Raw genomic sequence first — 121027 nt, 5'->3', positions numbered from 1 at the left:
TGAGGTAAAAGCTAACCAATGCTGACTGAACCTATGGCCTTCGATAGCTTCAGGGCCTGGAAGAGGAGCCGCAGGTGAACTCACAGCAATGCTGGGCCATTTTCCATGGCTGCTGTCATCAGACAGCAAATTATCTATCATTTTGTGAAGAAATACACTCATGCGTATTGTAATAAATCCAAAAAATTCAGAAAAATTTAAGGAAGAAAAATACCAATACCTACAGAGCATTGTTAAACTTTTCTGACTATTCCTAGCAATTCTCCGTAAATCCACACAAATGAGTACGGCTAGTCACAGTCTGTCCGAATGTCAGCGCGGGTCTTTTGACTCAAGTAGAGAGAAATAAAAACATCTATATTAACAGCTACAATGGAGTGGAGGCTTTCAAAGGAAGGGGTAGAAGGAAAACAGTGAAAGGTGACGCTCCAGAGTCAGCGGCACAGCTCCTGGCCAGCCAGGGTTACCTAGGGAGACCCTCTCTCAAAAGGCAAAAGATAAACAATGGTGTAAAGGCTGGATCCTGGAAAATTTGGGGAAGAAAAAAAGTTTTAGTCATTGATTATAAAATTCAACACTATACTATAAAAAGCACAAAGCAGTAATACTTAATAAAACAAGCCTGTATCCTTTTCATTTCTACAGCCTCGACGTTTGAGGATTAAAGCAATTGGGTCTCTTTCCACCTATATCTTTTACTTAACATTAGGATTAGGGTCTGCTTTCTTTTCCATCAAATAAACCAAAATCTAATATTATGGCAAGCAGGGTGCCACTTATTTCCTTTAAAGGAAATCTAGAGGTGGGGTTATAATTTAGTGATAGATTCCACTGGCCGGAATGTGGAATGCCCAGCCTGCGGTGCCCAGCGCCATCACCATAACAACCAAAACATCTGTCACCTGGGTCCGTGGTTGTTAAATGTATGGTAGAATCCCCTGGAGAGCTTGGCATTGTGCCACGAATTGCTGGCCCAAACACCCAGAGTTTCCAGTTCAGTTGGTCTGCAACAAGGCTCAGGTGATCCACGCCGAGGAACTGGAATTCTCACTTCCAGAACCACTGACTTCAGCAGAGAAAGGTTTCCTGCTTCCTTTAGTGGCTGAGTTAGTTCTCTTTAAATCTTTGTAAAACAGTGTTTCAGAGCGCTTCAGTGAGAACCAGATGTTTTCATCTGGAGGGCCCTAACAGGCGGGAGTCACAGCGTTATCCGAACTAGAACTGTAAATTGAGGGTGAGGCTTTAAAGGAGAGCCCCTGTCTTCCTCAGCGCAAATGGTCACACACGCTGTCCTTGCTACACCCATCCTGCCCCCAACCCTCAGGTTTACTGAATTTCTATTATGAAGGAAGGCATTCTGGATTTGCCAAAGACTGACATAAACGCTATCCCTACCACCAAGCTTCCCCGATTTCCAGAAACATAGTAATTTCCATAGTTTTGAGTTTCTGAAAATCATCTACATTCCTCATCCTATTCAGTATGGGCTGCCTTGAATTGTTAGTCATATGCGTGCGCACGCGCGTGTGTGTGTGAGTTTGTGTGTGTGTCTGTAGGGCACACACATTAGTTACCTAAAATGTATTTTCTTTAAAGTGACCATTACAGGTGGGTCAATATAAATACATAACTAAGATGATCCTTACAGCATTCCTGAGGTACTGCACACTAACATCCAGCTTCTTGAATTGGAAGTTCAGTCCTTATGTAGGATCAGGTAACAAAATATGGAGAGTGTATAATATTTCAAAGTAAAAGAATTAATGCACAATTAAAATAAAAATAAAATACAGCCTATAACATGCTCAACCCAAATCTAAACTGTAGGAAAGAGAAGAGGAGAGGCCTAACATTAGCACAGCCTTCGCAGGCTGCAAACAATCCTGGAACTAGACCTCAACACTACACCAACCAGGAAAAGCCACAGACTGTACCCTCCTGGAGACCAATCAGAACTGAGACAAACAAGTACCAGCTGCTCCAGAACATTAAGGGTAGCTTACCCAACTTGTGTATAGGCTGCCAGTTTCCTTGCACCAACGCCAATACCAATCCCTGTTTGACAAGACTTCTGTTACCTCATTCCTCCTCCTCCCTCCCTTCCCCCACTCCATCCTTCACTCCCTAAAAGCCCTGCCCCTGCCATAGCTGGGCTCAAGGCCCTCCCTGATCTAGCTGTGCTGGAGTGGAGAAGAGAGCCCAAGCTTGACCCTTGCATGCAGTAAAGGATTTTTGCTTTTTGCATGTTGTAGCACGAATAATAAAAACCCAAAGACAGAAATTGGGGTTCAACCTGAAAACCAGAAAAGCAAAGCAGCCAAGTCACTACAGAAGTCTTGCCTCTACCAAGGTTGGGCTCCTGCAAACTAAGCCTCTCCTCTCATTTTATATTCCCTCTAGTGCTGGGATTAAGGGTGTACGACTCCCTAGGCCTGGGTTAAAGGTGAACCACCACCCCCTGGGTTTGTTCTGTGTTGACCTTGTGTAGCCCAGGGTGGCCTCGAATTCACAGAGACCCTTCTGACTCTGTCTCCCAAATCCCGGGATTAAAGGTATGTGTCACCAATACCTGACCTCTAGTGGCTTTAGCTTTGCCTCTAGTCTTCAGGCAAGGTTTATTTACTAAAGTACAAATAATATACCACTGCATTATGTGAACTCCTGGTCCTGGTGGTCTCTGGGGGGCTCCTGACACGGGCATAACCGAAGCATAGTGAATAGTTTACTGCATTCTTGGCCGTACTGAGAATTTGCTTTTGCCTTATCAAAATTAAACTGCACCCTCTGCACCAATGGGTGGTGGACATGTTCTGACAAATCTTCCTAAACAGGTGCCAATATACCACACACCTGAGCGGCTTCCACTAAGTTATATTATAGTTCGTCTCAGTCTCCTGTCCATGGCTTTCTTTGGGGCAAAGTCCTGTGCAGGTTTGCCTCAAACCTGTGTACAAAGCCGGTGGTGATGCACAACTTTTTATCTTAGAACTCGGGAAGCAGACAGGTGGAGCTGTGAATTTAATAAAGATTTCCAGAACTGTCAAGGCTACACAGAGAAACCGTGTGTCTAAAAAGAAAAAATATATATTCAATTGCCTCTGCATCAGCTCCTGACTTAAAAGCTCCTGCCATAACTGCTTTACAAGAAAAAGCGTCTAAGTGGACCTTGCCTAACTGATGAGACTATAGTCCTCACATACTAATTCCACTTAAAATCTGCTATTTCCCATATCATTACCTAAACTGGGGGGCCTTTTCTAAGGCAATTCTGGCGACACAGACAACTAAAAACCCTCAATCTCTTACCTGCAGCCAGCTCATCCTGTCGCAGCAAACTAAACAGTTACCTGAATAGAGGCCCTACCCTGGATGTTAACCGCTAAGGGAAATTAAACTTTAATGGCAACCCGACTCCAAACCCAGCGACTCCATTTTGACGAGTCTTTCCCTTACCGAGTCTAGAGCTACGAATATAATTTGGTCACTGCATAGTCAAGGGTGTCAGCTCTCCTGATGAGCCTGTGGTTGGCCCTAAAAAGGGCCGTTAGGGATGGGTAATGAGGCAGTGGCGATGCAGTCTAGCCTCCAAAGCCATACAGGGTGCGGCCCTGGCGCTTGAGCGCGTAGACCACATCCATGGCGGTGACGGTCTTGCGCTTGGCGTGCTCGGTGTAGGTGACGGCGTCCCGGATCACGTTCTCCAGGAACACCTTTAGCACACCGCGGGTCTCCTCGTAGATGAGGCCAGAGATGCGCTTGACACCACCGCGTCGGGCCAGGCGGCGGATGGCAGGCTTGGTGATACCCTGGATGTTGTCGCGCAGAACCTTGCGATGGCGCTTGGCACCACCCTTGCCCAGGCCCTTTCCACCTTTTCCTCTACCAGACATAGTGACTGCAGTCTCGAGACACTAGCTCATGGAACAGTGACGGTGGCTTCCCTCTAATATATGAGAGGATCGGACCAGATTGAAAACCGAAAGCGCGCGGGCGGGAACCTTTCTAAATAGTCCCGGCTCTGGATATTGCGTCATTTCCCTGTTTTTCTTCTCTCTTCTCTGCCCTCTACCGGTCCATCATAGTGCCTTGCCTTTTTTTATTTTTTATTTATTTACTTATTTTTTTTAATTTTCTTAAATTGTAATGCCGTAGTCCCTGGGAGAATTCAGAATCCCAAATAAAACTTAGAGATACCGCAGTCTTTTACGGCTCTGTTTCTTCTAGTTTGTGGGCTTCTGGATCACACGGGCGCTAAAAGAATAAAAGACTGAAGAAAAACGGAATTCAGAGATGCGAAGGGGAGAGAACTGCATCGAAGGACCCAGAGCTGCATTTAGATAAAACCACTGCAAAAGAAGTTCCAGTAGCGAGGGTACCATAACCGGAAGCTGCGGAGCCAGGAATATGGAAGGGAAGGTTCTGCATAGTCACTGTTTTGTTGACATAGACCGTTTTCAGCTCATGCAGAAACTGGGTCCTAGGAAAATCCGTCTGAGGATGCTGCTAAGCTTTCTCGCCGCGGTCAGTGGTCCGCACGCACCTCTCCCCAAGGACCTGCTGACTACCAGAGTCTGGGAGAGTCGCTTCGTTCGTTTGCACCAGTCCTTTGAGGTCTGCCCGTGTTGTCCGCGGGGAATGGTTCCCAGACTGGGCCCCCATGCAGATGGCTAAATTCACTTTTCCAGGCGTGTACCTGCTTCAGTGTGACGCCCTATGTAATGAACTGGAGTCTGGACTATTGGCGTGTTCGTCGTTCCCAGGGCCCTCCATGAAGAATCATAAGAAAACATTCTGCATCAGAATTGTGGTGGGTGGTTTTGGTTTTGTTTGGGGGAAACCTTATATTCCTTGTCTTACAGGTACTGGTGAGCCCTTGATTTTTTTTTTCCCCCTGTCTGTATTTTCTGGTTTCAGGCTTGTAGGTAGATGTCGGAGTTTTGAGTCATGTTAGGCTTAGAGCTCAGCTAAATAGATAAAAAGCCACCACTACCACCACCACCAACAACAACAAAAAACCTCAAATGTTTTAAACCTAAGGCCTGTGAAATGCATTTCTTCGGGGGTGGGGAACTTAGCCCTTTCCCCGTAAACCTAGACACTTGTACAAGTCTCTTGACTGACAAATTCCTCTGTGGATGGACATGCTTACACGCCCCAACCAGCATCCTAGAAGTCACAGAGCTTCGGTCGGTTCAGGAGCTTCCTGGCAGAGAAATAAAGTTTCTGTTTTCTGATTTCCCGGATGACGTTAACTTCACATCTCTGTATTTTACCGACTCCTCCACACCATGTCCTTTATAGGGCGGAATTTCTTTTTATTCCTTTTTTGTAAATCGAAGTGCAGCAGAAGCTCAGTAATTGCTTATGAATGGGCAAGCCTGCATCTGACCCTTTAAACACCAGCAAAAAGGAAGATATAATCAGACTGCAAAATAAAACAACCCACGTGCCCAGGCTGACGGACCTTGGTACCAAGGCTCTAGGCGTGATCAGAGACAATGTCTGCCATCTTCTGATTTGAAGGGGATTAAAAATATGTGCCCACTTTGAACTCGAGAATCATTTTGAAGTGAAGAGTTGAGATCCTGAAGTCCGTTCTCTGTCTCAAAGAAAAAGAAAAAGAAGTCAGCATTTCATTCAGTTTGTTGAAAATTACCCCCCAGGGGGTGGGGCAACTCCATTGTTCTTTATTCAGAGATGAGACCTTAGGTCATTCCTAAACATTGCCTCAGGACTATCCTGGCCCCATCTATTCTCTTAAGGGCTATTTATTTTCCCAAAAAGTCATTTGAGTTTTTCCATGTGTCCCTTCTTCCTTTCTCTGTCCCCTCCATGGACAATGAATTCTGCCCACCCCTTTTTGAATCACTCATCTTTTGAGAATTCCCATGTCTCTGCTCAATGCGTATATTTTAAAGAAAACAACACATTTAAAAGAAAACAAATTGTTTTATCTATCTTTTTATTTTTGTAAGATTCAGGTAGGTCCAACCAAGAAACTTTAAAAATTAAAGCAAAAAAAAAAAATCCTGCCATTTTTTTTAAAGCTCTTAAAATTCTGTTAGCATTTATGCAGGTCTCATGAGGTTAGCTATTGGAATAAAGCAACAACACTTTCTATAGCTCTGAAATATTGTAACACATTACTAGATTCTAGAACATTCCAGAGAAATATTATACTAAGCTGTTGTCTATAGATAGTACCTGTGACTGACCAGTAGGAAGACCTGTGCCGATTCCCATTCTCCTACAGGATGCCTGAGGCACTGGTCCATCTCAAAATGGAGTAAGGAAAGAAACCCAAATTCCTGTGATTTCTTAATTTGGTCTTGGGTTGCAGACCAGACAAAATAAAAGCAAATCAGGTATACAGCCTGAGCAGCCCACAGATCAAAACTTAAATAGTCCCAGTTGGTGTTCCACTATAACTCCGGAGGCACTTGAACCCAAACCCAAAACTTAATCCATACTTCTGTATTAAAAACAAATGCAAGTACATATAAAATACCATGTGCCCAATGGTTCATTTACTTAAATTTTCTGTTTGCTTACTTGTATGGAAAAGCTTCTTGTACCCACCCAGTTAATAAAATTCCAGTTCTCAGCCTCTCAAGTTCAGGCCCTGGTCTTTGTTTTGTTTTGAGATAGTTCTCACTATGTAGCTCTTGTCTCAGAATTAACTCATATGTAGACCAGGTTTGCCTGGAAGTCACAGAGACCCGCCTGCCTCTGCCTCCCATGTGCTGGGAATAAAGGTGTGTCCCTTTACACACCCTGCTTGGCCCTTTTTCGGTAAACTGTAATGAAAAATTTCAAGACTTTTCTGAGAACTAGTTCCTCTGTCCCATAACTGCAGAGAAACATTTTCTTCCGTATCATAACCCCCTTCTGGTAGACTGGATCCAGAACGTCACATGAACATTGTTTCTGGTGTCCAGTGTGAGGACCAAGCACACCTGAAGGAGCCCAGCTCTGAACTGTTACTAAAGGCAATATACAGTAGAAGGAATAAAAGCTAAGCTTCCCAAGGATTACTGTATTTTAGGAAGTGATCCTGACAACCTTTGAACATTTACTTTTTAGTTCTAATTTCTTGCCTTAGAATTCACATTCACAGTGGCGTCCCTGTTTCTGGAAAATGGAAAACTCTTACAAGCATAATTTCAAAAGTTACACAGGGGAAGACTTTTGGGATTTTATTGTCTATTAAGTAAAGCAAACATTACAACTCTTGGACTCTATATATTTTGAACAGCAACTGTCTCTTACCCTCAGAGGATTCAGTCCAAGAACCCCAGCCAATGCCTAAGCATACCGACGATGCTGCACATCACATACATAGCCCCATATGTTTCTCTATAGCATATATATGCTTATGATAACTTTAACTTACAAATTAGGCTCTGTAAATAGATCAAAAGCAACAAGAGTAAAACAGAACAATGATGATCACATTCTTCAGTAAAAAGCTTGTACTTGGAGTCCTTATTGCACAAGATCAAGGTTACCTGAACACAAGCACTTGATGCCTTGGCAGATCTGGTAATGGAGACTGCTACAAACTGATTAATTTGTGCTTAGTGGGCGTATGCCAGACAAGGGGGTGATTTATGTCCTGGGTGAAGCGGTGTAAGATTTCATCACTATCCTAGGAGTAGGAATGCAATGTAAAACTCCTTTTATTCTGGAGCTTTGCGCTTAATATTATGTGAACACGTTGAAGGCAGAAATCAGAACCTCAGGAAAAGGGCATCAGCATATGGAGTTTGAGAATCTCTCTGATTTAAATGAAGCCACCCATACATTATGCTCCAGTGCATACATTACGAAGAAAATCTCACAATAAGCATGGCAGTTGGATGGGCAGCATCCAGATTCTACCAGGTGGTTTCTCCTCCAAATGGGAGAGGTGATCAGAGAAGTTCGAGATGTCTAGATGGTTAGTCTGCAGAACAGGAAAATGTTGCTGTGTTTCAAAGCTTTACCCACTGACCTATCTCACTGACCCTAGAGCTACCTTTAAACAGCGCTGCTGTCTCTGCTTAAACATTGTTAGAAAATGACCACAGGGAGGGGTAACAGTTCACATCAGTGGTACTTTGGTGCCCCATTTTAGAGGTTGCTTCTGCTGGTAAGGGATTCTTAAAGAAATTAAACTACCAAATTTCCACCTGTGCTTAGTGTTTTGGAACCCCCTCAAAATCAATTGCAAGGCAATTTTTAAATATCTTGGCCACTTTCTGATTTTAGGTTTGAGTTTTTAGAAAGGTTGTATGTAATGTTTTTTCAAAATAAAAAAATCAGACATGCTATTAAAAGTTAATATTATAATATAATATTATAATATAATAAAGTTTATATTAGCACATTTGCATATTACCATTATAACATGCACTTTCCAAAACATGTCAAATAGCTGTAAGGTTAAGAAAACTTCACTGTTCTTGGGAAGAATATAATAAAGCATTTAATCTTTGTGGATGAAAATATGTTAGCACCTTAATCGACAATAAATAATCTTTGAAAGTTACTTTAACGTGTCACATGGACGATAAGGGCTTGATTATTTAGTAACTATTCTCTACTAGAAAGGGGGTTATTAACACTTTCTAATCTTATCCTTGTCTGAAATATACTCATTTCATCTGCAGGACTTAATAGGTCTTTAGGGATGAGCACGCTGCACACTAGAGAGGGAAGGCGGGGAAGGGGAGGGCAAACAGAACGTGGGTGTGTGGCTAATGTAAGCCAGCTTTGGTCGGGTTTAGAAGTAGATAAAAATGTAAGTTTAATTTTAGTTCCTTTCACTATATATTGCGTTGTCATTCTTCAGCTACGGTTATAACAGCTTCCAAACCGCGGGACACATTGCCAGACGCTAAATAAATGCTAACTCTGGCAGAAGAATTACAGTAACTGGTGACTTGCAACAAACTGAATCGCAGTGTAGGAAAGGGGCAAGCTTGTTTCCGAGGGAACCTCTTACAGTTCACAGTGTGCGAAACACTATACACTGCTTTCAGAAAAGTTACATCGACTGAAAACTGAAAAGTTACATCTTTTCAAAACACTCCGTGGTCCGTAAATCCAGGAAGAAGAAGGATCAGGAAAAAAGGGATACTGTAACAATCTTGTGATTCTTAGGATCGAATTCTACCCAATCAGACTCCAAGTCCAGAAACTCCTGTTTTTCTGGTCCAATCAAGACGAAGATAAGTCTATAAATATGGCCACTAGGCGCCTGCAAGCCAAAGTCACATAAAACATGGCTCGCACGAAGCAGACCGCCCGCAAGTCCACCGGCGGCAAGGCCCCGCGCAAGCAGCTGGCCACCAAGGCTGCCCGCAAGAGCGCGCCGGCCACGGGCGGCGTGAAGAAGCCGCACCGCTACCGGCCCGGCACCGTGGCGCTGCGCGAGATCCGGCGCTACCAGAAGTCGACCGAGCTGCTGATCCGCAAGCTGCCGTTCCAGCGCCTGGTGCGCGAGATCGCGCAGGACTTCAAGACCGACCTGCGCTTCCAGAGCTCGGCCGTCATGGCGCTGCAGGAGGCGAGCGAGGCCTACCTGGTGGGGCTGTTCGAGGACACGAACCTGTGCGCCATCCACGCCAAGCGCGTCACCATTATGCCTAAGGATATCCAGCTGGCCCGCCGCATCCGTGGGGAGCGGGCCTAAGTTGCGTTTCCAGAAAGTCGACGTAAAAAAGGCTCTTTTCAGAGCCACCTACGTTCTCATTAAGAGTAGCTGTGTCAACTTTGCACTCGGGATCAGGCGGGACCTGAACTCAGGTTTCAAGCATATTTCCAAATGCGTCACACCTAACATGTGCATGTCAGAACTGTCCCCCCACGTTTATTCAGTTTGGGTCGGCCAAATCCAGGAAGAATTGCTGGAGGGAAACATGAGCCGAGCTAATCTGAGTCTCAACCACCAAGCATGATAGCCCAGAAGGGTTAACTTGTTTAACCTGGTGCTTACGAACTCACCAATGAGTGAGAGACAGATAAAGAACAGGTGAAGGGGAGCTGCAGCTCATTTACCGGTTAACATGAAACACAAGGCTGCGATTGGCTAGGAAGAATTTCCTCTAATCACCACCGAGGCGCGCAGCCAAATCTATTTGCGTAGGCTCCGCCTCCATGCCGCTAACGCTAGTGTAAAGTAGCCAATAAAAATGTAGTGCTGAAAGATCCTTCATTTGCATACAGGCTCTATAAGTAGCGCATAACCAGCCGTCCTGCAACACTTCGTGTTCGACTCTTCCATTTTGTGGTGTTTCTTTGAACGTGGAAGAAAATGCCGGACCCTGCCAAATCCGCTCCTGCTCCAAAGAAGGGCTCGAAGAAAGCTGTCACAAAAGTCCAGAAGAAAGACGGCAAGAAGCGCAAGCGCAGCCGCAAGGAGAGCTACTCTGTCTACGTGTACAAGGTACTGAAGCAAGTGCATCCGGACACGGGCATTTCGTCCAAAGCCATGGGCATCATGAACTCCTTCGTGAACGACATCTTCGAGCGCATCGCTGGCGAGGCTTCCCGCTTGGCGCATTACAACAAGCGTTCGACCATCACTTCCCGGGAGATCCAGACGGCCGTGCGCCTGCTGCTGCCTGGGGAGTTGGCTAAACACGCCGTGTCGGAGGGCACCAAGGCCGTCACCAAGTACACCAGCTCCAAGTGAAGCGCAGCCGAGACGTGATTGATCGACTTTACCCCAAAGGCTCTTTTCAGAGCCACTTCAGCTCTCGAAGAAAGAGCTGTAACAACTAAAGGCCTATGATCTCTTGCTTAGGTAAGGTGGGGCGGCAAATCTGTCTCCCTGCAGGGCTCTGGTGCAATACCGACATTTCAAAGACTGTTGGGCGGGCGGGGTGCGGCGCAGCCTGTCGCATCACGTACATGATACAGTGTATTCCCTGTTATCTATTAGTGCTGCTATAGTGTGAGCCGACCGCAAGTGAACCTCACCAATTTCTGTCACTTCTAAGCCGTAGTCCCTCACAGCCCTGGGGCATCAGGAAATCAGGTCTGCCTAGCTCATGATGTGGGGACAGTCACTGGCATCAGGCAGTTCCCAATGCCGCTGAGCAGGAACATCTGAAACTCAGTTCAAGGCACTATTCAAATTCCTACCCGTTTTAGGTTATTGTGGGTTGTTTGGTAAAGATTGAATGTCCCGTAGACTAAGTTATAAGCATGTATAGAAGTCAAGTGCTGGAGTCTCGTCCACCCCCTTGTGGTTCGCGGCGGCGAGCGTGGGGCGAGAGAAGATTGGCTGCAAGTCCTGCCTGCTGCGCCATTTCGCTGCCCGACTCCACGCGTGTTCTTAACGTCAGCATCAGCCCTAAGTGCCGTTTTCACAGCAGCAGCAGACTTTTCTCTGAGCGCTTACCGTGGACAGCGAGAATGAGACTAGTCCTAACCCTCAAACCAAGAACTGAATGCTCTTCAGAAAGGTTTTTCTTTCTCTGATTCTCTTCCTGTCAAAATGAGACAATCAAGCCCTTAAGTAGTTATCAGTGGGTCGGGGGTAGGAAGCACTGCAGGCGCCATTGGTCCTCCAGCACTTTCCTTTCCCAGCAAGTTCGCTTGTAGATATTTTAGCGCTCTAAAGTAGCTTCCCTCTGCATAGTGCATTGAACTCCTTACTGTATAAATCATCTTTCCAATAAGGCATCTAGGCCTCTGGCAGGACGTGATTCTGTAGAAACTAAAAGTATCTTTTATGTGGCCCAATAGGGGAAAGTGGGTTTTAAAACTTGACGGTGGCTCATGCCTTTAACCCCTGCTCTCTAGAGGACAGCTTCATATCTAGGCCAGCCATAGTGAGACCCTGTCTATATAATTTTTGGCAAGTTTTTGGTAATAACTTCCAATCCTATGATGGTGTAAACTGGGCAGTGGTGGCATGTGCCTTTAATCCCAGGCTTCAGGAAGACCTCTATTAGTTCAAGGCCAGCCTGAACTACAGAGCAAGTTCCTGGGTTGCCAGGGCTACACAAAAGAAACCCTGCCTCGGAAAAACAAACAAAACACGTGGTGTAGTACTTCACACCAGTGGTGGGGAGGGGGACTAAAGAGGATTCCTATTAAACCCTTCCTGCTTTCGCACAAAAGGGAGCCAAGGGAAAAGAGCACCTACAGCTCATCTCCACGACTGTCTGATAGAAGTCATTTCATCCAGATAGGCTACTTTAATAGACAGGAAAAAGGTGTGCTAACTAATGTATGCACACATGAACAATGGGGTTAGGCCAGCCAAAGGACTAACCTTGTGTTCTGAGGTTTCTGCACTAGGAAAATCTAAAGGATTTGCTTGTCAGTTCCTTTGTTGGGGATTTTATTTTCTCTGAGTCATTTTAAGAATCTAAACTATGGAGGCTGGAAAGATGGCTTAGCGGTTAAGAGCATTGCCTGCTCTTCCAGAGGTTCTGAGTTCAATTCCCAGCAACCACATGGTGGCTCACAACCATCTGTAATGAGGCCTGGTGCCCTCTTTAGGCATGCATGTAGACAGAATATTGTATACATAATAAATAAATAAATATTTTAAAAAAAAGAATCTAAACTATACAACATTTTCATACCGGTTTCCAAACACTAGGTGGTAGAAATTGTTCTAAATAACCATTCCCTACCCCATCTCCCTGGAAAAGAAAAACCAAAAAAATGTTAAGAATACAATTTGATGGAAGGAGAGAAGTGATTCTCAGAAAAAGTACCTTCTGCCCTCTGCATGCTCAAACACAGAAATGCAGTAAATACATAGAATTTTTACAATATTAGTCGGAGAGCTCAAGTTGCATAGAATATAGACAAAGCAAAACTAAGAAACAAATCTTCCTAGCATGAAGAAATGATAATTGGCTAATATGGTGACACATACCTTTAATCCCAGCACTCAGGGCAGAAGCAGGCGAGCAAGTCTCTATGTGTTCAAGGCCAGCCTGGTCTACATAGGGTGTTTTAGGCTAGGCAAGTCTACATAGTGACATCCCTACCTCAAAAACAAAAATTAGGCTTGGCGGTGGTGGCACACATCTTTAATCCCAGCACTTGGGAGGCAGAGGCAGGTGCAGGTGGATCTCTGTGAGTTCAAGGCCAGGCCTGGTCTACAAGAGCTAGTTCCAGGACAGCTAGGACTGTTACACAGAGAAACTGTTTTGAAAAACAAAAACAAACAAACAGAAAATTATATTTGAGATGGTAAGCGTTGACAGAGTCCCTCAGATTGATTAGCCATGTACAATTTGGGAATGTTGACAAAACCACGTGTAAACCAAAGATGGTGTAGATGTGGAAGGGTAATTCCTAAAACCTCTGGGTGTGTGAGTGTGCCATGTGTATACTGCTGCAACACGCCAGTTGCTGTGTGACCTACTCTGAGGTCACACAGATTGTGGTGTTTTCCCACTTAACATTGAGACTAATAGTCTCTTCAGTAATACAATCTTCAGTAAGTGACCATGGTGACTGAAACCTCCTTTGTGGATATAAGAATTTTGGAAAACCTATCTCACAAGACTAAATCATAACTCATACCTACAACTATATTGTATCCAAAGTTTACATTATTTTCAAGTTCACACAGAACATGGACCAAAACTGGTCACCACTCTTGGGAAACTAAAATGATAAAGGACACACGCGCTGGCAGCAAAGTAAAACAAGCAGATCCCCCACGATTGATGCTCTACAGAGAGGACTGCAGGTCCAAAGGAGTTTCGAAATCAAACGGCACAGTCTTCTGAATAACAATGAGATCACTGTGTGCTTGGATCTTCGCAGGGGCTAAATCACAAGTTTAGAAGATTGAAGGAAGGCAGGTACAGTGCAAACCTCCAACCCCAGCACTCAAGAGGCAGAGGCAGGCGAAAAGAATGGACTTCAGGGAAAGAGAGAACAAGGGAAACTCCTAACTGAAAGGAGAATAGAAAGAGTTAAATCTGAGTAGGAGCAGAATCCTTAGGACAGCAGAGACTACCCTAGTCTACCGACTGAATTAGCCAGTAAGACCAGACTGTTCCCTGCCAGTGCTCTGTAAGCTCAGTATTGAAGAGCTAGGGACATAGGGAATGTCATTAGATGCAGAAGATGTGCTATATGCTTGGGGCTTGGGTTCTGTTTGTTATTTTTATTATGTGTATGAGTGTTTTGCCTGTATGTATGGTTTATATATGTTCACTACAGTCATACCTGGAGCCAGGGAGTTCAGAAGTGGATGCCAGGTCTTCTCCTGGAACCGGAGTTACAGATGGTTGGGAGTCACGTGTGGTTGCTGGGGCCTGAACTCGGGTCCTCTGTAGGAGCCACCAACTGCTCTTAATCACTGAGCCATTTGTCCAGTTCATTGGTGTTTGGATTTGGTTAATGGAACAGGTCCCCAGACCTTAGCACAACGACTCAGTGATGGAAATGCTCTTCAGGACATGGAACTCAGCTCATAGACAGTACTGCATGTCAAAATGAAAGCAAAGAGCTAGTCCATCCAAGCCCATAGTTCTGGGAAAGTCTCACAACGTGCAAACCTTGCTTTTCAGCTTCTGTACTTCTGCTTCTAGCTAATTGTTCTTGTTAACTGAAATATATCAACGGAGAATATGATTTTTGTGCTTTAAAGTTCAGCCTATAAAGGCTCAGTGCTAAGTATAGTTGCTGGCTGGCTAATAAAGACTGCCATTTGACTTCAGTCACGTGTGAGCAGTGTTCTCTGATAGCTACCCCACAATAACAACAAGGTAAATTGCTCAGACTAATCTCAAAATCTCAATCTTTCTGCCTTAGCCTTTTAAATGCAGAATTACAAACCTGCAGCACCATGCCTAAAGTAGCTTCATGAAAAGGAGACTGTCTGAATTAAACAAAACAAACTGGGGCTGGAGAGATGACTCACCAGTTAAAAGCACCAGTTGATTATCCAGAGGATAAAGGTTTTGGATTCCTTGCATGCTCTTGGTGTTTCTAGCTCCAGGGGATCTGACTCCCTCTTCTGGCCTCCTCAGGTACTGCACACACATCGGATGGATACACATGCAGTTCAAACTTCCATACATATAAAATGAAACAAGTAAGTCCTACAATAAATGCATATGTGTTGGAGATAGTCAAGGATCTAATTCCAGCAGAATGAGAGAATTAAGAACGAAGTTGCAAGTAAAAGAGCTGTGAACTCTAGAGTAAAAATCTGAATTCTGTCTTAGGACTAAACCCTGGAAAGTCTCAGAATATGACTCAGTTAAAGTTAGAAATTGTTATTTTTTAAAATAAGTGTGGTACTTGTAAACCATGAAATGCATATTCATTTGTGTCTTTCCAGTGGGCCCTCAAAGTCATAGCCAAGCTAAGACCAGGCCATTGCTTCCCCCAAATTAGCTAGTCAGCAAACATTACATTTGAAAAATTTATGTTTATTTTCCCAGAATGCCTCAGTCAACTATTGCTGGTCTTCTTTAGCAATTATCTTTCCCATTACCTCCCAGAGCATGTCTGCCAGTCTTTCCCATGAACATATGTTTCCTCTTCACAAGTTTTAACCTTCGTAAGTCTAAATGGCTAAGGAGTGTGTCCTCTGTGTAACGGCAAGAAGGGAAGGCAAGATACAGAAGAGCAAACAGTTTCACTGGCGGTGAGTTTTGTACTAACTGTACTAATCAACCTGTACTATACTCAATGAACTTTTTTTTTCTTTTTTGAGACAGGGTCTCATGCTATCCAGGCCAGGGGGCTTCAACTCCTTAAGTATTGAAGGTGACCTTGCATTTCTGATCCTCCTGCCTCACCTCCTGAATGCTGGAATTCCAGGCATACTAAGGATTAAACACACAGCTTCATGCATACTGGGCAAACACCTTATGGGAGCTACATCTCCAGTACTCCCCAAACCTGAAAGATCTCATCGAGTCCCAGACTTTCTACATACTAGTGTTTTGGGGGGTTTGAGGAAGGGGGGAGTAGGGAGGAAGTAGAATCTTGCTTTTTATTGCCAGCTTTAATTACCTGAGGATTGGGCTTTATACCATCACAGTTATAAGATGTAGCTATCGCTTAAGGTTCATATACAAAGGAAAGATGTAGGCATGGGCCTAACAATGCTTCTTGTAGCAAAGGTCTAGCACCACCGCAAGATAGAAACAATGGCAGAAGTGGAAATTTTGCCTTGTCATGTTAGGAAAGTCAACATCATCATGCCTGCCTTCCTTCTTTGACCCCCACAGAAACACAGATCTAGAGTTTGATACAATCCTTCTCCATAGTAGATATTCTCATGAAAATTGGGTGTGGTTTTCAATCTTTCTAAGACTTTTCCCTCCCCTCCCCAGCAGTTTCTTATCAAATATCCCCTATTTTATTTATATTTTTGTGGTCTTTTGGGTGACAGGATCCCCCTATTATAAAGCTCTGGCTGTTCTATACATCAGTCTGGCCTTGACCTCCCTGAGATCACGCCCCAGGGCTGGGATTAAAGGTGTGTGCATTTTACCTAGCCTCTAACATTTGCTGACGGAACAGCATAGACTCTTTCTCCGTGCACTTGTCCCCTTACACCGATGATGTCACATACTCTGGAGCCCAACATTCTAGATTCGACAGTAATGCTTAATTTTAATAAGAATCTTAAGTAAGGGAATTGGGGTGCAGCTCGGTGTAGTGGGTGCCTGCCTAGCTTGCAGAAGTCCTGGGTTCCATCCCCAGGTGTCCGTCACATGGCCGTGCACACCATAATCCAGCACTAGGTAGGTGGTCTCTACAGAGCAAGTTCCAGACCAGCCAGGGATACTTGAGACTATGGTCTTAAAAGAATCTTAAATAATATATTTATCCAAAATTCTTGCTGCTTTCTCTGCCTTCTTGCTCCTCGGATCCATAACTGGAATGTTTAATGTTCTGAGCCGTGAGCCCCCCCCATCACCCTTTCCTCATTTCCTGTTAGTGAATCAGAAAGTTGTGTTGACCCTTCTTCCAAAATACTGTGTATGTGACCTTCCTCAGAAGCTCTCCCTCCACTCTATAGCACAAACAGCGCCCCGCCCGCCCCTCTTGATTCCTACCTCCCTGACTTAGTCTCACCCTAAAGGCTACCTGCCAGCAGTATATACGTTCTTTTGTGTGGTCACCCACAATGACTCAGTTTCCAGCTGGAGTCTATTGGCCTGCTCCGGGATCCTTGAGGGCTGTGAGAACGTTCTGTTAAGCCCGTGGGAAAGAGCATTTTGCCCAGGAGAAAGAACGCATTATCTACTCAGACACAGGCTAGTGAGTGCCAGCCCAAAGGCACATCCAGATAGAAAAAGAAACAGCAGCTAGCAGGACTCCCGTGACAGACGAGACTACTTGCTTCTTCCTCTCAAGGACAGTGCAGGAAGGTGGTTAACTGTTCTTCGATCTGCCTTTTGCCTGTAATTAGTATATATGCTGGCTGAGAAACTCGTGGCCGGACCATTTCCTTAGCCTCGTGCCCCCTCCAGGTAGTCAGGTTGCTCTCGCTGGAGCAGTCTCCAACACCCCCACCCCCCCCATCCCCTTTAGAAGCAGTGAGTAGATCTGGGCTAATCGTTAGGCTTCTCCTAGGGGACAGTCTGTACATTTTGAAGGTACTGAGTTATGGGAAGTCCTGAATGGATTCGGTTACTATTTTATCCGCAAACAAGTCTAAAAACCTCTGAGCATTCTGAATGGGCCTAGATTCCTCACCACCAAAATGAGTGTGGTTCTCCATAGCAAGCCTGGAAAATGACTACACCTGACTGATTCATCTTCCTAACTAACTGCCTACTTTGTACGCAGGCTTGGAAGGCCTGGTAAGTAATTACAAGATTAAGCCAAGACCCTCTTGCACTGGTCTAGCAATGAAGACTCCCACCACCACACTGCACCTCCCCCAAAGGGCAGGCTGGCCCACTCTCTTCCCCACCAGCTGCATCAGATCCCTTCAGTATGCCTCTTTTTCAGTTCTGGAAACTTCTCATTAGGGATCCACTGGGGTCCCTGCCTGCCTGATCGCTGGCTCGGCTGACCCAGGTTTCCTTCCTTCCTATAATGCTGGACCCAGCGGGGAGGCTGAGGTCACTGGTTTTCTGGCGTCTCCCCGCCGGAACCGGGGATCTACGGACGGCAGCGGCTGCGAGCCCCAAAGGTGGCCACCAGGGGGCGGCGTGTGGGGCCTCGAGCGCGCAGATCGGCTTGGCCCGCCGGGCTGGGTAGTTCTGCGGCTGCGCACTCCGGGAGACGCCCAGTCTCTAGTGCTGTTGTGCTAACGCGGCTGCTAAGCGAATCATCACCGTAAGCAAGGTCCGCCTGCGAGAGGGTGCCCTTCCCGGTAACCAGGGGGAAGCGGACACGCACGACCCAGTTCCTCATGCTGTCTGGGCCGTAGACCCAATCTAGATCATTAGCTCCTGACACCTGTGGGAAAGCAATTAGTCACAAGGTTCCAGTCACGTGGATCCGCAAGCTTTGGCAAAGGTGATCCAGCTGCACGCCGGCTGCAATGTACAAAGATGGCCACGGAATGGCGCCGGTGATTCACACCGTCCCCTGAGGATTTGTTGTTGTTTTTGTTTTGTTTTGCCTTACTGTTACTATTTAGGAGTCTTGATTGAGTTTGTTTTCTCTGCCAGCTAAAGAATTAAAGGCAGGAAAAATGTTGTGGGACGGGAAGCAAAAGGGTAAATTTCAGACACAGCAGACAGAATCAACCGCTGAAGAAAGGTTTTTATTAGGATGGGGAGAAACAGCAGGACACACGGGAAGATTGGGAGTGATCTCAGGAAGTCGGCCTTGCCTGAAGGGGAGGAGGTTTAAGGACCTTTGCGGCGTCTTCCCCTAATTTAGGGCTGGTCAGTTTCAACAAACATAGAGAAAGTGAGAGGTCCACAATTCTGGATAAACACATACTAGTCGGGCCTTAATTTGGACGGCATTGCCTGGCCCTGCTGGCAGGAGGAAAAGCCCACCAGGTCATTAGGCCTTTGTTTCTGGTCAGGGGTATGAGAGAAAAACAAGTGGTTTGCCGTATTTATTATCTGTTACCTCCCTCTGTGTGTCTGTCTAGCAAGGATTTAAATCCTCATCCGTCATCTCCTTTCTGTTCGGTAACTAGATTGGGAGGTGTCACGCGATGTCGAGAGGCTGGACACGTCTGCATGCAGTTGAGCAATAGGGAGATGAGGTAACCAACTCTCCCTGTCCTGAGAAGGTCGGGGAGGGTGCCGGATGAGGGGACTTGTCACTTTTCAGCATGCTATTGTTTCTAATGATAACCAGAGAAATTCTAAGTCCAAGAATTAAGATGCTGGTTTGTATGGTGGACTAGGAGTTAAGAAAGATTTAAAAGCAAAAGCAAAACAAGGGAAATTCTGGCTTCCTTTTCATCCCTCTGACCAGAGATCAAGACCTGGCAACTCGAGACAAAAGGCTGGCAGACTTTCTCTCCCATAGTAGTTATACTAGCACCACCACCTCCACCATCACCACCTCCACCTCCTCCACCATCACCACCTCCTCCTCCACCACCATCACCACCTCCACCACCATCACCTCCTCCTCCACCATCACCACCTCCTCCTCCACCACCATCACCACCTCCACCATCACCTCCTCCTCCACCATCACCACCACCACCTCCGCCATTACCACCTCCACCTCCACCATCACCACCACCTCCTCCAGCATCACCACCACCTCCTCCAGCATCACCACCACCTCCTCCAGCATCACCACCACCTCCGCCATCACCACCTCCACCTCCACCACCATCACCACCTCCACCACCTCCTCCACCATCACCACCACCTCCTCCACCATCACCACCTCTACCACCTCCTCCACCATCACCACCTCCTCCACCATCACCACCACCTCCTCCACCATCACCACCACCTCCTCCACCATCACCACCTCTACCACCTCCTCCACCATCACCACCTCCACCACCTCCTCCACCATCACCACCACCTCCTCCACCATCACCACCGCCTCCTCCACATGCTGGTCAGGTAAGCTCAAGGCCTGGATGTATTTACCCACCCAAGGCTGTGGACTTGTATCACCTTCCCTTTCTTTGTCTGAACTGAACAACCCATAGGAAAGGGGACCCCTATTCCCATCGAAGACCCTGAAAACCCCTATTCCTCCAGGAGAGGAAGTGCCCCCTCTGCTTTACAGGAGGTCTTTGTGTGAGCCCTAGCTGCCTTGCTGGCGTGTGTGTGCGTGTGTGTGTATGTGTGTGCATGCGTGTGTGTGTAGCTGTGCTGTGCTGTGTGTGTGTGTGGTCTGTGTGTGAGTTTCCTCCCCTTTAATAAAAATGAGTTTCCTCCTTCACTTCTGCGGCTATATCTGAGATTCTCCTTGCCACCCCCTGTTGTGCTAGGGACTTGCCTTTTAATTCTTTAGTTGACAGAAAAACACCTTGATCCAGGCCCCTCGACAGTAACATGTAGTTCCCAAACTACAATCAGAAGCAAAGATGTTCTGTTGCCCAGTTAGGGGAGGATAGTCTGCTTTATAAACTATATTCAAAGCCGCTGATATGGCAAGCTATTGAATACACCATTCAAGAATATCAGGCTTGCTTTCTGGTGCCAGATGGTGTCATATGTGAATATTTTTCGTTATTACCATTTTTCCTGTATTTTTTCTTATTTTTGTTGTCATTAAACCATTAAAAATGGTTGTCTCTCTCCCTCCTTCCCTCTCTCCCTCCTTCCCTCTCCCTCTCTCTCTCTTTTCTCTCTGCCTCCAATTTGTCAATAAGATGTATGCTGCCTGTCTGCTGCCAGGCTCCCCACCATGATAGCCATGGCCTCACCATCTGAAACTGTAAGCAAACCCCAATTAAATCCTTGCCCTGGTCATGGTGTCTCTTCAGAGCAGTAGAAAATAACGACTAGCAGTATATGCTCTTTAGCTTTAATTTTGTAAAGGGTTATTTGTATTATTTTTACATGGTGTGTATCTCTTATTCCATTTGCGGTAAGAGCTGTGGTGTTTTTGTTTGTTTATTTGTTTTTGTTTGTTTGTTTTTTGAGACAGGGTTTTTCTATGTAGTCCTGACTGTCATGGAACTCCTTCTGTAGACCAGGGTGGCCTTGAACTCATAGAGATCTGCCTACCTCTGCCTCCTGAGTGCTGGGATGAAAAGTGTGCACTGCCATGGCCGGCTTGTTTTGTTTTTAAGAATTACTTTTTAATTGTTTTTGTTCACTTGTCTGTGTCTGAATGTCATGCATGTGTAAGTTTCTAGAAGAGGCCACAAGAGGGCACTGGAACTCCCTGGAGCTGGAGTTACAAGCAGTCACAGAAATTGAATTCAGGTCTTCTGGAAGAACAGAAAATGCTCTCCTGAGCCATCATCTCTCCAGCTTCAAGATTGTTTTTCACGCGGACGATTTCTGCATGTATCCTGCAACGGAATGTATCTCTTCCAGGGACCAAGTGTATCATCCCCGTGCCTCTTATGCCTATTGATCCCTGGCTATAAAAGCTTCAAAGTCCCCTTAATTTCCACTAATGGCTCTCATCCAATGAGACTCATACTATGCCACACGCCCTCTGGGGACCAGGACCTCTAGCCCAGCAGAGTCCAGAGTTCCAGAGATGGGAGGCACCGAGACTTTCAGTGGGTCCTTAGGAGTGACAGTAACTGGAGCTAGGATCCTTGTTTCTAGGATTCAGTCTTCCTAGTATGATCAGAGTACATTGGAGGCATACACATGTGAGCTGTGCCTTCCAAAAGGTATTCCTTCCAGTGTTCCAACACTGTTCTAGGCTCCAGCTTCCAGGCGGTACTGGAAGGAGACCAATAAAGCAGCCCTGTGAGGTCACTAGAGGGTGACGATTGCTTGTCAGGTGGCCATTTATCTAGCCCCAAAACCTTCGTGCCACCGCTCCATGTGGAGGCCACCTGGAAAGGCTGCTCGTGTGAGGGGCTCTCTGGACCCAAGGGAGGTTAGATGGATGAATCCAACCTTAGGACACTGCGGACCTTGCTCTAGCTGCTGCCACTGTATCCTGTGGGGGGGGGGGGGGGGTGGCAGCAAATCTGGGTAGGATACAGGAAGGTAGACAGTGAGGAAGAGAACACAAATTTTGATGCTGTCCTGGTGACTGGCCTTAACCCAGCTTCACCCTAGGCTGTGATACTAGTCTGTGTATGTCTTTTCCCCCAACACACAGGTTGTCCTGGGGAGGTTTTTCCCTGTAACACCCACCCTGTGAGGGGAGGCGCAGCTCTCCCTTCTGGGGAGGAGTGTCGCGCCTGCTCTAGCTCCCCACTCCTCAGGCTGGAGTCCTCAGAGCTGGTTCCTGGTCAGAGGGGCTATGAGGTTGTTTTCCCTGTGAGATTCACTTCCTCCCATTCCCATTCCCCTGCTCTGTAAGGCCCAACATCACGTGCCTACAGCAGAACCCCGCTATGACTGGCTCCATATTTCGCAAGACTCCTTTAGAGTAGGTCTGCCTTCAAATGTCTGATTACCAAGTTTGTCTCCACTGGAGTCAGCTTGCATATTTGCTTTATTTGAGAGCCGCGCGCTATGGTCCCACAGTCTGAGTGTCAGTTGTCTTTTGGAAGTTTGTGCCTCAGCACTGGCACAGGGAGGGAGGGAGTCAGCTGTCCAGGCCCACAGTCGCCGGCCTGAGCTGCGCGGCTCTTTTGGTGCAGTCTGTCTCGCGAGGTCTCTTTCTTCAGACACATCATCGCTTCTAACTTACTGAGGAGAAGTTTCTTTCTTCCCCTCATCAGAAACCAAACGGACTTCTACATTGTAGTTTTTCCTTCTTTGCAACGTTTTATGTATTTTCACACAGAGAACTGTGTCCACCAAAATCATTATTCCCATTGCCAGATAGAAAACGATGTGAAACCAGTCAGGGCCGGGTGACTGGGGAGGACCTGGAAGAAAAAAATCCTTTAGACATTGGACTGATCCAGTCAAGTTGTTTAGGAGACTGAGGAAGGCTGTCTGTCCTCAGAAATAAGTTCAGGGGACACGAAATTTGCAGCCATTCCAGATGGGCCCTTCAGGTGGACCAGGCTCCTTGGGAATATTACACTTCAGAGACAGCTGCTATTTCTGTATCTTTAATGCTTGAAGCAGGTTTAAAGATTCTTCCCTGCCAGAGCCTTGGTTCTGGAACTTATGAACCCTCCAACTCAGTCAAATGCAGTCAGGAGAGTGTGTTGTCTATGCAGGCAAACTGTAAAGCCACCATGTGAATCCGTCATCAAAGCCCACACCTGTGTCCTGGCTAATTTACGTCAACTTGTCACAAGCTAGAGTTATCTGAAAGGAGGGAACCTCAACTGAGAAAATGCCTTCATAAGATCCAGCTCGATGGCATTTTCTCAGTTAGTGATTGATGAGGGAGGGCCCAGTCCATTATGGGTGGTGCCGTCCTTGCTCTGGTGGTCCTGGATTCTATAAGAAAGCAGGTTGAGAGAAACCCTGACTCAAAAAATAAAAAATAAAAAAACCCAAAAATAAAAAAACAAAAGAAAGAAAAAGAAGGCAGGTTGAGCAAGCCACGAGGAGCAAGCCAGTAAGAAGCACTCATCCATGGCCTCTGCATCAGCTCCTGCCTCCAGGTTCCTGTCCTGAGTGAGTACTTGTCCTGACTTCCTTCTCTGATACGCAGTGCTCTATAAATGTAAGTCAAACAAGCCCTCTTCTCCCCAGCTTGCTTTTGGTCACGGTGTTTCATCACAGTCATAAGAAACCCTAACTGAGACACCCCTAATGTTTTCAGCAGTGGGCGAATGGGGGCGAGAGCAAAGAAAGTCAAGAGAGAGTTGCAGGGAGGGGAGACAGAAGGTGAAGGAAGCAGACAGAAGGAAGAATGGATGAAGGAAAGAAGGAGAATAAAGAAAGGGGAAAGTGACAGACAGGGAAAGAAAGGCAAGGAAATTCAGGGGAGACGGGAGGGAAACGGTGCAGTTCTGAAGCATGGCGCCCCGCTCGGGAAGTGTGAAGTGTTCCCCTTCCCCGTCAGCCCCACAGGAAGAAAGAGACCCCCCACTCCCCGCACACTCACCACGTGTTCTAAGCTCCAGCTCAGGACTGTGCTTAAGGACACTGCCGTCTGCTGTGGCTACCTCACACCAGTACAACCCAGAATCTTCGCTTCCGGCACTTGGAATGTGGTACTCTGAGGACGTGTTCCTGTCCTCCAGGATCTCGCTGCCCACGTAGAAGGAGAAGTAAAGCTGCAAGTCAGGGCTCTGTTCGAGCAGCTTTGTCTCACAGCTCAGGGTGACGGGACTCCCCTCCGGGAAGGGAGATGACAAGGACGCTCTCAGCACTGGAACTGCAAAGAGCTCTACAGAGAAAGTCATGGGGGACAGGGTGTCCCGTTCAGTGTCAGTGCCTTCAAGAGACTCCCCTTTGTGAATCTCGCCCCACTGACAACAGAGAGACATATTTCTAGTGGACCTGACTGGACGCCAGTGTGTGTGTGTGTGTGTGTGTGTGTGTGTGTGTGTGTGTGTGTGTACGCGCGCACGCGTGCGTGTGGGGGTGCTTCTCATTACACTGTGCACACTTCCGCACGTGGCTCTGTCTATGTTAGGAAACATAGACCACACTGGAGGAACCCAAAGTCATCACTAATACACACCTGCGAGCTAAGTCACTCATCACTTGTGCTATTCAAAAGAGAAGCTGGGACAGTAATTTCTTCCCCCACAGAAATGAACTATTTTTCACACAGGAATACCTTGCCAGTGAGTTTGAACACTAAGATGGCAAGCCATGGAAAGAGTTAAAACAAAGACCGTGTGCAAATTGGACAGAGAAAGCTGTTTGGTTTGCAGAAGCTTAAGGAGAAGTGAGTTCAGACGTTACATGATCCCAGACACACAAATGGAAAGCAAAAGCAATTCCTAATGTCATTCTGGCTTCTAGGGAATTCCTATGGGAATTTCATGAACTTGAACTGGAGTATTTTCTAGCAACTCTGGCTATTTTGAGTAAGTGAGTTTCAGGCCTTAGCAGCTAAAATAAATAGATGAAGTATATAGCCACTGTCCCCTGACTTTGGCATGTGCCCCTGTGATCACTGAGGACCATTTTGGGTGCTGAAAAGAGCAATGGATGGGGACTCGGAGACCTCGGTTCTGGTTCTGGCCCAGAAGGTGGTCATTGGGTGGCCTTCGGGGAAGCCATTTGCTTCCCTGGAACTCAGTTTCCTCCTTTGTAAATTAAGTGAGGGCTCTGGTGCTTTGTCGTGGTTCCTCTGGTCCTTTCGGCTGGGACTCTTATCTAGACCGGATACCTTTCACGGTGACAGCCATTCTGGCAGATGTGTAGCGGTGGTAGTTTCTTCCCATTCCTGAGCAGTGGTAGATGCCATTGTGGCTCAGGTTGGTTTTCAGAATGCTGACTTCAGAACCTCGAGAAAAGTGAAAGGATTCTCCATTTCGATAGAAATTCACATTGTACACCTTCTTATTCTCCCATCCATGACATCGCAAGGCCAGAGGTTCTCCTTCTGTGAGGACTCTGCGGGAAGCCTGGAGTAGCAGCAAGTCTGAAAAAGGAGGACCACAGTGGTTGCAAATACAGAGGAAGAACAAAGAGGCCAAGTCTTGGCCCTGGAGACTTTTATATCTTTCACTATTGCAACATTCCAACCTCAATCCTGCTGTGGCCCACACCTTAGTCCCGCTTTCAAATCTCTTCTGCTTTAGTAGAAAGAAAAATGACCCTTCCCAGCAGCTGTGCACACTACCCACCCCATCATCCTCTCCAGCAGCTGTGCACACTACCCTGTACACACTACCCACCCCATCATCCTCTCCAGCAGCTGTGCACACTACCCTGTACACACTACCCACCCCATCATCCTCTCCAGCAGCTGTGCACACTACCCACCCTATCATCTTTCCCAGCAGCTGTGCACACTAGCCCTTCTCAGCACTAAGAAACTGGCTGGGACAAAGTTTACTTTGCATGGTAGACAGAATTCTTAGATGACCCCAATGATTCATATGTACAAAACCCCTTGAATGTGTTGTACCCTCATGTCCGACTTCTAAAGCCAAGTGAATATGACAAAGGCCAGGCACACATTTGCTCTTTATGGGTTTTTCTTAGCAGGCTGGATAGGGACGCTCCTGGTGGCCTTGAAGCAGTAAGCTGCTGTGATGTGATGTACAGTTTGTGAGGATTACGTGGCAAGGGCCTCTGGGAGCTGAGCTTGCCTCCCCACCCCCACTGATGGACAGTTAATTAGAAAATGAGGACACCAGTCCTGAAACCGCAAGGAACTGAATTCTGCCAACGACTTTGTGAATCTGAAGGACCCAAAGGAACAAGGTCCAGTCAACACCCTGACTACAGAGAAGCTGTGGAAACTGAAGCATGATCATTCGATGTGTTTGGGCTGTCATTTTGTAATGCTCTGTTATGCTGCGCTAGAAAAGGAATGTATTGTAACCGCTGACGTGCCTGTTAGTGAAGATGAGGCGTTCAGGGAAAATAGGCCTTACACTCTCCAGAACTCATCTAAGGAGAGCAAGGGTGCAGTCACTGCCATGTGGGGCAGGGTCTGTGGTCTCAGTCCACTGCTGTGAGTGACAGGGTCTGTGGTCTCCATCCACTGCCATGCAGGGCAGGATCTGTGGTCTCGGTTCTCTGCCACATGGGGCAGGGTCTGTGGTCTCGGTCCACTGCTGTGTGTGGCAGGGTCTGTGGTCTCGATCCACTGCCATGCAGGGCAGGATCTGTGGTCTCGGTTCTCTGCCACACGGGACAGGGTCTGTGGTCTCAGTCCACTGCTCTGTGTGGCAGGGTCTGTGGTCTCAAAAACTGCCACGTTTCTTCTAAATGCAAGTAAGACCCAAGACTCAATCCCATACTGACCAGACACATAGATGTCTTTGCTTTATGTCTGAAACACAGTAGATTTTGATCTATCTCCATATGAAATGATCAAAACATGAATATGAGAAAATTGCACACCAAAAGCCAGACTTGAGGTCTATATATCTCCACGGACTTTTGCATAGTTAAAATAGTCATTCAGAATGGAAGCTGTGGGGGTTTTCAGTGCTCTATACTGTTGCTGTGGAATATATTTTTATGCACTTATCTATCACTGTAAATGAAAAGTCCACGACAGAGATAGACCTAGGAAAGCAATTAGCTTTATGTCCTCTTTCATGGACATAAAACATGTGTTCTGTCCTTCCTCCTCCTCTAACATTACCCTTTCTCGTTCTCTTTCCTTATGCTACGCTGTACCCAAATGTACATTTGTTTACATATGGTTTTGGTAGAGTTCATGTAGGAGGAAATATGTGGTTTTTAACCATGGATGGGGGTATTTCATATCAAAACACACAGATACAACTTTAAGCTGTGTCATCTGATATATAGACAGAGCTTACTAATTTCCAGTTCTAAAGTCACCCCTCATCTTCACTGCCTCTGAGGAGGAAAGTGACCCTCATTCTGGGTCACACGACTAGAACCCGAACCCAACCAGCTGCATTTTTCTTGGTCCCAGGGTCTCTACTGGTTTTTTTTTTTTCTCTGCCAGCCAAAGATTTAAAAGGCAGGAAAATATCTTGAGTGCAACAGACAGGAGCAGGGAAATTCCTGAATACAGCAGACAGCGTCAGCTAGTTAGAAAGAGCTACTACAGAGGTGAGGAAATGCACACACAGCAAGTGCACAGAGACCTCTGCACACATAGCAAGCACAGAGAGACCTCTGTATACACAGCAAGCACACAGAGACCTCTGCACACATAGCAAGCACAGAGAGACCTCTGTATACACAGCAAGCACACAGAGACCTCTGCACACATAGCAAGCACAGAGAGACCTCTGTATACACAGCAAGCACACAGAGACCTCTGCACACATAGCAAGCACACAGAGACCTCTGCACACACAGCAAGCACACAGACACTCTGCACACACAGCAAGCACACAGAGACCTCTGTATACACAGCAAGTGCACAGAGATCCTCTTCAAAGCAGAGTGGGGCTGAGAAATAAAAAAAATCTAGTCTCCAGGTGGTGGCGGCGCACACCTTAGGGCTTTTTAAGTCTTTAGTGAGTCTTTCTCCCCTGATTTAGGGAGGTTTGGCTGACTGGTCCACAACTGTTACATAAATATATACAGATTCTTTGAACTCCTAGGCTGGTCCATGAGCAGAGGACCCAAATGATGGAAGAAAATAACTAAGCAAATAAAGCCCTCCAGGCCTATTTTTTTTTAAAGCTGCCAGGCTTTTGTCTTAGATCAGGGGGGTGAGGGAGAAGCCAGTCATCTTGGAAGTTTGCCACCTTTATTCCCTTCTTTCTATCTTCCTGCCAGACAGACAGTGTCTTAGTGTCTTGGCAAGCCCAGACAGACGGAAAGTGACTGAGCATCAGCGTAACCTCGATGGAGTCTCCCACTGTCGCACTGTTGCACAGCCATAGCAAAGCATTTTATAAATAGGATAGAGAGAGCAGGAACCAGAAAGCCTGGTATATTAGATGACAGTCAAGAACTTTTGTTCCTTTTGTTGGGGGAGGCAAGCCACAAAGAAATTACCAACACTTGAGGAACCCAGAATATATAAAGGGTTCCTGTGAGCCAATGACTTTGGGAGAAGGAGCTAGAGAGATTTCTTAACAGGCTCAGCAGTTAAGAAAGAATGCCTGCTGTCCTTTTAGAGCTGTGATTCTCAAACTGTGAGTCACGACCTCTTTAGCAAACCTCTAGCTCCTATATATATATATATATATATATATATATATATATACATTATGATTCATAACAGTAGCAAAATTACAGTTATGAAGTAGCAACAGAAATAATTTTATGGTCTGGGGTCACCACAACATGAGGAACTGTATTAAAAAGTCACAACTTTAGGGAAGTTGAGAATCACTGGTCTAGAAGACCTGAGCTCAGTTCCCCGAACTTAGTCCTGGTAGCCTGCTACTGCCAATGACTCAGTTCTAGGAGGTCCAGCACCCTCTTCTGACCATCAAGGGTAGGTACTTGCACACACGGCATACAGATACGCACACACACAACTAAAAAGCGGTATCATTTTTAAAATTAAAAAAAATTGGTCAAAAGGCTCATGAGGTACTTTAGAAAGACAAGTAATAAACACACGAAAAGTGGTCAATACCACAGTCACCAAAAAATTATATATTAAAACCACAATGTGAAGCCACTAACACAATCAGAACGACACAATGAAAAATACACAAAAGAGCTGCTGTTGAGGAAATTAAAGATGTGTTGCCATAATTTTTGACAAAGATAAAACATAAGAGCCCGAAATTTTTCTTGAGACATTATATCCAAAACTGGTCCAATCTAGAGTGCTATGGGTATGTAGGATCTTGATGTAATGTTTTAATTATACTGACTTGATCGGACCTAGTAGGTCCTTAGAGCTGATACGTTCACTCATATAAAGTCTCCCATACACTCTCAGAGAGAAAGGGAGACAGAGACAGAGAGACAGACAGATAGACAGATAGAGAGCATCCTGGCACCCACACAAAAGAAGACCTGGGGATCCCCAGCCTTCCCGCTCCGTGCCATGCTTACCTCTGTGGATTTCCAACTGTACAGGGTCGCTTGGCTCTGAGAGAGCTGTCCGGCACCTGTATTCGCCACTGTCCTTGAAAGTGGCCTCCGTTATCCTGTAACTAGGCGTGGAGATCTGAACGACTGTGTTGTTCAAAAACCACTGTGTGAAACTGCCTCCAGGCAGGTGGAGTCCCTCACACCGTAAAGTGACATTTTCATTCTGGAAAATACTGACCCATGGAGGCTCCAAGGTGATCACAGCCTTCCTGTCACTTCCTGTCACTGAAAGAAGAAGAATGGAGAAAACCCTAAGTGAAGCTAAGGCAAGGACCGTAAGGGATTGGTAAAGTATCGCTAGCACAAGGCGAAACTATATGTAGGTCAGTTTGAAAAACTTAGCAGGTTGAAACCCAGGAAGCCAGCCAGTCCGTAAGTGCCCCCCTCTGCTATGGGAGTCTTTCAAGTTATTTGATCCCAATACAGGTGTTAGGATTTGGTAGCTAGTGATGAATTCACTGGTGTTAAGAAAGTGGGGTTTTAAACCAGAGCAAACTGCCTTGAACCAGATTCCCTACACTCAATGCTAGGCTGTCTTTGGGGGGGAAGCATTTATCCACCTCTTCATTGGGAACTGGGGCTCAATCCCTTGAAGCCTTTTGGTCTGAGGAGAACCACCTATCTCTGTTTTCTTATAAACGAGACAAGTTTGGGGGGGGGTTAGAAAAACCAGCCTGACAGGGCTGCTTCTGGGTTCCCACAATTATCTGCTTTTCTGAGCTCACTAGGCCAGCGGTTCTCTACCTGTGGGCCACGATCCCTTTGGAGGTCAAAATGACCTTTTCACAGGAGTTGCCTAAGACCACCGGAGAACACAGATGTTTACATTACAGTTCATAACAGTAGCAAAGTTACAGTTATGAAGCAGCAATGACAATAATCTTATGGTTGGGGGGGGTCACCAAACATGAGGAACTGTGTCAAACGGTTGTAGCTTCAGGGAGGCTGAGAACTGCTGATCTAGGGCTCACTCAGAAAACCTTCTGTAGAAAACCTTTTGTAGAAAACCCCCTCTAATTACAGAGACGGCCACTAAGAAGTCTTTCTCTCGCCTGTCTTCCCCCTGAGCTCCTCCCTCCAGGTTAGTGGAAGCCCCCCTTCGGAAGCAGGGAAGCAGCAGGTGAGAAGCTGATGGAGAGCTCACTCACCCTCTTGTCCACCGACTGGAACTGCAAGAGACCAGAGACACAGATGTCAGTTGGGGGCTGGAAGACGCTGATGATGAAGGGAGAATTGGGAAGAGCTCACTTCGACTTGGAGGACCCAGCTGAAGTCTCTTGAGAGACTCTCCACCCCTCTTTTCCCAGGTCAAGTACCAGCAGAAGGGATGGGCTTCATGATACCCGCTTTATCCTGATGGAGGCCTGCAGGCTTAATGCCACCAGAGGGTCCCCTTCCCATCCTTTGGAAATAAGCACTAATAAATGATTGGATCCTTGATACAGGTGTCTTTAGACTTGAGTTCTTAGGCTAACCAAGCAATGACGTAATGTCTTGATCGCCGCTGCCAGAGCCAACTCCCCCAACAAGCCTCCCTGAGCCTAACTTACCCCAGAGGAGCAGGGTTGTTAGAAGCCACATGTCACCTCCAAGCTGGTAAAAATCTGCAATGTGTAAGACATTGAAGAGACTCTACTAGTGGCTAGGAACCAAGTTTAGAAAAGAGGAAGGAAATGACCACTTCTGCCCACTTGCATTATGGTTGGGTTCCTTTTTCTGGGAAATACATCCTTAGTTCTTTCCCCCTCTATAACAGGGTCTTCTGTAGCCCAGGTTGTCCTCGGATTTACCATCATTGCCAACGATGACCTTGACTCCTGATCCTCCTGCCTCTGCCTCCCAAGTGCTAGGATTATAGCCTTGTACCACCGTGCCTAGCTGCATACCTCTCTCTCCAGGGTGATGCTGTAGTCCTGAAAGCCAGGAACTCATATGTAGACCAGGCTGGCCTTGGCTTTCCAGAGCTCCACCTGCCTTTGCCTCCTACGTGGTAAGATTGGAAATGTGGACCCCTGTTCCTGGCTTTCCATCCCTGTCTTCTCAAAGCCCATAGCCCATCTCTCGCTGTGTTTAAACTCTGTCTTTAGTTTGTTTGCTCATTTTGTTTTGTGGATGCTCAGAGCCCACTGGAAAGGCTCAAGTTTGGTGGTGGTACTCCCTTCCAACTATTTTCTCCCTCTACTGTTTATATTTCTTTTTTTTATTAATAATTCTTTTCTTGTCATCTTTTTTTTAAGATTTATTTATTTATTTATGCAGTATCCTGCCTGTAGGCCAGAAGAAGGCACCAGATTTCATTAAAGGTGGTTGTGAGTCACATGTGGTTGCTGGGAATTGAACTCAGGACCTCTGGAAGAGCAGTCAGTGCTCTTAACCACGGAGCCATCTCTCCAGCCCCATGTTTACATTTCTTAAGGAACAATTATGACAAAACTCTATTTTAAGAATGGTTCAAAAATAAAAGAATGGTTCACAGATTGGGTAATTTTATCATTTGGATCCAGAAACTTCTTACATCAGCCCCTCTGAGAGATATGAAAAGAGTCCCCCTAGCACAAACTGGCCTCCGTTCCTCGGGGCACATAGGAAGAATCAGTCATCCACAGCAGTAAAAAGTGAAGTCAATAATATATAAGCCATCGTCCTGAGAGATACTATGGATTTATAACACTTAGGTTAAATCCAAGGAGATGAAATGCTTACTCTAAATATCATTACAGAGACAGTTCACTTAGGCCGGTAGACAAGAACAGCCTAGGAAAGGAGTTTCAAGGTTCAAGTTAGCAGCTGTGTGCCCTCAGTCAGAGTGGGGTCCTTAGAGAGCTGTGAAGATCTAATGATTCCAGGGATTCTGTTAGGAGAGAAAGACAGTAAAACAGAAAGAAGGGTGGTTCAATGAATGCGATGGCTACTTGTAGACAGAAGTTGCTGTCCTGCCTGGTCCCACAGCCATTCAGTCCCAAAGAAACACACAGAGGCTTACATTAATTATAAACTGTTTGGCCTGTTAGTTCAGGCTTATTATTATCTAGCTCTAGCAACTTAAATTAACCCATAATTCTCACCTATGTTTAGACACAGCTTGGTACCTTTTCTCAGTGAGGCATTCTCATCTTGCTTCCTCTGCATCTGGCTGGTGACTGTGCCTCTGCCTTTCCTCTTCCCAGAATTCTCCTAGTCTGGTTGCCCTGCCTGTACTTCCTGCCTAGCCACTGGCCAATCAGCATCTTATTAAGCCAGCATGAGTGACAAATGTTTACAGTGTGCAGAGCATTGTCTCACAGCAGGGACTTGACTAGCAGTCTCACTAGCAGTGGGTGACCCCATGCTTCTACAGCGTCAGGAACAGCTAAAGATGTCCTCTTGTCTCTCCTCTGTGGCTCATCTACTTGGCTTCCATTGGTCAAAGACATATGGATGGGAACATCATGTTAAATCTGAACTCAGAACTAAAAGCCTAACGTCCTCTCTTGTCCTCTGCTGCTTCTGTGATTAACACAGTTAGTCAACCGCAGCACGAAGCCATCTGCCCTAATCGTGCCCTAGTCTGAAGCAGAGCTTGCCATGAGAAGAAACGAAGGCTCGCTGCTGAGGTCCGCTGAGATTCCAAGATTGCTTCAGTGTGGTAGCTGCCTGACACATATGAATGCAGAGACTCCAGAAAGAGCGCTGGGTATCCCGAGAGACACAGGCAAGCCTCAATTCACTAAGATTCCATCAAATACCGTTTTCACAATCCTCACACTACTTTCTTTCTGTGGTTTTCTGCTGCACAGATGCACCATCATTGAATTCATCAGCTTCTCTTCAGGCACATGCAGGTAATTGCTAACCATTGTGACCAGAGCTGCAACATCTTTAAATTTTGAGTTACTCTTTCCTTGGGACACATTCTAGACTCGGATAAAGGCTGCTGAAGCTGAGAGTGGTGTAGTGGTGCATGCTCACTACAGTCCCGTGCTCGGGAAGAGACGGGAGGACTGTGAGTTTGAGGCTAGCCTGTGCTACCCAGAAAGGCTCATCTAGAAAAAGAAAACCTGGGTGGGATTTGATCTACAGTGCACACAGAAGAAAAGTCAGATTAATTTATCAGCATAACTCGTATTTGTGTGTTACTAATTATTCTTCCTATGTATTTTCTCACTTAGTACTGACAATAACCTAGAAGTGGATGCTATTGTTGTCTCCATTTTACAGGTGGAAAAAAGAGTCAACTCAACTACTTGTGGAATGGGGGGGAATAACATGTAAATTATATATATATATGTATATATATTTGTATATATACAATATGCATATATATTAAAAAGCAGAATTCAAAACCAAGCAGTTTGCTCCCCTTCACATCCTCAGGAGCACACTATAACATTGGCCCCTTCACTCCTGGAAATCCCAAAGTCAGTGTGATCAAGATAACATGGTTATGCTAGAGGGATGGGTACCGTGACCTTAAAGGATAAAATGCCTTTTTTTCTAATGAATATCTGTAGTTCCCAAATGAAATGCCCACTGCCACCAATCTGAATCCCTGTAAGAAAGAACCAGGAACATGGGAACATGGGACACACCTCACAATTAACCAGACAGTAGTGTCTAACATCTAGTGGACAACCAAAATCATGATGCTCGCAGGACTCATGAAAGAATACGCACACATGTGTATCGTGGATATGTCCACATACAGATGGTCTGTAATGACGGCCTCACTTTTACACGTGTCACGGTTTTAAAATCACTTCAGGGCACTTCTCAAACATGAGTAGAAAGAATTACGTGCTGATGTCTTCTCTACCGTGGGAAGTCACCTACGGCCAGTTGTTGGTCCAACTCTAAATGAAGAAAATTTAAACTCTTAAAGAACTGACTAAAACTGCTTTAATCATTTAAAGAAGAAGCAGCCAGTGATGCTACTCAACTCTCTCTCCCTCCCTCCCTCCCTCCCTCCCTCCCTCCCTCCCTCCCTCCCTCCCTCCCTCTCTCTCTCTCTCTCTCTCTCTCTCTCTCTCTCTCTCTCTCTCTCTGTGTGTGTGTGTGTGTGTGTATGTGTGTGTGTGTGTGTGTGTGTTATAGGGTCTCATACATCCTAGGCTGAGGATGACCTTGAATTTTTAATCCTCCTGTCTCCGCCTGCTACCATGCCGTTTCTACGGTGCTAAAAATGGAACCCAGGGTCTCATGCATGCTAGAAAGCACTCTACCAGCCCCACAATGCCTTCTTTAATGACCATTTATTTCAGGAACTAAATGGAAGTTGTGCATAATTAGGCTGGGGCGATAGGTAATTCTACAGTTGCAGCACCTTCCAGGAAAGTTTGGAGGCCAGAGTTTGAATCCCCAGACACCTAAGGAAATTACAGACAGGTGTGGCTGCCCTTAATCCCAGCCTCAGAATGCACGACCTGAATGCCTCAAAGAAAGCTAGCTAGCAAGACTAGCTGTATCGGCAAAGACTGTGTTTGATTGAGAGACTCTGATGAAGTCTTTAAAGAGGCTCCCAAATATTGTTTATAAATGTTTATTCACATTTAAAGGGGGATATGCTATAGAGATTTGCATGGATAGGGATCTTGGTTTATTGATGCAAATTTAAGGTCAATTTTGTTATATGTATTCTGCTCTTAATTAAGGTATTGTGTTTGTGCAGCTCATTTAAAATGTAATATATACTTTAAAAGCAGGTTAATAGATAGTCATCTATAATAGTCAAGCTTGTAGTCATGTTAGTTAGGTTTTCTAGATGTACAGAGATGTATTTCAGATGAATAGTTATTCTTCAAACCTTTCAAAGACTAACAAAATATGGCATTTAAAATGTTTTAAGAACTTAGGACTTTTCATGACAACGAGACACATCTGCTCCTGGCAGCACCAATCTACTTCAGGAAGATGATGGGCATCGAAGAGACTCCTTAAGGGGTTTGCTAGCTATTCGGGAAGAAACTGCTCTTCCCTGGACTGCTTGATGCTGTGCTGTATGAACTGCACATGCAAGACCCACAGAAAAATGACTGCTGAACTTGCCTAAAGGTGAGATGATCCTTCAGGGTTCCTACTTCATGAAAGAGTCTGCCAGACATTCTGCAGGACAGAGAAGAAAGTGACTGAAAAACTGCCAATATAGGTAAAACTGTTTTTAAAATTTCCTGCTTCATGGAAAAGTCTGCTGAATACTATGAGCCTGTAGGCTGAAGATGGGTACCCCAATGTTAAAAAAAAAAAAACTTCGGGTGACTGGCAGGAAGTGAGAAGTCTCTTTCAATTCTAGAGTTTTAGAATCGCTTACAATGCACTTCCTGTTTACTTAGGTCATATTATATCCTTCTGGAGTCTTTAATGGAGTTGAAGAATAGATAGTTTTCCTTAGTTATAGTTATAGTTTTCCTTAGTTATAATAAAAGATAGATTAAATATAAAACTTTAGACTTACAAAGATAGGATAGATAAAAGTATTTTCCTTAATTTTCCAAATATAAATGGACTAAGTATTGTAATTGTAATTCTTGGTTGATAATTGTTTTGTTGTATGTAACCTTGCTATGTTAAAGTTAAAACTTTCCCTTTTAAATAGACAGAAAAGGGGAGGTGATGTGGGATTCCCCTCTGTATTCTGTGAATACCATTGGTTAATAAAGAAGCTGCAGGGCAGAATAAAGTCATGCTGGAAGAGATATATAGAGAGAGTAGGTAGAGTCAGGGAGACGCCATGTAGCCCCTGGAGGAGAGAGACTCGAGCCACCAGCCAGAACCTTCTCAGTAACCACAAGCCTCGTGGTAAAATATAAAATAATAGAAATGGATTAATTTAAGATGTAAGAGTTACCTAGAAATATGCATACACTATTGGCCAAACAGTATTGTAATTAAAAGAGTTTTTGTGTGATTATTTCGGGCCTGAGCGGCCAGGAAATGAACAAGCAGTACCTCTGCCTACAGTGAAAGAGTAAGAGAAGACCAACCTCTGGCCTGAGTTCACATGCATGCAACACACACAGCACACGCAGTCACAGACATGTGCAAAAACATGCACACATACACCTGCATACACATGAAAACTGGAAAAAAAAGGAACTGGACATAGTTATCAAAGTTACAATTATATTTAATAAGCATCGTATGTGCCATTATTTTTTTAAACAGTGCTGAGAATTAAACCAAGTTTGGTGCTCTGCCTCTGAATTATACCCTCAGCCCCATAATAGTTTTAACCCGGTGAAATTGGCAGCTTTGGCGCCTTTGCTAAGGCCATAAGAGGAAGCAGAAGATTCACATGAAGCAGACATGACATCTCCCTTCAACAACCCTTCATGGTAATAAAAAGTCCCACCAGAAGCCACTGATGTCTCGATTCTTAGTCATTCCTATCTCTGTATCTACCTGCCTTTCTGGTTTGGGCATCTTTGGAATAAGAGCGGCTTTAGACGTAAGTCTTCACTATACTGTTGTGGTAGCCTTTAGAGATTGTGGTGTTGTGGTTCCTTTTCTGGGTTGTTCATTCCTAGATGAGATTGCTATTTCTTCTGACTCCATCTCTGGTCTTCGTGAACACTTCATCAACCATTTTAATATTTCTATGCACCCCTGAAATGGCCTAAGTTGTCAAATGGTGAATTTTGTTTTACTGTTCATACTATATTACATACATACTATTACATACATACTGTTTCCCATTATCAGAGCGACATGGTCTTGCTTTCTTTGTCAGGAAACAGGAACGCCACACAAATTTCCCTTCCAGCTTTTAACTTCCTGAAGGTTGAAGGCAGGAGCAGACGTGGAGGCATGACTCAAAGACTGTCGTCGAGACCTGTACCCAAGGAGAGCTGCTGGGTCAGAGAGCTCAATGTTCCTGGTCCTTTTTGTCCCTCCAGCAACATCATGGGATTTTATTAAGATGTCTTCAAAATCACAGCAATAGTACAGGAGGACATTATAGGTAAAAAGGTAGAGGTGCCAAGAAGGGACGTAAAAGGTGGGCCACAGATTCTTCCACAGAGTATTTCAAGTACGTCCCGGACGGAGCACACAGTGGCCTTGGGGCTAATGACTAAGGTCATCTTCTTCTGTTTTGTGTTTGCTTACGTAGCACTCAGCCCTCTCCCTACATCCCCACAATAATCACGTCTGCCTTGGCACTGCTGATCCCACCGAGTGAGAATGGAAACCACCATCCAAATTAAAATCCATTGAGCAGGCTTTATTTACTGTGCACAGGACTGGCTCTCCAAAGCGGGATTTGAGAGCACAGTGTGGGTTAACTTTTCAGGCCTCCTTTTATGGGAAAAGGGGTAAACTGGGGATTTTGTAGGTTCTATTTATTATATTTTGGCTTCTCTGTTTTATTTTCTTATTTGTCTTTATTACACAGTGAATTTCTATGAAACTGGGGGTACATTAAATATTATTTGCTTTAGCTCCACAATTTCTTAAAATGGAAAATGTTGACTTTGTGGTACGTTGTGTTATGAAGTCTGTGACGATGTGTCCACGTCTGTCTAGCTCTGGCTTTCCCTTTGGGGTTTCGATCACGTTCTCACGTGTAGTTTCCCTGCGCCTGCAAGGCGATTTCTAACACCTGGGGTTTTAACTAGCAGACAAAGTGACAGGCTTCGCCATATTTCCACACAAGCTCTCTTTTCCCTCCATGCCTCCCCCAGCCCCTTTCTCCTGTTGGGCCCTTCCCTTCCCCTCCCATCCTCCTTTTCCCCCCTCCCCTCCCCCTCCACCCCCTCTTCTCTTCCAAACTACAAACACGCTGTCCCTCTCCATTTCCCAACCCTTACTAAACCCCTACTTGAGACCCTTGTGATCCCCTTTCTAGTTTTATAACCTGTTTTTTTTTTATTATTAATTTTGCTTTTATCTTTATTGTGCTGTCCCTGCTTCTTTCTGGGGTTCTGCCCCAATCCTTTGTTATGTTTAGTTTGTGACAGGGTCTTGCTGTGTAACCCAGGCTGGCCTCAAACTCATAATTACCTCGGTCCCTTGAGTGGCTGGATGATAGATACACAACCCCGACCCACCTGTTCTTTTTCTAATTACTTCAGCCCCTTACAGCGTTCATTTTAATCATTTCTAATATAATACTGAATTTCTTTTCTTTTCTTTCCCTTCCTTCCTAAATTTCTAATATAATACTGAATTTCTTTTCTTTCCCTTCCTTCCTTTCTTTCTTTCTTCCTTCCTTCCTTTCTCAAAACAGTGTTTCTCTGTGTAGGTACTGGCTGTCTTGACCTGATTCTCCTGGAACTCTTTTTGTAGACCAAGATAGCCTCAAATTCACTGAGAGTCACCTGCCTCTCCCTCCCATGCACTGCATTAAAGGCGTGTGCCACCTTCCAGCTACTTATGCTCCCTTACCAGTTTAGTTTAGTTTTTTTTTTTTTTTAAATCTATAACTACTTAAAACTTCCTTACTTTTTAAGGGTTTTAGCCAACCTGTGGGTCTGGCTGAACCTTCCTCATGATCTGACTCTTTCCTTACTAGCCCAGCTCAGTTTCTCTTCCCTCTGGACTGATAGTTAGCAGGAAATGAAAGTGAATCTCAACGGAGAATAAGTCGCAGAAATGAAAGTAAATCCATCCAAAGGAAGCTGGAATACCAACAGTTCCCTCTTGCTACATATTATCATTGTATCGGTGTCGCATGTGACATAATTAAAAAAGCCAGTGGCTTCCTCAGGGTCCAAAGTGAAAGCCGCGGAAGGCCCTAGAAACAGTGTCCCCGCTGATTAGACCCAGGGTAAAGAGCACCTCTGCTGATGATTAGCCCCAAGCTGCTTCTTCTACACTGAGAGTCAACAAGGAGGCAGCAGGCAACTGACAGCTTTGCTTTACAGACCCGACGGGGGCTGAAATTTAGTCAAAGCTGGCTTCTCTCTAGAGACAATTAGTCTTTAGCAGCAGGGATGTGAAGAGGGTCAAGAAAAAAAGACATTACTGTCTTCCTGGTGGCTTAGTGCTTGGTAAGGATGGTGGATGTTGTATGTCCTCTGACTTTCCAGGAATCAAGTATGGCCTTCTTGAACTCAGCGGGGATGCTCCTCTTCACAGCTACAGTAAAACAGGGTAGTGGAACTCACTAGAGATTGTCTTCGACTGTACAGCTGGTGCCCCAGGCTGCCGGCTGTACAGCTGGTGCTCTGGTTGCCTCCTCAAGCTTCTTACCTGCTTCCAGGAAAATGTAACAGTATTGGTATAACGTGACACAGAGTTAATGTCAAAATGAAACACCACTTCTGGTTAGTTGTTTTCTCAAATTGACACAAGTCAGAATCATCTGAGGAGAGGCATCTCAGTTGAGAAAATACTTCCACTAAATTGCCTATAAGGAAGCCCATAAGGCATCTTATGCTTGATTGATGTGGGAAGGCCTAACTCACTGGGGACAGTGCCACCCTGGGCTTGTAGCAGGCAGAACAAGCCCTGAGGACCATGCCAGTAAGCAGTTCTCCTCCATGGCTTCTGCTTCAGTCCCTGCCTCCAGGTTCCTGCCTTGGCTTCTCTTCATGAAGAGACCATAGCAATAAACTGAAATAAGCCCTTTCCTCCCCAAGTTACTTTCGGTTACCAACACAAGACAAACTAAACCAACACAGCAGCACAAGGCAGACTAAAGCAAGGGCCCTGCCCGGAAGGAACTGGGTAACTGTGTCTGTGCCCCCTGCTCACACAAAGGGCTTGGGTGGAACCTTTCTTCCTAGGGCAGCGCGTGGGAAGGGTGGGAAGAGGAGCGCGGCCAAGGTCCCTAAGCTGTAATCGTGTTCTAGCCCACTGGCCCCCTCCCCCTCAGACCCAAGTCTTTCTCCCTCGGTGGTAGTACCATCAGTAGCACACCTTGGCTTCTCTCCAGTCTCCAGAGTCAACACCAGCTGCCAAATAGACAGAAGAGAGTAACAGTCTGCGAGAACAAGAGCTGCCTGCGTCTTTATTCGCCCATTGGTTATGGCAACTGTTTCAGCTCAGAAATCTCCCATGGAGAGGCTTTTCCTAACTGTAAGACCTTGACACCCCTGTCCTTCAAGCCACTGGGTTTGAGTGAGTTCTCTCTCATACTCATATAGACAGCCTATTTTCCAGCCCTTCTTTCTCCTTTCTGTGGCTGAACAATTGTTGTCTAGTCAAGGCTTCTGAGATGAGACCTAACTGGGGGATCAACCATTCTTACCAGATTTGGGTGAAAGTCCAACATTTAAAAAACAAAAACAAAAATCAAACACACACACACACACACAAACACATACACACACACACAAACACACACACACACACACACACACCCTCTGTGGGGTGTTTAGAGGAAATAGTGAAGATACCAGAAAGAACATTGGCTTCTGTTACTCAATTGGATCACACGTTTCCCCATCTCCAGGTCCTTCTCTTTTTCATAAATTTCTTCATGTTGTGGTTGGAGAGGACACCCTGACCTCTTTTTCAGAATATGAAGATCACTCTTTGCTGTGTTTGCACAGAGCTCGAGCCCACGCACACACAAACATACACGTGTGTTATGTGTTTGTGCATGTGCGTGTGTGTGTGCGTGCACGTGCATGCATGCGTGTATGTGTGTGAAGGGCGCATTTGTTACACACTCAGCATTTTTCACTTCCGTTGTGCAGTCCATGCATTCAAAGAGGAAGAGTCACCGCCGTGATTCATTCGTGTGCCTCAATAAGGACACTCAGATGATGTCATTGAAATGCTTGGTGGTGATGAACCCAAGAGTAAGCATGTGACTGATTATCAGCGCTTCCTTCAGTCTGTGGCAACTGAAAACACTACCTCTAGACTAAAATACATTAAGTGTAGCTATATAGACCAGGCTGTCCTCCAACTCACAGACATCTGCCTGACTCTGCCTCCCGAGTGCTGGGATTAAAGGCATGGTGTGCCACCACCACCCAGAGATTCCATTATTTTAATAGAAAAAAATAACTTAATAACCTACATAAATAAAACAAAGATTAAATAGACCAACTTCATATAATAAATAAAAGTTAAATATGTATTTTTTTTCTTTACAGAAAGATTTCTTAGCAAGGAGGAAAAAAGGATTTTGTCTAGACCATGGTCAGTGGGGGAGAGAACAGAGACTCCAGGTCACACAGGCATTTGTCTCACATTTAAACATGATCAACATCTTCCTTCTCCCTAAGACTTTCTTCAAATAAAACCTAAGACAAGGAGGCTCTCTAGAGCCCTGGGATAACGCTCATGCATGGCAGACTGAGACTCCAAGACAAGTTGGTCTTGTATGCAAAGCACTTTGTTCAAAACTCATCTAAGCATGGCTCAGGCTGTAACACCAGCATTTGGGAGACGGAGGCAGGGAGGGTCAGGAGTTCAAGGCCAGCCTGGACTTCTCGAGGCTCTGCATGTGCATATATTTTAACATACATATTTTGTTTATTTGGGGGGTGAAAATCATCACGTTAAACAGAGAGTCCTCTAAAAGTGTATAACTTCTCAGCACCCATTATTAACTGAGCAGTCGTGTGACGGTGGCAGCTACCAGAAGTTAACACTTGTTCCAGACATACTACAGACATTTTGCAGGAATTCCCAGACCCATTGTCCATTAACAGAAGAGGCCTGAGACCTAGAAACAGAAACTGGTCCAACCCAAGGTTTGAACTGTATCTCTCTGGAGCAGCGGTTCTCAGCCTCCCTAAAGCTGCGACTCTGTAATACAGTTCCCCACGTTGTGCTGACCCCTAGCCATAAGATTATTTTTGTTGCTACGTCGTAACTGTAATTTCGCTACTGTTATGACTCACAATGTAATGTAAATATGTGTTTTCCGATGGTCTTGGGGGTCGCGACCTATAGGTTGAGAATTGCTGCTCTAGAAAAATGCCGTTTAGTATATATTGATTTTTCAAAAATATTATCCATGCTAAATTTAAAAAGAGCTAACTACTTTTAGTTTCAAGAGCTTATAGGTCAGAGAGGAATTGAGGCAGGCTATATTTCAGTTTGCCATAATTCATTTTTCAGTTTGATAACTCCATTTCTAGAGGCCCTCAGTTAATTACTGGGTAAGTAGATCAGAGAATTTCCTTCTACTTAGGATATGAGGGTCAAATCATTTCAGCTGCTCCCCACTGCCATTGTTCTAAGTCCCAAGGAAATATCTTTACAGTTTATTTTCCAGCGGATGCAATTCACCATCTAAGGATTCTTCCTATGCTTGTAGCTCAGACTCAGCTTGCCTTCAACATTGGGGGATCTTTCATAAATAATGTCCATGTATTTTTTTAATGTCTGATCTCTGAAGGCAGCCTGCTACTTAAAGACAAGGACGCAAGGAGCTGGAGAGATGCCTTGGGGGTAAGAGCACATCCTGCTACTGCAGAGGGCCCAGGTTCTGTTCCCAGTACACACACTGGGCAGCTCACAATCACCTGGGACTCCAGAGGGACCTGATGCCTCCGGCCTCCGTGGGCACCTGCACTCATGTGAAGATGCCCACACACACCTACACATAACTTAAAATAAAATTAATTATTTCTTAAAGATTTATGTACTTGTAATCTCAGCACTCAAAAAACAAAACAATGGAAGGACCAAGAGTGTGAGCCACATAGCAAGAAACAGGCAACAGGGAGCAATCACAGTGACCATGCCAGAGGCAGCGTTAACTTACGCATGAATCTGTAGTGTAGGCCCCAGAAGGACTGGGGTGCCCCAACATCAGCATCTTGATATATCTTAGTCTGAAATATTCCTTACAGTTGGAATATCTACAGATATTCCTTACACAATCCCTGGATTGTGACATGGTCCAGCCATACCCCCAGAGCATCGGGAGGGGGGAAGATGAAGAATTACCCTGTTCACTACAGTCCTTGAGTAAGCCGTCTTCCCCTACTTTTGCACAAGCTCCAGAGTTACTTTGACAGCAGGGCCAATGTCCTGTGCTGGCCCAGCTCCCACCCTGCTCTGGGAAAGATGCACACCTGCTGAGAAGCCTCGCGTTCACTTGATTTATTTTCTGTAGCACATAACCAAAGGTAATAAACACTGAGGGGCTAGGAATCGATTCTCAATATGTCAGTAGTATGGAAATTTTCAGAAAAGTCATAAGATATACCACCTAAGATTGCTCGGGAAACATTAAGGATCTGGAAGAATTGCCTAGAAAGAGGTTTTCTTAGTGTCAGCATTCAGGATTATAAGAGGCTCATGAACCACACGTGATACCAGCCAATTAGAAGAACAAGAACCACAGTTTGCTTTAAAAGTGGGGGAGGACCGGCATCAGGAGCTGCTTCCAGGGTGGCAACGGTGGGGGGGCTAGTGGTGAGGTGGGGGCCACTCATCCGCCCCTCACCGGCCACGTGGTTGGGGGTGACAGCTGCCTGCTTGCTTGGAAGCTGGTTTAGAAAGGCCTGGTCCCATAGGAGCCATAAGCTCTTAAAGGGACTTGGCAGAACAGCTTCTAATGCCCACACGGGTGGGTGCGGCTTCCCTGCATCTCATACCCAGAAACTCTAAATGTACCCTCTCACCAGGGCGTGGGCCTATTCCCCTGAGCCAGGTGCAATCCGTCAGTCAGGAGGTAAGGTACCCATAAATAAAAATTGGTGATAAACTAGACTGCCTCCATCTTAGGCTTGAAAGCCATCTTACAGTGAAGACGAACTAGGCTCATTCCTATTTGTGATTAGACCTCTGTTTCTCAAGGATTGAGCTATGCCCCACCTGTAACTTTAACTACGAACGGTTCTGTTCTGCCGTTCCAGGGAACGCCAACTATGCCTTTGTTTCAAAAAGTTATTATAACCATCTTGCAAGCCTACCTTGGTTTCAAAGGATTATATGACCACCTTGCGATCATGTCTTTGTTTCAGGAGGCTGTTCTGACTAACTTGTTATGTCTGTATTCTGCTCCTGTAACCCCACCTATTTTGCCCAAATCTCCCAACTTGGAAGGTCCCTACCCCTGAGCTGTAAAAACCCTTGTCTCCCTCACATCCAATGCTGACCTCTTGAACCCCAACTTAGGGAGAGGCAGCTCGTGTACACAAATAAAAAGCTTGCTTTAATCAATTGCTTGCTTTATAATTAATTACAATTAATAATTTTCTTTAATTAATTTGATCATAGTGGTCTTTCTCCTCCAATCTTTGGGATTAATACTGTACAAGTCAAAGGTCTGGTTATCATGCAGAGAAAGGAAAGGGTTTTGTTATCACTGTCCACACACATTATTGGGTACAATAAAAAGCAGATTTAGAGGGTCAAATAGTGTTGTAAAGAGTGTGGCAGGCTGCGTCTGCCAGCCCAGCTAGCTTACATCCGAAATAATTACATGAAAGCTGTATTCATTTAAACACTGCTTGGCCCATTAATTCTAACCTCTTATTGGCCAACTCTCACATATTAGTCTAACCCATCTCCCATTAATGTGTATTGCCACTTGACTGTGGCTTACCAGCATGAGTCTAACCAGTGTCTGTCTTGGAGAGGAGAGCCATGGCATCTGCCACACTTCCCTTCTTCCCAGCATTCTGCTCTGTCTACTCCGCCCACATAAGGGCTGTCCTATCAAAAAAGGCCAAGGCAGTCTCTTTATTCAACCAATGAAAACAACACACAAAGAGAAGAAGGACCTCCTACACCAAAATAGAAATGACTAAATGAGCACAACCCCAGAGAACCTAGACAACAAAGAGGACCCTAAGAGAGACATATGTGGAGCTAATCTACATGGGAAGTAGAAAAAGACAAGATCTCCTGAGTAAATTGGGAGCGTGGGGACCATGAGAGAGGGTAGAAGGGGAGGGGAGAAGAGGGGAGGGGAGTAAAGAAAAATATATAACTCAATAAAAACAATTTTAAAAAAGAAATTAAACTAAATGAAATAAAAGTAATAAAATCAACAACTCAGCAGAAGAGTATAACAAAAGAGCAATCACTCCTGAGAGTCAGTGGAGTGGAGGATGAGGAAATCCAAGGGACAAGGAGCAAAGCAGAAGACAAGGCCAAGCACACACTAACAAGTAGCAAATGGGGTGAAGACAGGGAGAGAGAATGAAGGTGTATTTAAGATGTGCTTCTCAGTTTTTCAGCAATGTAAGAGTGTGTGTCAGACAACAAGATCACTGCAAGCTTGACCATCTGAGTTCAGTCCTCAGAACCCATGGGAAAGCTGAAGGACAGACCTGAGCTCACAGAGTTGTCTGCCCTCTTACCTCTGTGCGTGCACCTGCACACACATGCACATACACACACATGTGTGAGTGTTAGAGCAAATTTAAAAATTAATGAAAATATAAGTCAACAGATTTTACAAACAAGATAAATAGAGGTAAATAGATAAATAGAGAGAAATTCATGACTCTGCCCACCACAGTAAAACCTTGGAAAATCAAAGGCAAAGGACAAAATAGTGAGGAGGGCAGGGAGGAAAAAAAAAGGAATCTGTTCCAATTAGTAGCAGGTAGAGAACCACTGACTTCTGAAAGGCAAAAATCAAACGCAAGTATCTTCAAGGTGCTGAAAGGAAGTAACTGCCTCTGAGGATTCTGTGTGCAGTAGAGACAGGCTTCAGGGATCGATGCAAAATAATGATACTTTCATGGGGTTTGGGGACGACCTGAGACAATTCTTCACCAGCAGACAACAGATCAACAAGAAGAAAAAAACCTCAATGCTACTTCTCACCAAAAAAAAGGAGGGGGAGTGAGGGTGATCTCAAGCAGAAAGATAGAGACACAGAATGAAGTGAGGGGCAAGACAGAAGCAAGTCCATGAGGATAAATCTGGAGTGGTATTATAACTTTGTTAGGGTTACTAATACTGCGATGAACACCATGGCCCAAGGAAAGCTGGGGAGGAAAGGGCTTATTTACTACACTTCTATGTCACTGTCGTCAAAGGGAGTCAGGACAAGCACTCAAGCAGGGCAGGAACCCGGAGTCAGGAGCTGATACAGCGACCATGGAGGGGTGCTGCTTACTGGCTTACTCCTCACAGCTTGCTCAGCCTGCTCTCTTATAGAACCCAGGAGCACCAGCCCAGGAGTGATACCACCCACAATGGGCTGGGCCCATCCCTTCAATCACTAAGAAAATGTCCTACAGGTCTTCCTACAGCCAGATCTGATGGAGATGTTTGGTTTTTCGAGACAGGGTTTCACGGTAGCTTTGGAACCTGTCCTGGAGCTAGCTCTTGTAGACCAAGCTGGCCTCAAACTCAGAGATCCACCTGCCTCTGCCTCCCAAGTGCTGGGATTAAAGGAGTGCTCCACCACTGCCCGACTCAGAGACATTTTTCTTCATTAAGGTTCCCTCCTCTCAGATGACTCTAGCTTGTGTCACGATGACATAAAACTATCAGCACATATTAACTATGTGAAAATGTGGGAATACTTTTCTGGTGTATGTTAGCTTTTCCTGAAATAAACAACTAGGAGGGAAGAAAAGATTATTTTGCCTCAGGGTTCGAGAGGCTTCCATCTGTAGTCACTTAGCCTTGCTGCTTTGGACCTGTGTTGTGGAATAGAGTATTTGTTTAACTATGTAAACATGTGTTGCTGTTTTACCTTGCGTGCCTAAGGCATCTGATCGGTCTAATAAAAAACGAAATGGCCAATAGTTAGGCAGAGGAAGAACCGGTTGTGTGTTGTCATTTAGACAGCCTTGAACTCTCAGCCATTTTCTTCTGCCTTCCGAGTGGTGTGATTACAGGTAGGTGCCATTATTCACCCCAGAGCCCAAGTTTTTAACCACCTGGCAGAAACCACGAGAAAGACCCCAGGACAGCATCACTTCTGGCGCAAAGACGGATGGCAGTGCATGGGTGAGAGCTCTGTCATTGTGACGGTACCCAAGAGAAACAGGTTGGAGGAGGCCATGTTTGCTTGGGCTCACAGTGTCAGTCCATGGCCCTCCAGAGGACTTACTGCTGTGGCCTGACATGAGACTCGGCGTCATTGTGGGTACTGTGTGGTGGGGCAGACAGGAAGCAAAGAGGAGGGGTAAATGTAAGAGGCTCCTTCAGAACACAGCCCAGTACCTTCTTCCAGTTAGGCCCCATCTTCTAAACATTTCAACACCACCCAAAAGAGTGTCACCATCAGGGAACCAAGGCCAAGACACCTGAGCTGGGGTGGGGAAGGGTGTTTCATATTCAAACCACAACATGTCCAAACACTTCGGCTTCTGATGCTCAGGGCTCTCCCGCTCGTCTCTCTCTCCCTCCCACCGTGTACCAAATGCTCATCTCTATGGATTCTTTATGCAAACTGCCTCCCTCGTCACTGAACCAGCAGTGTGCAGAGGTACTGGAACCTTTAAGAGGCAGTCCTTAGTGACAGGTTTTCAGGGCACTGGGGCATGCCTTTGAGTTGGGATAGTGGGGCCCCAGCAACTTCCTCTTTATCTTTTCTTGGTTGTGTGGTAAAGGATTTTGTTCCATAGATGCATAGACCATAATATCTGGCCTCACCACAGGTCTAAAAAGCAACAACCAATCAAAAATGAATTAAAATTTCTGTGATAGTTTCTTTGTCAGCCTGACACATGCTAGAGTTATTTGGGAAGAGGGAACCTCAAGAGAGAAAATGCTTCCATAGGCTTGCCCGTAGGCCACTCTGTGGGGCATTTGCCTGATTATTGATGGGTGCTGGAGGGCCCAGTCACTCCAGGACAAATGCTCCTGAGTTGTATAAGAAAGTAGACTGAGCAAGCCAGTGAGCAGCATCCTTCCACGGTCTACTGCAGGCCCTACCTCCGGGTTCCTGCCCTGACTTCCCTTCATGAAGGATTATATGCTGCAAAATAAAATAAACCCTCTTCTCACCAGTTTGCTGTTAGTCGTGGTGTCTGTCACAGTACTAGGAACCTAAGACAACTTCTAAAACAATGAGTTAAAGCAACACGCTTTCCTTTTTTTTTTTAAAAAGTCCATCCTATTGTTTGTCTTTTTAAAAAAACTTATTTATTTATTATGCATGCCGGGCAAAAGAGGGCACCAGATCTCATTACAGGTGGCTGTTGGGAATTGAACTCAGGACCTTTGAAAAACCAGGCAGTGCTCTTAGCCACTGAACCATCTCTCCAACATATAACATAATTTCCTTATGTTGAGCTTTCTTCTGTGTTTGTTAGTGTTTGAAGCTGAGTAACAGATACTGTCTCAATAGTTAACAATTTTGTTTTGACCATAGATTGGTCCATATTTCTATTGCAAAACAGTCACTTGGGAAACAGTGTTGCAAAAGGACCAGATTGGCGAGACTGACGGTAGGGAAGCCAGTGTTTGAGCTGTTTATATTTAATGGATTTGAGAAGTATTGTATGAAGGAATGCAGTTGATGACGGACAGTGAGTCTGGAGAGTCCAGTAAATCCAAACAACTAAACTAGAAACAAAGCTGAGAGGTTTGGAGTGTTTATCTAAGGGAAATGTCAAATTCTGGGTCAGGCGGTAAGATGAATGTTAATGAGGGCACATGGACCAGGCAGGGATAGGGACAGGCTTCTGTGAAGGACTGAAACTCAGAACAGCGCACTGCTCATAGCGAGCTCACAGTGCTGACGTGGAGGGTGGCATGGGCTACAGACCTTGGATTCACTGGTTTGTGGCGGAGCAGAATTCGTCACTATGTATGCATCTGAGGCTTTCTGTAAGTTTAGGAGTTGAGAGGAAGAAGTGCAAGTTTGTAGGTTGGGAAATAAAGGCAGTTCAGTCGATGCACGTGGCCCTTAGATGGCATGCTTGCCAAAGCTGTCTGCGTCTTAGGAGTTGGGCAAAGGGCAGCTAGAAGCAATCACTCTGCAAGGTCAGTATGGAGCTGGGGTTTCTTGCAGACTCAGGTCTGTGATTTAGTCTGCATCTGAGTCCAGAACCTGAGGTCTTGGCTTGTCAAAAACAGAAGCACAATTGTCAGGGTGACTCTTGTCCTTTAAAAGGTTAGGAGGACTCCTGGGTCCAGTCCCTGTGGCAGCTGTTCTGTTCAGTTTAGTTCCCTCCTGAAGGACTGAGGAGACACATCTCTCCAACATTTAAACTCTGCCAAGATAAAAATAAAGAGAAAACACACGCTGTAGTTACAATAATTAGGAGACTGATCACATCAACAAATGTTGATCATCAAATAACATGATCAACTACCAAAACTAACTCTTCAACCCAAAATTTGATTATACCCGTCTGCCCCTATAGTTCCTTTAATTTTAATTCTTCTCATTTCTTCCTTGATTAGACTAGGTCACCACAGACTGGTCACCTAAGAAACACAGAGACAAACACCAAGGCAACCATTTGAAACTAAAAATTGAAGATTAGGGATTAGAACTAAGAGATGCACGCAGCCTAAAAGCTATTTTTTCCGGTTGAGTTGGATCAGGCAAAACAGATACAATGCTTGTATAAAAGCAAATGGTTTGGGTGCATTAGCTACTTTTTAGTCAACGCTGAGACCAAATCAAAGCACGCACCTTAGTTGAAAAACTAGGTCTTTCCATCCTTCAAAACAGGACATGTAGCAAGCATTGGTGGTTCAGTGGTAGAATTCTCGCCTCCCACGCGGGAGACCCGGGTTCGATTCCCGGCCAATGCAGCAGTTTCTGTTTTCAAAATTCTGTTTTACATTTCTAGCTCATTAGTAAAGACAGCACACAGTGTCCAAAATTCTACTATACGGTCTATTAAATTCTTAGTCTTACCATTCTTCGACCGCACCAAAGAGTTAAACATTGAAAATGGTGGAGCTACGGTACTGCGTGTCGGTACCTAAGATGATTGTTTTCTTCTGACAGTAACCTTAGAAACCTCAAAAGACAGCAGGTCCCCAATTCCGGCTGGAGCTTAGGCTGACCACTGGGTGCGGTTCCCTACAGACAAAGGAGAGCTGCTGCAGGGGGTAGGCCCTGGGTCAATTCATTGATCCCAGAAAGGCGTGGATGGGGGACGGGCGAGGACAGGGGACGACACGACCAGAGGACCCGGTGCCTACCCTGAACTTAGGAACCCTGTTTGTCACCACCGCTAGCAACTGTGCTCTCGGGGTGTTCCACAGGCCCTTCAGAGTTCGAAGGAGGAAGCAGTCCATATCCCTGGCAATGTGTGTCAACAGAATCAGCCCCAAAACTGTACTTTAAATAAGAAAAAAAAAAAACCCAAGTTTTGTTTTATTTGTTTCTTAGCAGTTGGGGAGGCTTCGGGAAAAGTGTACAACAGAAAATCTTTCTGTATGGGCATGGGTGAGGTGGCTCAGCCCGCAGAGGAACTTGCTACTAAGTGTTGATGACCTGAGTTCAATCCCAGGAACCCTGTGAGGAAGGCCAGAACTGACCTCTGCCCTCATGTGCCCCCAAATAAATATACACAACGAATTAGATAAAACTTTTTTATTTTAGAAAAGTAATGTGAATGCCACTGTGGTACAAAGATGATTGGTTCACCAAATTCTCTCTTATTCAAGAACAGCTTAATTTAAGATTTTTTTTTTAAAAAAAGGGTTTTTAGACAATAATCCTTCTATTTATTTATTTAGACACAGGCTAGCAGTGAACTCAGTCTCCACTCCCCAAGTGCTGGCATTCCTCGATGTCCAGTCAATCTCTCTCTCTCTCTCTCTCTCTCTCTCTCTCTCTCTCTCTCTCTCTCTCTGTTTTTATTTTTCAAGACAGGGTTTCTTTCTGTGTAGGCTTGGCTGTCCCAGAACTCACTCAGTAGTCCAGGCTGTCTTCCAACTCAAGGCTCAATATTTCTCTTTTTAATCATGTATTTCAGCTGGTTGTGGTGGCGCACGCCCTTAATCCCAGCACTCAGGAGGCAGAGGCAGGTGGATCTCTGTGAGCTGGAGGCCAGCCTGGTCTACAAAGTGAGTGAGTTGCAGGACAGTCAGAGCTGTTACACAGAAAAAAACCTGTCTCAAAAAAACAAAATAAAATAATGTTGCATTCAAGTTTCTTTCTTCTGCTAGTATGCCTTTCTGGGTTTTGCTAATAGATTGATAGCGAGTTTTTAATGACCATACTGTGCTGAAAATATCAGAGGTTTTGTTATTGTTTTGAGGTTTTGCTTTTTTGTTCTCTTTTGTTTAAACTTGTTTGGAAATCTCTGAATAAAGACTGTCACATGCTGCATAGCTTTTTGGTTGGTTGCCTCTAACACTTTGCTCTGCGTGGGGAGCTGGCTTCCAGGAGACTAACCTGGGAGAGCTTTACTGGTCAGTTCTTGTCAACTTTTACCAATTAAAGTCATCTAGGAAGAGGGAGCCCCAGCTGAGACAATGCCTCCATCAGACTGACCAATAGGCAAGTCTGTGGGATATTTCTGGATTAATGATTAAGGTGGGGAGATCAGATTGCAATGTCACCCCTGGACAGGTGGCCCTGGTGGTAAGAAAGCAGGCTGAGAGAGAGATGAGGTACAAAGGGTGAGTCCCACAGTGTGTCCTCAAACAAGGGCACCGGGAAGCCATAGTCAGCCTCCCCATAGTCAGATGCTCCCAATGGCTGCCGAACTGAAATCTTGCCTCCCAGGCAGACGATCACAGCTGAGTAGCACCCGAACTTTGTGTGTGCACACAAACTGGAAACTTTACAGAATTAGAAACAGAAGGGGAGGAGAACAGCAGGGGAAGAATAAAGAAACTGATGCAGAGAAGTACGGAGTGGAGAGTTCATTCTGCCCTCAGATCTAAGTCCCGCACTTGCCGTGAGTCTTCTGAACCCTGAAGGGAGGAACAGTGAGGCTGGCACTCACAGGTCCCGGATAGAGAGGGATTGAAAGCTCGAGTCTCGCTTCAATTATAGAGAGAACCCTGTCTAAACTAGAAAGACAAGGGCAGGAAGCATACCCTTTTAACCAGTACTGGGGAGCAGGGACAGGTGGATCTTTAGTGGTCTGAAAATCCAGCTCCCAAGCTACTACCCAGGGTAACTCAGAGAAGACGTCTCAGGAGTCGTTATTACTGGAAGATTCTGTAATAACGTCACACCTGAGCTGAGGGCATTCTCTCTATTCTGTGCAGCTCTAATTGTCCCTGATTCTCTTCAGTACCCGTTTTCTCTGTCCTAAATCATTGGTTCCAATTCTCCCCTGCTTCCTTGTCCACCTAACTTAAATATACTTTTTACAGGAGGCTTGAGGCAACAAGGAAAAAAATTACAAGAGTTATATTTCATTGGTCACAGTGCGTTCCCTGGGTAAACGATAAGGGCAGAGCCATTTACCATGGCAACGTGAGGTTTCAAGGTTTCTGGTGTAAGGTTTCTGAGGCCATATCGCCCAGTGAGACAAGCTGAGAGACAGATTTTTATCAACCAGACTTAGCAAGAGAAGAATTGGCATGATTTTTTAGGTTGCTTTGTGTTAATAACCTTGGTTAGACATCTGCAACTCCTTGTGCATATCTGTAAAGTTTTTAACTTATGATTCATTTACGGAAACATTTAGTCTAGTTTGAACTTGCTCTGAGGTAAAAATGAGCTAACTGTGTGTAGCTCTTCTTAGATCAGGGAGAAATTGCTGTTTTCTTGTGTTAGTCTAAGTAAAGGGAACAAAACATGCTTTTAAATGTCTTACAGTCCTTGTGGGACAATAGATCTAGTTATGAAGCAAATCCTAATACATTTTCTATGTATCAAAATTATACAGCTTAATGAGAAGTCATCTTCCTTACCACCCTCTGATCTGTGCCCATAAGATAAAGATGCAATCACAAGATTACAGATACATATCATAGAAAATTGCACACTACCGTACAGGTATTAGGAAACACCATAGCTGCTTTAGCAAACGTAAAATTGCAGGAGCAACAGTCTCCAGAGTCTGTGGTCCCGTAGGCCATGCCTGGACAGGATTCTCCTCCATCAGAGAATCATTCCTCGGTGGGTTGACATCTGGATTCTAGTTGTCGCCTGTTGTAACTCTCATGGCCTCTGACACCAACCTCTGACTTTAAGGCCAGCCTGGCCTACATAGTGAGTTCCTGACCAGCCTGGCCTACATAGTAAGCTCTGCCAAATAAAAAACAAGAACCTCTGCCCCATGACCTGCAGCACCCACCTAGGCAAGCAACCCTCCATCTATAAAACTCAGACACCTCAGCAGTCAGAGTTCTGTTGTTATATATAGTCTGAACATTGTCCATTTGTACATTTAGTTTCTTAAAAGGATGAACTCATAGTCAAAACAATCCTGAGCAAAAAGAGCAATTCTGGAAAGATTACCATTCTAGATCTTAGAAATATGACAGAGCCACAGTAATAAAGACGGCGTGGAAGGGGCACAAAGCCAGACCTGTGGACCAGTGGGATAAAGTCAAGATCCAAACATGACTATTAGTAACTTCAGCCTTCTAGTATTTGACAGGGATGCCAAAACCATATGCTGGAGGAAAGAATGCCAACAAATGGTGCTGGGAAACTGGATGTCCACCCTGAAGGTTTCTGAACTGACATCAGGCAGGACAATGCACTTGCTCAGCGTCCCTTGAAAACAAGAGGATGCTCTGCCTTCACACTCCAACCAGTACTTCCTTGGTCAGGTATCATGGTCTTCACATTTATCTTCTGAGAAAAGGTTCCATTAGTACCATATAAAAAGTTGATCTTTGTCCAGTAAGGAAACAGCAAACATGAGTAGATACTCCACTCCCCAGACAAGCTGAATCCTTGGCTGCTCTCCACTGTATCTGCTCCCCTTGACCCTGATCATTCACACCAAATGCAGGAGAATAGAATTAGACCTCTATCTGCCACCTTTCATCAAAACTAACTTTAAATGAATCAACGACCTAAACATGAACCATGAAACACGAATCTTGCTAGGAAAAAAACACAGGCAGTACCTACGTGATACAGGTGTAGGGAAGGATTTTCTCTGTCTGCCCAAGAATTAAGGCCAACAACTGACAAGTGGAGTTTCTGGAAGCTAAAAAGCTTCTGCAAGATAAAGAGATGATCAATCTGGTGACGAGGAAGTCCACAGAGCATGAGAGAATCTCTGCCAGATGTACACCCAACAGAAGAAAAAAAAAATTAAAAAGTAGGCCTGGACTTGAAGAGAGAGTTAGAAGAAGAAAGAGGAGGAGGAATAGAAGGCAGCTAAGAAATATCTTAAAAATATTAATAATCCTGAGAAATTAGAGAAGTGCAAGTCAAACAACTTTGAAATTTCATCTTATCCTGGTAAGAGTGACAAAGATTTAAAAAAAAAAAAAAAGATGCTGAAGAGGATGCAGAGGAAAGGGAACCTTGATTCACTATTAAGGAGATATTGAACTGGTCCAACCACTCTGAAACCAGTGTAGAGATTCTCAAACAGTTAAAAATTAAGTCTACCATATCATATGACCGAGTTGTCTCACCCTTAACATATTTCCAAAGGACTTGGCATCCTCCTCTACAGCCACTTCTCAGCCTGTTCCTTAGCGCTCTCTCTACTCACAACACCCAGGAAATGGAAACAACCTCCGTGTCCTTCGACCAATGAATGGAAAATGAAAATGTGGCTCATACACATGGTGGAATAAATACTCAGGTGTAAAGAAACATGGAACCGTGAACTTTGCAGGTAGATGAAACTTCAAAAGATCCTATTGAATGAGGCAACCCAGACCCAGAAAGACAAAAGTTGTGTGTTCTCTCTCTTCTGAGGCTCACAGATGTGAGTAAATATCCTGGAGTAACTGCAGAAACCAGGGAGGCAAAAAAGGGACCATTGCCAGGGTTGGGGGATGGAGGAGCAACAGAGAAGGACACAATGATGGGGGAAAGGAAACATTCAGGAGATGCTAATTAGGGAGGGGGAGGGAGATAAACTCAGAAGGAAAGAGCAGGCAAAACAACAGGAAGGGAGTATAAAAAGGTCATAACAAATCATTAACTAGCTACCCAAACACAAAACAAAATAAAACAAAACAAAAAACCTCTCTCCTCTGTGTGTGTTTGTGTGTGTCTACTTGCGTGTGTGTGTGCTTGTATGTGTGTGTCTGTATGTGTCTTCTGTCTATGTGTTTGTGTGTGTGTGCGTGTGTGTGTGTGTGTGTGTGTCTATGTGGTTCAAATGAAATATTTCCCATTTGGACTGACAATGATCCCTCCAAGAGTCAGAGACCACCTAACAACAACAACAACAAAAACCCCACTAGCTATGAGAAGCCCTCTTTTGAGTTGTTGCTTAGAGTCACCCCTCTCAAAACATTACAGGCGGTTGCTATTGTTCTTGGTTGTCCTCCAGAGGTAGAAGCAAAGTCCCCACCGCTGAAGATACTGTGTACTTCACCTGAGCAGGAACTGACCTGAGAGCCCTCTCCCTAAGGAGTTGTTTCCATGATAGCAGAAGGCACCACACAAGCTTCCACAGGAGGGAAAATAGCCAACAGACCTACCCAGCTAGAACCACAAAAATGACCAGCATTGCAAACAGACATTAGCAGCAACCAACAGCTTTCTAATTGGACTTGAGGGAGTCACACCTAGGGGCCCCGCCAACTACCAGGACTAGTGAGATCATAGATATTGGAAGAGAATCTACAACCCCCCCCCCTTTGATAAACCAGCATTAGCCCTAATTTGTCCTTATTGCTGCAGATAAAACCGGGCAGTGGTGGCACAGGGCTTTAATCCCAGCACTCGGGAGGCAGAGGCAGGTGGTTCTCTGTGAGTTCGAGGTCAGCCTGGTCTACAGAGCTAGTTCCAGGACAGGCGCCAAAGCTACAGAGAAACCCTGTCTTGAAAACAACAACTCCCCTCAAGGAAACTTCTCTTTGAAACAGACTGAGACCATTACAGAAAACCACAACCAGTCAAAATACAGAACTGTGGAGACCAGGCCCAGTGGATACATCTACAAAACTCTCCAACTCCTAAGGCTCACCCGGGCCCAATGGATATATCTATATAACACCTAAGGGTGGGGGCGGGGGGGCGACTTTTCAAAAGAGGGGCAGAAATACTTGAAGAGGCAGGGGATCAGGGAGTTTGCTGTGAGATTGTGTCACCTAGTAATGCCGGAAGAAACATAAGGTCTCACCAGCAGGGCTACCTCAGCATGAACTGACCAAAGACAGCAACAATACGCTAACACTAGGCTAGGCTGGATGGGAGAAAGTCTACGAGGCCTCAGCCTCACAGAGAACTGCAGGTGACCGAGGAGAAATAGTCTTCCCCAGGGAAGAGCACAGCAGTCCGTTCCCTGATACCAAATGGTCAGCCCTGAAAACATACAAGCAAGCAAGTACACAGACTGAGGGGTCGTGTTTAGGAACATATATGTTTGCACACCCTCTGATGCAACTAAGGAGAAAAGAGCATGTGAAAGCTAGCAAGGAGGGGTCCATAGCAGGGTTTGAGGTGGGGAAGGGAAGGAGAAAATGATGTAATTTTTTAGATTAATAATTATATTAATTATTTAATTAATTATAAATATTTATAATTATATTATAAATTATATTATATTATATAAATTATATAATATATTATAAAATATTATAAATTATAAGTTATTAATAATATAATAATAATATATTAATAATAATAAATTAGATGTAATCTAATCTCAAAAACTTTAAATAGTAATTAAAAAAAATGCTGGAGACCATTCCAGAAAAGCACAACCAATCAAAATGCAGTTGTGGAGTCCAGTCCCAGGGCATACATCCACAAAACACTCTCAGACCTAAGTGATCTCAGGGATCACTGTAGGAGAGAGACTGGAAAGACTGTAAGGCCCAGAGTGTCCGGGAGTTTGCTATGAGACTGTGTCCCCTAGTGATGTCTCACCAACATGAGTGCCTAAGCATGAGCTGAACGGGGACTTGCTAAGAGCACCGGAAAGCCACGGAAGCCTCCGCCCTCCAAAGAGAACTACCCGCAGCTAAGGAATGCTAGGGTAGGGAGTCCTTCCCCAGTGAAGAGCACACCGATTGGCGATCCACTACCAAATGCTCAGCCTGAAAACATACATACGGCTAACAGTATACAGAAACGAGCAGGCTGCATTTATGTGTTTAGAGATATAGGCCTATGCAAGACAGTGGATATGCATATGTAACAGCAATGGGAAAAGAGATCGTGAGTTTGAAAGAGAGTACGTAGGGTTTGGCGGGAGAGGAAAGGCAAAGGGGGAAATGATGAAACTTCATTATCTCAACTAAGAACTATTTAAAAAAGAAGAAAAGATAGTACCGGTCCAACAAGTTCTACTGGAGCTCCCAGGGTGTTGGCTTCACGCAGGTCCCTCCTGGGCAGACCCGGATGGCAGACTTGTCGCCGGGCGGGGCGGGACTTCTGAGTTTGGGAACGCTAAGGAGAAGGCGATTCGGCGGCTGTTCAGGATCAAAACGCAGGCTTCAAACGACAAGAACAATTGGATTCGCTGTTCCAAACACTCCAGGTCTTCAAGGCGCTGGAATTAACCCAAGAATTTTGCAATAGCTATGCGCTATTGGCTAGTGGGTACTCTCCATCAGAATGTAATCAGTGCGGCAGCTGTGTCTCTGTGGCGCAATCGGTTAGCGCGTTCGGCTGTTAACCGAAAGGTTGGTGGTTCAAGCCCACCCAGGGACGTGCTGTGAATTTTATATTAAGGTCTACAATAGGACGGACTTTCTTACAAAATTACTTACTTGGAGAAAATACTCTGGGAAACTTGAGCATTTATAATTAACAATAACTCTCCGTGTCTTTATTCGAGACTTGGTTGGCGGCCCAAAGAAAATCCCAGCTGCAGATGAAACCCGCTCACGTTCTGTTTCACTCAACATTTACTAATTTAAAAACTGATCTCACTTAAAATATATCTTTGCACCGGGCAGTGGTGGTGCACACCTTTAATCAGGAGGCAGAGGCAGGTGGATCTCTGTGAGTTCAAGGCCAGCCTGGTATACAGAGCAAGTTCCAGAACAGGCTCCAAAGCTACACAGGGAAATCTTGTCTTGAAAAAGAAAACAAAGCAAGAACCAAAAAATACTTTTGGCTGGTCTACACAGTGAGTTCAGAACAGCACAGACTATGTAGAGAGACAATGTCTTAAAAAAAAAAAAAAGTGTCAGATGGTGGTGGTGGCGGCGCACACTTTTAATCCCAGCACTCGGGAGACAGAGGCAGCAGATCTCTGTGAGTTTGAGAACAACGTGGTCTACAAGAGCTAGTTTCCAGGACAGGCTCCAAAACTGCAGAGAAATCCTATCTCAGAAAACAAAACAAAACAAAAAACAACAACAAAAAAAAAACCCACGTAAGTATCTTAAATATACCTTTGCCAAAACATCTAACATCTTGTCGAACCAATTAACTGTCTGTGACCTAACTGGGTTGGCACATAAAATTGACTATGATGCTGTCTCTGCTATCTCTTGATTAGAGGCAGTGCTTTTTCCATTTAAACTGTTCATCCGAGACATGTGATAGTCAGTAGAATCACACCCCTTTTGACATGGGTACAGAAACAGCTCCACAGAACTCATTCCTTTATCTGTAGACTCCAGCTCTTTTGGGTTTGTTTTTGGTTTTGAGTTTTGTTTGTTTGGTTTTGTTTTTTTCGAGACAGGGTTTCTCTGTGTAACTCTGGCTGTCCTGGGACTCACTCTGTAGACCAGACTGGCCTTGAAGTCAGATCCGCCTGCCCCTGCCTCCTGAGTGCTGGGACTAGAAGTGTGGACCGCCTTCACCACCACCCAGTAACAACTTTTTCTCTCTTCTCCCGTCAGTGGTGTGCATGTGGACGTCTGGTTTATTTTGTGAACTGAGCATCAGGAATGCTCTCTGCTGAGCAGTGGCCAGCAGTGCTCCATTCTCCGTTAGGTGACACATGGCAGCTAATGCATCTCTGGGTTGTTTTTATTGGCACCTGATTTGTTCAGAGGTATCTGTTATGTTTTGGGTTTGGTACTCCTGGTATTTGATTCTACTGTATTGAAAATGGTTCACATCGTATCTAATACTGGATAATAATTCTATGTGTCCAGCAGGTGTCAGTATATATCTATAAAATAAATGCTCTTCGGTCACAATCTTCTCCCTTAAGAACAGGATGGAAAGAAACCAGTGTCCCTGGCTTCCAGCAGTGCAATGAAGGTAGGGTTCGAGTGTTAGAATACTTTTACAATTGTTTAAGTGGGTCAGAGGAAAGCAGAGAGAGATATTCTATCATTATCTGGCAGTAAATAAATATGTGGTCTGTCACGGGGATCCAATGGGCACAGGCCCTCAAGTCTCTGAGACTGGAGCTTTTTAACACAGGCTTTAGGGAGATACTTAAGATCCAAGCTCTATTGCTCTATTGTGAGTCATCAAATGACTTTCTGAGACTCACAAAGTCAGGAGCCACCCGGACCATGGACACAGCTTCCTGGCTGTTCTAATTTCTAAAATACAAAGCAGTTTCTTTTTTGTCTATGCTGGGGATCAAACCCAGAGCAAGTACATAACAGGATAACAGGCAAGTACCCTACCACACCAATCCTTGGGGGAAAAAAAGAGACCATCTCACTCTGGGATGCAGGCAGCCTCAGATCCATGGTCCTTCTGCCTCCACTTCCAGAGCTCTGGGAATAGAGGTGTGGGCCACCATGCCTGGCTTCTTTGCAGAACTTAACATGGGCTAGAGTTGATGGTGCACATTTGGAACCTGAGCCTTACCTATTATCCACACGCTTAGGAGTGTGAGGCAGGAAGACTGAAGGTCCAGGGACAACCTGGGCTACAGAATAAGATCTTGTCTCAAATAAAAACCTGTCACAATATAACCGATCTACAATTTTTTCCCCTTTCTTGGTTTTTCAAGACAGGGTTTCTCTGTGTAGCTCTGGTTGTCCTTGGTTTTTCAAGACAGAGTTTCTCTGTGAGTTCAAGGCTATCCTGATCTACACGTCAGCTCCAGCACAGCCTGGGCTATGTTGAGGGATCCTGTTTCAGAGAGAGAGAAACAGCGATTTTAAGGTGTCTGAAGATGGCAGAAAGGCAAGGGCACTTGCCGTCAGGCCTGACCATCCAAGAGCTTGATCCACGGAGCAGGCATGGCAGAAAGCGATCTGACTGCCACAAACTGTCCGCTGTCCTCCACAGGCGAGTCATGGCTAATACACATCTGCCCACCCCCCACATACGCAACACAGAAAAGAGTACTTATTTATTTTGTGTATGTGTGTTTGTGTCTGGGTGTATGTGTGTGCACAACACACATGCAGGAACCCGAGGGGAACCAGGAACACAGACTTGGGACACCCCAAATACCATGTCCCGACGTAGTATCAATTTCATGGTGTTTCTGTAGAAGAGAAACAGAGAAAACCATACATCAAGAACCTTGTAAAATGCAGTGGTGGAGACAGCTCTGCTGTAGGGCCGGCTCTCTTGCTGCCTGACTTCTCTGAGTATTGGCAGAAGATAGAGGTCTGCCGGTACACACCGTAATCAGCGACAAGGCTGTTTAGTCCACGGCTGTGAGCAGCCATCGGCTATTTGGGGGATGGAGAAAATTCAAGATGATTTGTTTCTGGTCCTGCAACACTCCATACAGCTCTCCTCCGCAAGCAAGAAAATTTACTAAGCCAACGGGTCGAGGGCGAGGGGTGTGATGTCACCCTTGGGTGCCGATTTGGGGCGTGGTCTATGCAGATGAAGGTCGCGCAGGGGCTGCCGGGTCCGCACCGGCTGCGGAAACGCGCGTGATCTCTAGGACCTCTAGTAGCGTGGAAGGAAGGAAGCGCGGGTCCGCGTGTGGCACCCTGGCACAAGAATTGGGTGCGCGTCCGAGAAGACCGTGGAATAGGCAAGGCTAAGTGACCGTGTGTTAAGAGCGCAGGGCTGGTGGGGCTAAGTGGGGGCTGCGAGGGAGGAAAGCATACTTACCTGGCAGGGGAGATACCATGACCAGGCAGGTGGTTTTCCCAGGGCGAGGCTCACCCATTGCACTTGGGGTGTGTTGACCCCTGCGATTTCCCCAAATGTGGGAAACTCGACTGCATAATTTTTGTTAGTGGGGGACTGCGTTCGCGCTCTCCCCTGACATCTCTGGTGAGAAATGGCAGTTTGTTTGGTGTTCCTTCCATATTAGACACAGCTGTTTCTATGTGTACTTTCAAACAAGGGTTGAGGCCCAAAATTCTTATGTAGGATCCTATTCTTTACTCCTATCCCACTGTATAAAGGCCCTGTATTAGGGCCCTGTATTTACATTGAAATATTCTAGGAGCTCAAGAAAAAGGAGGTCAAGGAAATTAAGACATTGATTGGGCTTAGAAATGATAATTTATGAGTTTTACTCCTTGCAAAGCGTATTTCAACAACTTTACTAGCAAGACAAGTGAAATGGTCAGTTGACCACATGGAAAATGTGCTAGCTTGCTAATTTTATGTCAACTTGACATGAACTAGAGTTATCTGAAGAAGACTTGAGAAAATATGTTCATTAGATTGGGCTGTAGGGAAGCCTTTGGAGTTGTCTTGGTTAATGATTGGTGTGGGGTGGTGCCACCTCTCGGCGGGTAGTCGTAAGAAAGCAGGCTGAGCAAACCTTGAATACAGAGAAATAAGCTTTATTTTTTCATATAAATCCTGTGCGGTATCAGCAGAAGGGTACACAGATTCTAAAACAGGTTGGTATAGAGGCCTACATGGAGAATCAACATAGGTCTCCGTGGAGAACAGGGTGCCTGGTTTGGTTTGTGGGTTTTTTTTCCCCATGATAATACTATTTTCATTTCCATGTTAGCAACACAGTATTTGGTAGTATTTTACACTTGACTTCAATGTTCCCAGAGTTCTCTGTTTCTTTCAGCCTTTATGTATGGCCTATCTGGTGGCGCAGGCCAGTAGGATTTGCTGAAGGAGGCAGAGGCAGGAGAAGACGTGGGAGTTGAGTGCTGGCATCTCAAACTTTTTCTTTCTGATTTTTATTTTTCTTTTAGTTTTTCAAGACAGGGTTTCTCTGTAGCTTTTGAAACCTGTCCTGGAACTGGCTCTTGTAGACAGCGATCAAAATGACAGTGATCCGCCTGCCTCTGCCTCCCGAGTGCTGGGATTAACGGTGTGCGCCACCACTGCCCAGCTTATCTTTCTGATTCTTAAAAGTTTCAAATTATAAAACTTATCCCCTGGCTTCCAAAGGGTCATTCTCTATGCCCTTTATCTTAAGTACAGGAATTTAAAATTAATCTTTTTGCCCTATTCAAACTTCATTTGCCTTCATTCACTGATCTCATTGTTTTCTTGCCACTCAGAGCCCCACTCATTCTGAGCCTCCTCATATCTTCCTGTAAATTAGCAGGGAGCTTTGTGTAGGGTGTGTGCTCCTAGGGACTTCAGTTCCTAGTCAGCATTCTGCATGGCTGTGAGGACGCTCACCCCTCAGAGATGGGTGGGAATGGGGGTAGAGATTCACATTTATTGAATGATAAAATTCTTGAAGCAAATTCACATATCACAACGTCTACCCGTTTAGTTCTGTAACTGAGGCTTCGTTGATAAGTATTCCAGCATATAAGCAGCTTGAGTAAATTGCCAACTGCTGTGTAGTCTGGAAGTGCAGAATCAGGATTTATCCAGGATTGTATCCCCCACCCCAGAGACTGGACTTGAACCCCTGATACAGAAGAGAAACACCAGCACACCCAGCTATGAGATGGCTTTTATTTCTATCTCTAGGGAAAGTCCATTAAATTAATGTTTGTTTTTCAATAAATATATCTAAATACATATGGAATGTTTTCTGTGCCAGGCATGTGCGTAAACATGCAGGTTATGAGGTAAACATGGCAGTCCTTCTTTTCAAAGACACTTGTCATTGTGATGTTTTTATTCACTACTTGACAACTAAGAATAAACAATAAGCCTAAATAATAATGCCTAGAATAATGAATAGGTCCTAGCTAAGACTCAGGGAGTACCTCAAAGTCAGACCAACGAGACACACAGCAATACTAAAGAACAGTATTATACCGGGAGTGTCCACAAGTGGCAGAGGGTGTTGTCTTGTCTGGGTTACATCTCACAACTGGCCTGGAGATGTGCCTGCCTCTACAAGGTCACGGTATGGAAGAGACACTAAGGATGGGGACCGGGGTGTTAACCAGGGTGAAAAGGACAGACCTTGGAGATCTAGGAACCCCCACATCTTAAAGGAATCTGAAGGATGCAGGAACTGAGACAGCCAGGATAGAAAGCTGCATCAATGTTTGGCTTCAGGGCCCTGAACTGACCCAAGCTTCCCTCTCTCCACGATGCACCTGGCGCTCTTGCAGCCCTGGGCGCTCATTCTCCTTGAGCTTCTGTGAGGGTCTAAGGTGCTGCTGCTGTTGTCTTAGGAGCATTGTCCCCACAATCCCTCCGCTTGTGAACTCTAACTTTGAGCAAAGGCTTCAACTGGAGTCTAGATTGACCCTGGAAGCTGTTGAATTGGTGTTTTCTTTGATTTTCTGGCTCTGTTCCCTAGAACCAGCAAAGGGAAGGACAAAGGTCCACCCAGCAGCTCCTCTGTGGAGCAGAACAGCACACAGCTGCCGTTCCAGCCCGCAAGCTCATCACCAAGTCTACGGAACATCAAGGGCCAGGTGTTGAGCGTGGGTGCCTCTGACAGTCTGAGATCTCCGGGCCCACCTCCCTTCCGGCTTATGTAGCAGAATGGGCATCTGCCACCTGTCTTGTTGGACCTCAACGGACCTAGCCGGGACCGAAGATGAGACCTCTCAAGGTGGAAGCGGGTGTGGGGAGACAAACCATGAAGGGTAAGAGAGAAATGTCCCTCCAGATTTCTCCATTTAAAGCTATCAGGAAGTCTCTTTGGGTACAGAGGAACACAGGCCGCGCCTCTCCCAAGGAAAGCAGGATGGAGAGACTGGAGCGAGATGGACAGAATGATTAATCTCAGCTCTGCCTGGGCCTCTCTTTCCCTCTTCTGGCAGCAGTTGCTGTAAGGGGAACTGTACTGGGCCAAAATTCTCATTTTATTCATAGCCAGTTGAACAGGAAAATAACAAAAAAGTAAATCAAAACAATCAAACAAAAGGTGCTTCCAATTTTGTAAAGAGTAAATTAAAGCTGTCGTCCGAAAAAGAACCTCAAGACCAAATAAGTTCTGAAGTCAGCCTTAGGAATCCCAGAGTCTCCCAGTGACCTGGAGGCAGGATCCTCAAACCAGTACAATCCAGGCTGCAGACGCCTGGCTTGACCAGGCCTGATGTTTGACATTAAAATATATATCGTAACTTGTAAGGTGATTGAGTGGTGAGTTGCACCGACTAAATGACCGCAACCGGAACCCGAGTGACCCCCTCTGGGTCGCTAGGTAGAGGCACTAAAAGCTAAATTCGGATTTGAGAGGAGAGAGTGTGGAGTCAGGGGAGAGAGTAGGGCCAGAGGAGGAGTCCTACAGCTTCTGGGTGGAATGGACGCATCGATCTTAGTTCAAGAGTCAAGAGCATTGATTGATTGCTGGCGCCATGAAAAACAAACAAACGAATGAATGAATGAATGAGTGAATGAGTGAATAGATAAAGCCACCCTGTAGCCGCTAGCTTCCCAGGAGCGGGAGATAGCGAAGTGCCCAGAAGCTGCGACACACCCAAAGTGCCCGGGCTCCACAGCTTCTGAGAGCTTCCGAATCCACCCGAGAATAACACCTATTTACAGTCCGTGAACGTGAACCCTGGTGAGCCGCAGCATTTCGACCCACAGTGTGCGGCCCCAGGGCCTGCGCTTTCGGCGTGGGCAGACTTTGAAGACAGGCTGCTGTCTGCCTATCTGAGGGGGACTGCTGGTGTGCGCCGGGCTGCTTCCGTTAAAACGTAAAATGCCTAATCCTGCCTTGAAAAAACAAACAAAAAAATTTGAAATGCCTTTGGATTTCATCTGTTAGAAACTGGAGATAGCATGTGCACCATTTTCAGGAAGTCTCTAAGGACTGCTATCATGTGTGGTTTCCGTAGTGTAGTGGTTATCACGTTCGCCTCACACGCGAAAGGTCCCCGGTTCGAAACCGGGCGGAAACAAGTGGTTGTTTTTAACTGAAATTGCAACCCTTTCTTATAGTGAACAATATATACAAAAAATGGCCCACCACAGTAGGGAAAAGCCTGCTAGGCTCTCTCTTCTGCTGCTTCTAAGTACTGAATGTCTTGTGGCACCTTCAGTGTCCCTAAATATCACTCTCTTCCTCGGGTGGTCTTCCTTACTGGGAATAGGAACCACAGCTAGTGTAAAAGAAGCCAATGCAGTTGTTTAAAGTGTAGACTTTGGTATTTTATTATGATAACCTGAGCTGAAAATCCACTGTTCTCCAGAAAACCCACTGGCGTGACCCTGTGGAAAGTTCGGGTCTCCAGTGGATTTCGGTACTGCTGGGAGGCTAAGATTGGGCCTGGGAAGAAGAAGGACGCCGATATTGGTCACAGGTGGGGTATGCAGATGAAATGGTGCAGGAGTTTAGCGTCCTGAGCCTCAGCTAAAACGTGGTCTGCTTGCCTGGACAGTGCGACGACACGTGAATGTCATGGCAGTCTCCTGCACAGAGCGACCTGAAGCTGTAATGACATTCTGGTTGGAGGGAGGGTCGTGATCTTCAGGGAACATGACGATAGACGAGGCTATAAAAGTGTCCCCAAGAGCTCTCCTACTTACCTGGCTGGGGAAATACCATAATCGACGAGGTTGTTCTCCTCGGCGAAACCCACACCTCTATACTCCGGAGGCACTGATCCATGCGGCTTCACCACATACGGGAATTTCGGCTGCATAATTTACGGTATTGGCGGACTGCAACAACACACTTTTAAGATCCACTCTGGCTGTGCTCCCCCCACCCCAAACCAACTTGGTCAGGTATTGTCAGGTCTGTGGGGCTGACTTGGGAGTTGAGGGGAGCGGGGAGTGACGCTGCTCTGCAGGCTTCTGTCAGGTCAGGTCAGGTCGCTCCAGTAGGGTGCAGCAAAGCACTGCCTGGAAAAATCTGGGCGCGCCGTGATCTCCCCAGTTCTGTTCTGAAAAACTGTTGTGTGTTGTGCGAGTGAGTTTAGTCCCAAGTGTCAATTCAAAGGTCTGTAGACTGGCCCATGGCCCAGTGCACCAAACTGAGGCCCTGACCCGGTGTGGGGGGTCTCCATCCTGCGGGCTCTGGCTGCCGGTACCAGAAGACAAGGCGCATGCTAGTCTGGGCATACTGGTTCATTCCCTTAGTTCTAACACTCGGGAAGCAGTGTCGGTGAGTTCAAAGATAACCAGAAGAAGACAAACAAAACCTACACTGGGCAGTTCAGCTTTCTCCCATGTCTCTCCTCATTTTTTCATAGTCGGAAGATTATTCGGCTGAGGCCAGTGGTGTGGCGGGAGCTGGAAAAAGGCAACAGGGCTAAAGGGGAGTCGTGAAAAGATGGGGGAAAGTAGGTCAGAGGCACCGACCAGGTTCAGAGAAATGAGTTCGGATGAGAAGAAGAAAAGGGAGACACCAGAGAAAATTCAGACTCTGCAGCTATACCATAGTAAAGCAGATTTCTTAAAGTACAAATTAAGCCTGGTGGTAGTGGCACACACCTTTAATCCCAGCACTCGGGAGGCGGAGGCAGGCGGATCTCTGTGAGTTCGAGGCCAGCCTGGTCTACAAGAGCTAGTTTCAAGACAGGCTCCAAAGTGAAGCCATCAAAAATAAGGGAATTCGTGTGTAGGATGCTACGCTGATGTTTTAGCTGTGTGCTTACAGCCACATCGGGTCTGATCTGAGACCTGGTAGTGCCATACCCTCTCTTGGGCGCACTGGGACTAACTTGGTATCTTTTGGTTTTCTTTCAATCCATGCATGCAGTGAGAGAGAGAGAGAGAGAGAGAGAGAGAGAGAGAGAGAGAATACTTTACCTCCTTCTGCCGAAATCCTAGCAAGAGCAGCGGGGCATGTGCAGGGAGAAAAAGCAAAACCTAGCCAGAGGCAGGTGACTTGCGTCTTAAACAGTAGAACCCAGTGTTCCATGTCGCAATTGGCCAGTGAGTTTGGCTCATAACAGAAAGGTTGGTGATTCGAGTTTACCTGGGGTCTCACTATTGAGAGGAGGAAAGTCTTGAGTACTTCTGGGAAGAGAGAGTACTTCTCTCCCTAAAGCTGTCCTTCTTTCTGAATACCACCCTATTTTCCAAGTACAAACGCCTTTCGGGTCCTTAAAAACTAAGTTCTGTGGGCAGGCAGAACCAAAACTATAAGATTTCCTTCCTATTGTTTTGCAACTAATATCTCTTCCATGGACCTTTGACATTTGATCTCGTGTTTCGTTGTCATAAATAATGATAATAGCCATTCTTGCACACACATCTGCAGTCGCTTGTGCAAATGCCTTGGTAAGGCACAGTCCTGGAGAGCAATGCTAGTGGTTAGATTAAGACAAACAAACAAGCAATTCTCTCTTCTGTTGCCTTATTAGCTGCAACTCTTTTTTTCTTTGCCGAGACAGGGTTTCTCTGTGTAGCTTTGGAGCTTGTCTGTAGGTAGACCAGGCTGTCCTGGAACTCACTCTGTAGACCAGGCTGGCCTCAAACTCAGAGATCCACTTGCCTCTCCCACCCAAGTGCTGGGATTACAGGCATGCACCACCACTGCTCGGCTTCTTTCTCTGTTTTTCTTGTGTCCTTAATGACTCAATTGGATTTAGTCATCTTGAACTTATCTTAGTCCGCCTTCAAGTGCTATTGCATTGTCTATTTTTCTCTTTAAAGATGCTGCAAGCCATCTTTATTACTTTTGTTTAAAGTTGCCGACGTTTTTTAAGGGGACGGAAATAGCAAGACTAGAGATGTTATGCTCACCATTTTATACAATGTTCCTCATGCATGCAGAGTCACAGCGAGTAGCGGCTCCTGCTAGCAGGAAGACTCGGTTCTAGTGTATAGAGCAGCAGGGCTGACTTTTCTGGCGTTTGCAGAGGTGGCCCTTGACGTCCCTCTCCAGTCCTTTAAAGGTGAACCACCGGTCTTTGTGTTTCGTGTATGTACCACCGTTTATCCCTCTGACTCATTTTGAGTTTTTTTTTTCTTTACCAATAAGTTTTAACCATTTAATTCTATGTGCTCAGGTGTGATTTCCTTGAGTGTCTAGTGAGTAGGGTTGTTCAAATTCTTAGGTTGGTGAATCAATAATTCTCATTACAATTGGAAATTTTTCAATCACTGTTTCTTAAATTTTTATCTTCTCCTTTGATCCATTTAAGATCCCCAGTTACTGGTGTTTAGGTCTCTTACACTGCTCTAGCGTTCATTAATGCTCTTTCACAGACTTTCCTTCCTTCCTTCCTTCCTCCCTTCTTTCTTTCTTCTTTCTTTCTTTCCTTCTTTCCTTTTGGTTTTCTGGAACAGGATTTCTCTGTGCTAGAACTCACTTTGTAGACCAGGCTGGCCTCAGTCTCACAGATTTGCCAGCCTCCAAATGCTATCACTTGAAATGCAGAGAAACTAAAATCAACTGAATTCTGCAAGCCCATTTTCAGGGAGAGAGAGAGAGAGAGAGAGAGAGAGAGAGAGAGAGAGAGAGAGATATGGTTCAAGTGTTTGTCTTTGGAAACTTCTACTGCAAGTAGGAATATTACAGTGAATAAAGTTACACAGACTTTAACAATTTTGTGGTGGTCATATACTAGTAACTCTAATGGGTGAGAACACCAACAAGTTCCCATCACAGGTCAAGTCATTTCAGGAAGGTGAGTAGCAAAGGGAGGACTTGATCACCTAGAAGAGTCCTTGAACAGCCTTTATTAAAGTGTCTGTGTGGGTGGTGGTGGCACACGCCTTTAGTCCCAGCACTTGGGAGGCAGAGGCAGGGGATCTCTGTGAGTTCAAGGCCAGCCTGGTCTACAGAGTAGTTCCAGGACAGGGTCCAAAGCTACAGAGAAACTCTACCTTAAAAAACAAAACAAAAAGGTCTGTTCCTGGTCTAGAGGCCAGGATTTGGCATTTTCACCACTGTGACTCAGGTCTGATTCCTAGTCAAGGATGTGTGTTTTGTAAACTTGGTCCTGGGAAGTGTTAAAAATTTAGACAATTGAGACACCATCTGGGGCTATTCCTGCCCATTCCCAGGTGAGTCTGCGAAAGGAGTTGCCTCTTCCTGGAACACAATTGACCTAGAGATGTATTTCTGTGCAAAGCTGTCTTCTGTACACTAAAAGTGATCTATTAAACATTTCAAGGAAAATTTCACCCAGACGTTTCTATTTCCTGTCAAATCTGAAGAATCTGTCTTTGCAGAATACAAAGCATAACACATGATGATTGTGGAAATCTGGTCATGATAGTTGAAGAGAGGATGCGTATGATAAAATTCATCTCTATCAATGATAGTTGTCTGATTTACTCTGCTAGAACAACATATTTTAAATTTAAAATATAAAAACAGCAAGGAAAACCATTGTGTGATTTGTGATATTAGAAAACTATCTGTCTCTGTAAAATAAATGAACAAAACAAAACAAAAAAAAAAACAATAAGAATGGTTGGTTTTGGGGACTGGTGAGATGGCTCAGTGGTTCAGAGAACTGAAGGCTTCTCCAGAGGACCAGGGTTCAATTCCCAGCACCCACATGGCAGCTCGCAGCTGTCTGTAGCTCCAGTTCAAGAGAATCTGACATCATTATACCAATGCACATGAAATAAAGTTAAAAAAAAAAGAATGGTTGGTTTCCTAATACACCAAACTCATTTCATAAGTGCGATTTCTGTCTGATACCAGATAGTTATATTTTATTTGGGACCTAAGACACAAAGTTTTCTGGAAATGGTCCCACTGATAGACAACCTGATACCTTTCAGCAGTCCTATATAATAACCTAGCCAAACTGAGGATCGGAGTCAATAATCATGGTGGTTTGAAACTAGATTGGATGAAAACGTGTCCATAGTAAATTCTAGGTTGTGGGAATACAGTTGCTCTTTATGTGGGTTTTTTTTTTTTTTTTTTTTTTTTTTTTTTGGAGTGGCCACTGAGGTGGGGGGGGTACGGTATGGATGTGGGGCAGGAGAGAGGAACCCTTATTGGGAACACAGGTCCAGAAAGAATGTTGTTTGAAATGAAAATGTGGGGAGAGCAGTCGTTGAGATGCTATTGAGTAGGCAGGTGGACCATGAGGGGATTTTGGACAGTTTTATACTTACGATTTGGTTATACATCAGTCTTTTCAAACGATTCATATTTCTTTTGATTTTTTGCAATTTGCAATTCTCTCCCAGTGATTCTGAACCTGTCTTCTGGAGCCAGGCTGCCTGCATTCTTTCGGTTCTAGTTCTTGCTTTGAAATTTCATCCCGTTTCTGCAGTAGTTGAACTATCGTCATGAGTTTCCCGTTATCCATCCGAGGTTCTGCAGACCAGCCCGTACAACAGGAGTTTCTGCCAGCGCACTGTCAAGCAACTTCACCCTCCTAGCCCCGAAGCCACAAGAGGAAAAGCCAGCCCACGCTCGAACCTCCTCTGAGTACGTGCGTGAGGTGGAGCCGAGTATGCTGCTGTGGAAAACCCGACAACTATCAGTAAACCAAAATCCAGCCGCGGGACCAGTTGCAACCTGTACCGAAACACAGACTGGAGCAAACCATGATGTGGTGTCTGTGTTCTTCCAGCTAACCTCCGCAGAGAGACCCCAGCTCACTGAAGAGAACACAGTACTTACTTTCTAGTTTTTGGGAACCCGCAGAACGCCTGGGAGTAGCAGCTAAACTCAAATCTTGCATGAGCACAGAAATGAAATGAAGAAAAGGGAGAGGTCCCACCGAGATTTGAACTCGGATCGCTGGATTCAGAGTCCAGAGTGCTAACCATTACACCATGGAACCCACATATGTAGCATCTCTGTATCATCCTCTTGGTTGTGTAAGATAACAATTACCCATTTTCTTATTTGTTTAGTGGGGTTTTTTTTGGTTTGGTTTGGTTTGGTTTGGTTTGGTTTTTTTTTTTTTTTTTTTTACTGCACCTCAGGAAATGAGAAACTAAAGTCAAGTCTCCTATGGTCTTAAAACCAAACAAGAGCCCCAGTCAAAAGCAACACGTCCTCCCTTCATTTACCACACTGTCCTGAAATGAAATCTCCGAAAACCAAGATGTTTATTTCCTTTGCCTGTCATTCTATCCCTCTTCCTCCTCCAAGGAGGTTCAGAGACGAAAGAGTGTGATCTGGGACTTCCTGCTTCCTTGGACGAGTGGCACCTATTGATTCCATTCCAATTTCCTTATCATAACTAAAAATTTTCATTAAAGTAGATACTATCCAAAGGTACCCAAATCACTCACTGGAGGGCCATAGGCTATATGTATCCAAGGCCTCATAGAACATATAGATAAAAATCAATATATCTCAAAAAAAGTACTGTGTGCATATTGCAGGAACAGTCTCCAGGCGGCCTCGGATTGTTAAAGATAAGCCTGTGTTCGTTAAGGTTTTAAATAAAAATCCTTCCATCATTCACTTATCTTTAATCGGAGCAGAATGAGGCAATTTTGTGCTTTTCAGGGAGAGGGAAGAGAGTAGAGAGTGATCATGAGAAACAAAGCAAAATAAAAAATTATGCTTGATTGGTCAGAGTGGAAACTACCTAGTTAGTCCTTTATGATGGGACTCTGCTTTTGTTTCTATCTGGTCTGCACTGTTTGGTTTGGAGCTAGGCAAACACATAAAATCTAGTTTTGTAGCCCCAAGCTTCCACCTCCCATTCTTCCTGCCTCAGCCACCAGTGTACTGGGATTGCTGACACGCACAATCAGCTCTCGCTGTTTATCCTGGGCTTCCGTGTGCCTATGTAGGATCCCAGAGTTCAAGGCTTTCTTTCACACCTAGCACACTTGTTTTCTACATTGTGTGTGCGTGCATGTGAGTGCAGCACCCATGGAAGACCAGAGGCACTGGATCCCCTGGAGCTGGAATTATTAAGGGTTGTGAGCAGCTTGCATGAATGCTGGGAACTCAAATTCTGGAAGAGTAGTCAATAGATTCATTTATTTATTTATTTATTTATTTATTTATTTATCCTGTATGTATACAGAATATTTTATACATAATAAATAAATAAAATATTCTGTCTACATGTACACCTGCAGGCCAAAAGAGGGAACAAACCTCATTACAGATGGTGTGAGCCACCATGTGGTTTATGGGAATTGAACTCACAACCTTTAGAAGGGCAGACAATGCTCTTAAACACTAAGCCATCTTTCCAGTCCCTCAATAGATTCTATTGACCACAGCTGCAGAGCCATCTCTCTAACCTCCTCTCCCCCTTTCTTTAGAAAACATCTTTGGGGGAAGTTGGTCAAAATTTGACCTAGGCATCATTCTCAGTCTGCATCAGAACTGGCTGGCCTATGGCTTGAACAGGAGCTTGTGACCCATCCACGTCAGGCTCATTGAAGAAGTCTTTTTCCGGCTGTTCAGTTTAGTTGATATTGGTCTAACTACAATGAGACCATGTGGCTTTGAACACAGAGGCCAGCCACAAACTTAGACCATTTAAAAGAATGTAGCAGGTCAGGGATGTCCATTGAGGACTATCAAGAAGAAAATAGCAAAAGACTGCAGCATAATCCCTTACTTGATCCCCACAAAACCAAATAAAAGACAGACAGGGGTGCATGACCAGAATGAACATTAAGCTCAGAAGAGGTTTTTGTTGGGTTTGTTTTGTTTTTCTTTTCTTTTTGGTTTTTTGAGACAGGTTTCTCTGTAACCTGTCCTGGAACTAGTTCTTGTAGACCAGGTTGACCTCAAACTCATAGAGATCCACCTGCCTCTGAGTGCTGGGATTAAAGGTGTGTGCCACCACTGCCCAGCCAGGAGAGTTTTAAATGTAAGGCTGAAGCACATTCATGGTCTTCCTTTAAATGTCTCTGGTTATGACATGGGACAATCTCTGGATGACCCATACAGTAAACTAAAGCGTGTCCTCTACTTTTATAATAAAATTTCCAGACCTGTCTTGTGATGTTGCAGGAACTGGGAAGATTATAGTATATATCAAAATTGTAAGGCTCCTGAGCAGAGCCAGAGCCTGACATTTCCAGAGTGTACCAGAATCATCTTCCACTGAGCTGTATTTTTTTCTAAAGTTGCCTAAATTTTTATTATGTGACCTCAGAAATAATCTTTGCTTGTAAAACTTGGATTAGTGTTTATACAGGTACAGCAAGAAAATGATAGCCTGGCAGGCCGTGGGGTTCACATCCTTAATCCCGGTACAGGAGACAGAGGCAGGAGGCCTGGTCTGGACAGAGCCTTGGGAAAGCCAAAGCTACAGACTGAGACCTTATCTCAAAGCAAAAGCAAAACAAACACAACCAAAAGTTGATGGACTGACTGTCTTGGTTCTTTTTCGATGAACTTTGATTTATTTTTTCTTTTGAGATGGGTCTTGTAGCACAGGTGTGTGTGGTGGTTTGAATGAGGACGGTTCCCTATAGGCACATATATGTTGATGTTTGTTTGCCAGATGGTTAGAAATGCCTAGGACCTGCTCTCAGCAGATCAGAGAGCCTGGGGAGGAGGTGCGGCATCGGCACAGCAGGGCGCACCCACAAGAGGCTTTGCTGAGGGTCGAAGCTTAATTCTTCATTTTCTTTCTGCTTGTTCCTCCCTCTGCTGCTTTTCTATCCTGTTGTCTTCTGTTCCCAGCTGCTCTCCTTCCCTTCTGCTGCTCTTATTTTTCTTGAATCCCTTTTGTACCCTCTAGGACAAAAATTTCTACACAAGAAAAGATTCCCTCACAACCACAGGTTACATATTTTCCAGAAACAAATTAAAATCTTTACAACGGAAGAAATCACATTATGATCACAAGTTACAGTTTCCTTAGAAGCCCACAAGTAGTTAAACGTTCTCCTTTGTATTGATTTCCCCACCATAGCGTCTTCACCCCAAAGCAATGATTCTTTTATCGCTGATTAACAGCATTTAAAGCAAACTAAGGATGCTTCAGCCACTTTGTGCTGGCGGGCAGCTGCTTGCAGTTTCAGCGTAGCAGATTCGATTCTAACGAAAACTTTCAACAAGTGCTCTAGTCAACCACCTATTTTTCTCTACACACAACAGGGGTCACTTAATTTCCTTTTACAACTTTGTTTTTTCAAGGTGCATGCCAGAGCCTGTGGTTAGTTCTGTAAGCTACATGATGAAGAAACTCAGGCTGAAGTAATTTTTTTTTTTATCATTAGCCTGTTTTTCCACAGGCAGAATTCACAGGTCTGTAATGCATAAGATTTCCTTGTTCTTACTTTTAATCCTCTGCAAATTTCACATCTAACGAGGAGGAAGGTGACTTTTAGCCTATTTTTGCCTTTTTTGTATCTCTTATTGGAGCAACAGGCAGAATGACCTAAACCATCCCCTAACCATCTTCACTGTGTTAGCACCTGCATCGTTTAGATGCATCTGACTCAGAAAGTTCAATTAAACCATAGATCTAACCAATTATCATTGCTCTTAGGAAATTATCTTCATTGTGATTTGTAAATAAATTGCTCAGCGAGGTGTGGGATTTTCCCAAGAAACAGCCACAGTATACTAGACACAGTGGGATCCTTTCACACAGGAATTACACTGGAAGGCCAGGAACTGGGGAGTTACAATTGTTGGCTGAGATAGCAGTAGCTTAAGGCCCAGCCACTGTTGCAATGATAAAACATTTGACACTCAACATGGGACTCAGATTTTTACATAGGGCCTGAGAAAGTTAGAGAGAGAGAGAGAGAGAGAGAGAGAGAGAGAGAGAGAGAGAGAGAATCAGCTCCTTTAAAAGGTTCTGTGCAGCCGATCTCTTGAGCAGCCGGCACTCTAAGTAAAAGCGCCTGCCACAGTGTGGACACCAACTTCCTAGAGCTGGCGCAGTTAAATGTAGTTCTTGGTTAAACGCGACTCTTGGCCAGGCCCACACGCTGGCTTAAGGCTCCTCTCTCACGGACCAAGGAGGGGTGGGGCCAACTGCCAGAAGCACCTGTAGGGCCTTAGCTGCCTCTCAGCCCTTTAAGGTTTGGTTCTCGCAGTCAGAAAAGGCTACAGATACACGCAGGCGCAGGAACACGGCAGCAACAAGCAGTAGGAAGTACAGTAGAAGAAAGGGGCATCCTGGAAACAATCTTCCTGGGGCTTTGCCTCTCCAAGATATACCCATCATAACTTTGTTATCTGGTGGCCTGTGTTCCATAAGCTCCTTTGCTGACTGCAGTTCCCCTGACAGGGCCACTGGCAATTAGGAGGTGTGGCCTTGTTGGGGGATGTGTGTCACTGAAAGTGAGTTTAGAGTTTTCAAAAGTCCTTGCCCAGTTTCTCTCTCTCTCTCTCTCTCTCTCTCTCTCTCTCTCTCTCTCCTTCCCTTCCTCCCTCCCTCCCTCCCTCCTGCCTGTGGATCAAAATGTAAGCTCTTAGATACTGCTTCAGCCTCATTCCTGCTGCCCCCAGGCTCCCCAATATGATGTTACGGATTAACCCTCGGGAACTGTAAGCAAGCCCCCGATTAGAGGCTATATTTTATAAAAATAACGTTGGTCAGGATTTTGTCACAGCAATAGAACATCAAGACAATAGGCTAACATCAAATCCACTATCCTCCTGCCTCAGCCTCCTGAAGGCTAAGATCAGAAGCATGTGCCACCAGAACCAGGTTTGCTAGAATATTTAATAAAGAATCTTCAGATTACAGGCATGGTGGTGTACACCTATAGGCAGAGACAGGAGAATTGACTATGACTTTTGTGGGAGCCAGCCATGAAAGCTAAGTCTGGGCAGGTCTTTCAAAGGAAGTTCTTTTCTTCCAACCATTATCACCTGGGACTCTGGCCATCGATACAGTTAAATGGACTCTGGAATCTCAATAGTTCACCCTGAGACAATGCCTGGCAGGCCGAGATTACCAACCCCCACCCAAGAGCAGACCATTCGAAGGAAATTCCTGACATTCAAAGCACTGTAGATAGAAACATCTGCCAGCACTTCACCAGGACACCCCTAGACAAATGTCAGCCAATCAGGGGTCCTGAACCTCAGAGACCACTCACCCCTACTTTACTACTATAAAAACCCAATTCTAATTGAGCTTGGGGGCTCTCCAGTTATTCCAATACGTTGGACATGCAGAGAGACTGAGTTTGCAAACTTGGTTAAAATAAAGGCTCTTTGCTTTATTTATTTATTTATATGGGACTCGGTCTCCTTTGTTGGCTTTTGTGGGGACCCACGGACTTGAGTATAACAACTTTGAAGCTAGGCTGGTCTACATAAAGTTCCAGGCCAGCTAGAGCATGAGAGTCTGTCACACAGGAGGATGCGCACACACATGCACATGTATACACACACAACCCCAAATTAAGTTTCCAAAACCCTCTTCTAACTAAAAGCCATTACCATCCAAGTTGCCTATAATGCCTCAGATTTAGATGAATTCTTCTCTCAAGGTCTTCAAACTAGCTATAATAGTCTCAGGAGGTCCTCCTTCCGTAAGAGTGAGGATAGGTATCAGGTCAGGTTTTAATGATGAGTGTATTGTCTCCATAAAGTCCATTTTAGTTTGCTAGCTGTTTGGTGACAATGGATTCAATAAGACATCAGATTTGATGAACATGTTCAGACGTCCTGCTGGAGTCCAGCTCCAGCGGGGTCCAGGTTCCAAAGAGGAAGTGTGAAGTCAGTGAGGGAAGGAGACCGACACACCTAAGGGTGAATCAGGATGGCTGCTGGTTTACCGAAAACAGGCTACGTCTTGCACACTTTGGAATTACATCATAGTTTAACCACAAGCAATATTGAAAGCAGACTTAATGACTGGGCTGAAAGTGGTCATCAGCTTCATTATGGCACCTTTTTTTCTTGAAACAAACGTAATAAGTTTAGCAAGAATTAAATGCCTATTGGTCTCTAAGGTTCAGTAACCTTGCCAGGTATCTTTAAACTTCCTCCTGCATGGCCTCAGCCCTTGTGGTCAGGAGGTGTCAGACACTGAGTTCTGAGAAACAAACCCATATGAGCAGTTTTCATTCCTCAGGAGCCAGGTGCAGCATCTGTACCATGGAGCACAGCAAGCACTGAGCTATTTCCTAACTGCATTCCTATGTGCTTTGGTCTTATGGCTTGTTTCCCTCATAAGCTCCCAAAGGGGAAGGTCCTGTCATATTACTCTTTTTCCATTATACTCTACCATTCTGGCAGAGGGGGATCAAGCCAGTCTAACTTCTTTTTTAAAAAAAAAAATATTTAGTTATTTATTATGTATATTTACGTCTCCGAGGGGGCGGGGCTGTGAAGCACCTGGGCGTGCCTGACCCTGACAAGGGTGAATAGAGGAAGGGGCTGTGATTTCTAAGAGGGGGAAAGGGAGTTTGTGTGTTAGCTACATTTATGTGGTGAGTTAAGCTAGAAGTGTGTAATGAATGCAGAGAAGGGAACAGAAACGCCATAGTGCTGTGCATTCTAGAAGCTCCATTCCCGCAGCAGCTGGGAACACAGCGATTGTGGTAGCCATGGCAACCAGACACGCTGTGGGAGGAAAAAGGATCCCTATTGGTATTTTTGCCAAATGCTAGCTGATGAAAGGGAATCTCTTCGCACTGGATTGAAGTGAAAAGCCGTGGCTATGTAAATCCTGGAGACTGCTGCTTCCGGCCCCAGGCCAAGCGGCGGTGCTCGCACCTGCTGACCCAGGTGAACAGGAATTCCTTTCTCTGGGGCTGGGTTAGAGATTCAAACATCTTTCCTGTATCTCTAGGGGTGAAGGCACAAGCAGTAAATTTCCTAAACTAAGATCTTAGTTTAATTTCCTAAACTAAGCCGAGATGAAGGTAAGTACAGAATATTGACGGCTTGTTAGAGTAGAGCAAAGGCCAGTGGGTTACACTCTCCTTTAGAAAATTCAGGGCCACCCCATCCTGCTTATCAGTAAGGGCAGACTCGGTCTCTCTTCAGGGCCTGTCTTTTGGGGTTCTATGCAGTCTGTTTGCAAGACTTCTCTCCTTGTTGGATGTCCTGCCATAAAAGATAATTGGGGGATGGGGGTAGCTTTAGGTAGGATCTGACTATGAGAACAAAGGTTTCTTTGACTGAGTGAATACTTTCACACCAGGGCCCCACAGTGTGGGGAAAGGTCATCCAGTTACCAGTACAGAAAGGGGTTATGGGGCTGGAGAGATGGCTCAGAGGTTAAGAGCATTGCCTGCTCTTCCAAAGGTCCTGAATTCAATTTCCAGCAACCACATGGTGGCTCACAACCATCTGTAATGGGGTCTGGTGCCCTTTTCTAGCCTGCAGGCATACACACAGACAGAATATTGTATACATAATAAAAATACATAAAAAAGGAGTTATGCTCAATAAATGACTGATACACTGCTGAGGTGTTTTTGGATGAATCCCACTATGAAAAGGCGGGGGGATGCCATGGCTTCACAAGGGTTTACAGTAATAACAGCAACTACTCAAAAGACAGGTTTCCTCCACTGGGATACCATGAGCTAATCTAGAGGAATGCCAGCTGTGCTTTCTACTGTATGGTCCTGTGGACCACGGCACAACTGAGTAAGTTCAGGACAGCCAGGGCTGCACACAGAAATCATTTCTTGAAAAAACAAACCAAAAACAAACAAACAAACAAAAAAACCCAAAAACCAAAAACAAATCAACAACAACAATAGCAACAAAAACCCAGAATGGTTTACAGTATAAGGTTGGGCTGGAAGTATCTCCTATACTAGAGCAGTTGAGGATATACAAGACTTTGGGTTTAATCATCACCACTCAAAAGTCAATGAATAGATTGAATAGATACTGCAAATAATAGGTCATGTTTTAAGAGAAATGAGATTTATACATTATGAGAGAAAAGAAAATGAAGCTATCCTCCAGCCTCCACACCCATGTGCCTCTAATAAATGTAAATTTAAACTTTTTTTTTTTTAGTTAAAGAAAAGAATAGTAACAGAATCATAGATGGATTTTTTGTTTGTTTGTTTTAAGACAGAGTCTCACAATTTGGCTCTTGCTGTCCTGGAGCTCACTATGCAGATCAGGCTGGCCTTGAACTCACAGATATCCTTGCTTCTGCCTTTCAAATGCCGGAATTAAAGGCGTGAACCACCACGCACCAGCTTTGACTGGGATTTTAACGATGTTCCTGGGCCACAACCCAGAAAAACAACCACTGTGTAACCTCACAAACTCCTGAAATTGACTCCCCCAAGCCCTATTCTAGATCAACAGGCTACAGAAGCAACCAGAGTCGGGTGGCTTTGTTGTTGTTGTTGGTTGCATTTTAAAGCATCATTCATTCCTAAATTTCTGCAGTAATAATTCTCAGAGGTTCCTTTGGCTTTCAGACTGCTACAAGATCACTTCTCAGGCCTCGGTTGTCCCCTTGCTTTTCAGCCCTCCTCTGCGTCACTTTCTGCGCCCATGGAAACCCATTGTTCTGTCTGTGTAGGCCAGGCTGAGAGCTGACGAGGATCGAGGATCCAGCCACATCTGAGGTGGTCTGTCCCACGCTGTCCCTGCTTCGGAGTCCTGCTGGGCGCCCTGGCTGTAACCCCGTCAGCTTAAATCCCTGGGACCCTCGGGAGGCAGCAGGATCCAGTAGCATCTGGGAGGTGCTGGCTGGTGTGTGGCGCCCACCCCCTCTGTAGGAGCACAGCCCTGTAGAGGACGGCTAATTGACATGTTCGAGATTCACACCTACCTCGGGACATCTTCTGTCATTTTAAACAGCTTTTTCCCCCTCTATCAAGGTCTGACAGATAAACACAATCATCAGTGACAGATGGATAAACACGAAAAATGATACCTTCCTAAGGTTCGGGCCACCTAACCCCGCTGGTGGGATGTCAGTGTTAAACCTGTGAGACTCACAAATTCCTGAAACTGCTGTCCTGTCCAGTTCTAGATCAACAGATCCTTATCTCTTTGCCAAAGGCTTGGACCCCTAAGGCATGTGCCCCCCCCCCTTTTTACCTGCAAAATGAGGTGGTGGACAGGGACATTCCAAGAGTAGCAGGGAACCTGAATTTTAAGTGATTGCTCTGGCAACGCTGTTACCAGCACAGAGACCACCAGCATGACCACTCAGCTGCACACAGGGCTAGCACTGCCACATTTTATCTTAGATTTTTGTGAATCCCACACTGGTCAGGAACTCAATTTTTCGACTTAGACTCTGGAGTGCTGACCTGCAAGTGTGGGCCACCACACCACGCCCCACTTTATTGTTTGGGAAAAGAGTATATGTTACTTAGTTTGTGTACTATGTTGCTTACACTGTTCCAATTTTTTTTTAAAAAAAAATTGGATTATTTTCCTGGTTTTTTGGTGACTTCCACAGATTTTTATTTCTGTAGTGGAGATGCCTGTACCATTGCCACATGGTAGGGTTTATGTTATGCCTTGGCTGTGATCAAGTGTCTTTACAGCCTTTTGAACACTGCAGAAGAGCTAAGGAGAGCGGGTCCGGGAGGCGGCACCCGTGAAATGAGCAGGGTCATTTCTTCTTCCTTCTTCATCCTCTGTCTTAGCTGTTCCTCTCTTCACAGCTGCTGAACCAGCCTGGTTCCATCCGAGGCCTGAGAGCCATTGTACAGCAAAAAACAAACTCGGTTCATTCCTGTTTACAGTTATTTCTGTTTCTCTAGGATGGGGCTATGCCCCACTTGTAAGCTTAATTACAAATGGTTCTGTGCTGCCAGCTTCAGGAAATGACAGCCATGCCTTTGTTTCAAAAAGTTATGACCACCTTGTTACAACTACCTTGTAACCATTTCTTTGTTTCAGGAGGTAGTTAGGACCAACTTCTGAGACCCTCACTGTTTGGAACCCCCTACTTCTGAACTATAAAACCCCTTATCTTCCCCATATCCAGTGCTGAACTCTTTTAGGGAGAAACAGCCCGTGTCCACAAATTTTAAAAGACTGCTCTAATCTATGGGATTTACACGTGAGTACCCAGGCATTCTAAAGGAGGATGGGGCAGGGAGGGGTCAACACAAGTGAAACCCACAAAGGGCTTGCGGGTGTAAGTCCCATCAGGCTGCTGTGGTTGAGTTCTCCTTATTGCTTCTTGTCCCCTTCCTCCCTGGAGAGACTGTCGCCGCGTCTGGAGTCACTGTGAATCTCTGGCATACCCGCCCACTGTCAAGCAGGACGGTGCTGCAGAAGGACCGGGAACCACAGTGGCATGTCTACTTTAATGGCAGCCAGAGTGCACACGGTGGAGATTCAGTTTCATGGATGAATCCTCGAAGGATAGTGTGGGCTTTTTCTCCTGCCCCCCTTAACATTTTTCCTAACACTTGAAAAATTCCTGAGAGGCACATGTTTGCTTTCCTATCAGTAATGTTTACCTTAAAACAATTTTCTAAACGAAGAGACGGAGGAAAGGGGGATGGGGAAAGAGAAAGAGAAGGAGGAAGAAAGGGGTGTGTGGGGAGAAGGAGAAAATGACAGACGCTCGGTAGCCGTGAAGCGAGCAGAAAAGGAATGCCTATGAGTTCCCCTCTCTCTGCAGCTCTGAAACCCCACGATTAACTTCCGTCCCCCACTGTGACTGGGTTAGGCATTGGGGCACAGCAGCAAGCACACACCCCTTAGCATTAGATCCAGGAATCTGCAGTTTTCATCTTCCTAAGTCTCTATATGTTCAAAGTATCTAAAAACCAGAAAGATTTTTTTCCTTTTTTTTTCTTTTTCTTTTTCTTTTTTTTTTCCCTGTTGAAACCCATTTGCTTTCTTCTTTCCCTAAGCGCAACCGCAGAGCATCTACTCAGGAAATCTTAAGATGACTGTCATGATTGTCATGTCTGCTGTCATGATTGGGGTGGTCAGGGAAGAACTGGAACCAGCATGCTAGTTGCTCCCTCGAGCCAGTTAATACATAAGGAACCTGAAAGACGGTGTTCAACAACACCTGGATTGCTGAGTCTCAGGAACCCAAGGCTTCAAAAGTCCGGACGAGGAGCTAGGCGTTTTCTTGAGAGTCGAAGCTGTCGGTGGCGTTAAAGTGAAGGGAGAACTATGAAAATTAGGGGTGCATGCGGTGCCGTGTCTGCACTCACTTTGGAAACGCGAGGAATTTTGCACGGTGTGGGAGAGAGCATGGGTCGGTGGGTGACAGAGGAGCGCAGGAGAAGCGTGTGTGTCCCGGGAGGCCCGCTAGCATGCGGGGCAAAGCGCAGGGCTCGTGGGGTGAGTCGGGGCTGGGGGTGGAAACAATACTCACCCGGTGGGGAAAACACTGTTATCCCAAAGGCGATTTTCCTGGAGACTCAGTGCCATTGGCGTGTGCTGATACCTGCGACTTCCACAAAAGCGGGGAAGTCGGCTGCATAACTCAGTATATTTGGAGCTGCGTTCAGGCTCTCTTCATATCATTTGTCACGAAAGATAGCTGACAGAAAAATAATTGATAAGAGTTCGGAAGGGTTTTGTTTGATGAGCTCACCTGGCTGTCTGGGTCGCCGCGCGGAGCCACAGGGAAGAGAGGAGATCGAGAGTTCTTCTGCGGTTGCTGAGTATCAAACCTGGGTTCTTCGAACAGTTCTTAGTCTGAACGCCCCCTCCTCCCGCTCCTTATTAGAGAATTTCTTGATGGAATTTAATCTTGGCAAGAGCATTAAATAAAGTAAGCTGTTGACCTCGCCCAAGATTTTTGCGTTTGTGAGACATTGGAACCCTTACTCAAAGCTTCTTACTTAAAAGTTACAAAAGTTACGGTTCAGAGATACTGAAACCTCAGGACAGGATCCCTAGGAATGAAAACCTTTCTGGTTGTTTTTTGAGATAGGATCGCACTATTTAGCTCTGGCTGGTCTAAATCAGGCTGATTTCGAACTCTTCCGAGATTCTCCTGCCTCTGACTCCAGAATGCTGGGGTTAAAGGCTTGTGTTGGTTTAAACTCCCACAAACCTGGTAGTCACCCCCTTCCCTATATCTTGCAGCCAGGCGCTACCCTATAACTCAGTTATGGTTTAAAGGAGATAGGCGAAAGCCTCTGAATAAAAATGTTTGAATACCTTCTACCTGCCCGTCTTATCCTCTTTTTTCTGCCTAGAATATAGGTGTGAAGCTACCTTTTGCCATGAGAATAAAAACCTCAGACTAAGGTGTCTGAACGGAAACAGGAAGAACTTGAAAACAATGAAAACAGCTGTGGTGGTGATATTCAATATTCGATATTCCATATCTGTAGGCTTGTGCCTGGACTCTTTGATACACGGAAGACATTACTTAACTGCTTGAGCCACTATTAGTCAAATTCGCTGTTAACGTTTCCAGCCCAAAACAGTCTGAAAGAATAGAACTGGGTCCTAGTCCTGTTTTCTCTGCTCACACCAGAAAACCTTGCGGGTGGTAGGCAGAAGAAGGGAAAGAGAAGAAAAAAAAAAACAACAGACTGCATTGGCCGGGAATCGAACCCGGGTCTCCCGCGTGGGAGGCGAGAATTCTACCATTGAACCACCAATGCATCCTCTGGTGTACTTTGTAACAGCACATTCAGAAAAAGTAACAGAAGCCATGCATTTCAGTGAATTTCTACTGAAAAACAATGTAAACCAAGGATCCTTATAACTTTCTGAGTTTTCCAGTGTTAAGAAAGAAACACAGGTCCTTCTGCATGCTAGGCTGTGATAAATCACACCCCACAAACAGAAATTTCTTTACTGTTACACGCTTCGCTGACACCAAGAAAACGTAATAGACCAAAGGTGGTGGGAGGAAGACGTCACTGCATTGGCCGGGAATCGAACCCGGGTCTCCCGCGTGGGAGGCGAGAATTCTACCACTGAACCACCAATGCACCCTGTTGGTGGCGTTTGACGGCACAATAAACAAAGATCAAAGAAGCCATCCTATCCATCCCCGGTTTCACTGACTGACAGACAGCAATGCAACCCAATATCTCCATACGTAAACTGTAAATACAGTATCTTGTGTATTTCCCAGTGTTGAGGAAGAGGAAAGGACCTCCTACATGCTAGGCAATGAAAAAGTCTAAGTCCTCTCGCCCATCAATCTGGGCCAGGTTTGCCCCGCAAAGACTTTTGGCGCTTGACCTAGTGAATTCCTTCGACTTCTGCCTGTCATGACCCTGAAGTTTCAGCTCATTAGACAGGAAATGCTAATTCCAGTTCAAACTCGTGGCTCTGAAAAGGTTCCCTGGAAGTTTAGCAGACCTAAGTAAGGATACCACTCGAGTCCAACTTGGCGAACAAAGGCCTTTATCAGTGTTGCAGGAGTGTGGGGAAGGCGTGACGGTTCATGAAAGCTAGAAGCCTTTCCACTCCCTTTAGAGCGTCCTGTGTCTTAAGGAGTCCCCACCCCATGCCAGCATGGAATGTTTCTACCAGCAAGAAGTTGCTACATCCCTCAGAGTGCAGTGGAGCGCATAGCGCAGCCGCCTGCAGATAGCAATGCTGCATGTTTTGAACAGAAACTAACAGGCACTTCGGAGCCCTCCAACAATTGCAATTGCTTTCTGGGGCGTCCTACACTAAGCCCCAAGGAAGACTGGCCAGAGCGCCCTCTTAGATTTCTGCCATGCTGCTTGTTCAGGTGGAAGAAAATCCAGATAGTTCCAGTGATTCCCCCCTTGCCTCGAGAGCTGCCTGTCTTTACGAAGTCTGCTTTTCTTTCCAGCAGTTGATGAGAAAAATCCAAGGCCAGTGTTTCCTTCCCTGCCGTGAGTGGGGTGGAAATCAGGATCTGGTTAGTGCTATTGCCCGGCATTCCTCTTCAGCTACAGCTCTACCGGTTGGTTCTGGGGCTCAGAACCAAGCAGTTCCTACGGAAGCCCGTTTAGCTCAGTCTCCCCCACAGCACAGCTTCAGAGAACAGAGAAACCAGACAGAAACAACAACCAAAGGAAAAGGACCCTAACTCTACACCTGGACATTAGGAAGACTCACGAGGCATTCTTGAGTGGAGAGCCACATTCTCAAACTTTCCTGGTTTTCCAGTTTATTAAAAGCAGAATAAAGATGACTGAAGTGAATCACCGACTACTGCCTTCTCGTTTTATTAAATGTCTTAATTGTACACACTCCTATTATAAAGAGAAACAAAAGGATCGTGAGAGCAAGCCTTGAGTGTGCAGCGCCTCTTACACCTACAGTTAGTTAATCGCTGGGTAGCTCCAAATCAAAAGGATTTGATTGTGCACCAGTGTACTAGATAGCACCCATGCTGCCGGCCCATTGGGGAATATAGGAATTACAGTGCATATCCCTAACCTACAGGAAAGTTCTAAGGGCCTGCCTGCACTTGGGTTCCAAAGATTCTGGTTGCATTTAAATAAATGCACACTGCAGACGACTACAGGAGCCATTCCTCCATTCGATGCATTTCTAGGCAGCACCTTTTCACTTTTGGGAATAAGCTGCTTACGGTCTGCACCCCACGAGTGGTGACGGGAGAATGGTGATATTTCCCTACACAACACACATCAGGAGTCCTGCCGCTTCATCTGTACCAAAAATGAAAGCCACATTAGGCCCCTGATTTCATTTGCTTAAATAATAGAAGCATGCGTCTGCAGGCGACTCCCTGGTTGGTGTTCCCTTGGTCCCCTCATCCCTCCCCCCCAATTTGTGTTTGTACTTTTGCGAGTTACAATAGACTTTTGGATACCTTGCTCTTTGTTTTAAAACGGAAACCAAATTGCCAGTCTGTAACTCCCTATGTAAGCCAGGCTGGCCCCATTTCATCTGGGGATCTGCCTGCCTCTGAGGGCTGAGATTAAAGGTGGACACTACCCCACTCTTCCCAAGAAATTTCTTACCACGTGTGCCATAGTTCAACGTGGTTTCATTTAATATGTTGTGGGTTTTGCCAACTCCCTGTCAAGATTTTAATAGCGATAACACTACAGCAGTGGTTCTTAACCTTCCGAATGCTTCGCCCCTGTAATACAGTTCCTCATGCTGTGGTGATTCCAGCCATACAATTATTTTTCTTACTACTTCATAACTGTACTTTTGCTACTGTTATGAATCGCAATGCAATTTTCGGTGTTTTCCGATGGTCTTAGGCGACCACTTAAGGGGTTGCGACCCACACGTTGAGAACCACTTCTCTGCAGGCTAAGATGGTGTGTTGCAGATTCTCTGCCAACTGCCTGACACAGGCGACTATTTAGGGGCTTAAGATAATTCAAGATGATTTGTCTCTGGGTCTTCAACACTCCAGCTCTCCGCAAGCAGGCAAGTTCAACAAGGCAATGGAGTGAAGGGGAGGGGCATGGCATCTCGCCTGGGTCGGTGATGGGCGTGATCTATACAGATTAGGTACCAGAAGGAGCACAGCAAGATGACGTCGCTACCTCTTAGGTGGCGGTTACATTTGTTGGCAGGGGACAGGGATGACTTTTTTCTGAGGTCACGAATGTGGGCGGGGTCTATGCAGATGAGGGGCGCGCAGGGGCTGCCGGGTCCGCACCTGCGGAAATGTGAGCGATCTCTAGTGGCGTGAAAAGAAAGAAGCGCGGGTCTGCGGGTAGCAGCGGGGTGCAAGAATCGGGTGCGCGTCCGGGGAGACCGTGGAGCAGGCAAGGCTAAGTGACCGTGTATTTAAAGTGCAGGGCCGGTGGGGCTGAGTGGGGGCTGCGAGAGAGGAAAGCATACTTACCTGGCAGGGGAGATACCATGATCAGGCAGGTGGTTTTCCCAGGGCGAGGCTCACCCATTGCACTTGGGGTGTGTTGACCCCTGCGATTTCCCCAAATGTGGGAAACTCGACTGCATAATTTCTGTTAGTGGGGGACTGCGTTCGCGCTCTCCCCCGGCAAATGTACACAAAAGTTAGAATGTTTTTAGGTCTGAGTTTTTTTGGCGCAACTAAGTTTGGTTTCCAGTGATAGAAAAAACTAGTTTCGGTTGTAGCACACATTGAATAATAGGGAATCCTCATGTTCTCTGTCTCAGTTCCCCTTAATGACATGTACCTGAGACCACACTGCACATTTGACTTCTCATTTTCAGGCAGTCTCTCACTTTATGTATCTAGTCTTGGTTGGCCCAGAACTCTCTGATCTGAGTGCCCTCACCTAAGTGCTGGTATTTAAAAGTAAGAATCCCCATAGCAATTCTCTCTCTCTCTCTCTCTCTCTCTCTCTCTCTCTCTCTCTCTCTCTCTCTGTGTGTGTGTGTGTGTGTGTGTGTGTCTCAAGATTTACTTTTTGTCTTATGTGAAGTGAGTTTTTCTTGAATGTATGTTCCTGTACTACATGTTTGCCGGTGTCTCCATGAAATTTGAAGTTCCAGAAGGTTGTGGTCACCATTTCCTCTACAAACAGAGGTCCTTTACAAGAACAACAAACCCTCTTAACTCTCTTGGCTCCCCTCTCTAGCTCCTTCACTGGTTTTCTGTCTCCTGCCTTCTGGGCCTTGAGGAGGGCAGAGCCCCCATTTTCTGGGTCTGACTCTGAGTCTCTTTCTCTTGGTGTCTGCTCCCCACTCTGAGTGTAACCACTGTTCACCCTGCTTCTATAGAGCCCAGACTGGTGTTCACTAGTTCCAGCACAGAGTATGGCAAGGGAGTGAGGTGGGGAGAGGAATCAGGACGAAGACATTAAAGAAGCCAGTGGCCAGAAAGACAGGGAGCTCCTAACCACAGGCTGCCTGTGAAGCAAAGGCCAGCGACAACGCAGAATATACAAATGTAGAAAACGGTAGGCTTCATAAGTCACACATAACTCATGGCTCACGTGACTCTTATGACCCTCTGTGATAGAGCTTCCGCTCTATCAACCACTTGGAAGTGCTTTTAATAAATTCTTTTTTTCTGGTCCACACTGACTTGGAAATCCCAGCAGATGCTCTCTGAACTCTTAATTCATGCCTCTGACAGGACTCTGCTCCTTCCCAGTGAAGATTCTGCTCTCCCACTACTTAGGACCATATGCACCCGATGGCTGGGAACAAAATGGGGCAGGTTGTCACCTGTCAGATGTACCTGTTCTGTCGCTGCTGATCTCCCTCGCCCCCAGTCTCTCTGTCGTCTTTGACCACTGTTGCCTGCGTACACAGCAGCTGCTGGTGCCATGGCTTCCTGTCTCCCCACTGACACCCGCCCCTTCTGTCCAGTCCCCTTCCTCTTTCCTCTGCCCTCCTTCAACATCACGGCTGCTATCCTGTGTGGATCCCTGTTCTTTGCAAATATCAACACTCATCTCTCTGCATCTCTGACTTCTCCTTTGGAGTCCTCCTCCCTGCCTCACATTTTCCAGCCATACTTCCTCTTCTTCCCTGTGTCTCCTTAGCTGTGGGCGGATCTCTACCTGTGCAGGTGTTTCTTGCCTGTCTTTCCTCGTTCCTCTAACATGTGAAGAAGCTTGCTGACATGACACAGACCGTTGTCCTATTGAAACCCCTGCTTGCCTCTGTACATACTGGAAATTTCATCGGCCCTATTTTCCCAACCCCTCCCACACCGAGAAAACTGAACAAAGGAATGACCCCAAAACCCAGTTCCGAATTTCTGGCAGTAGACGGAATCCACCTTTTTGATGTAGCCAGCCCACCCAAGTGCCCGCCCAGCAGCTTAGCTTTTGACCATACTTGGGCACATTTCCAGCTCCTGGCTAGCATATCACCCTTTGCCTATGATCTATCTATAAAACCTCGCTGCCTTAGCCCAGTCACTCGACTTCCCTAGTGCCGTTCTTTGGGACTGGTGAACCTGCCTGGGAGCAATGTCCAATAAATCTGCATTTATCTGGTTTTAATTTGGTTTGATCTGGCCATTTGTGCTGGCAGAAACCTATCAACCTATCGTAAGGAACAAATGAATGAATGCACACACAGCTCCTCAGCAGTGGCTGGCACCTGGCATACTTACTGTATGGATTTATTGAATGGGAACATTCCTACTTAAGGCACAACGTCAGAGACAAGACATTATTAAAAACTGATGGCATTTAGGTGACATCCTCAGTACTTAACCATGTGGCAGACCTTGTGACACTGTCCTTCCTGTTCTGCAACATTCCTGGGCTAGGGGAATTCCAGAACCCCAGCAGGTCTATCTTCTCTCATTATATCCCTTCCCCCTCCCCCCTTGTTCCTTTTTCCTGTCTTTGTCTCTTTATTATTACTTTTTATGTGCATTGGTGTTTTGTCTGCATGTCTGTCTGTGTGAGGAGACCCTGGAACTGGAGCTACAGACAGTTGTGAGCTGCCATATGGTTGCTGAGAGAAGTGAGCCGGGCCATCTCTCCAGCCAGCTCTGTCTTTGTCTCTTATTTCCTGCCCTTTGTCCCTCTGGGGAAAATAATTATCCTTTGTTCTGAGAACTTATGCTTGGGGTGTCCTGTGCCAAATACCCGTCCCTTCAGTTGGCTCTGGGCTAAAGCTGTGAAAATGGCAGTGCTTAGTGGCCAGTTCATTATCACAACTGAAAGGTCTCCATCTCAGGGAGGAAGCAAGTGAATCAGAGGATTCAGACAGGGGCCCCCGATGACGAGCAGACCATGGGGAAGAAATATGACAAGGCCAGAGGTCTGTGACACATGGCTAACACTCAGGGAAACTCGGCCAGGCTGGCTGCTCCCTCCTGTGTTCCTGTCTTCAGGTCCTTGCTGTGTGACAAAATTCTTAGGGAGATGTGAACTTCTCACCCCACAGAGGAAACCTACTCATCTCAGTCAGGGGACGGAGAGAAAAACAAAGCAGGGACACCGCCAAGACCATAGGTGAAGCAGTGAACTCACTGGGGTTGCTTACAGAAACAGAAACCGCGCAGAAGACAGCGGCAACCCAAAAGGCCATCACAGCAAGGATGACAGCTCCCAAAAGGAGGGACCTGGAGTGCAGGGCACAGCCTGCGGGCAGCTTGGGTGGTTTGAGAGTGTCTCTCAGCAGTCCTTACAACTTGGCTGTATGCTTGTGGAGGGAAGGCCCTACCCTAGTGAATCTGGTCAGTTTCAGGGACTTACTGAAGCGATTGAGCTGTTTACTCTTGAACTTCCTTGCAGGGATTTCCTTCCTTCACTTCCTTTTAACACCCTGTCTTAAATTCCCCTTAGAACACCTGCTGTTCCGCTTCCCTTTTAAGTCCTATCTCTTCATCAAGCACCTCTTCCTGGAGCCTTGGCACCTGCTTGGTGTGGGGAAAGGGAATGTGGGGGAGGTGCGAGTGCACTTCCAGCTTCTGCTTAACATGATTAAGGTACCAAGGTGCCATACTTACGGCCTATGTGTCCCAAACCTGACATACATTAAGGCGATAACCCCAGAATCCAAAACAGCAATATAAGTGACTGTAAAGATTGATTTCAAATGCTTACATTTATACAAAGGAATGAGTTTGTATTTACTATACATTTTTCTCTCTCAAGTTTATGCGTCCAGATCTTATTATGAAAACAGCAGTCCCCTGAACACTTGAACGCGTCCCCTATGAAATGCTGTTATCCAAGAGTGCAGTCGTCTTGTTGTTTGGTATTTATCTCATCTCGGATAACTATTGTTTTTTTCTTGAGCCTGCAGAGGTAACTTGGAAGTTTGTGGGTTCCCTCCCTAGGCCGTGCCAGGGGAGCCAGCAAGGAGTCTACTGCATGGAAACCTCTGAGCCTCGGCCAGGTGAGAAGAGTTCCGAGGCAAAAGCCGTTCACGCACGCCTGGGTGGTCCGTTCCAGAGGACCTCTGGGTCACAGCCGCTCAGCTCTTCTCCCAGCACTACCCAGATAGTAAACCAAGATCCAGGACGATACGACGACGGTACAGGTAGACTGCAGAAAGGCAGCCGCAGTCTCTGCTCCCACCTGAACCGCAGCAAAACTTGCTCCTGGGCATCCAAGGAGCCTCAGGCCAGGTCACCCTAAGTGCTTTGCACCCTAAGTGCCTGTGGTAGCCTTCCCCATCTCTGGTCCTCTCCTCTCTCACCCACCGAGGACCAAGGATCTCATTTAAATCAAAGAAAACTTTTCTCCCAAGGTAAACATAAAGGTCCCACCGAGATTTGAACTCGGATCGCTGGATTCAGAGTCCAGAATGCTCACCATTACACCATGGAACCCACACACTATGGTCATTCCCTGTCTAACATTTCGTGGGTTGTGGATTGGATTGTTGCCCATTCATCTTTCCTGCTGACTGTCCTACTGCATTTCATCTGCACCTGTGGGAAGATGGAGACCCCCTCAGCTCAGAGCTGGAAAGGAGTCCTTCCAGCCTGCATCATCTGTCTCAGATTGCCACTGCTTCCCATCTGCCTGACATCTGCAATAAATGGTGTGAGTCTTGTCTTTTGCCTTTTCCCCACCACCCAGGAGCACCAAGAGCAGGATTTGGAAGTTCCTGCCTTGTTTGGTGAGTCACCTAGCAGCCACAGTGGTCCTCCACCACCTCCTATAATCTGTAAAAGTGGGTCAGCAGTGGAGGGAGAGTAGGACGCAGGGGGATCTTATTTTTCGTTATATATACACATGTATACACATTTGCGTACCTTTGGGTTTTGTGTTTCCTACAACAAATAGCCAAAAAAACAAAGTTAAACACAAGCAATTATATTAAAAGTTTACATAAAGCATTCAGGCTAGTGTTAATCCCCCAAAAAAGTGAGGAGAAAGACCACCAACTTAAATCATCATGGCCAAATGAATTAAAGCATGCAATTAATTAAAGCAAGCCTTTTTGATTATGTATGCCTTCTGCCTCCCTCTAATGTGGGCTTCAAGAGGTCAGCATTGGACATGAGGAAGACAAGGATTTTATAGTTCAGGGGGTTTACAAATGGGGGATTTGGCTGGCAAAATAGGTGGTGTTACAGAAATAACAGTTAACAAGGTGTTCATAACAACCTTGAAACAAAGGTAGGGTTGCGAGATGGTCATTCCATTCCAACTTTTTGAAACAAAGGCATGGCTTCTGTTTCCTGAAACAGACAGCATAGAACCACTTGTAGTTAAGGTGGGGCATTGCCTAATCCTTGAGAAACAGAGGGTTAATCACGAACAGGAATGAACCTGGTTCGTCTTTACTATAAGATGGCTCTAAGAGACCAGTATTGGCTCAGGAGCCTCAAGACCAACTTCTCAGCACAAAAGAGATTTATTTGCCCCAGAAAAAGGGAAGGGAACAAGGGAAAGGAGAGAAAAGGGCAAGGGAGAGGGGGCAAGAATATTTGTCCCAGAGGGGCAAAGGACCGTCTCTGGATAGGGAGGAGATGGACATGGCCCATAGGCAAGTGGCGGTTTATAAAGGTAAAAGAGAATGTCAGGATGAAGAGTTTAGTCTTAATTGGGCATGTTAATTAGGTGAGTCAAATGGGGATTTTGATTGCTGGACTTTAATACTTTGATAGCTGCACCTTGGTAGTCAGCCTCAGGAGGAGGAGGAAGTGGCCAAATAAGGGACCAGACAGACCTGGTGGCTAGCTTTAGGAATGTAATCTAAAGGTTTTAGCAAGGCCAAGGGAATGGAGGAGAACAGCAAGGCCTGCCAGAGCCATATGCTCAAGGGAGCTGGTGTCCTTCCAATGGCACAAGATGGAGGCAGGCTGGCTCATCATTAGACCATACTTGCCCGTGTTAGAACACCATAAGTCAAACTGGAAAGGCTGAGTCTTATTTTCTGACTTACTTTTAATAATTGACTATAAACCTAGTGTGGAGGCATTTACCTTTAATCCCAGTACTTGGGAGGCAGAAGCAGGCAGATCTCTGTGAGTTTCATGCCAGCCTGATCTACAGAATCAATTCCAGGTCAGTCTGGCTAGATATTTTCTCAAAATAGCATAAATAAATTCAAAATTATTAAATTGTAGTGTAGTCGCTCATGTTTTGCAAAAAAAAAAAAAAACAACAACCCGTTTTTCAATAACGCTACACACATTCATCTCTTGAACAAATAGGTGTGTAAATTTCTGTGCAAGAACAAACGCCTGCTCACTCCCGGGTCTCCACTCCCGTTCGGGCGGCTCCCACCTGTCTGCTGGGAGCCGCGCTGCCTAGTTTCAGACCAGTATAGTGTTTGTCCAACGGGTCTCCGGATGAGGCAAAGCCCCTGGGAACAGACTCACTCGGCAAGGACCAGCGAACTTCGGGCCAGCGCGGAAGACTGCAGGGACCATGCGGCCCGTGCGCTGTTCTCTCTTACAAGGACTGATGATTCTCTTGGCGGTTCTAGTGTCATTTTGTTAATCACGCATGGGACAGACAAGATCTTTCCTAGAAACCTCAGTTTTCTCTACTATCTTCCCCTAAAATTCCTTGGGAGCTGATGCTTCCCAGGGTTCTTGTCTGGAGATGACAGCGGTCACTACAGACCCCAGCAGCTGTTCTGATTCGGGGCTGACAGGATGGGAGGCAGAGCAGCCCGTTTTCTGTAAATGTGTTTTGAATGGCATTGTTGTTCTTGGAAATGTGTGCCTATGTCATTCACCAGTTTTGTAAAGACAGGATGTACCTGGCTCCATATTCGGCCAAGCTAACAAAATGATAAGTGATTTTTGGTTTAAAGATGTTTTGATGTAAAAGTTGGAAGAAAACATATTTCGCGTTTTTTTTGTTGTTTTTTTTGTTTTGATTTGTTTTGTTTTTTTTGGTTTTGGTTTTTCGAGACAGGGTTTACTCTGTAGCTTTGGACCCTGTCCTGGAACTAGCTCTTGTAGACCAGGCTGGCCTACGAACTCACAGAGATCCTGTTCTCCCCCTTCCTTACCACCCATCGCCTTTCCTACGCTTGCCTCCCAGGCCCAAGTCCGGACGGTGTAGTGACTCAGACACACGCTTGGGATGACCAGCCCCAGGGGGCTGTGAACGTTCCGATCCTAAAACGTACGGGGGCATCTTCACCCCCACAGCGTGGGGCCCCCCAGACTCCCGAGTGGCGGCGCGACCCCAGTATCGGAAGGTGCGGGCAGGACATGCGGGGTTCATGACGCCCGGGTGAGCTCGGGAAGCAGACGGGGCTGCGTCCCAACTGCTGCAACGCAGCGAGCACCACGACCCGCTATTGAGGACTGAATTCTTCCCTGTGATCACCCCAAGGCCTGGGGGACTTGATGACTCATCACTCAACATCCAGCCGCCCTAGTGGTTTTCTTAAGTGTCTCTGTGGCGCAATCGGTTAGCGCGTTCGGCTGTTAACCGAAAGGTTGGTGGTTCAAGCCCACCCAGGGACGGCTACATCTAGTTTTAATACATACTAACTTACTGAGGTATTTGCTTTAGTATTCCTCAGAAAACAGAAGAGAAACTCCCACCCCTCCAGGGTCTCACTTACACAAAGGAAGTTTACAGAAGTATCTGTCCTGTGCTTACACTGTTCCTGTCCATTTTATTTAGTTTGTTTTAGACACGGCATGAACCAGGCTCATGAGAAAGTCGCTGATGACTCCACCGCAGCAGAGATGTGATTAGAGGCAGGAAACATCACACCTGACAGCGACCTACTGTGAGCCAGTCATTCCCCTGGATCTCCAAACACAAACTTAGCGTGGTTTCCTTTGACTAATTTGGACACTTGGAAGACGAAAGTTGAGGATTCTAGACCTAAAGTTCTTAGCTGTCACTGTTTTCCCCTGATTTCCTCTGCACTCACAGTTCCACTATTGGGGTCGATCCTAGCACCTAGTAGGGCAGCGGGAGTAGGGAACGCCCCTGTGTTTCTTTCTTTTTTGATTTGATTTGATTGTTTCTTGAGACCTGGGATTCACAGATATCTTCTGGCTGCTGTCTCCTGAGTGCTAGAACTAAAGCCACACACCATGCCCAGCCTGCCTCTGCATTTCTTTATAAAGAAATATATATATATATATATAATTATATGTAAGAAATATAGAATTTGTAAGATGCTTTGTTTTGTTGGATACAGGGTCTGACTACGTAGCCCTGACTGTCCTGGCACTTCCTATGTAGGCAGGTTGGTCGCCTACCTCCACTCCGGAATGCGGGGACTAAAGGTCTTTGACACCACACCTGGCTGAGATTTTATTTTTGTGTACATGTATGTGCTCACAGAAGTCAGAAGAGGGTGTCAGGTCCCATGGGTCCGGAGTTACAGACAGCTGTCGGCTGCCAGGCACGGTTGCTAGGGAAGAACTCTGCAGGGACAGGAAGTGGTCTTAACTGCTCAGCCCCCTTGCCAGCACCTACTCTGAATTTACTTCTCTTTTTCTTCCTCCTCCTTCCTCCTACTTTTCCTTTCTCTTCTTCTGAGTCAGGGTTTCTTTGTGTAGCCCTGGCTGTCCTAGAACTTGATAGAGTAGGTTGACCTCAAACTCACAAAATCACCTGCCACCAGAGGGTGTGGAGATTACAAACTGCACCTGGCCCTACTCTGAATGTCTGAATGTACAGTTAGGCTCCTCCCTACCCCCACCCTCGCTTTCCTCCCCTGTCACCTTCTTCCAGAAAATTCTTTTTAAGTGAACATAACTGCTGTGGAAGTGGACAGACACTTGTTGACTCCTGCAGATGTTTAATAGTAGAGGGATGGGTGTTGTCATTGTCACATGATGACGCTTGTATCATGCTCTATCTGAGCCTGGTCTGCAAATGGATCTTCCACAGGGGTGCTGCCCTGTCCTGGTCATGTTCCCAACTGTAGCACGGTTCCTTTCTTGTTTATTCGCCTGCCCAGTGAACTTTCTCTGTCATTGTCTCCAATGCTGACCTAGGACAATGCTGTCACGGGGCTTAGATTAGGGGGAGGTGCAGCCAAGGGCCACAGGGCACAGGCACACAGACATGGCATATTTTGGGTGGAAATAAGGCACTTCAGAGTCCTCCAGCAACTAATTGTTTTAAGCTCAGTCTCTGTGTTGTGACACGATTCCCCATAGTGTCTGTGTGCTCACACGTGTGAGCAAATGTGTGCATGTAGGTATGTGAATGGTGTGTGAGTGAGTATGTGCATGTGTTTGATGTAGGAATGAGAGTTCATACATGCCAAGGGACCAGTGTGGAAGTTGAAGGACAGCTTTTTGAGGCTGATTTCTTTTGCTTCTGTTGTTGTTGACAGTTGGCCTGTTGTGGAATATTTGAAAATGTAAAGATGTGTTACATTTGTTTATGTTGTGGAATATTACCTTAACTGTGTAAAGGTGTATTGTATTTGTTTATGCTGCATTTCTTTAATTTTGAAAAGATGTGTTGCTGTTTCACCTTGCCTGCCTAAGGCGACTGTTCTAATAAAAAGCAGACTGGCCATAGCTAGGGGAGAAAGGATAGGAAGGGCTGGCAGCAGAGAAAATAAGCAGGAGAATGAGAGAGACGGAGATGCCTGGGGCTAGATGTCAGGCCGCCAGCCTATTTTCCAGATAGGCAGGAAAGCAGTGATAGTAAGATATACAGAAGGAAAGAAAAGAAAGGTGAAAAGTTCCAAGGCAAAACATAGATAAAGAGAAACAGATCACAATAAGGTAAGCTAGATGTAGCAGTCACAGTAGATGGAGGGAGAAGGACACCGTCTACTATTGTAAGGGGTTTATAAAGAGAAAAACCACAAAGCAGTCATAAGGTTACAGTCTCAAAATGCAAAGTTACATAGCCCATATCATAATTGGCTACAGGTGAGGTAAAGCTCAGCTGTTAGTTCCTGATAGGCTATTAGTATGGAAGGGGGGGTAGCAACAGCCCCCCCCCTTACATACATCCTCCAGACATCTGCTGAACCTGTGCTAACAGCAGGGTCTGCTTGAAATATTGCCCAACTTATAGGGGAAGTTGAGTGGGGGAATGGGCTGCAGTTAGCAACTTTATTGTAACTTAGGTTTCTCCATTAGTCAATACTTCTCCTAAAGAGGGGTCCTATGGCCTTCAGCTTATCTTGGGGGCTGGGGAGCCCAGCACAGAAATGGAATCGTTTCCAGCCTTTTATTCATGATTAAATCTCTGTTTTTCAAAGATTGCATTATGCCCACCTTAATTATAAATGGTTCTGTACATCCTTTTCCAGAAAATGGCAACCATGCCTTTGTCTCAAGAGGTTATGACCACCTTGTAACCATGCTTTTGTTTCAGGTTTTTATGACCAACTTGTTATATTTTTATATTCTACTTCTGTGGCATGCCACACACCCCCTCCCGCCGCCGCTTATTTTCCTGACAAATTCCCCATTTGGAAAGCCCCTACCCCTGAACTATATATAAAAACAAACAAACAAACAACAACATCAAACCCTCATCTTCCCCATGTCCAGGGCTGATCTTTTGAACCCCGCCTTAGGGGGTCAAAGCCCGTTTATACAAATAAAAAAGCTTGCTTCAATTTGGCTGTTTGGGTCCGTGGTTTTTCTCCAAGTGTCTGTATGATTTACATTGCCTAAATCCCCAAAGTGTAATTGGATATTATTCATAAGAGCGGTGGGAATTCCTGTGGACCAAGGGCTAGGGCTCTTCAGGCCGTGGACGCGAGGGGGGTGAACCGGGTCTGAGGTTCTCACTGTTGGAAGCGCTCATCCCTGGAAAAACTCCAGGATGCCGACGGCCGCAGTTCTCACCTAGTCCCCCTCCGCAGAGAAACCCAAACTAGTCCACTGTCATAGGCGGCCGCCATCACCCTGGGTTCGGACGTCGGGGCCCGGTGGCTCCTGTAAGCGGTGCAAGCGTGGTGCAAACGTGTGGCCACTTCGTCAAGGAACGGGAAACATTCGTGACAGTAGGGACCGCAGGCCAGAGCGGGAGTCCCTAGATACGGTCTTGCGAGGAAGAGGAAGGGCGGTCGCTCCTGGGTGGGTTCCTCTGGTGCCGGCCCAGGGTCCATGGGGCCCCAGTCTCCTGGTCTGGAAAGATTGTCAGGCACTTGGCTCACGCTTCAGATGGAGAGCACTTGCTCTATCGAACCTGGACACGAAGTGGCAGGAGCTTTGCGGGCAGCCAGAGTTGCACAGGGTACAACACAAGACTTTCCTGGCGACAAATCCACCAGGGACCGTGTCGGTTAGTTCTTCTGACCCCTTAGCAGTTTCCATACATGCCAAGCAGGACCTTGTTCGCTATTCCACCAGACACAGTCGCTTAAAAATCGACTTTCTGGGACGTGGTGGGACACGCCTTTAATCACGACCTTCGGGAGGCAGAGGAAGGCGGAGCTGGGTGCGCTGGAGGTCCAACCTGGTCTAAAGGCGCGGTCCCGACCAATCAGGGTTACGTAGTGAGACCTGTCTCCAAAACAGAAAAGAACAATTTTCTAAAAGAGACCGAGACAGATAGAAGAGGCAGGAAGACGAGGGAGTGGAAAGGAATGTGAAGATTAATGAACACTGCGAGGCCGCTAGCAACTCGCTCCCCGCTGGGATCCATCTGACTCACCGCTGTGAGACGAGGACCAAGGCTCAGCAGCCGGAGCCGTCCATTCGCCTGGATCTCACCCTGAGATCTCACAGCTGCGGGGCAGGCAGGCTGCCTGGAGCCGCAGAGAAACCAACACGGTGAGAGGAACGAGCCCAGTCTGACCCTGGAGTACTTCGGTGCCTGTCCGCTGTCTGATTGGAGGTGACAGGGAAGGAAAAGGAGCCCCTCTCTGCGTGAGCGTCCCGTGAACTGGTTTCCACGACAGGGACCAGAAGGACTCCGCTCGGCACGCGCTGAGTCAACCTGGCAGCTTACCCACCAGGGCGCCGAAGCTCAAAAGGAAGAAGAGGTGTGCCATCTAGGAGCACTTGGTGCGAAGGCTGGAGTGGAGTGGGTTCCACATGCGCTCCCTGTCTGTTGACTTCAGAGGCAGACCTGTACCCAGGCAGTAAATGGGAGAGACGATGAAGACCAGGGATCAGAGGAGCGGGCGCAGTGTAAGGTTTCCTCTTAGGAGTTTCCTCAAGGGGATCAACTAAGAGTGTTATCCATGTCCCTGGTGGTCTAGTGGTTAGGATTCGGCGCTCTCACCGCCGCGGCCCGGGTTCGATTCCCGGTCAGGGAATATCTTTTAAGCAGCTTCTCTTCTACGTGGCCTTCTTTCACCCTTCAAACCGTGCCCAGAACTGAGTTTCAAATAAAGGGGTTGAGAGAGGGGAAATGGGGAATAGTAGTGCCAGCTTTTCGTTTTCAAACAGGAGGAAAACGAAACCTTTGAAACGATAAAAGTTGAGAGAACAGTGACTCTTTAATTCCCTTAAACTCCCAACTCAGCATCTTTCCGCTCTGGAGTCTTCTTTCTCCATTTTGCAGATTTGCCCTGGGGCATTGGGGAGTAATTCCCACCATCAAGATCTCTGGGTTGGGCTATCGTGGCTCCTTTCCTATGCCAGTGTTGTTTCAAAGTCAGCGTCCTTTCCTCTAAGACCTGGGGAAGGCTGTGTTCTCCTAGAGGAGCCCCCTCTTGTCCCTCAGAACCCGGCACCCACTTGGTCCAGACTTTAGGATAGCGCTGGCCTGAGTTCTACCCTATTGTGATTTTTAGATTTCCTAATTTTGTAGAACTTATTGGTGGCATTTTATCTTAGCTTACAGAAGTCCTAGCTTTATTTCCAATTCAAAGTCCTAATGCTGAATTTGCCAAATTTACGACACCAACTTTACCTGTCAAAGGAACAAATGAACTGTGTGTATGTCAGTGTAGAACATGTGCTTGGTAGGTGTAAGGTCCTGTTCGAACACTCAACACCCCTGCTCATCTGAAAAAAGCTAAACAAATAGGTGAATGTTTAAGTTTTGCTGATGCCAAAACACATCTCTTACCTCAAAGGCATGCGACCATTAAGGACATGAGTTCAGTTAATAAATACAGAGAAATCAGAATGGTTCAGGATAATGGGAAAGAGTAAGACAGCAGGACCTTTCCTTAGGGAGTGCTATTGAGGGGAACAGAACTATAAAGTAAGACTAAGAAAAGGTAGTTTAGTGTCTGCTCCTCAGAAGAAGTCCTTTTCCCACGATCAGGCATTCAGATAAGGGTCTCCTTTCCTCGAGGAAAGTTCCTGTTTGCTAAAGCAGTCATTCTTTATCTCTGGCAAGAACTTTTGACCCTTCATTAACAGGAGACTGGTGCCCACTGTCAAGGTCAAGGCTAGCTTCCTCAAACCCTGATTTCAAGCCACACCCCAGCTCACGGTCTCACAGTTAATCCTAAATGCAGCTACAGAGTATAAAAGGTGTAGTCTTTTTTTTTTTTCTTTCCCCCAATTAAATGCTGCTGGCAACCATCCTGATTCACCCTCAGATTCTGTCGCCTCCGAACTCCACACTTCGTCTTTGGGACCTGAACACTATTCCCCCACCCCCTCGCTCCCACCCCCTGTCTGAGCCCCTCTTCTCTACACTAAACAACAGCTGAAGCAAATCCAGGGCCGTGCTGTCTAATTCGTCCCTGCTGGGTGGTGTAAGGGGATAGGAAAGATCCAGCTTCTGAAAACTCCTTTCGTAGTGTAGAGAGAGGATCGATCTGTTGGATCAGGTGTCTGACCCTCTGAGATCTGAAGACACAGTGGGAAAACTCTGACCCAGGCCCACTTAAGCCTTTCAGACTCAAGCCTATGCTTCCGGTCATCTGTCATATTGATTTAAAGCTGGATCTCATCGAGGGAAGCTACGCCAGAAACCGAAGCTGCGGAAGGCCACCGCTTACTGTTCTTCCCCAGGACTTGGCGGCCTGCTGGCTTCTCATTCATTCTTTCCTCTTTATATTTACTTACTTCCTGGAGACAGGGGTCTCACTATGTCCAGCTGTTCTGGAACTCACTACTCCCAGATTCACCTTCCTCTGCCTTCGGAGTGCTAGGATGAAACGTGAGTTGGCACCAAACCCATCTGAGGCATTTTCTTGATTTAAAGATTTTCTTGATTTATAGATGTTCGTGTGGAAAAACATGCTTGTTTTTGGAATATAAATAAAGACAGCTGGAGCTTTTCCCACCGGTCTCTTGTGTAAACCCATCTGGTGGTCAGACAGTTCTTTTCTTTGTTCCCAAGTCCCTCCTCGACTCAGGACCTGCGGCGGCGGGATCGCGGCGCATTCACACATTGGAAAAACACTCATCAAAGCAACAGCCCCGCAACCACTCACCCCTGCAAAAGTACATGCGTTATACGCATTTTTTCAAGGGGTTGCCTTGAAAACACAAACACTCCGACAAAAAGCTATGCTGCTCGTTTCTGTGGATTTTAATCCTGGGCAGAGAAATCGGAATGGTTACTGTGACGGGGCTTGGGGTTTGGATGACAAGAAAGGACTTAGACTTTCTAGGCTGTTGGAAATCAGTGATCGGAACTAGAAGACGATGGTTTGTCTTGTCACAATTCATCAGGCTAAACTCTAGATATCTGTGCCCTGCAATCTGTATGAATTATACTCCAATCACTCATTGTGAGGGAAAAATAGTTGGGAAGTGTCTTGGCGTTTAATTTTAGTGTATTGGTAAGATTATTTAAAATATCTCCATTGAGTGAGAACTCCGATCTCACTTCTAATTTAGAAGTCGAATATGGCTCGAGATAACAAAACGGAAACAAAACTAAAAAATGGATCTGGCCGCATCATAAAAGCGCTTTGCAGGGAGACTGACGGAGAGGCAGCCCCTCCTCCCTTGAGCCAAAACCAAATTCTCTTGCCTTGGCATTGGGTGTGTACCAGGCAGTTTCCTTTCGTTCTCCTGCCTCAGAATCCTAGGCAAGACTTGATTTGTAGTCGGCGGCAAAGCATGCAGTAACTGGATATTGGAAAGCAAAAGAAAACCACAGTCGCTCCGAAAAAGCCCATTCTCCGGTCTCGGATTCGAACAACAGTTACAGTGTACTCGCAAATTACTAAGAGCTACGCAATGGCTCGCGGATCCGGGCATCTAGGCAAGCATGAATTGCAGTTCTTGAGTCTTCTTCGCGTGTGAGTGTAATGATCGTCGGCTTTGTTTAAAAATTCAGACAGGTAAAGTGCTCCGTCGCTCCTTCCTCTGCCGGCTCTTCTGCCCTCTTCTCGCTAGCCTTGGGCGCCCACAGAAACCCATTCGCGAAGCCGCGCCAGCCAACGAAGTCATCCGGTCTAGGGGTTGGGCTCCACCAGCTACTGCTGTGTTTTATACTAGCGCTGCGTTCCGTCTCTTCTTCCCCTCCTTCCCTTCCCCTCTTTCCTCCTGTCCATCCTCCTTCCTCTCTGATCAACCTTTCCCACGATCGCTCGCCGTCCAGGCCGAGATCGGTGCCAAGGCTCCAGTCCACAGGCCCCGCCTCTCCATAGCAGGCTCTCGAGCGTAGGCACTCTGGATCTGCGAAGGATTAGACCCTAAAACGCCTGTGGGGGCCCCGGTCGCGCCCTGGTCGGCAAGGAGACCCCGGCAGCTAGGTGACTTTGGGCGGTGTCTTCGGGGTGTTGTCGGGATCCCCGCGCCTGGGAAAGGTCGAGGGGGAGCACGGGACTCATACACTATGGGAGACTAAACAGTTATCACTGGATCCTTGTTTAGTTTCTTCCTGGCTGTTATCCTGAGTTCGTGTTGAACCGCGGAGCAATATTTTTGTTTGCCACCGTGTAACCCTAGCTGGCCGAAAACTCACTATCTGACCAGGCTAATTGAGGACCAGAGAGCCCCTTCCTGGCTTGTCCGATGACATTAAAGGCGAGCGCCACCACGCCCCGCCATTTCTTCTTCATTCTCTTAAAAGCAGTTGTATGAAAGAGACGGAAGGGAGACAGGAAAGGAAATTGAAAGGAAACTCGAAGGAACGCAAACCGGAGATGCGGTCACAGATCTTGTTTGTTTGTTTGTTTGTTTTAAATCTGAAAGAAAGAGACCGGGAAATGAGTCAGGTAGAGAGAGGCAAAGGTGAAGGAGGTAACAGACCTACAGGCGTTCTACACCCGCGGCTTCCCACTCACTATCCGGGGAATCCACGTGGCTCACCTCGGTGAGAGAGGGACCGAGATTCAGCAGCAGGAGCCGTCCCCGCAGCCTTATATCCAGAAACCCACCTCTTTCACCTCCGCCTAAATGCCTCCAGGCTGACAGGCGTCCGGGGTCTGAAAACCAAGGGGGTCTTCCTCCTGAAGTCCGTTTGCCTGGATCTCACCCTGAGATCTTACAGCTGCGGGGCAGGCTGCCTGGAGCCGCAGAGAAACCAACACGGTGAGAGGAACGAGCCCAGTCTGACCCTGGAGTACTTCGGTGCCTGTCCGCTGTGTGATGGAGGCGACAGGGAAGGAAAAGGAGCCCCTCTCTGCGTGAGCGTCCCGTGAACTGGTTCCCACGACAGGGACCAGGAGGACTCCGCTGCTCACCACCTTACCCGACAGCTTACCCACCAGGACGCCGAAGCTCAGAGGAAGAGATATGCCATCCAAGGCGCACTTGGTGCGAAGGCTGGAGTGGAGTGGATTCCACATGCGCTCCCTGTCTGTTGACTTCAGAGGCAGACCTGTACCCAGGCAGTAAATGGGAGAAACGATGAAGACCAGGGACCGGAGGAGCGGGCGCAGTGCTTGGCCCGCCAGCCTTAGAAAGTAAGGTTTCCTCCTTGGAGTTTCCTCAAGGGGGTCAACTCAACATCTCATCCGTATCCCTGGTGGTCTAGTGGCTAGGATTCGGCGCTTTCACCGCCGCGGCCCGGGTTCGATTCCCGGTCAGGGAATATCTTTTAAGCAGCTTTTCTTCTCCGTGGTCTCAGAACAGGATTACAATAGTTTTGTGTTTCAAAACTATTTGAAACACTTTATTTGAAAACTGAGTTTCAAATAAAGGGGTTGAGAGAGGGAAAATGGAGAATAGTAGTCCCAGCCTTTCGTTTTCAAACAGGAGGAAAACGAAACCTCTGAAACAACAAAAGTTGAGAAAACAGTGACTCTTTAATTCCCTTAAACTCCCAACTCAGCATCTTTCCGCTCTGGAGTCTTCCCCATTTTACAGATTTGCCCCGGGGCATTGGGGAGTAATTCCCACCATCAAGATCTCTGGGTTGGGCTATCGTGGCTCCTTTCCTTTGTCAGTGTTGTTTCAAAGTCAGCGTCCTTTTCTCTAAGACCAGGGGAAGGCTGTGTCCTCCCAGAGGAGTCCCCTCTTGTCCCTCAGAACCCGGCACCCACTTGGTCCAGACTCTTAGAGAAGCTTCAGGTAGATGCTATTTGGATTTCCCTGGACAGGACAGGTCCGCTTTTCCAGTGAGCCTATTTTAGTCACGGTTTCTGTTGCTCTGACGAAACACAATGATCCAAGCAGTTTGAGGAGGGAAAGGGTTTGTTTGGCTTACACTCCCACATCGTGGTCCTTCATTTGAAGGCTGCCGAGACAGAATCTCCTCAGAACAGGAACCTGGAGGCAGGAGCTGATGCAGAGGCGATGGAGCGGAGCTGCTTACTGGCTTGCTCCTTATGGCTTGCTCTGTGTGTTTTCTTACAGAACCCAGGACCTCCAGCCCGGGGATGGCACCACCCACAATGGTCTGAGCTCTTCCCCATCAATCATGAACTAAGAAAATGCCCTACAGGCTACAAACCAATCTTCTGGAAGCATTTCCTTAATTGAGGTTCCTTCCTCTCGGATGACTACAGCTTGTGTCATTGACACAAAACTCTCTAGCACAGAGACTCTGAAGATAATTATAATTAGTTTGCCATCCTAATGGCTTCAGCCGCCCCGACATCACCCTGGTCTTTTTGGTGGCTGCTGCTTCCGTCTCCTCCTCTTCCTCCCCCCTGCTTTCTCTTTCCTGACTGTACCCCAGACTCTTTGGCTCTCTGTGCCTGAGGATTACCTTCAACTCTTGCCTTTTACCTTCCAAGCGCTGGGATTACAGATGTGTGTTATTATACCTGACTCTGCACTGGAGTATGGGGTCAACCTGAACTCTACATTGATTTTACAGTTAGCATCTGCCCTCACCAGGCAACTAAGGCGCAGACAGACACGTGCACTCGGTGCCGCTCCCAAGGCAGCGGGGAGAAGTCACTTCTGTTTAGGACAGCGAAGCCTCGGAAACCAGCAGAGACCGATCTGGCAGGACTGTATGTATCCCAAAAGGGCGGACAGCTCGCTCCTACACAGCGCTCGGCGAGAACAAACACAGAGAGCAGGCAGGACCGGACTGAATGGGACTGAGGCTTGGTCAACAGCACCAGGGCCAACGCTGCAATCATCGCCGGGCGCGTGGCACGCCGTGATCGTATAGTGGTTAGTACTCTGCGTTGTGGCCGCAGCAACCTCGGTTCGAATCCGAGTCACGGCACTATCGTCCTTCTGCCCAGCGATATTTTGCTACAAGCTCACCTGCGGGATTCTGGGATCACTGCGTTTGAGCAGTTCACAACAGCCTGTTTCCAGAATTGCCCCGGGGTCTTCCCAGTTAAACGGAATGAAACTGAACGCCTTCCAACAGAGCTGTGCCCGCGTTCTATTATAATACTGCCTAGATTTTGACAAACGTTATTCACACCCAGGTCAGGTTACTTTTAATTACTTTACTACAGCAAGACCATTAGTGACTACTGACCTATTTATAGCCGACTTCCCTCCCTTCCCTCTTCCTCTATCCACTCTTCTTACTACAGGGTCTCACTATTTAGCCCTAATGAGCCTACAAGTAGTTTAGGCTGGACTTAGACTCACAGAGATCCACCTGCTTCTGCCTCCCAAATGGTGGGACTAAAGGCCTGTGCCACCATGCCTAACCTAAGTCTTATTTCTTGATAGTAGCATGAATATATGGACCATCCTCCTTGATTCTCAAAAAATGTCATGTTACTTTCATGCTTTTGAAGTCCGTTTGTGTTGGTGTACTTACCACGCCTTCATTCGATAGCCTTTCTGTTTTGTGGGGTATGTGTGAGATTGTGTGTGTGTGTGTGCGTGTGTGCGTGTGTGTGTGTGTGTGCTTACCATCACACTGTGCATTTATTAAAAGACCTGGGGCGTGCTAAGTACTTTCTTCACCCTTGAGCTACAGAACCACTCCTATATCTTTCTCTGTCTTCTATCTGAGTAATGTCGCCCTCTTCTGTCCGGTGCTGGAGTGTGGGGTTTCCTCCGTCAGCTGAAGACCCAGGAGAAACAGTGTACAGACTTCTGCTCTTGATGAAGGGCAACCCATGCTACTTCAAATATATATTCTGTTTGGGGTTTTTTGTTTTTATTTTTTAGAGACAGGGTTTCTTTTTGTAGCCCTGACTGTCCTGGAACTCACTCCGTAGAGCAGGCTGGCCTTGACTTCAGAACTACACCTGCCTCTATCTCCAGGGTGCTGGGATTAAAGGCATGCACCACCACCTCTCAGTTAAATATATATTCTTCCTAAAATTATCTTTATTTTTGTGTGTCCGTGTGTTGGTGTGTGCATATGCATGGGGTATTTGTAGAGGCTCACATCCATTGATCTGGAGTTAAGGGTGGTTTGGAGTTTGCATTTGTGGGTATTCAAGTTCTCTGCAAGAGCCGTAAACATTCTTGACTGCTGAGCCAGCCATTTCTCCAGCCTCAGAATACACATTGTTTTTGCTTTTTGTTTGTTTTTGTTTTGAGACAGGGTTTCTCTGTGTATCTCTGGCTGTCCTGGAACTCACTATGTAGACCAGGATGGCCTCAAACTCAGAGATCTGCCTGCCTTGGCCTCCCAAGTACTGGAATCAAAGTTGTGAGCCTCCACTGTCCCGCTATATATATGTATATATATATATATATGTGTGTGTGTGTGTGTGTGTGTGTGTATTTATGTTTGAGATAGGGCTTCTATGTAGCTTTGGAGCCTGTCCTGAAACTCACTCTGTAGACCAGGCTGGCCTCAAACTCACAGGAGATCTGTCTGCCTCTGCCTCTTGAGAGCTGGTATTAAAGGTGTGCGCCACCACCGCCCAACCACAACACATATCCTTAAGGAGTCTTTTTGTGGCCAAATCGTTTCATTTCTCCTTAGGCCCTAGTTCTATGGTGGGGTTGGAGTCAGTCTGATTTTATTGGAAGCAGCCAGAAGCATTCCTTTAAAATGGTTTTTCACCGCTAGTGACAGTGACAGTTGCCCCATATCCTTTTGCTTGTTTAAGTGTTAAGAAAGGGTCTCATGAAGCCCAGACTGGCCTATGTCATGGAATGTAATACATAATTTAGGCTCAAACTTAATCTATAGTCAAGGCTTGAAAACACTTCTACAAAATTGGCCTGTAGGTGTGTCTGTAGGGCATTTTCTTGATTGACATTGGTGTGGGAGGTCCCAGCTCAGTGTAGGAGATGCCACTCCAGAGGAGGTTGTCCTAGATGAACAAGGCATAAGGAACAAGCCAGTAAACAGCATTCCTCAGTGACTTTTCCTTCAGTTTCTGCCTTGAGTTCCTACCCTGAATGCCGCACCAGTCTGGCAACTGTTGTTCTTCTGAGCAAGGGACATCGGGATTAACATGCAACACAACTTCATGTTCTGCAGACAAGCCTTTATTCCACTTTCTCACACAGTATATATAGCCCTCAGCAGGGGAGGCCGAGCCAGCAAAGGCAGGAAGCTCATCACTGTAACTCAGTGGCTTAGGGGTAAACTTCCTTAGAAACATTGCTGAAAACAAGATTGTTCCTGTTTTCGTTCCTGTTTTCAACCAACCGGAAGAGTGCAGAACAGATCAAGTAGGGGTGCGAAGGCCTGTCCTCTAAGGCCCCAACACCTGAATCCCCTGGATGGTGGACTATAAGCTGTAAGATAAAACAAACCTTTCCCTCCCCAAGTCGCTCTTGCTCATGATGTTTTATCACAGCCAGAGAAACCCTAAGACAATAACCACACATCTGTCCAGAGAAACCCTAACTAAGACAATAATCACACATCTGGTCCAGAGAACTCATCTCCACTCTGCATTTTCCCCAACTGATGAATTAATGCAACTGATACAAAAAAAATTATTTCCAGAGGCTCCAGAGATGGCTTAGTGGTTAAAGTACTGGCTGCTCTTCCAGAGGACCTGGGCTGGAACCCCAGAACCCACTCAGCTAGCAACCCTCTGTGACTCCAATAGAGGATCTGATGCCTCTTCTGATTTCTGGGGATACTGCACATGCCTTGCATAAACATGCTTGCCAGCAAAATACTTGTACATGTAAAATAAAAATAATGAACCTTTAAAATCATTTCCAATCCAGTTGAAAGACCCCAACCCAAATTGCTCAAATTGCTGCCGCAGCTAAAAATAATGCCATTTTATGCAAGGCTTGTACTTTTGGGGAATTCAGACAGAGGACGGTCATACATTGCAAAACAGGATTACAGACTGTCGGTAGCAAAACAGGATATCTGTGGTCAGCCATGGAGGCAAGGCAAGAACGGGAAGTGCCAGTTATGAAAGGGCCAACTCAGCCCTAACCGGGGTCCATGTATCAAGGGGGGAATTTTTCCCCAATTTAACCTGGCTAAATTAAGCTGTCCAATGAAATCCCTGTAACCATGGCATCTGCTTCTGTAACCGTGCTTTTTGCTCTCTGCCCTTATAAAAACCCCTTACCACAGCCTGAGGGCGCACAAGTCTTCCGAGAGACTCTGCCGCCCCAGGTGCCTGTGTATCTGAAAATAAACCTCTTGCTGTTTGCATCCGCAACGGTGTTCTCGCTGATCCTTGGGAAGGGTCTCTCCAGAGGGAAGACTCTCTTCGGGGGTCTTTCACAGTCACGGAATTTTTAAAAATGGAAAAAAGAAACAACCTAAAAATGAACATTGCTAATACTGCAACATGGGAGGCGTTAGTTTTTTCTTTAAGCAAATGGGTAGTTTTTTTTCCTATGAAACAAGGCAATTATGAAAGGTCACTGTGTCAAGCAAGTTCAAGATTTTAAGGGCCAGAAGTTCTGAAGTTACAAGACTCTTGTCCTGTTTTCTTGCAGTTTTCCCACAAGCACTCAGAATTCTCATGCAACTTCATTCATGGACCATGTTCTAACACACAGGTGTTTTTGTTTGTTTGCTTATTTTTTTAAAGAAAGATTAATTTTAATTAATTGTATATATGATGGAATTCAGTAGAATGGCTTACAGGGTATAGCCCAGCTAATCCAACAATGACTACCTATGAACGGAAGGTCCAAAAATCCAGCAGTTGTTCAGTTCATGAGGCTAGATGTCACAGCTGGTCTTCAATAGATGGTGCAGCACTGGAGAAGGAGGCTCCAATGCCAGTGGAGGAATGGACTCGCCAGTGCAAGCAAGACAGCGCAGGCAAAGAGAAAGAGCTTCCTTCTTTCCTGTCTTTACGTGGGCTGCCAGCAGAAGGTGTGGTCCAGATTCGAGGTGAATCATTCCAATCTTGATTAAAGGTTTGTCTTCCCACCTCAAAGATCTTCTGCTTCAAGTGCTTAATTGAGAAAAAAATCTCTCAAGGGTGTGCTGAGTCATTTGGGGTTTAGTTAGTTCCAGATGTAGTCAGTTGACAACCGAGAATAGAGCCGTCACAGGTGGTATATGTGCGTGTAACTGGCCATGGAGGCTGGAAAAAAACATCAGATTCTCTGGACCTGGAGTTAACAGGCAGCTGTGGCCACCCAGTGTGGGCACTGGGAACCCAACTCAGGTCGTCTGAAAGAACAGCAAGGGCCCTTACCTTCTCAGCCATCTCTCTTTTCCCAGGGTTTGTGTTTTCTTCAGAAGTTATCACTGAAACAAAGCAGTGGAGCCATCACCGGCTTCTCATGACACCCCATTTTAGGCAGATCTGGATCAATAATGGTGTTGAATATTTTTCCCACTGAGCCTCTGGAGTGACCCAAATTCTTTGGTTTTGACACACTCAAACCCTGTATCCAACATATCATCCCTGCTGTATGTAGAAATAAAATATTTAAGTGAATTCAAGAAAAAGATCTCTCGGTAAGGAGAGAATATAGTTGTAATTTGTGCATTGGGTAAAGAACTTGTATCCAAAAAAAAAAAGCCCCTTATATCCTCAAAATCACTAAAACTGATTACATTTCAACAACTAAAAGATAGTCAGTTTATAAGAGACAAAACATTTTGCAGATACACAGCAAGTATACAACTGGCCAATAAGTTCATGTTTTGAAAGATATTCAATATCATTAGCCACTTGACATTGAAAATGAATACCAGATACTATTTTATAACTAGTAGAGTATTGATTTTTTTTAAAAAATCAAAGTGTATGGTAAGTGGTAAGAAGACTACGATGTAGGAAATGTGTCAGTTTTCCACAGAGCTGCTGGGGAGGTGCTATACACTTGCTATGCCAGCACTAGGGTGAAGCACAATTGGTAAAAATTCAGGATCAGAAATTGGGGTTCAACCTGAAGATCTGAAAAGTAAAACAGCCAGCCACTGGCTCTTATCTTGCCCTTAGTCTGAAATGGCGATCCTGCCTCCCGGGATCTCAGAATGAGACTGTGTGTCTGAGAGCTGTCTCCTTCTATTTTCTATTCCTCTCTAGGGCTGGGATTAAAGGTGTGCACTGCTAGGATTAAAGGTGCGTGTCATTGTGGCTATTGGGATTAAAGGTGTGTGTTATTGTGGCTTCTGATATTAAAGATGTGTGTTACCATAGATAACATACCTGGTCTGTAAGGCTGAGCAGTGGGACTGCTTTACTCTCAGATCTTCAGGCGATCTTCATTTATTAAAATACAATTGAAATGCTACTACACTTGGGAGATGGAGGCAGGATGACCAGAAGTTCAACGCTGTCCTCTTCTCTAGAGTGAGTTCAGGTCTCCTGCATAAGGAGATCCTATATAGAAGATGAAGAAGAAGGAGGGAGAGGAAGAAGAGGAGGAAGAAGGAAGAAGAAGTGGAGGAGGAAGGGGAGGATGAAGAAAAGGCTTGAATATAAAATATCCGCTCCAGGCTCTCGGGATGGAGCACGTGTTCCCCTGTTAAGAGGCTATCCAGAGAACTTGTCTTTCTCCGTCCACCAAGATGTGGATAAGCACAGTGCAAGATCTGAGCCACTGTAGCTGCCCTGCCTTCTTCCCTGCAATGCTCTGCAGTCTCTGAAACACAAACAAGAGTAAACCTCTCTTCCTTTAGGGTGCTCTGCCGGGCCCTTGTCACTTCAGTGAGGAAAGTGAGTGGTGCAGGCAGAGACACAAAGTGGCGGAACCATGAGCTCGATCTGGACGGCTGACACTGATGGGCACATGCAGTCAGGAAAGTCACTGGAAGTCGCAGATAAATTCAGGACATTTTATAGTTTTCACTCACATGCAATCCTTTTTTCCCCATTTTTGTAAATATGGTGATCCCAATATGTGCCAAATGTTTGGTTTTGTTTATTTGTTTGTTTTTTTATGTTTTCCAAGGCAGGGTTTCTCTGTGTGATCCCCATTATCCTAGAACTTATTCTGTAGACCAGGCTGGCCTCAACTCATTGATCCACGTGCCTCTGTCTCCTGAGCGCTGGGATTAAAACACGAGTCACCAAACTTGTCAAGTTAAATACATTTTTGCAATAAACAGTTGTGTCCCAAATTTTAGATCAAAGAGCTCTTAGAAGCAGTAGAATTGCAAAGTAGAAACCTTCATCGTGACACCAGGCCTATGCACTCCCCACTGGAAGAGGGGGGTAGTGGTAGCGATATTGGGATACACACACAATTGATGGGGGAATACAGAGATGCTGGGTTCAACCATAGGTCAGCCAATCAGAACGGACAGAATATCCACAAAATCACAAAAGCAGAATGCCTGTTTCCAAAAGAGTTTAGCGAACGATCAGACTGGAATAGGCAGCATGTTTATGACACATTTGATATCATTCGTTAATCATCACTGTGGCAGGCTTTACAACCTCAGGCTTTTTAACCATCTCTAAGGTTACAACCCCACTACGACAGACTTTACAAGTCCACGTTTCTATGTGGGATATTTGTCCACTGTGTGAAGATGTGCTGTGATCGGTGTAATAAAGAGCTGAAGGGCCAGTCAGGCAGTGGTAAAGCGTGCTTTTAATCCTAGCACTTGAAAGGCAGAGGTAGGTGGATCTCTGTGAGTTCGAGGTCAGCCTGGTCTACAGAGCAAGAGCCAGAACAGAACAGCCTCTAAAGCTACACAGAGAAACGTTGTCGGAAAACAAAACAAAACAAACAAAAAACAAACAAACAAAAAAATCAAACAAACAAAAGAAATAAAGAGCTGAATGGCCAATAGCTAGGTAGGAGAGGATAGGAGGATTTCCCGGGAGAGAGAGGAGGAGGAAACTAGGCAACTGGATTTCACCAAAGACTCTTAAAAGGCTGGACTTATAGTACAGAACAGAGGTAACCAAGCCACATGGAAGAATGCACACTAAAAGAAACAGGTTAAACTGGGCTGTGGTGACGCATGCCTTTAATCCCAGCACTCTGGGGGAAGAGGTAGGTGGATCTCTGTGAGTTGGAGGCCAGCCTGGTCTACAAGAGCTAGTTCCAGGATCGCCTCATAAACAAAAGAGAAACCTTGTCTCGAAAAACCAAAACCAAAAAAAGAAAAGAAAAGAAAAGAAAAAGAATAAAAGAAAGAAAAGAAAAAGAAGCAGGTTAATTTAAGTTATAAGAGCTAGTGGGACAAGTCTAAGCTTTCACAATTGTTAATGAGTCTTCATGTAGCTATTTGTGGGCTGCGGCACCTGATAAGAAAGCACAACTACATGTTTTCCAGTCCCGAAAGCAAATGTTTTATCTCCTGCTTTACTTAGAGAGATTCAATGAATCCTTTAACAAACATGGGTGTCATGCCAGATCCAGTTGAGGAATTTAACTCGTTTAATACATGGAAAGAAAACAGATCTGGTGTTCAAGTAGCTTCTGTCTTCTGCTCCTTGGGGCACAGCACTGGCTCCATCTTAAGGCAGTATATAGGTCTGGAACCTGTGGCTATTTATTTTAGCTGAAGAATTGCCCTGGTTGTACAAGATTTCTCAGAATGGCCTATGGGACAATGTGTGCTATTTTTGCTCAGCAACCACTTATCACAGGTGAATGAGATTTGTAAAACCTGCCCAGCACCTTAGGGAATTTTCTCTCTACAGGGGTCGAATGATCCCATGTACTTCCTGTTGGTGGAAGATAGAGGTCTGCTGGTACACACCAAAACCAGCGACAAGGCTGTGAGGCCAAAGCGGTGGACAACCATCGGCTATTTGGGGTTGGAGATAATTCAATATGATTTGTCTCTGATCCTGCAACACTCCATCCAGCTCTCCGCAAGCAAAAAAGTTCACCAAGCAAACGGGGCAAAGAGGATGGGTGTGATGTCACCCCTGGGTGCGGTTGGAGGCGTGGTCTATGCAGATGAGGGTCGCGCAGGGGCTGTCGTGTTCGCAAACTCTGCGGGAACACGCTGGATTTCCAGCGCAGCGTGGAAAGGTGCACTGGTCCGCGGGGAGCAGCTAGTCGAAGGAATGGGGTGCGCGTCCAATAAGGTCCTGGAGTATGCGCGGGGAAGTGACCGTGTGTTAAGAGCGCGGGGCCCGTGGGGGTGAGTGGGGGCTGCGAGGGAAGAAAGCATACTTACCTGGCAGGGGAGATACCATGATCACGTAGGTGGTTTTCCCAGGGCGAGGCTCACCCATTGCACTTGGGGTGTGTTGACCCCTGCGATTTCCCCAAATGCGGGAAACTCGACTGCATAATTTTTGTTAGTGGGGGACTGCGTTCGCGCTCTCCCCTGAAATTGTCGTTAGAAAAAGTAGGCTATACAAGTTCCGTTCGTGCTATTGTCTAACTGAGATAGACAATGAGGGGTAGACAAAGAAAGAGTACCTTTTATTATTCTCTTCTCGTCTACCTGCTTTTTTTTCTGGTATTTGTTAAGAGATTTGCTATTAGCTTTTACAACTTACCCCTTAGAAAATTAGGTACTATGTTAATGAGAAAACACTGAAAGATTTGAAATTTGGAGTTTTTTGCCCGAAAGCCAGAGTACTTTTTGGCAACTGTCACAATCTAGGTTGGCACTCCACTCCAGCCTTTTTCCCCTTTGGTTCCTGTACTTAACATGCACCAGACCCTGACTCGGAACAGCACGTCTCTTCTCAAAGCGTGTTTTAAATTCAGTAAATGATTTACCTCTACTTGATACCTTTCTTTTTTTGTCCCTCAGGTGTTTTTATTGTTCACACACACACGCTCATCCTCGTGGAATATCATCTTCCCAACACGCTCCGGTCTCTTAGTCGTCATCATTCTCTCAGATATGCCCTGGGGCTCCGACGGACTCCGGATCCTCTGGTCCCCGCGGTGCGTAGCCACACTCGCACCCCCAACCCACCCTCGTCCCGCCGGTCCCTCTCCATTCCGGGTCAAGTTCATCCACTACTCTCAGGTCCGGACTCCCTAAGCACGGGCACCGCACTCGCCGCCTTCCCACGCTGAGGTTCCAGCACACATCTGGGATGGATGACCAACCCCTCGCGCGTCCGTGCTCGGGGTCTGCAAAGGACCGGACCCTAAAACGCACTTGGGCTCCTTCCCCGGGTGGCGGCGGGGTCATAACGTTCGCGCGAGGTCGGGAAGCGGGGCATCCGGGCGTCCGGCCTGTTGGCTTTGAGTTTTCCTGCTCTGGATGCTCGGCTGCGGGCCGGCGGGCTTCCCAGGTGTGGCCGCCGCGGTGACGCCTGACTCACTAAGGAGACGGTTCAGTTGTTAAACCATCGTCTCTGTGGCGCAATCGGTTAGCGCGTTCGGCTGTTAACCGAAAGGTTGGTGGTTCGAGCCCACCCAGGGACGCTGGACTCCAGGCTTTTAACAAGCCAGTACACAGCCGCTTGTCAGTTTGAAGTACACACTGCCACTGCTTTCTGAGCGAGCCTCCGAAAATCCCTAGCTTATGTGCCTGCTGTACTGTACGTTTTTTATGGCCTGGCCTCTGGCAGGGAAAACAACAAAGCCAATTTTTATTTTGGGCGGGAAGGGTGACACCTGTGGACAACCACCACCGGCTGTCTTTAGTTTATTTGGGGATGGGTAGAGTGGAATCCTTTCTTAATAAAGGAAAATTATGAACAACAAGTCACCAAACCACAGGAAACGGACCAGATTTTAATCAAACAGGTAAAGTACACTACTGGCTAAAGATATGCATACGACAAGGGCGACCACAACATAATTCGTAATCATAAACCCTAGAACCGATTTATTTCGAAAACCATGTGGTGTGGAAACACCAAAATAAACCACAGAAACGGGCAGGCCCGGCCGTGTTTGGTAAAGGAATCCGGGAACTGGCGGTGATGGTTTTGGCCTCTGTAGGCGGGCAGCGTCTAGGAAGGCTCTGGACCGCTGGTTTGCTCCCCAGCTCTTCGGAAGGACCCCAGGAACAGTTCGCCCCGTCTCCAGGTTCCCCAGCCACCGCGGAGAGGAGGGCGATGGAGGACTATCAGGTGCTGGAGGGAAATACTACACCTGCAAGACTGGCATCGACCCACCGACTTCACAGCGGTCTGCCCTCACCACCCATACGAAGCACAGACGCGTGCAATCGACGCCGCTCCCAAGCTCCCACCCAGCTACGTTGGAGAAATCACTTCTGCAGGACAGGCCGGTCCGGTCTCGGAAACCAGCACAAGCTGGCGGACTACTTCGCCCCCCACCGATGCCAGACCGGAACAGACGCACATCTGGACCGAGCTTTTATCACTAGTCGTGTGACTTTCATGATCTATAGTACTCTGTGTTGTGACTGCAGCAACCTGGGTTCGAATCCGAGTCATGGCACTATTGTCTCTCTTGCCCATCCCAGCATACTGCTGTCTTACCCGCTGCACCCCACGCCTAGCTAATGTCTTGCCACAGACTCCAGTCTCCCTAGTTCAAGTCCCGCGGACATGGAGCTCAAACACTATTAGTACAGTTTGCGGCTTGGAGTCTTCGCTGTCAATCACGCTGTCTCAGGTGGACTCACAAAATCGCCTTCACTGTCAGTCACCCTAAGACCCAGGGCAACATCTTTGAGCAACACCCCTACCCCGGGTTTTGGTCATGTCAGCATGATGCAGGGTCTGTATGTTCCTATCTGGTATTTGTCTCAGTAATAACACATTAAGTGGGAAAACTTGTTTTCTATGTCCTGCCCCAGCCTCTTGAGAGTAAAATCTTTATTGTCTACATGATGATTGATTACTAAAAGTGAAATCCATTCTAACTAAGCAAGAAGACTACAATTTCCTTAGAATATTCTATGATCCAATCAACATGAGAAAATAAGAATACTCCCTCATATAAACATATGTCCTGGCCAAAGAGATCTGAGAAGTATGAGCCACATCCCTGCAGTGATCAGTTCTCCAGAGCTGAATCTTACTATCATGTTCCTGTCTCTTGGCATTGCTGGTCACTAATGAGGGAGGTGACCTTGTATGCCTGGCCACATTTCTGTGTGTTTCGGGGTTCACCTGTCACCCCCACTTTGTGGCACCATTTTTTGGAGAACAGCTTCAACAGAAATACCACTTACCATGGTAGGGGCATGGGGGTCAGAAAAATAGTAAAAAGGACAAAGATGCGGGTGAGAATAATAAAACAGAAACACAGGATAGTGTCAGGAGTGAGTGCACGAGGAGAATCATAAAACAGAAACACAGGATAGTGTCAGGAGGGCTTTCCGGTGAATACTGAAATCTTCGTGGTTAATTTCCATTTGCTTAAAATACCCCATCCCAAAAGGTAGGAGGAAGATTTTAAAAAAGATACTGCATTAACATGAAACAAGGAAATGAACACACCAATTGAAGGTTGTGGACTACATCCTTAGGTAAATTTTCTGTTGCTAGAACAAGACAAGTTAACACTCAAACCCTAGACCAAAATTTTCTGTAGGCAAACCACTCCCTGGGTGGAATCCATTGTTATCTCCTTCAGGGAGTAGGACCTTAGTCAGGACCTTGGACTTTCGTTTGGGGTGGAAACACGTCTACTTCTCTATTCCTGAAATGCAAGGTCTGCATATTAGCCACACCTGCTGATAATAACCTTGAGAGAGCAGAACTCTCTGCTCCAAATCTAGGTGGGACCTTTGTTTGAGGTAGAATCAGACAATGACCTTGAAGGAACAGACTCTCTGACCTTTGCTCAAGGTGAAAATACGCTCACTTTTTGGGGCCTCAGGCCCCAGAGTCTAGTGGTGTCTGTCTCTCCTTAGCTCTCAATAAGGCACAACCTGTGTTGAGGATCAAACCAGCCAATCACAAAAACTATCCCTTCAGCAGTGGCTGGAACACAGCACAAGGCACAGGGCACTGACTTGTGTGTGTGTGTGGGGGGGGGGAAGCACTCCTACTTGGATTCCACACTGCAGAATCAGGACCTCATAAAAAACTGACTATGTTTAAGTTACATGCTCAGTACCTGGGTGCCGCAGACTCTGCTACACAGAGGAAACTTTGCTGTTTGTTTGCTCTCCCTGCTATCTCCTAGGCTGGGACGTTCCAGAAAATCTGGAGTCCCCAGTAGGTGTGCTCCTCGGAGAGAGAGTTCAGGCAATCTGCTAGAGCATTCACTATGGGGTCTTCCACGCATTACAAGGAAATGTTGCTTAGAATTCTAGCCTCAAAATCTGCCCAATGGCATGGATTTATTTTATTTCGAGGCAAGGTTTCTCTGTGTAGCCCTGGCAGTCCTGGAACTCTCCCTGCTGCAGGAAGTAAGAATGCGGGAAATGACTCCTTTTGTCAGATGGGAACTGGCTACGCAAGTTCCTGGGGAATGCTGACTTTATCTAACTGCCAGAAATCCTCCTGTAGTCCAGGTTGAGCTCATGTCTAGATACTTAGATTGCCTTTTGGAGTTGGGGAATTGGAGTTTCTTTGGATTTGACAGCCTCAAACTGAGAAATCTCCTGCCTCTGAGTGCTGGGATTAAGGGCACGTGCTATCACATTCAGCAAGTTAAATGTGTTTTTGCAATATGCATTTAATTGAAATGGGTGATCATATTTGAAATGTCCATCTGTCATTATCCTGAATGGCTTCAAGTTGTCATCTTACCTCCACACCGTCTACAGGTTCCACAGGCACACACAAACATGACACTCATCCTCCACAGGCACACGTACATGACACACAGTCTCCACAGGCACACACGAACATGACAGTCAGCCTCAACAGGCACATGTACAGGACACACAGCCTCCACAGGCACACACGAACATGACACACAGCCTCCACAGGCACACACGAACATGACACACAGCCTCCACAGGCACACACGTATATGACACTCAGCCAACACAGGCACACGTACAGGACACACAGCCTCCCCAGGCACACACATACATGACACACAGCCTCCACAGGCACACGTACAGGACACACAGCCTCCACAGGCACACACGTACAGGACACACAGCCTCCACAGGCACACACGAACATGACACACATAGCGAAATTCTAATTGGTTTTAGTAAAGAAAAACCCAAGTCAGATGTGGAACTAAATGCTGAAAGATCAAAGAAGCAGAGCAGACAGCCACTGGTTCTTACCTCTAACGGATCCTCTAACTGAGTGGGCGATCCTGTCTCTTCCCAAGTACTGAAGTTAGTAACCTTTTCATCTGATTGTGTGAACTACCAAAGTTTTGTTTGGGGAATAAGGAGAAAGTCACACTAGAGACAAAGATCACTAGGTTGTTGTTTTGTTTACAGAAGGACTTGTTTTGGCTTTAGAGACAGCTTCTCACTTTGTAGCCCTGGCCAGCGTGGAGCTCACTTTACACACCAGGCTGGCCTCGAAATCACACAAATCTACTCGTCTCTGCTTCTAAGCGCAGGGATTAAGGCCGGGCACACCTTGTGAGGTATGTGCTTTCTATTTTATGTGTACAGGTGTTTTGCCCGAGGTGTGTAGTGTACCGATTATATGCCAAGTGCCTGCAGAGGCCAGAAGAGCGATCTGGATTTCTTGGAACTGGAGTCGCCGCCTTTAGCAGGACAGCTTGTGGATGCTGGAAAATAAAGCTGGGTCCCTGCAGACAGCAACTGCTCCTCACAGCTGAGCCACGTCGCTAGCTCCCAATACAGTAGTTTTAAATTTTGTTTCAACAAAATTGCTTTTTTTAATGTTCCAAATATTAATAGCACAGATAGCAATAAGAGGTTAGACTTGTATGTTTGTGGGCTTAACTAAATATAATTCCCCTTTCTCCCTTCCCTCACTATATAACTGTCCATAACCAATAAAATCCTAAAAAGCTATTCCAACGCTATAGAATCATAACCACGAGCTTCTTAATATGTCTGAAATTTATCTCTTTTTAAAAATGTAAACATTCCCATGAACTCCAGAGAGCCAAATTGGACCCACTTATCACCCAGGATAAGTATCACTTAACTCTTCCTTGATCTTGGGACCCCTGGGAAACTCCCTCCTCTATCTTGGGGACTCTGGGGATCACCTTCCATCATCCAACTTGGAACCTTCCTCCCTCAATCACCAGGATCTCAAATTTTATCACCAGGATCTAAACACAATCTTCTGCACTGCCAGCATCCTGTCAGGTTCAAGCTGCCAGGCAGCCAGTCCCACAAAGCCTGGAAATCACTGAAGTAACCAGCTACCCCAGGATGTGGCCAGGCACCCCAACTTTCCAGTTCACACAGACCAGCAGGAAGCAGTCTTGAGAAACGCGACGCCCCATTCCCACGCATCTGCTACCCTTAACCCCCCCCAATTTTTATAATAAACAAAAGGGTGAAATATTAACATTTCCATACTTAGCGTTATGGCAAATGTCTAGCCACCTGGCACTTCCGGGATCCACGCATGCATCATCAAACATTCTGGCAACTTGCATAGCCACCCAGGACCCTCAAGCCCTGTGTGATCTTCATACACTCCTGTCAAAGCGACAGCAACAAACGCTATGCCCTATGCCCATGCGCCAGGCCGTGTTTAACCCTGGACTCGCCCACTTCACATTTTCTTCTCAGCATCAGCTCCCCCCAGGCCTGCGCATGTGTCTTTTTCTCTAATAAACTCTTAAAGTGGGTTCACTTGTATGTCTTGTGATCTGTTCTTTCGCCTGGTAATTTTACCTTTGTGATATGTTTGCTCATCACTGGATGAGTATATCAGGTGAATCGTTTTAACCTTCTTTGCACCTGCAGCTACAGATCATTCTTGTTCCAAAAACATTGTAGAAGAGAAAGTGCACGTCTGTGATGTCATGATAAACGGTATGATCATCTGTAAACCTTAAAATGCTGTGTTATGTCTGCACGTGGGCTAAAGAGGTTTTAAGGCTCTTATTGCCAGCACTATGTAGACAGACCCTGTCTGAAGTGGTGGTGGTGCTGGTGGCTTAAGGGGGAGGCAAGAGGCAGACAAAGACATAGGGGGAGAGATTTTCAAGGGACATAGGTTTCCATGCAAAGGCTTGCCCTCAGACCTGGTCATCCAAGAGCTTGATCCACAGAGCAGTGCTACATCCACGGCTGTCTCGCCAGTGTAGCAGAAATGCTGACTGGATGGGCAAATATTGCCGGAGGAACAGGATCCGCGCTTCTCGGAGTTGAGTCCTGGGCTGCCCCGTGGCAATCAGTTGTGGTGTAAAGCTACCTGAGTCGCCATTTGTACTGACTCGACCTGGCTGTCCTTGGAGCCATATGTCTGTCTTTTCCCCTTGTCTGTGTGTTCTTTGTGATCCTTGCATATTGCTAACAGATCAGACTATTCCAGGCAGTTGCGGATACAAAC

At 46.0% G+C, this 121027-nt stretch overlaps 4 protein-coding genes, 1 long non-coding RNA gene and 15 other non-coding genes across 20 annotated transcripts; 13 read left to right on the top strand and 7 right to left on the bottom strand.

The window, feature by feature from the left end:
- Positions 1-3352: 3352 nt before the first annotated feature.
- LOC146891331 (histone H4) lies at positions 3353-5569 on the bottom strand. Its single transcript, XM_085678081.2, has one exon. It carries the CDS (start codon positions 3888-3890, stop codon positions 3579-3581), a length of 312 nt encoding a protein of 103 aa, XP_085534207.1. The 5' UTR covers positions 3891-5569; the 3' UTR covers positions 3353-3578.
- Positions 5570-9250: 3681 nt separating this feature from the next.
- Positions 9251-9727, top strand: LOC125396140 (histone H3). Its single transcript, XM_048427993.3, has one exon. It carries the CDS (start codon positions 9266-9268, stop codon positions 9674-9676), a length of 411 nt encoding a protein of 136 aa, XP_048283950.1. The 5' UTR covers positions 9251-9265; the 3' UTR covers positions 9677-9727.
- A 500-nt stretch (positions 9728-10227) lies between these two features.
- Positions 10228-14686, top strand: LOC125396143 (histone H2B type 2-F). The gene has a single exon (XM_048427997.3). It carries the CDS (start codon positions 10298-10300, stop codon positions 10676-10678), a length of 381 nt encoding a protein of 126 aa, XP_048283954.1. The 5' UTR covers positions 10228-10297; the 3' UTR covers positions 10679-14686.
- A 7805-nt stretch (positions 14687-22491) lies between these two features.
- Fcgr1a (Fc gamma receptor Ia) lies at positions 22492-31251 on the bottom strand. The gene is made up of 6 exons (XM_048427922.3): positions 31148-31251; positions 30746-30766; positions 29559-29822; positions 25267-25521; positions 24028-24312; positions 22492-22888 (listed from the first exon to the last, which is right to left on the bottom strand). The coding sequence occupies exons 1-6, from the start codon at positions 31176-31178 to the stop codon at positions 22704-22706; spliced, it is 1041 nt and encodes a 346-aa protein (XP_048283879.3). The 5' UTR covers positions 31179-31251; the 3' UTR covers positions 22492-22703.
- Positions 31252-48522: 17271 nt separating this feature from the next.
- Positions 48523-58080, bottom strand: LOC146891332 (uncharacterized). Its single transcript, XR_014997716.2, has 2 exons — positions 57745-58080; positions 48523-49612 (listed from the first exon to the last, which is right to left on the bottom strand). It is a non-coding gene; the product is annotated as an uncharacterized LOC146891332 (long non-coding RNA).
- Positions 50092-50162, top strand: Trnag-ccc (transfer RNA glycine (anticodon CCC)). The gene has a single exon. It is a non-coding gene; the product is annotated as a tRNA-Gly (tRNA).
- Positions 58052-58125, top strand: Trnan-guu (transfer RNA asparagine (anticodon GUU)). Its single transcript has one exon. It is a non-coding gene; the product is annotated as a tRNA-Asn (tRNA).
- Positions 58126-61402: 3277 nt separating this feature from the next.
- LOC148119452 (U1 spliceosomal RNA) lies at positions 61403-61566 on the top strand. The gene has a single exon (XR_015735382.1). It is a non-coding gene; the product is annotated as a U1 spliceosomal RNA (small nuclear RNA).
- A 3907-nt stretch (positions 61567-65473) lies between these two features.
- Trnav-cac (transfer RNA valine (anticodon CAC)) lies at positions 65474-65546 on the top strand. The gene has a single exon. It is a non-coding gene; the product is annotated as a tRNA-Val (tRNA).
- Positions 65547-71282: 5736 nt separating this feature from the next.
- Trnaq-cug (transfer RNA glutamine (anticodon CUG)) lies at positions 71283-71354 on the bottom strand. Its single transcript has one exon. It is a non-coding gene; the product is annotated as a tRNA-Gln (tRNA).
- A 12572-nt stretch (positions 71355-83926) lies between these two features.
- Positions 83927-83997, bottom strand: Trnag-ccc (transfer RNA glycine (anticodon CCC)). The gene has a single exon. It is a non-coding gene; the product is annotated as a tRNA-Gly (tRNA).
- A 262-nt stretch (positions 83998-84259) lies between these two features.
- On the bottom strand, positions 84260-84330 carry Trnag-ccc (transfer RNA glycine (anticodon CCC)). The gene has a single exon. It is a non-coding gene; the product is annotated as a tRNA-Gly (tRNA).
- Positions 84331-87147: 2817 nt separating this feature from the next.
- On the top strand, positions 87148-87311 carry LOC148119451 (U1 spliceosomal RNA). Its single transcript, XR_015735381.1, has one exon. It is a non-coding gene; the product is annotated as a U1 spliceosomal RNA (small nuclear RNA).
- Positions 87312-91472: 4161 nt separating this feature from the next.
- Positions 91473-91544, bottom strand: Trnaq-cug (transfer RNA glutamine (anticodon CUG)). The gene has a single exon. It is a non-coding gene; the product is annotated as a tRNA-Gln (tRNA).
- A 3034-nt stretch (positions 91545-94578) lies between these two features.
- Positions 94579-94652, top strand: Trnan-guu (transfer RNA asparagine (anticodon GUU)). Its single transcript has one exon. It is a non-coding gene; the product is annotated as a tRNA-Asn (tRNA).
- A 4667-nt stretch (positions 94653-99319) lies between these two features.
- Positions 99320-99391, top strand: Trnae-cuc (transfer RNA glutamic acid (anticodon CUC)). The gene has a single exon. It is a non-coding gene; the product is annotated as a tRNA-Glu (tRNA).
- A 4565-nt stretch (positions 99392-103956) lies between these two features.
- Trnae-uuc (transfer RNA glutamic acid (anticodon UUC)) lies at positions 103957-104028 on the top strand. The gene has a single exon. It is a non-coding gene; the product is annotated as a tRNA-Glu (tRNA).
- Positions 104029-105546: 1518 nt separating this feature from the next.
- Positions 105547-105618, top strand: Trnah-gug (transfer RNA histidin (anticodon GUG)). Its single transcript has one exon. It is a non-coding gene; the product is annotated as a tRNA-His (tRNA).
- Positions 105619-113845: 8227 nt separating this feature from the next.
- LOC148119449 (U1 spliceosomal RNA) lies at positions 113846-114009 on the top strand. Its single transcript, XR_015735390.1, has one exon. It is a non-coding gene; the product is annotated as a U1 spliceosomal RNA (small nuclear RNA).
- Positions 114010-114993: 984 nt separating this feature from the next.
- On the top strand, positions 114994-115067 carry Trnan-guu (transfer RNA asparagine (anticodon GUU)). The gene has a single exon. It is a non-coding gene; the product is annotated as a tRNA-Asn (tRNA).
- The last annotated feature ends 5960 nt before the right edge of the window (positions 115068-121027 follow it).

The sequence above is a fragment of the Myodes glareolus genome, chromosome 17 (assembly GCF_982192425.1).
Source record: "Myodes glareolus chromosome 17, mMyoGla1.1, whole genome shotgun sequence".
Lineage (NCBI taxonomy): Eukaryota > Metazoa > Chordata > Mammalia > Rodentia > Cricetidae > Myodes > Myodes glareolus.
The sequence above is the reverse complement of the archived record's forward strand: the minus strand, read 5'-3'. Positions and strand labels throughout refer to the sequence as shown.

What these genes read in the sequence shown, in the direction of transcription:
- LOC125396143 (XM_048427997.3), top strand. Translation starts at nt 10,298, where the DNA reads ATGCCGGACCCTGCCAAATCCGCTCCTGCTCCAAAGAAGGGCTCGAAG.
- LOC146891331 (XM_085678081.2), bottom strand. Translation starts at nt 3,890, where the DNA reads ATGTCTGGTAGAGGAAAAGGTGGAAAGGGCCTGGGCAAGGGTGGTGCC.
- LOC125396140 (XM_048427993.3), top strand. Translation starts at nt 9,266, where the DNA reads ATGGCTCGCACGAAGCAGACCGCCCGCAAGTCCACCGGCGGCAAGGCC.
- Fcgr1a (XM_048427922.3), bottom strand. Translation starts at nt 31,178, where the DNA reads ATGTGGCTTCTAACAACCCTGCTCCTCTGGG. An exon ending in TCCAGTCGGTGGACAAGAGG is followed by an intron (nt 29,823 to 30,745) that starts GTGAGTGAGCTC and finishes TTCTTCTTTCAG; the next exon opens with TGACAGGAAGTGACAGGAAG. An exon ending in AATGGCTGTCACCGTGAAAG is followed by an intron (nt 24,313 to 25,266) that starts GTATCCGGTCTA and finishes CTTTCTCTGTAG; the next exon opens with AGCTCTTTGCAGTTCCAGTG.